This window comes from Magnolia sinica, chromosome 2 (assembly GCF_029962835.1).
Source record: "Magnolia sinica isolate HGM2019 chromosome 2, MsV1, whole genome shotgun sequence".
Classification (NCBI taxonomy): Eukaryota; Viridiplantae; Streptophyta; class Magnoliopsida; order Magnoliales; family Magnoliaceae; genus Magnolia; species Magnolia sinica.
The window spans coordinates 43,239,301-43,383,479 of NC_080574.1; the positions used below are offsets into that span (position 1 = coordinate 43,239,301).

The 144,179-nt window shown below is 39.8% G+C and overlaps 2 protein-coding genes across 2 annotated transcripts; one reads left to right on the top strand and one right to left on the bottom strand.

Annotated features, from left to right (window-relative positions):
• The first annotated feature begins 8,873 nt into the window (after window positions 1–8,873).
• On the top strand, window positions 8,874–60,397 carry LOC131237050 (1,4-alpha-glucan-branching enzyme 1, chloroplastic/amyloplastic-like). The gene is made up of 14 exons (XM_058234689.1): window positions 8,874–9,099; window positions 22,234–22,353; window positions 22,537–22,750; window positions 22,864–22,933; window positions 33,987–34,256; window positions 35,240–36,146; window positions 38,163–38,279; window positions 38,496–38,558; window positions 40,123–40,230; window positions 41,146–41,247; window positions 43,064–43,131; window positions 43,212–43,293; window positions 59,655–59,771; window positions 59,909–60,397. Exons 1-14 carry the CDS (start codon window positions 9,025–9,027, stop codon window positions 60,113–60,115), a joined length of 2,520 nt encoding a protein of 839 aa, XP_058090672.1. The 5' UTR covers window positions 8,874–9,024; the 3' UTR covers window positions 60,116–60,397.
• A 1,609-nt stretch (window positions 60,398–62,006) lies between these two features.
• Window positions 62,007–104,560, bottom strand: LOC131237051 (uncharacterized). Its single transcript, XM_058234690.1, has 6 exons — window positions 104,293–104,560; window positions 100,959–101,039; window positions 80,835–80,963; window positions 77,360–77,422; window positions 73,726–73,850; window positions 62,007–62,444 (listed from the first exon to the last, which is right to left on the bottom strand). Exons 1-6 carry the CDS (start codon window positions 104,386–104,388, stop codon window positions 62,264–62,266), a joined length of 675 nt encoding a protein of 224 aa, XP_058090673.1. The 5' UTR covers window positions 104,389–104,560; the 3' UTR covers window positions 62,007–62,263.
• Between the last annotated feature and the right edge of the window lie 39,619 nt (window positions 104,561–144,179).

The following is a 144,179-nucleotide window of genomic DNA, read 5'->3' on the forward strand; positions in this document are numbered from 1 at the left end:
GATACTGCTGGTGCTAGTGCTACAGCTGCTGTTGCTGCATCAGCAGCATCATCTGCTCCAACCTATCAGGAGGAGGAGCCGACTGTGGCACGTGAGGCGTCGAAGTAGACGCGCGGTTTTGCTCGTGAACCGGTGGTGTATAAGGTGGCGGCCCATCAGTGGGGCCAGTGGCCGGCAACGAACCCGTCATCGTATCGCCACCAGGGTCCAAGCTAGGGCCTGCGTGGCTATCGCTTAGGGGAGGTGCCCCTTCAAGCAATCCACAGAGTGTTAGACGTGCAGTGTTCTAAGTAATCCTCGAAGGCCTGCCCTATACACAACATAGGGTGCAACATGTGTTAGGTTTCTTCATAACAACACTCAATTTCCCAAGCTGCTTACACATTCCATAACGAAAGAAAACTTCATGCATTCTATTTAATCAAAATTGTCATAATACATGAGATGCCTTACATGGATCACGACGAAAAATGCATGTGAGCTAATTTAAACAACTTCAACATTAATCACACTAACAACCCTACCACACTACTAGACCTATAAAAGATAAACATAGAAAGCAAGAAAGCACAGAAAACATTTAGACGACGATAACATACGACTAGTCGTCTAACTCAGGCGATGGCGGAGGGGCACCCTTGTCCTACAAGCAGCACAAGAGGGCTTTCAGGGTGCGCAACATCTTCTTGCACTTCTTCTTCACATACGCTTGATGTTCTTCAAGCTTTTGTTTCACCTCGGCCCAAGTCTCTCGAATCTCCTATTTGAGAGCGGCCTGACCCTCCTCGACCTGAGCTAAACGGGCTCCTAAAGCAGCTCGATCCTGGTGGTGCTCCTGTGATATACGGGGTCCACTTCGGGTCCCCCCGAATTGTACTGATTTGGCCCCCTACTCCATTTGAGCCGTTTTGGGTCCTATCTCATGTACATTCGCGTTTTCTGGGTCGTTTGAGGTTGGAATGGGTTAGATCTTCGTCTAAACCCGTCGAATGACGGTCTAGAAGTGGTCTGAGATCGCCTCAAGTGATCATGGGTGTGTACAGACCCGATCTCGGCGGTCGGTTTCTCTAAATTTCACCGATTGGGGAAACTGGGAATCCTATGCCTGTTCCTATGTTTTGTCGCTCCCTCCTAAGTCATAGTGCATCAGCATACGTCGTGTGACCATAACCCAGGTCCAGTTTAATCCAAATCATGCTTTGATACCAACTTGTAACGCCCTGAAAATCGAGGGTCGAGCATAGACTCAACTCCCGAGTTCCAACGCATCACTTATGCAACATAGATAATGATGATTTAATGTTGTCCGTGTTAGTGCATTAAAGATGAATGAGATTAAGCTAAAACAACATATCACACTCCAGAGACGAATAAATTTACCCAAGCGGAAGACTGTGATTGATAAATATAACGTATAAGTTTTTGTAGATCTCCAGAGTGTGAAAATGTCACCAGGTTAACTATATACATGTATACTCTCAAAGTGATCAAAATGAATATATAAGTGTGTCCCAAAATATAGAACAATAGTGCAAGGGCATCTAGTCAGTGTCCCTGTAGCCCCGACGATCAGGACACGACTCACATGAACCCGCCCGATAACTATAAGTAGGAGAACGCCTCCTCGTCATCCTCGAAGTCTGGCTTCGCCTCGTAGGCATCGCCATCACCCCGTAGCTAAGACAGTGTCTGGTTGGTGTTTAAAACACCGTCCCGGAACATCGGAGTGAGTGATCAACTCAGTGGAACTATAAAGCAAAGGTTAACATGTTATCAATTCAATCAAGCAGTAATGATAAAGCAGTATAGCAAACATGTCCTAGATACTCTTGTTAATGCAAGAATGATATGCGATAATGATGCATGCCCTCGCCTGCACTCCCTCAGCGTCTTCATCTTACGGCGTGCATGGCAACCACTCGAAAGTGCTCTTCCTCGCTAAAGCACATGCAATGAGGTGCATGTTTATGTTAACCAATACTTAATTAGATTTATTCATACAACAATTTTGGGAAACTAAGGTACCTCCCTTGTATCATTTCCTAAACAATGATCCAATCTAGGTCGTCAGTCCTAACTAGTCTCATACGATGTTGCGGTTCTAGGTTGCTACAAAGGGCTCGTCACCTAATCAGTGTAGGCCTAGTTTACACTCTAGTTGTTTCGGAAAGGCTCGTCGCCTCAACGCAGTCTCAGAGTATGCTCAAGGTCACTATAGAGGGCTCATCACCTGATCAGTATATGCCAACAGCTCGAATACAATGTCCCATACCACTGTATTCGGCTCACGAGGCAGTGTTGCTCACTGGTCACTACGGGGAGGCTCATCACCCCAGCGTAAGCCAACAGCTCGACCACGGTGTCCCATACCACCGTGTCCGGCTCATGAGTCTTAACAGATCGAGGTACCAAGGTTAACGAGGTTTCCACTGGTGAGTTTGGTACCTTAAGTTCAAGCAATAACGTCCATACATGGTGAACATACATCGGGTCAATCGGATTACTTGACGAGCTCGACTGGTATAAGCATACGTCAAGATGATCGACATGAAGTGCGTAAGCACTCCGTGTGACCTAACCACTATCGACAAACTCCCTATGACTCGAATTCCTCGAACACATTTGTTGTGGTGAAGCTAACTCAGCCACTCGTTTGGGAACCGTTATCGATAGCTTGGACTACGTAGTAATACCAAACGCATGTAAATATAACAGGATAACACATGTGGTAGGCATATCAAAGTTAAACAATTAATTTAAGTAACGAAACCAATTGAACATTTCACAAAATACAATGTAAACATACTTTGCACAGATGCATTTCATGCTAAATCACACAAATTTAATCTAGGTTACATGAAGGGATATATGCACATAGCTAAGGTAGTTGAGAATCTCACCTCAACACCTATATAACATACACTTTACTAAATATTTACTCATCTAGACATTTTCACAAACACTTAGACTACACACATCAACATACATGACGTATGTTGATCACAACATGTATTAGGGCAAATCCTTTCACTAAGGAGTTGTCATGACTACAACACGCATATATCCACGACGGATAATCATGGCAAGCAGGGATTCAAATTCTATACTCATTCAATCATTTCCACAAACACTTAGATTACACACTTCAACGTACACGGTACAACTCAGTTATAAGCTATATTAGGGCAAAATCCTTTCATAAGGAGTTGTCACGAATTCAACAATCACATGTTCATGGTAAATAATCATGGCAAGCACAAAACCAAATTTCCGACATATCTCGTCATTTCAACCTACACATGGAATAACCTATATTCAACATAATTCATATATAACCGTAAAATGAGGAAAACAGCATATTTAACATGTGAAACGACAACCCAGTCAATTATAAATCATTAACCGGCATTGAAAGCCTTGAAAACATTAACCTATACGTTTATAGTCCACACCTTTCGCCGGTAAACTCGTAACGGATTTAGTTTGAACACTTCGCCTTCGTTTACGACACAACGGCAACCTATAGTATGAAATAAGTTAGCTATTTCATCACATACCTTATCTGAATCCCTAAAACAGATTAGAGTTAGGATTTCTTACCCGAAAATGGAATCAGAATTGCCGAAATAGCGATACGGTATGGGTAGCTAAGCACGTGGAACTGCGAGATTGAGTCCTGAGAACAATCTCTCACACACTCTCTTTCTCTCTCTTTCCTTCTCTTTTCACTCTCTTCCCTCTCTAGGGTTTGCAAATTCGTATGTGAAGGGAGAGAGAGGGTTTAAGGCCCTTATATAGGCTCAAACGTAAGCTCAATGGCACCAGGGCCATGGTATACTTATGTTATAGCCAAAACCCATTTGTTTTGGCTCAACGAAGCATTTCTAGAGGCCCTTTTTCTGCATGCGGTCGGACTTAAGCTCCTTGACATTGGATCTAGGTCAGGCTAAGTTTTCGGTTCGATCGGATTTACAGATCGACCACGGCGGACCAGTTTCAATTCAATGGTCACCGGTACTCGATCAGGGCCACAAGTGCACTGACATGGGTTGAAAATTTTTCCTGATCCGAGGGTGTAATTGGGTCAGATTCTAACGGTCTGAATTCTTAGATTTGACCCGCAAGTGAGACGACTCAATTCACTTAAGTTTTAATTCTCTTTCTAAAGGTATTCGCGTTTCTTACACACTTTGCTCCGAGCTCAAGTTGTACATTTTTGGATACTATTAGGACTTGATTTCTGAGGTGGTAGTCAAGTCCAGCAAGGCAGTCATAACTATATGGTTTTGTCGTAATCGGACTTTCGACGCACGGTCCAGGTCCGATACGGAGTTTCGGTGTGCTTTCGAGAGCAACTGAGATTAGAGATTGATCCTAAGTTTTACGTTAATGTAACGGTAATGATTCTGCACGTTTTGGGTCTTGCAGATCATATTTAAAGTGATTAGTGCTAATTTCACAGGTACTCTAGTTTAGTACTAGCTAATTCTCGCCTAATTTCTAAAGGATTTGGTCTTGAGTAATTTCTGCCTAAGGTGAAACTCGGGTCTTTGTACGGATTTTTCCGAGACGTTACATTTTTCTAGCCTAAAAATGGAAACATTCTCTCCGCCTTTTGGCTGGGAGTAGGTATTTTCAGAATTAAGGTGACTTGGCTTCTACGGAGCATGCGGACGTGGCTCCGACCGCTACTGAGGCGAGTGAAACTGCCAACAGAGCAGGATGATGTGGTGTTTATCCTCCTCGTCAGAAGTTTTAAGCGCCACACCGTGCTGGACTCTAGATCGTAAGTGTAGGCGCGATCATCGTTGTTGATTTCCATTATGGGTTTGGTCGGTTGGCCAGGCTGAACATGATGAACGGTTTGGATTTCTTAAACGTGATTGGATGGTGGGCAGCATCTCAACCAATGAGTGCAGACCGATACACAATCCAGGTACACCTGGTTTTGTGCTCACACACGTGGAATTATCTGTGTGCAACGAACAGGGTCTTGGTCGTATTTTCTCGTCCAGTAAGATGAACGGTTCAGATTGTCGAAGTGATCTTCTACGGTGGGCCATGATCAGCGGTATTAGAGACCGTCCATTCGAATCCCGCTCGAGCGGGAAAAAGAGAAACGAAATCTCTCTTTTCTTTTGTGTTATTGGGTCAGCGCGGTCAAAACCGCATGCACAATTCTGGTGCAAGGCGGGTGCAAGCATAGATGGTGCACACACACCTCTGAGGTGGGGTCCACAGGATGTTCGTGGGAGATCCACACCGCTCATTCTGTTCTACTACTCCCGGTAGGTCACTAGACTATTTTTCTAGTAGATCCAACCGTTAGATGGGCCATAGATTCAGGTTTTGGGTCCTTTAATTGTAGATTTTCATTGATCCGATAGCTAGATTGCATTTAATCTGATCATTCATGGATGTAATAGTCTTAAGGTCTACCTAGATGAGATCCAATGGTTAATTTAGTGATTTAATGGCCTAAGTGTGATGCTTAAGTGATGGACCTTTAGGTTGGACGTTGTGGTTCCGATGAAGGGTGGATTTGATGATCTAAGAGCCAAGATCGATAACATATGGTTCAATCTGTCTAATAAGGCAGGGTTTAGGCTTTCATCACTATTGGGATTCCAGCCATGCAACGGGTTTCTGAAGGCCGATGTTGATTTTGTGAAGAGATGTTTACTTGTCTTTGAGAACTAATGGGTAGATGACCTGATTTATAGAAGGAGGTTGTATTAGACGGCTAGATTACCTTTGATCTAAATCTTCAACGGTCATAAGGGTTTGTAGTCCTATTTAGTAACTCGGTCGAATGGATGATCGCGAGTTACACCAAGATCTAGGTCTACTGACCAGCTATTTGTATGATTTAGATTGTCACGAAGGTCTTCATTTGATTGATATAAATAGGCAAACTAGATTTGTTTGATTCAGGGTTAACGATCTTATAGCACTAAAGTTTCGTTTAAGTAGCCTATAGAACTTTACGGCTAGCTAAGTGAAGGTGGATGGTAGGTTGTTATTAACCAAGAATAAATAGTTGAGATGGGTGGATTAATGGGTAGTCGGGCGATGGTGTATAGAGTAGATTTTTATGTGTTCCCTTGCATATGCATACATTAATTAGGTATCCAAGGTAACACCCGGGTATAGAAAGTACGGGGCATTACAGAAAATGGGGCCAATGCTCTGGCAAACAATCAAGACCATTGGTCTATCTTGCAGATCTTACCACGCCATGATCTTTTGATTTGGGCCTACAAATAGGTTATATACAACGACGTTCAAATTTCAACTAAAAGAAAATTGCTAAGACTGCTCGGTTGGAACCTTTTTTTTTTATATAGATATGGTCCACCCCACTGTGGCTATCAACAGATCAATGGCATGGATTTCCTAACCATGGCCCCACTTGCCATAAAAGGGCGCCAATTAGATACTGACAGGTTGAGTAGCGAGACTGGCTACTGAAGTGACGTCACCAAGTTCCATGGCCCCCACCATGATGTGTGTTATGTATCCATGCCTTCCATCCACTTGGAGAGATCATTTTAGGGCAATATCCAAAGAACAAGTTAAATCCAAAGCTCCAGTAGACCCCAACAGTGGGACAGTGACGCCCACCATTAAAAACTCCTAGATGCCATAAAAGTTTTAGAACAAGCTGATATTTGTGTTTTCCCTTCTTTTTAGGGCTGAAGGTCGGGTGTGTTGAGTTGGGTTGGTGCTCAACCCTAGCCCAACCCACGGTTCCTACACCTCAACTCGAACCCAACTCAACCCAACCTCGGGTTCGGAATTCTCAACCCAAGTGGGTTCGGTCGGGTTGATTGGGTGGATACATGCTAATATTTTCATGATTGTATTAATTAATTATATTTAAATACATGTCTTATTTTTTATATCTATGATTTTATTAATTATATATGTAGTTATTTATCGTAAAGAACTTTATTTTTTCTAAACAAACAAGCTGAAATATAGGACAACTACTCATTTAAAAGTCGTGTTGTGTAACGCCCAATCTATTTGTGAGCGAAATCTAGCATGTCTTGTTAGCTCGAGTCATTGGAAATGATGTGAACTAATGAGACCCGACAACATAGGAATTTCTTGTCTTCCACATAGATGATCCACATTTAATTATAATTTGTAAGTAACTTATATACTGATCGGGTTCAGGTTGGGTCGGGCAACCCAAGACCCAACTCAAGCACGACCAAAGTTTTATCGGGTTAATGTCTGTATAGCACAAGCCTGAGATGAGACTCGACACATCTTGCCCAATCCCAACCTAACATCGGGTGGGTCGGGTTGAACCCACCCAGCTTTCAGCCCTACTTCTTTGGTATCTTTTTTAACTTGTGAACAGATTGGACTTCAAATAAAGATTATGGTAGGCCTCAGGATAGTTTCAATTGTGGGAATCACTCTTCTCACTATTTTGTGGTGGGGTCCACCACTGATTTTTATGTACCTTATTCTTTGGCTCATGCCCTAAAATGATATCTCAAAATGAATGGACGGTGTGGATACAACACATACATATAATGGGGCCTACGTAACTTGGCGACACCATTTCAGCAACGGACTCGCTACTCTGTATCTAATCCGCGTCCATAACTAAAAAGCCGCGTATATACGTTTAAAAACACGGGTGACGGATCACGTCCCCTCATAGATTCATACAAATAATTCCTGAGAAAAACATTTATACTCTGGCCAAGTGCAATGGATGACATGCATGCACTTATACATCACTTAGAATTTGCATGCAGCTTATGCAAACAGTTAATCCAAATTAAATGTTAGAAATTACGTTTTAGTTTATATGTATGCATAGACGCATGCTCACTTGTGCACGGGCACTTTTGCACATGTGTCAAGGGTTCTAATCCTAACTGTCCATGTTATCCCGTATCCCATGAAATTATAGGGAATAATTTTCACCCCTATATAAAAATCTGGTAAACCATAGCAAAGAGAGAGGCAAATTAAGGAAGTAAATTACTTTCTTTTTCCATAGCCCACCAAAATTTTGAATCAATGTAACATATAGTGTGCAGTTCAGTGTGTGTGTGTGTGTTGGGAGAGAGAGGGCAAAAATTTCGCTTATTTGACCACCTCCTCATCGGATTCGCGGACTTTTGTTGGACGGTTAAAAATGAAAAATATCCACCGATCCTATTTCAACGGATAACTATCCAGCAATATCCAACGATCCTATTTCAACCGATAAGTATCCAGCAATCGGCGGTTAGAATTCTTCAATGAATATGATTACGGGACTGTGACGTAGAAAAAGTCTTTTCAGGGTTTAGTTGGTTTAGTTTGAGTTAGTATGTGATATGTTTATAAGTTTTGAGTGCCTGCGTATCAAGAGTCATAATCTGCAGAGCATCAAATAAATCCCTAATTCATGGATCGATAATTCGACGGAGGACGTGGAGTTATATGATACTCAGGTTGCGTATGACGCTTAATACACAGGCACTCATAATTTCTAAACGTGGAACGTATTACCTCAAATAAAACCGGCTAGATTGTGCATCCACTGTCTCCAACTTACAATCCCAGGATCAGATTGGATGAATAATCCGAACCTCTGATTCTTGGACAGTTTTTTATAGATGACCGTTGGAATTTTTCACTTTCAACCGTCCAATAAATGTCCACCAATCCGATAATTGGAATTTTTGGTTCATGTTGCATCTAAACCGGGTTCCATAATTTTTTCTGCTTAATTCGACCACTTTTATGCCACGTGTGCAATTTTAAAGTAATTTATAATGCCTGCGTATCATCCATCAACTCCGCCAGAGTATAAAGTTTTTCCCCATTCATGGCGATCCAGAGAAAGAGTAAAAAAGAAGAGGAAAAAAAATTAAAAAAAGGAGGAGAAAAGTGTGAAAAGTATGGAACGATCTAAGACAAGCGATGAAGAGCTGTGAAAATTCGTTTCTGCTCAGTCTCGAAGCAGCTTCTGGTTCCGCATAAGAAATCCCATTGCAATAGAGAAAAAACATGCACTCTCACTCTCTCTCCTCCCGAGCTTCTGTTCTTAGCTCTTATCCTTCTTCCCGCGTTTCCTCTACAAAGGTATGATCAGCTTCTGGTCTTGTTTTCCTCCCCCTCTTATTCCATTCTTTCTTCTCTCTGATAGTTGCGTTTGGATATGAATCGTATATTATATATGTGTGGTTGGATTGTCGTGATTTCTGCAAATGGGTATTGTTTTTCTGCTCAGTTGGATTCATGGGGTGCGCTTTGATTGTTGTGATTTCTGCAAATGGGTCGTGATTTTCTGCTCAGTTCTTTCATGGGTGGCGCTGCAAATGGGTCTTGATTTTCTGCTCAGTTGGATCGAAGTGTGGCGATTGGATTTGTTGTGTTTTCTTCCAATGGGTCTTGATTTTTGCTCGTTTGGATTCATGGGTGGCACTTTGATTGTTGTAATTTCTGCAAATGGGTCTTGATTTTCTGCCCAGTTGGATTCATGGGGTGGCAGTTGGATCATAGTGATTTCTGCAAATAGGTCTTGATTTTCTGCTCAGTTGGATTCATGGGTGGTGATTGGATTTGTTGTGATTTCTGCAAATGGATCTTGTTTTTGCTCAGTTCGACACATTGGTGGTGCTTTGATTGTTGTGGCTTCTGCAAATGGGTATTGATTTTCTGCTCGGTTGGATTCATGGGCAGCGTGGGTTCATCGCGATTTCTGCAAATGGGTCTTGATTTTCTGGTCAGTTGGATTCATTGTTGGTGCTTGGATCATTTTGATTTCTGCAAATGGGTCTTTGATTTTATGCTCAGTTGGATTCATGGGTGGTGCTTGGATTGTTGTGATTTTTGCAAAGTAGTCTTCATTTTCTGCTCAGTTGGATTCATGGTTGGCACTTGGATTGTTTTGATTTCTGCAAATGAGTCTTGATTTTCTGCTTAGTTGGATTCATTGATGGCGCTTGGATCATTTTGATTTCTGCAAATGGGTTTTGATTTTCTGCTCAATTGGATGATAACCTTAATTTGCGCAATCATGCATCACCCTTTGCAACAAACATGGAGATCTATGGAACTATTCACATACCATAATGGTAGTAGTTTCTTTGGATGAGGATCGATGAGGATAGAGATTAATCTCAATCACCTACCTGAATAGGATGCCATCCCCTTTGACTGTTGATGAGGATGGACTTGATTTTCTGCAACTTCCACCCATTTAATCCATTGCAACTCCACATATCTCCACAATTAAAGAATCCATGTCCATATGAAGTTACTTGCATATGTAGGAATAGGGAAAGCACCACCACTTGTACGTATCTGAATCGATCACAACTTAGATGGGGCCCACCGGTGTGCTTAAATCCAAATAGTCAAACGATTATTGTGTTTGATAAATTTAATCCGTTGATAATTTAAGGCCCACCTAATAGAAATCTTACATTCTCACACTTGGGCTACATTGATCAATGTCAAACTTTCGGAAAAGATTTTTTAATACTATTTATAAAACATATTTCTTTGAAACCTTCTAATGGGTACCCACAAAATTTTAAATCACTACCGTTGGATGATATGAGCAAGGTTTTTTAGATCTCGTCCATTAAGACCACCAATATTGGATCATGATAGTTACTAGTCATCACAACATTAATCTTTACAAGTGAGACAAATAACGGTCACGGGTGCTAGTAATCCTAACGATATAGATCTATGACATGGAAGTGTGGTATGGAGATTGTATGCCTAATGTGATCACACATGCCTATCTCCAAGTGGTCCAAGTCCAACCGCCTCTGTTAAGAGTGGTACGCTCCAATGGGACTAAATTTTTTTGCTTACTCATAATGCATGTGCATACTAAAAGTGAAGCAGGAAATAAACTGTATAACAGAATCATCAATAATAAATAATTGAGATCTCTAAATGTTTGTACATTAATCAAATCAAGCTAAACTTTCACTACTCAAATATATCTCTGGGATCGACTATTCCCAAAGAAGTTACATGTTCCTTAAATAGCGTGATAGAAAAGCTTCTAGTGAGTGGATTCATATCATCTATTTCGTGCCAATGAGTTTTACAGATGATGGGGACATCATGCACACTGTTCACAACCCCAAGTGTAGGGTCGCGATGTAGTAATAACTCGGTAAGACCGAGGTTGAATCCACAAGGACTAAACTTGTACGTATTATGAAAATAACTAAAACTAGAAAAAAGCCTAAATTGAAATTTGAATAATTGAGAGTAATGGTGAATGATGTTGATTAAAACTTATGAATTTAAAAGTGGGAACTAGGGTGCCAAGGATCCCCTTGTAGCTATCAAGATGCTACCTTGCTTGATTCAATAAACACAATTGGAATTGGAGTCTTATCCTATCCAATTGGAAGATAAAGTAATTTAAATTAAATCTGAACTTTTCATTAACGTAATTCTCAATGGAGGAGAATTGTGAAGATTGGAAGGGATTCCATCACCCTACCATGCCCAGGAGATGATGGTGAGCAACAGGATTTGCCAATCTCACTATCTTAAAACAGGAAAAGAAGATATCCAAAACTATCACAACATCTATTGTAATTTGGGTCACAATAAATTATAGAAAACTGAAAATATTCCCTTAATATCAAACTAGAAATCAATGAAGTTCAATAAGAATAATAATCAAAGCAAAATAAACATCCTAACACGCTACAAGCTTTATCTCTTAGCCCTAGTTAAGAGGTTTAAGCAACCATAGACATGATTGAAACCAAATCTCTTAAACAAAGCATGAAAATTTAACTAGCGAAGAAGAAAAATTCTTTGACAGTTGCTCCACCCTTGTGCTATGCTCCTTGAGACCTTTCCAAACCCTAGAAGATGCTTTGGAGCATCTTAGGGAGTCCTATTTATAGTTGTGGAACTCTTAACTTTTGCACCAAGTTGGAAAAATCTAGAAACCGCCTCAAATTTACGCACTCTACGCGGTTTCCCAAAATAGACTTAAAGTTTCAGAATCCTTTTCAGGACAATTTCAGGAATATGTTTGTTTTTAGGACAATTTCATGATTCCTTTTCTTCACTTCAAGTCTTTGATTCTCTTCATTCCTCACTTGGCTTTCTTGGATCTTTGGCATGTGAATTCTTCATTAATGACTTCCAAATCTCTAAATCCTCATTCAGTAATCTTTTGAGCATAAATCTTCATTTTGGCATCAATTTCACCTTTAAGCTCTTGAAATCATTTCGCATATGAAAACATGCATAATTAAATCGATTAAGCACTATCATGTTTATAAAACCAAGGTATAAATAGGGGGAAATATGCAATATTTCACACTCAACACACACGCCCCCTCTACGCACGTATTCAAGGAGGCGGGCCCTACTTTCCATTTGGATCGATGACGACATCTTTAGAGGGCCTCATAATTAGAGGCTGCGTTATGGAGTATTGGAGTGGACCCGATCATCACAGATTCTACCATTAGATCTCATGATTGTGACCCACTACTTTAGATGATCTATGATTTTGAGTTTTGACTATTTTTGTTATTAGAAACTTCATGAATGGCTTTGATTACTTATATTAATATTTATTTGCTTTAACTTTTGTATTAGTGCGCGCACATGGTGCAAGAGTAATTGTCTTTTTTGAGTTTAGGGTTTTCTTATAAATATAGCAATCCCATGTAGGTATTGCAATGATGTTTTATGAATAAAGATTCCTACGTTTCTTCCTCTCTCTCTCTTTGGGTTGAAGAATCGAATTGGGTGCGAAGCCCTCCCTTCCTCGAAGGGCTAACTACCGTGGTGGGAAGCCACATCCGCTCCAAATCATCTTCACATTCTTACGCACCATATCCATCACCCTCTACACCCTTTCCACCTTCAAATTCACCAACTTTTGTATCCAAGTTTTCTTCTACAGCAGTGCACAAATAGATTTTCAGATTCTGGCCCATCTGAGGGGCTGAAACTTCAGCGGAGTACTACTCACACACCCTGCGATGGATCGATGTGAAACTTGGTATGGAGGTAACCCATCCCTGGCCGATCCCAGCCTAGAAGTCGGTTTTCGACTTTGTAGGCCTCACACACATGCGGACGACTTGTCACGCACGTGCGTCCAGGCCCATTTGCGGTCCACCGCCCGTGGCTCATTCCAAGTTCTCTTTTTCCTCTATTTCTTTCTCTTTTGACTAAAAAAACCCCTTAATCCAAATCCCTAACCCTAAAGAGTCTCAAATCCCAATTATCCTCAATTTTCAAACCCTAGATTTTCTCCCAAATTGAAACTTAGTGAATCTCTTGAGTTGGGAACAATCCTTTATAAGAATGGATGATTCTTATACTCCTTTGGGCACGTTTGGCTTATAATTTTATTTGATCCAGCACTAAAGTTGTGTAGGCTTGGACCCCCATGGATTCCCCTTTTTGAATGTTAGATAGTATGTAGGATGTGAAATTTTTTGACTGTTTAAAATTGGTATAATCTCAAGCTTGATCTCTTGCATTCCATATTTAATTTCATGTCCTACATTAACAGACACTTGACGATTCTCTACCCTCTCCTTCTCAACAAGATATTTTATGTCAATGTGCTTTGAGTTGGACGAGTGCTTGTTGTTATTGGAGAAGTTAATTGCAGTTGAATTGTCATATAGATTTCTGAATGGTTTTAGGATTAGCTTTGTGACCCATAAACTAGGAAAAAAACTTTGAGGTCATATTGCTTGATTTGTGGCTTTGTGACAGGCTACGTATTCTTCTTTAATAATAAATGAGGCCGTAATAGATTGTTTCATGCTTTTCCATGACATAGCTCTATCAACCATCATGAAAGTGTAGCAAGCTTGCTATCGAGGTAGCCAACAAAATCTATCTGTGTATTCAAACAATTCTAGATGATCGGATCTTCGATATGTGAGTGTAAAGTCCCTTGTCTGTTGTAAGTAGCACAATATTTTCTTTGTGGCTATCTAATCGTGCATCCCTAGATTGAAAAGACACCCTACTCAACATTCTAGGGCTAACTCATCACCCTTCATGATAGGTACTTTGCCAAGAGCACAATCTTGCATGCCAAACCTTTTGAGAATCCTATCAATATAGGTTCTCTGTGACAATCTAATCAGTCCACATGATTTGTCATGGTGTATCTCAATGTCGATGACAAAAGTGGCGTGAAAAAAATTCTTTCTTCTAAAAAATTTGATATTAAATTTCTTAGTTTTGCGCAGCATTCCAATGTCACTACTAGCCAATAAAATGTCTTTTTTTTTTTGAAAGATACTAGACAATAAAATGTCATCAACATATAAGATCAAGATCATGAATTTGCTCTTATTGGTTTTTAGATAAATATACTCATCAACACTATTTACTATAAAACCAAATAGGAAATTGCTTCATGAAATTTCAGGTATCACTAGTGTGATGCTTGTTTCAACTTATAAATGATTTCTTAAGTTTGTAGACCAGATGTTTTGAGCCGTTGGTTGCAAAACATTTCAGTTGTTTCATATATATGTTTTCATTTTGATCTCCATTGAGAAATATAATTATAACATCCATTTGCTGTAGCTCCAAATCCATATGAGTAACAAGGACCATTATAATCCTAAAAGAGTCTTTCTTTAATAATGGAGAGATTGTTTCTTTAAAATCAATTCCTTTGCGCTGATTAAAACCTTTAGCAACTAATCTATCTTTGCATTCTTTGATATTACCATTAAAATCCTGCTTGGTTTTGAATAGGCATTTACAACTAATCGGCTTAAACCCCTTTGGGCAATCCAACACTGTCCCAGACTTTGTTGTCCTTTATAGATTTTAATTAATCTTTCATGGTGTCAAACCATTGGGAAGAGTTGGCACTCTATTTGGCTCATGAAAAAGATACGGGATCCTTTTCCACCGCTATGTCAAACTCGTGATCTTGCAAAGGGGATTGTAGATCTTTTCTCTATTTGTGATTTTCTTAATGGCTCATTATTCTGAATTGAGTTTTGTATTTCCTCTTTAGTGGGTTGTATTTGAGGTTCTACATGGTGATATGTAGCGATTTTAGGCTCAAATACAAGGCGAGTTGCCACGTTACTAGGAACAACTATGGTGAGAATCACGGTTCACTCTTCTTTAAATACAATATTCCATTGGTAAATTTGTACTCCCATTATTTTCATTGTCCTCAATAAACCTAGCATTCCCCAGGGTATCCCAAATCGGTTACGTATCGGCCGTAACGACCGATACATAACGGTAACGGTGGGACCCGTTATGCGATACAGGGTCAAAATGGCCGTTACGGAATTCTGTGACCGTAACGGCCGTTACGTCCGTTACGGACCCATAACGGCTGTTACGGGCTCTAAAAAAAAAAAAAAAACACAAAAACAAAAAAAACCTTACCTTTTTTCCTTTCTTTTCTTCTTCTTCTTCTTCTTGGGCAGCTGCGGCTGCGGCTGTAGTTGCGCCCTGCTGCGGCTGCGGCTTCTTCCTGTTCTTCTTCTTCTTCTTCCTCTCTCTCTCTCTCTCTCTCTCACACACTCTCTCTCTCTCTCTCAATCTCTTCTTTCCCCCTTTCCCTCTTCTTTCCCTCCTTTTTTCTTTTTGGTTTCCCTCTCTCCCCATTTTTTTTTTATTTGCAGCAGCTAGCTGCTGTAGGTACGTGTCACGCAAAGACGAGCGCTGACACTCCTCGAGCTCCGAGTTGTACGAACGGTTCAAAGGAGATCAAAGTTATATGGGCTCCACAGTGATGTATTTATTACATCTACACCGTTCATCTATTTTCAGAGAGCATTTTAGAGCACCACCCAAAAAATGAATTATATCCAGAGATCATCTGGACCACACCAAAAATAGCAGCGGAGATAATGATTTTCACGGTTAAACAATTCGTAGGGCGCACGGTAACATTTATTTTCCATCCAATCTGATCAGACCCGAGTGGGCCCCACCATGATGTATATATTTTATCCATATCGTCCATCCATTTTGCCATGTCATTTTAGGTCAGGATCCAAAAAATTAGTAATATCCAAATCTCAGGTGGAGCACACCATAGGAAATAGTGGTTATAGAATGCTCATCATTAAAAATTTCTTGAGGTCCACTGTAATGTTTATTTTCAATCTAACTTGTTAATTGGGTCACATTGATGTGGATGAAGGGAAAACACACATGTCAGCTTGATCTAAAACTTTTCTAGCCCCCAGTAAATTTTTAATGGTGAACGTTTAATTATTGTTGTTTCTTATGGTGCAGTCCACTTGAGCTTTGGATGTGCCTCATTTTTGGGCTCATGCCCTAAAATTATTTGGCAAAATGGATGGACGGTGTGGATATAACACATTCATCACGGGTGGGGCCCAAAAAACATTGACACGTGTGCTGCACTTTACAATCTGAGTCCCTCCTAATTCAAGCCTTAAAAAATTGTACACAAGACATATATTAACTTAAAATTTGGCAATTAAATTATGGACTGCGATTGCTAACTCACAATGCCAAAATCAAATTGTTTGAATAGTTTTAATTGTTAATTTGTGGACTTTTATTTTTTAAAATAGGGCCTTTTGATTTTTGATTTTTGATTTTTATAATGATTCACTATCCAATAAATGTCCATCAATTTATAAGTGGGATAATGACAATAAATGGCATGAATTTGAGGCTGATTTGGAGAATAGATTGGTCCTCCAAGTCAGCTCCAAATTGGCAACGCCATCTACCTGAATTTAATTTCATTTTTTTAAAGAACTACTGGGAGAAATGATATCAAGTTGTTAAGTATATAAATTACATATTTAGAAAATTAAATATATGAATTTTGTAGTCAAATTCAAGTTACTTGGTTAAAAAAATTAATTAGACAGTCCGATACAACTTCTCACCAAAGAGTGGACCGTTACACCACCATAAATATGTTCCAATTCATAAATGAATGCATATTTGGAATGCTTAGAATATTCCGGATTTAATCCATATTTTTTCATATTTTTTTGGCAAAAAAAAATAAATTGCGCCGTTACAGGCCGTTACGCCCCCGTTTCCGTATCTGTTTCGGAGGGCACCGTTACGCCAACCGATACCGATACGGGACACCTTGACATTCCCATTCTCCACAATCCTAATGGTGTGGGAAGGACAATAGAATCTAAAGCCTTTTGACCTTTTTGGGTATTCAATAAAGAAGCAACTAATTGTCCTGGTTCAAATTTTCTTTCTTGCAAATTATAGGGTTTGGCTTTTGTAGAATAATCCCATGCATGAAAATATCGCAAACTAGGTTTTCTCCCTTTCCAAACGAGATTTTCGGTACAACCTTAGGACTTGATTAAGGATATGCACTGTGGTTTTGATCGTGTCACCCACCGAGAGTCTGGCAACATAATATTACTAATTATGTTTTGCACCATGTTGTTTAGGGTGCGATTGTGCCTTTCAACTACTCCATTTTGCATGGGGTCCTAGGTATGGCGTATTGGGTGACGATGCTATAATCCTATAGGTATTTAGTGAAGGGCCTTGGACTGTGACTTGATTCGTCACTCCTTCCATATTATTCACTACTACTATAAGATCTGAAGACAATAAATTTTTTTTTTTTTTCTTTTCGAGTGAATTCTTAACTTCAGCTTTATAAATTTTAAATGCATCTAGGGCATTTGATTTCTCATTTATAAGGTACAAGTATTCATAGTGAGAATAGTTGTTGATGAAAGTAATAAAATACTTATGCCCATTCCAAGATGCAATAGGGAATGATCTGCAGATGTCTATATGTATTACTTTTAAGAGTCCTATGCTTTGAATGGCACTATTCTTCCTGGTTCTGGTTTGCTTTCTGTTTATACGGTCAATACAAACGTTAAGGTCTGTAAAGTCTATAGAGTGAAGAATTCTTTCTTGCACGAGCCTTTCCATCCTCTCACGAGAGATATGACCTAATCACTTGTGCCATAAAATGGAGGAATTTTCACAGTTTAATATTTGCTTAGAGCCTCTCTTATTTCCCTGTAAAGTATTGAGCCAAAGACATACGAGATGTTCAAGTCCAATAAACTGATCTTTCCATTTTCACATTTAAACACATACTAAGCTATCCATTTTCAAATTTAAATACAATCACATTTGTCTAAACAAGAAATAAAAATTAAATTACGCCTTATGGAAGACATGGACAATATCTACTAGATCCAAAATGTAACCTAACACTAAACTAAGCCTTTAGACTTCAATGGTCTCCACCTTTGCCCTTATGTCATTGCCCTCATAAATTAATCTTTTTGCATCAGTTGTGGCCGGCTTTGTAGCATGCGTTGCATGAAATTGCATATGTGAATAGACGCACCAAAATCTATTCAAGAATCCATTGACACATTAGCTAGATTAGATTTGAAACTGACGAGAACAAAGTTCTTACCCTTTTTGTGAGCTATTCTTTAAATTTAGTGCATTCATTCTTTTGAAGGCCTAGCTTCTTATAGAAGAAACAAACATCATTAGCCTACTTTTTCTTTGATTGAGTTTCAGGTTGAGGCTAATTGCCAGCTGTAGTACCTGAGGGTCATTTCTCAGTAATTTTTTTTTTTGTTCCATTATGTCCTTGTTTAGAGGTTACAAGATGAGTATTATGTGCCTTTTCCAACCTGCTGAGTCTCTCTTATCTTAAACGCACTGTGAAATCAATTCATTCAATGTCCACTTCTCTCTTATCTTAGCCTGCTTTTTCTTTGATTGATTTCCAGGTTGAGGCCGATTGCCGGCTGTAGTACGTAAAGGTCATTTCTCTGCATTTTGTTTCATTTTCTTGTTTTATTATGTCCGTGTCTAGAGGTTACAAGATGGTCATCATGTGCCTTTCCCAACCTTCTGAGTCTCTCTTACTTTAAATGCACCGTGAAATCAATTTATTCAATATCCACTTCTCTCTTTGAGTATTGTAATTGATTTGAAATGGACCAAATTGAGGAGGGAATGAGAAGGGGGAGGTTAACATCCATTTAACATTTGTTGGGTAGTGCCTAATTTGGCGGAAGCTCATTTGGCATCCAGAAGGGGGAGGCTCTTTCGGAAGGAAAGATTGGAGAATTGCTCTGATCAATCCTTGATCTATGTTGCTGCGGATGGCATGGCACTAGCCAATGATACTGGAGAGTGTTTGGACACAAAATTGGAGTTTTGGGTAGTGCCTAATTTGGCGGAAGCTCATTTGGCATCCAGAAGGGGGAGGCTCTTTTGGAAGGAAAGATTGGAGAATTGCTCTGATCAATCCTTGATCTATGTTGCTGCGGATGGCATGGCACTAGCCAATGATACTAGAGAGTGTTTGGACACAAAATTGGAGTTTTGGAGGAAGTCTCTAGAGTTGTCATCATGACCACCATAGCCTCTTCCTGTTTCGCCATTCATCCCTATTTAAGCCCTATCTTTGGTAAATGAACAAGGAAGACTCTAGAGTCTAGAGGTTTAGAAATAGTGGTACTAAGAAAGATGAATAAATGGAACGCAACTTCAGTGGGAACAGTTATAAAAGTAAGGTTTTAACTACGTCAATATCCAAGAGATTCCTTAGAGCAACACAATTCTTTACCTTGGCTTTATAATTTAAAATGATGGAGAGATTGTTGAAGATGTTTGTGGCAAAATTAGAGTTGGGTGAATGACGAGGAAGTGTGCCTCGAGAGCTATGTATGTGAAAAGTTGACTCGACTCGATCAAATTTCAAGACTTGAAAAAAAAAGCTCAATTTAATCATGACTTGGTTGACTTGACTATCAACAACATTTGAAAAAAAATGTGATAAATCCCTACTCGACTTGCCAAGACCTGACAATATTTATAAAATCTAAATCTTAAATATTACTGAGTCTTGGTGTTCAAGACTAGGAAAAACTTGACGGAGTTACTTGATTCAAAATCTTTCTAGTTGACTTCTCAAGTTTCAAAATTTTTCTCTGAAGTGCTGTATGGTTGCCGCATGCCGATGGAACTCAAAGAAAGATTGTAATAGACTGCTATTCAATAGCCATGCTATATGGAGTAGAGTGTGGGGCAATTAGGAGGTGGTGTAAAGGAAGGATGAGTGTTGCAGAGATGAGGGTATGGAGACTTATGTTGGAAGATTATGATAGAGTTGAGAATGAGGTCATCTGAAGCATCCTAGGAGCAGTCCCAATAGGAAATAAGATGATGGAGAACATATTGAGATGGTTTAGCCATATGTTGTGAAAGTTGAAGCCAGCCTCGGCAAGGACAACAGCGTTGGGTGTAGCTGAAGGGCTTGAACTTGGGATGAGGGGAAGACCTAAAGGGTTTGGATCGAGATGGCAGCAAGGGATGTGAAGTCTCATTCACTTACCAAGCACACAACCTTAGGAGTGATTGGTGAAACAAGATTCATACATCAACTCCAAACTGCTGGGACAAGGGTATTATGATGATGACGACAACGACAACGACAGCGAAAACGACATTGACAATGGTACAGTATCTATGTTCTAGAAAGTCCTTTAGGTATGCAATCAGTGCATTTTGACTTCTGATGCATTGGTTTGCTTTGGACTCATTCCTTAATCCTATATTAATCTTGAATTTACTTATGGTTGTGGAGGCCACTCCTGGATGCTATGGAGTTCGATGGTAATCCCTAAATAGCTGCCTTTCTTGTCTGTCTGTGAATGATAAGAATCTCTGTTGGGTTGGCTTTGCAAGTTGGATGGGACTAGTCCTCGATGTGATGGACACAGCGACTCTCCTCCTGCTTTGATGATTTGCTCAACAAATCTAGGCACATGAGATGGCTTTAGATTGTAATCTTTCCCTGTGGTCCCATGGATAAATAGAGGGCATGGAAGGTTTGTGATAGGAATGAGGGCGTGAAACTTCATTGATTGCTTCCTTCTGCTCAATGTATGTAGACGCTTTTTTTTTTTCTTGTTTTTTTTTTTTTTTTTGGGGGGGGGGGCTGTCCTTTTTTTTCCCTCTTGGGGATCGGTGGAGGACATGGAAGGTCAATGAAAAGATTGGCCCTAAGCAGTTAGGAGGGCGTATGTGAGGTTGGTTCAGCCGTCATGTATCATATGCGGGAATAAAGAATTAGAATATTTTCCAGCATGGCAGTTGAGCGTGATATAGATGAAAGTTTAGTTGATATGCGGAAGAAAGCATTTTCATTGGTTTGCTTTGTCCATATATCTAGCTTGCTGATAGCAGACTGCATGTAATTATGGAAAGTTTGGGCAACCATGTGAGGTTCCTGATCAGCTCGTGCTCTCTCTTTGGGCATTAATTGAATCTCTATTTAGGACTTCGGCAACATAGGGACTCTTGTTACTGGAGGATTGGAATTTTATTCGAAAACACAAGTTTCAATGCCATCAGATTGTTGCTTGGTTTCTTGGCAATTTGAATAGAAAGTCACTTGAGTGTTTGTGGAATGCAGCATGAGCAGGGACTGCTTTGTGATTGGAATATAAAATACTTTTTTGGTGTAACATGCTTATAGATATTTTTGATGATGTAAACAAAGGGGTGCACTCCAGTGGTACGGGTACCACCGTAAGCTATGGTGGCACAGGCCAGATGTGTGGCCCACGTGATGCATGCATAAAATCCAACCCATCCATTATATGCGCAAACACTTGTTACGCCCAAGGTCCTACAATCAGGCTGATCACTGAATCAGGTGGGCCATGCTACAGGGAACAAATTGGGGAGGAACTTCCACCCTCGATTTTCGTGGAGAGCCCACTGTGTTGTGTATATAAAATCCATGCCATTCAGACCGCTCTTATGGTGAAGGGTTCAAACAAAAATCAGGCTGTTTTGAAATTTAGGTGGGTCCCTTTGTTAGTCAAGGGTGGGCGTCCCCCATCACATTGTTCCCTGTGTTGTGGACCACTCGAGTGTTCAATCAGGCTGATTTTTGCACCTTGGAGTAATATGAGGTGATGCATCTGATGGACGGCTTTGATGGCCTTCATAAATCTTACGAGCCCCACATCTGCTAGATACAACTTGAACGCACCCCATAAACAAATACTTCGACATCCACGCACTGAATGTAACTATAAGCAGACTGTATGCTTAGACAGATGAATTAACGAACATGATTACTCTATGTGCGTTATTTTGAAAAAGGTGTTTAACTGATGTGCTTGCATATCTGTTTAAAGTTTTTTTTTTATTTTTATTTTTTATAGAGGTAAATGTTCATTTCTTTTCCAACAGGTCTCAAGAGAACACCTATCTCTTGCCAAACTACAACCAATTTTTGGATCCAATAGGTCTAGGAGATTGGTTGGGAACTCTCCATTCCTGTTGCCACAGAGACTATCAATATATCGGAAGGTATACTTATCATTTACCGCTTGTGAGAATACTAAGGAATGATGAAATATTCTAATAACAAGAAAAAAAATGACTGATGACTGTTCCCTGTATATTAGTACTGAGCTTCTTCGGTAAGAATATTTTGGTCTCTTCCATCATACTGTTTTCTTACTGTTTCTGATTCATGACTTTGGTTACAAGGCTGAGCATGGTTCTCCAATCGCAGCCATTTTGAAAGACAATAATAGTTCAGTAATGAGAACCATCGAAGAAGATACCGAAAATATTGGCATCCTTGGGTTGGATCCAGCCTTAGAACAATGTAAAGATCACCTGAAATATAGATCAAAGAGATACGTGGAGCAGAAAAAGCTGATTGAAAAGCATGAAGGAAGTCTCGAGGAACTTGCACAAGGTCAAGTTTTAAAACAGCTTGCATGGTTTGCTTCTCTTGTAATACAAGATTTTTTAAGGCACTGGCAGTAACTCTGAAACTTCTGACTGGTTACATGGTACTACTCTTCATAGGTTATTTGAAGTTTGGATTTAATAGAGAACAAGATGGTATTGTCTACCGTGAGTGGGCACCTGCAGCAGAGTGAGTTACCTAACCATGTGATTTCAATACAGTCTTTTTATGTGTGAATCTGAGATCTTCTTCCGTGTTAGCTTGGCCCGTTGTACATCTGTTTTGTTGTCATAAAAGACAACTGCTTTACATAGAAACATGCAGCTATAGAAGAATTCTTGAATTTGAGAGAGACTGGCTGTGCACATGACGCCTTCATATGGTCTTCTTATGCATTGCCTTAATGTTGTTCTTTTCTTGTTATAGGTATTAGTGGGAGTCCCACCCTAAATTCCTAGAAGGTGGGACTCCCACTTAGCATAGGTATTAAATCTGAACATTCATGGAATCACTTGAATTCTAAGGGTTTTGCATGTTGAGGACTGTTTTAAGGGTTAGAGAATGTAAGGAATTAAGTTTAGAATATTTAGCGAACTAGGAATTTAGGGTTTTGATATAGGGATTTGAGGATTTATGATTTTAGGGATAGTGATTTGAGGGTTTAGGGTATATAGGTTAGGGTATATTTTCTCCAATGCTTTTCAATGCCACTGAGTTATTTGATTGGAACAATGGCGAGTTAAAGAAAATGCCAATGGGCTAACGGTGCCAACTTGCGACGACGACGACGACCACGATGACCACGACGGCGACAACGACGATGACGGCGACGTCGAGGACGATGTAACTCCTGTGTCTTATTTTCGTTTCTTTATACTGATATGTCTATAGGCAAAGTTAAAGGCAAGGGGAAAATCGGGGAGCCGACTGATTCCAACGGTGAGAATGACTGGAAGATAGCTCCCACAAGGAATAGGAACCGAAAACCGTTAGGTGAGGGTCGACGTAAATACGCTTCATTCCCAACCCTCTATGTCAAAGGATATCCCCATGGCTGGTTCCCCCTCAATTTGGAGAGTATTTTCGGCTGAGCGGGAGCTGTTATGGATGTGGTTATGTCTAGGGATAAGGAACTGAAAACCGTTAGGTGAGGGTCGACATAAATACGCTTCATTCCCAACCTGCTATGTCAAAGGATATCTCCATGGCTGGTTCCCCCTCAATTTGGAGAGGATTTTCGGCCGAGCGGGAGCTGTTATGGATGTGGTTATGTCTAGGGATAAGGACACTGGTGCGTATCGCGGTTTCGCTTTGGTTCGTATGGGTAGTGAGGCGGAACTGGCCAGGGCAGTGACCATGTTACACGGTGTTAGCTATGGCGGAAAGAAGTTGCTAGTTCAAAGGGCGCGCTATAGTCCTGAATCCCTGACTGCTTCATACTTTCAGAAGCGTGATACCCTTAACGTGTCTAAAGTGACGATGCAACTGCCCGCAGTTCCGGCTATGGCCACCCAACCTGTATCTCAATCCATGGGTCGCTCCTTTAGAGACGCCCTTCTCCAAGACCCCAAGGAAACGTCTTTGCCCTCTCAGAGGCCGGAAGAACCAAGGATGGATCTGCTTAGCTCTGACAGTGTTGATAGCGCCGAAGATCAGTCGGACTCCCCTATAGTTGTAGATCAGGGGATCTTCGAGAAAAACCAAGCCGAGTTAGCTAAATCCGTGGTCATTTTTACTAAAGAAGGAGCATCCATTTCGGGAGTTAGGGAATGGATTCGACGCTGCACAGGGCTCCATCTTGGCTTCTCTGACTTCAAACCTTTGGGCCACGACTTTTTATGGGTGAGAGTTTGTCCAGGCTTCAACCCGGACACCTTAACAATGGCAGATCATCTGTGTTCTGATGGCCCTATCAGTAGAGTCATTCCGTGGGAGGAATTTTCCATGTTTGGTAAAGAAAACATATGGATCTTGATTTGGGATATTCCTCTGGAATGCTGGTACGATGAGTTCCTCATTAAAGCCGCATCCCGAGTAGACTTTCTTCTTGAGATCAACCCTAAGACCACACTCGGGACGGAACTCAGCGTCATTCGTGCTCGGGTGAGAAGAAAGAAAGGCCTCCCTTTCCCGTCTCATGTTCCTATAAAGATCGACGATCGTATTATTCTTCTACTGATCCAGAAGGAATCCCCTCAATCGGCGCAGCCCTGATGGGGAGATGTGTGGAGAGCCAAGGAATCGGCGAGTCAGCCATTGCTGAACTTGCAGGAAGCTAGGTGGGAAGAAGGATCTCAATCCACGTACTCCAGCAGACCACTGAATTGAAGGGGTGTCAGAGCTTTTGCAGTGCCTGTATACGTCGACAGTGTCCAGCCTCTTCAGACGACGCGTGGTAGCCGCTCCTCAGCATCCGGGTCTCGTCTTGCAGACGATATCTCTGAAGCAGGCACAAAAGGATCCGCGGCTACGCATATGACGATGTGTGTCCAGGATTCAACGCTTGTTTATCGGGAAGAGGATCCGCTCGACCGCTAGGTTGTTAGGGTGCAGACGTGTGGCCTCCCTTGTTTCCATCGGCTGACTTCCATTAATGACGACGTAAGCGATGTTACGGGATCACGACGCATGTCGTCGGAGAGGCTTTTCGATGGCTGTAAAGCTGACTGGATGGACGTCCGAACGTCATCACCAAGGCTGACGTCCCTCATTGACGTAGGGTCGGTTGAAGCGGGTCCCTTCTCCTCTCGGTATACCCTCTCTCCGAATAAATGGGGCCCATTAAAGCTATCCGAACTCGTTCTGATCAATCCCAACCCTTTATTCGTGGTGCACCCGATTATTCAATCCAACAGACCCGACCGTCTACAACATCCTAACCTTACCTCATCTTTCTTTCCCATCCCTGCTTCCCATAACCCCCCTCTCTCTCTCTCTCTCTCTCTCTCTCTCTCTCTCTCCAGGGCGACGATATCTCACATGAAGATATGGCAGAAAATCTAATTTCTGACTCAGCCTCATCCATCCCTTCTTCACCTATCAACTCAACCTCTGCTTCTAAGGACTAGGCTGATCTAGGCCCCCTTATGCTGTTCCAGGAAGAGACCTCTACGGAGGTCATTGTCGCAAAACCTCTCCAGATGCGCCCAGATGTTCCACATCAGCACCAGGGTCATACTTCCATGGCTTCGTCGGAGGGGAAAAGTAGAGATGAAATCTACAAGGAAATCCATGAAAAGAAATGGATCAGAGACGCAGTGGGGAATGTGGGACATTCTTTGTGCCTCTCCTTCGGCAATAGAGAAGAAGACTACACTGGTCTCTTCCAATACATTGAGAACAGGGGTAGGCCCTTACCTCCTCAGAAGATCCTAGTCAAACACGTCCCCCGTTCTGCTAGTAATAGAAAGCTTCTTCGGCTTCAATCTTCTACGGCTACTGCGTCTACGTCTTCGGCTAGGTGTGTTAGGAAGGGTACTCGGGGCAGCTCGGTGCCCCAATGATAGTTCTCTCTTGGAACGTTAGGGGATTGGGCTCCAGACAGAAGTGGAGCCTGATCAAAGGCTTTATTAGGAGAAAACATCCGGATGTTCTTTGTCTTTAGGAAACTAAAGTTCCGTTGTTCTTAAAGAAACTTCTGGACACGGTATGGGGAGATCAAGACACTGATTTTGTCTCTCTGGGCGCTACGGGATCCTCTGGTGGTATCCTTTTTGCTTGGAAATCTTCCAAGTGGGACTTACAGGTTTCGCTTTCTGGGGCCTTCTCTAAAGCAGTCATCCTCCAAGATAAGTTTTCTTCTTTCCGTTGTATTGTGATTTCTGTTTATGGCCCTACTGTCAACTCTTTAAGGCCTAATTTCTGGGAAGAACTGACTGTCATTAGATAGTCTTTCGCAGGGCCCTGTTTCTTTGTGGGTGACTTTAATGTGGTTCGCTTTCCTTACGAGCACCCCCGACGTTGGAGATCTTCTATCGCCATGTAGTCATTCTCTGACTGGATCCAAGCCCAGGAACTGGTTGATCTCCCCCTCTGGTGCAAAATTCACTGGGTCTAACGGCTGTAGATCCCAGATTCAATCGAGACTTGATAGGTTCCTTGTATCATTAGACTGGATTGAGGAGTTCCTGTCTTTGACTCAGACTGCCCTTCCTAGAACGACCTCCAACCACTGGCCTATCCTTCTCTCAGTTATCGACGATGATTGGGGCCCTAAGCCTTTCAGATTCAATCCCGCCTAGCTCAGTATCGATGGCTTCCACCAGAAAATTGTGGAGTGGTGGTCCTCCTTCCCATCGGGCGGTTTCGCTAGTTACAGTTTCATGTGTAAGCTTTGCATGCTTAAGGAAAACCTAAAAGTGTGGAAGAAAGACGTGCTTCAAAAGCAAGAAAGCGAAACAGAGGCTTTATTAGCAGAGCTCCATCTAATCGACTCTGGATTGGAAGGCAACGATCCCTCCCTGGAGATGTTATCCAGGCGTATCCAAGTTATTCAATCCATCTCTTCTAGATCCCTGGAAGACGAATTATCTTGGAAGATTAAATCGAGAACCAAATGGATTTCTGAGGGAGACAAGAACACTAAATATTTCCACAGCATTGCTAAGATGAGAGCTCAGGCTAAAGCAATTCACAATATTTCAGTGGATGGGAGACAAGTTGATGATAAAGATGAGATTTCGGAAGTTGCGGTGCTCCATTTTCCTTCCCTCCTATCCTCTGAAGGTTGGTCCAGGCCTCGCTTGGATGGTATCCCTTTTCGTTCGCTTCTCAGCTCGGAAGCTGAGTGGCTGGAGGCTCCCTTTGCGGTCGATGAAGTTAAAGTGGCTATTGATTCGATGGGTGGAGAGAAATCCCCGGATCCTGATGGATTCCCTATGAGCTTCTTCCATGCCTTCTGGGATACTGTTTGCCCGGATATCATGAACTTCCTCAACGAATTCCATGCCAGGGGCAAGCTTTCTAAGGGAATCAGAGCTTCTTTTATTGCCCTTGTCCCCAAAGTCCCTAGGGCTTGTTCTTTCTCCGACTTTAGGCCTATAAGCCTCATTAACAGCCCGTATAAAATTCTGGCAAAAATCCTATCCTTAGGCCTTGCTTCTGTGATGGATATGCTGATATCCAAGTATCAAAACGCCTTTATTAAAGGCAGACAGATCATCGATGGTGCACTGATAGCGAATGAAGTTCTTCATTCCTGCCATAGGGCTGGGATCAAATCTGTTTTTTGTAAACTCGACATTGAGAAGGCTTATGATCATGTGGACTGAGATTTCCTCCATTATATGCTTCTCCGGATGGGTTTTGGTTAGAAATGGAGGACATGGATGAAGGCGTGTGTTGAATCTCCACACTTTTCGATCCTGTTAAACGGAACTCCGAAAGGTTTCTTCCCCAGCTCGAGGGGCCTTCGTCAGGGTGATCCTCTCTCCTCTCTTCTTTTCCTGATGATTGCGGAGGCCTTATCTCAGATGCTGCTTAAGGGCCAAGGGGCTGGTCTGTTCAAAGGTATCTCGATTCCAGGGGTTGACTTGCCAATTTCTCATATTCAATTCGCGGACGATACGTTGATTACCTGCAAGCGGATTCTGAAGCCATTGCTAATCTGCACACAACTTTCAGATGTTTCGAGGCAGTTTCTGGCTTACGTATCAACATGGCTAAGTCCAAAGCTTTTGGAATAAATGTTTTAGATTTGGAACTAAACTCCTTTGCCTTAATCTTAGGCTGCTTTACTGCCTCCTTCCCGACATTCTTCGTGGGCCTACCCCTTGCCGTTGGCTCTCCTCCAATTTCGATGTGGGATAAGGTGGTTGAGAAATTCCAAAAGACTCTGGCCAGATGGAAATGCAGATTACTGTCTATGGGGGGGAGGCTCACACTTATAAAAGCTGCTTTGTCGAATATCCCCATATATTTCATGTCCCTATTTCCCTGCCCGTCTGTTGTTTTGTGTCGGATCAACAAGCTGAGGAGGGATTTCTTGTGGAGTGGCAAGGAAAACCAGAAGAAATTCCACCTCCTCGATTGGGAAGAGGTCTGCAGACATTTTCGAGACGGAGGCGCTAGCGTTAAAAACCTGAAGGTGATGAATAAGGCCCTCCTAGGCAAATGGACGTGGAGACTCGGATCGGAGCCTCAAGCTCTATGGAATATGGTCATCAAAGGGAAATATGGTTCGTCCTTGGGAGGTTGGTGGACTAGGGACTCTTCCGCTTACATGGCGTTTCGCATTTGGAAAGGAATCATGCGCTGCAAGAATCCGGTGATTGAGAACATAGTTTATCAGTTGGGGAATGGGTCATCTATTTGGTTTTGGGAGGACCGTTGGATCGGGGATAAACACTTAAAGGATAGATTCCCTTCCATTTATTGCCTTACAATCAAGAAAGACAGCCCTGTGGATAACTTCTTCACTTATTCGGAGTCGGGTGTGGTTTGGGACATTAGCTGCCGTAGACATCTCTACACTGCTCTCATCCCCTCCCCCCCTCGATTTCCTCGTTTATATGGAAATACCCCGTCCCCCCAAAATTTATCTGCTTTGCTTGGCTCGCCTCTAGGAACCGGATCCTCACCATAGACAACCTTATGAAAAAAGGTATACAGCTCACCAACATGTCTCTGTTGCATGGGCTGTGATGAATCCGTCGACCACCTGCTCGTGTACCGCCCGTTCGTCACTCAGATTCGCCAGGACTTCCTTTCTCGCTTCGGCGTAGTCGGTTGCGTGCCAGATTCTGCCTCCTCTTTTCTCACTTATTGGCACGACTTCGAGCTGGGTAAAATTACTTCCAAGGTTTGGAAAATGGCTATTATGGCAATCTGGTGGGCAGTTTGGAAGGAGAGGAACGATAGGTGTTTCAACAACGTGCAAGCTTCGGCTGAATCTGTGGGATCGAGAGCGAAAAAACTTCTTATCGAATGGGGCTCTAATGTTCCTCTTCTTAAAGATTTTAATTTTCTCCTATTAGGCTTGTAGCCCCTTGTATCCTTTTTCTTTTTTAATATATTCTCGTTGCTTAAAAAAAAAAAAAATGAAGAAATTAGGTTTAGGGTTAATAGAATTTTGGGGGAATTCGGATTAAGGTTCAGATTTGGGGATTTTGGGATTTATGTTTAAGGGTTTTGTAAAGGGGATCAAAGGGAGGAGGGAAGTCGAAGATTCGAAGCAAGGGGGCCACGGATTGGAGTTGTCTGGTTCCGTGGTACTATTCATGGCAAGAACTTGGGTTCAGTTGGGTGTAGGTTAGGTCGTGTTTGAAGTATCAGTATTGCTACAAGTTTCGCCTGGCCGGGGATACGAAAACAATATCGATATTGCTGATAATATCGCTAATAACCGGAAATGCGGAAAAACATGAGAAAATGGTAGAATTTTCAGTGAAACTTCAGGAGATGCTAAAATATGCATATTTGCATATTTAGAAATAAAAAATTTGCAAAAAGAATGTATACGCAATTGGTTCCCATTTAATGGGGGCTTAAAAGCATGTGTCATCGTAAGAAACAATCTAACCATCCCATTGATCCCATCTAACCATCTAATCATCTATCCAAATATCCATCGATATTGCATAATATCAACAACTCACGATACTTTGCCAAGAAATCGTCAACAACTGGAAAGGAAACAAAGGACTCTGGTCTTGATATCGAGCATGTTGCGATAACAATAATATTGAGATATTATCAATATTAGCAATGACAAATTGAAAACTGCATACAATAATGTGCTCATAAAAAAAATTAAATTGATTTTTTTTTTAAATAAACAGTCTTTCTGTGATATTATTGAAATATCGTTGATACACTTATGATGGAAGTGTCACCTAGAATTTACATAGTCGAAAATATTGACGATACATTGGCGATATCAATACAATGGCAATACAAGTGACACCTGGAATTTACACAATTAAAAATATTTGCGATATTGATATGTAGACGATACTTAGCAATACATTGTTGATGCCCGGAATTTCTAATACTACCAGTGTTATCGGTATCGCCAAGCTAGAGATAACGATAATATTAGAGATAATTCAAACAATGGGTCTAGGTTGGTTTAGAATCATTAAAAAAAAAAAAAAAAAAGAAGAAAGAGAAGAAGAAGATGAAGAAAGAGAGATGAGAAGAGTACCTTGAGAGAGGAAGAAAACAAGAGGAGAATTAGGGGAATCACTTCCTAAATGGCTTCACACATCAAAGAAGTGGAAACTCTTTTCATTCATGGTCCATAATAATCAAACCCTAAAGGGGCTCCAAACCTTTTATAGTCTTAGAAAAAGACTTTTACAAAAAACCTTTCTTAGGAAAGAATTCTCATTAAAAAAAAGGCTTAGCTCAAGTAAAACATAAAATGGTTCAAAAATAATAAAATAAATGACAAAAACTACTCAAAACAAATAAATCTAAACTATCTTAAATTATTCGTGGCCAATGGGGTGGTTTACAATCAAGATGGGCCACGATCAAGAGGGGTCCAAAGATCCATCATGCGCGATCCAACGGGCCGGTTGATCTGCCCATGCAATCCAACGGTCCAAATGCTCTAAACAAGCAACTCACGTGCATTTGCCCTAGTGTGGGGTCTTCATGATGGCTAGGAATGTGACTTGGGCCCCGTGGGCCCCATCTGATAATCGTCTAGCCATAAGTGCTCGGATGTCCTCATCATGAATGGATTGGTTCTACCTTCTAGTGAGTCCAATCATCAATCGGTGGCCACAACATGCCTCGGGATCGAAGCTACAAAGCTTCTCCCGCACTTGAAAGGACCGTACAGACACTAGGCTCCAAGCAGGGGTATCTTGGTCCATTGATTTTTCAAAAAGTGGTGAGAAGGCTCTTTTTTTTTTTTTTTGGTTGGTAAAAGGAGGCCAAAAAACATGGAAATACCATAAGTTGGGGCCATTTTGGTAAAAGTCCCTTTTGGATATTTCATTTTGTCCATTCAACACGTAGCCAATACTCATGCCAAGAGGGAGCCTTTTGAAATGCTTTGGTTATTGAAGATATTATTCTCTAGGGGCCTATTTTGCATAAGGATTTGCAAAATCGCTGAAATCAAAATATGCACCAATGGGGATTCATCAGATCCCCACCACCATAAGTCCGTAGTTGTTACTGAAACTCAAATCCCCCATTACAATTAAAGGCTTGGAAAATCCACAATTTTGAGATTTTTGAGGATTTGTAGTAGTTTGATCATGGGAAACTACAAAGGCTCTAGTCAGAGGAGAAGAATAAGTTTGATTGTTCGTCGACCATCAATCTCGTTCACTGATGTCATTGAAGAAGAGCAGAAAATTTGTTGCCCTTTTCAGATCTGTACACAAAACTCCCTCCCTCCCTCTCTCTCTCTCTCTCTCTCTCTCTCTCTTTCTCTCTCTCTCTTTGTGGCGCTGGAGCAGTGGAGGAGTCAGAGGTGGAGCAGGTGAGGTGGTGGTTGTGGTTGGGAGGCGGAGGTAGGTGGTGTTGGGGGTGATGGCACCCGGAGTTGGTAGGGGGTTTGGTGGTTGAGGTGGATTCAGTGATGGAGGTTGGGTGACAGTGACAATGAGGTAGACTATGGGTTTGGGTTGGTGGTTCTGGTGGTGGTGTACGTGGTCGTAGTGGTGGATTTGGCGGTGCTATCTTGGTGTGGTTTGCTGCAGTCAGATATGTATAGGGTATCAGTGCTGTCACGGAATGACGATGTTAGATCCTGATTATTCATCTAGTGGGCCCCACCATGTATAAGCCATGGCTAAGGAGTCAGATCAGTGGCATTGTCAACTGGGACCCACTGTCTACAAAATGATGCATGGTTAGAAAGAATTGACCAATTGTTGACATTCAACTACACTGATCTACTGTTGATTCAGCCAGCGTGATGATGGTCAACACCTAGGGGCAAGCAGGCACAAAAAATTTAACTCCATTGAGTAGCCTTCGCTCAGGAGTACACATACGTAGTTTAGCCCATTAATCAGGTTGGGCACACTTTACATGTGCCCAGTTAAAAAACTAGGCTCATTGAGTGGGGCATACCTACACTAAGAAAACATTTGACTCATCAGCAGTCCATGTTAACGTATACTGTATCTTAATTCCTAGATTTTACTTGGATTAAAATCAAACTGATGGGTTGATGTGGTTACTTCTATGATGGGCTACAACAAAATGATCACAGGTGGGCCACCGCCAATGGAGCACTCAACTGGTCAAAGTGGGATGTTGCACATGTTCATTTGGGGGATTTGCTGTCATAGCATTCCTCATGATTGGGATGGCTTGGATGGACTTTTACACAATGATGGACGGGTAAGGCACACACGTGATCAACAGTTTCAAACCATGTGATTGACCATATCAATCATCCAATTTTATTTTTATTTTCACAAAATTCCAAATCCATGGATTTGTTATCCAAAACAGAAGATAATGGCTTTGAAAAATCAGATCCCTGGAGTTGTATCTTGATTAACAAACAGCAGACTGGGTTTTGCCAAATCCGAATCCAAGCAAATCCATGAATTTGATTAGTTCACGGATTTGACTGACAAATCCATAGTCTCATGTCCCTGATCCCAAAAAGTGCCTATGTAATGCAGGTTGAACCTTTGTCTGTTCTTCTTTGATGTATTTTTCTTTTTCTTCTAATGACATTTAGCATCAAATATATATGTATTGTGTAAGTACAGGTAGGTTCAACAACCTTGGAGTAGTTCAGCTTATCTTTTTCCTGATTCCCATGTTGATCCTAAGATATGAAAATTGTTGCACGCAACATAGGGCCTGCTTGCGTTAAAAGAAACTGATTTGGATTTTGACAGAACATGACAACATGAGGCCCTCACCTTATCGGGTTCAATGTTTTTCTTGCAGGAAAGAGCCCAACAATTCCGATGTCTTTTGTTCGGCTTGAAGACGAAATGAAAGACATCGCGATTAGCTCTCTCTTTCCTGCCAAAAGACAGGGATGCTGATGACATGGAGCCATGTTCCCCATGTTGTTATGTGAGTCCTGTCAAAAATGCAAAATCAGTTTAGATCGTTCTATAACAAACAGGCCCTAAAGAAAACATTACACTTGGTAGGAAGCCTTTTGATGCCTCCACTAGTTATGACATGTTACTTGGCTGCATTCATTAGCTATCTGTTAATTGTTAACATGAATTAGTGTCTCATTGATCGACGTATTGTCTTTACTCATTTGCACATGGCCACTTGGAAGCTTTACATTCTGTGTATGCAGGGAAGCACAGCTTATTGGAGACTTCAATGGCTGGGATGGCTCCAACCACAGAATGGAGAAAAATCAGTTTGGTGTTTGGTCAGTCAAAATCCCTGATTCAGGTGGAAAACCAGCCATTCCCCACGATTCGAGAGTCAAATTTCGCTTTAAGCATGGTGATGGAATATGGGTTGATCGAATTCCAGCATGGATCAAATACGCAACAGTTGATCCGACGAGATTTGCGGCGCCATATGATGGTGTGTATTGGGAACCACCACCTTCGGAAAGGTGCTGACCTTTCTGTCGCTTTGTGCTTTTCTCTAGGAAATGGTTATCAATCTTAGAAATGATATGAAAGAGCTCTCTCTATGATAATATGATGGAGCACCCCTTGCACTGTACTCCTGAACCTCCTGGTGGAGGAACAAAAGATCAGATCTATCCAATCCGTGGGCTCTGTCCATGCATGGGCCATGGTTCAAAACCACATTAATATGAGTGTGTGTGTGTGTGTGGAAAGGCCACACATCGGATGTCTAGGATTGTCCAATTTGCATCATGTTTGAACCATAGGCCCAACAGGTGGATGTTCCCGACCACTATCCTCCCTGCCACATGTATGACAGAAGGGGGTCATATAGAGAAATGCTCCAGTGCTGTTAGAGCACTATGAGACATTGGTTGACTTGGACAGTCCAATCAATTGATCTGAACTGTCCATTAAGTTGGGTACACATTTCATGGGCTAACATGCAAAAATCACACTGATAAGATGATCCAATCCATCATTGGTTTGGCTTTTATTTTCTATATCCATTTTTTTTTTTTCCAAAGCCATGGATGGGATGGTTATGATTACCCAACAAAAGTGATTATGTAGAATTATAAGCAATCCATGATGACCCCTAACACACAGATGGATCAGTTTGTGTAAATGATCTTCATCGTCCATATTTAAGGCCACGGATCAGATGGTTAATGTTTGTCAGATCAGCATGGTGTTTTTGTGGTAGCCATGAAATTTGCGTTGGACCTAATGAACAGTCTAGATCAATGGATTGAACTAAGTTTCCCGATGCAACTAGGAGCACCATAACTTATAGTTCTGTGCGAGCACTAGAGCATTCATCTATTATATATTTGATTAAATGCTATGATAGAGACGGTCATCATGGTAATGTTACATCACCTTCCAGACTACGTTTAATGACAGAAGCTCAACAGGAAGTAGCTTCAGGAGACATGGTTGATGGTCTCATTTGATCATGCAGGTATCAGTTTAAGCATGCTCGTCCCCCAACGCCCGACGCACCGCGCATATACGAGGCTCATGTAGGAATGAGTAGCTCGGAACCACGCATTAACTCGTATCGAGAATTCGCTGATGATGTTCTGCCCCACATAAAGTCAAACAACTATAACACCATTCAGTTGATGGCTATCATGGAACATTCCTACTATGGATCCTTTGGCTATCACGTTACGAACTTCTTTGCTGTCAGCAGTAGATCAGGAACTCCAGAAGACCTCAAGTATCTGATAGACAAAGCTCACAGCTTAGGCTTGCGAGTTCTGATGGATGTTGTCCACAGCCATGCAAGTAATAACATAACCGATGGTCTCAATGGCTTTGATGTGGGCCAGAGCACCCAGGATTCCTACTTTCACTCCGGGCCACGAGGCTACCATGAGCTATGGGATAGTCGATTATTTAACTACGCCAACTGGGAAGTTCTACGGTTTCTTCTGTCAAACTTGAGGTGGTGGTTAGAGGAGTACATGTTCGATGGTTTTCGGTTCGATGGGATAACTTCAATGTTGTATCATCATCACGGAATCAACATGGCATTTACTGGGAATTACACTGAGTATTTCAGTGAGGCAACTGATGTGGATGCTGTTGTCTATCTAATGCTGGCTAATCATCTGACCCATAAACTCTTGCCCAGTGCGACTGTTGTTGCTGAAGATGTTTCGGGTATGCCAGCTCTGGGTCGGCCTGTCTCCGAAGGAGGAGTGGGTTTTGATTATCGCTTGGCCATGGCCATCCCTGACAGGTGGATTGATTACTTGAAGAACAAGAAAGATGATGAGTGGTCCATGAAAGAAATTGTCTCGAGCTTGACAAACAGGAGATACACTGAAAAGTGTATATCATATGCTGAGAGTCACGATCAGGTATTTGTATGCATTTCTTGGAAATATTACAAATTATTAGTTTGACGGACACAGATGATAAGTAATAAATTCAAGAAGTGGTTGGAAACTTAAAGAACATTGCTTTTCTTTTCTTGTGTGAAACATCCATTCCTTTCGTCTTCACGAGGAATGGAAACTTGAGAAAATTCTCTGCCTTGTGCATTTACATTGGATGGAATTATAAGATCCTGATGCAAGCGGTCTGTACAATGCGGGGCCTATGGTTCACTGATCAGACCATTGTATCTGATTGACCCTATAGGATCTGAACATCCTATATCATTCTCCTTTTGGACTGTCTGTGTTTCTTTTTCTCTCAACTGTCTATTTGTAGGCCCTGCTCAAAGGACTTGGATAATTCCTATCTGAAGGATATTTAGATCAAACCCCTTCCATGGTGGCGTCTATTAGGTCGATGGTCTTGATCACTGAACCATGGGACCCACTTGTACGACCAGGCACATCAGCACATGTCATGTCCTGAGTGCTTCATGACCCAATGATTCCTCTTAAACTAAAATTTCTTTCTCTGGTACATTGCTTGCAACTTAACATTTTGTTTACCCATGCGAGTAGAGAGGCAAACGATTTTGGGCTGACGTTTTGACCAAAGGAAGTCTCCTTCATTCTTCTTTATGTATCAGGAGCTCCTGCCTTCCTCCTTAGCAGTGTGGCAATTGCCCCCCGAGATTTTGGAAATCTTGCTATAATATCATGAAAAATACACTAAAAAATATTATCGTGAGATTTTCAAAATGTCGTCTGATTTTAAAATATCGCATCGATATTTTTATTGCGATATATATGGGAAAAGGTTCTATGTGGTTGAGCTCATGGGAACTTCCCATGAGGTTGAGCTGTGTGGGCCCCACTGTGATGTGTGTCGAACATCAACACCGTGCATTTGATGGGTCCCCTATAAATTATGGGATATCCCAAAAATCAGCCGTATACGGAACTCAGGTGGGCCATACCATCTAAAATCATATGAAGACATGGCTAAAACATATAAATCACTTGGTGGGGCCCACCTGAAATTTGGATGCGTCTGAAACTTGGTCTGACCCCTCATCCAAGTGGGACACACATAATGGATGGGCTGAATTTGTGAACCAGTTCTCAGTGAGCCCAACAAATGATTATGAATGTTTTAATGGAGGGTAACCCCTCTCAACTTTTGTATGTGGTGTGGCCCAAAAAAGTCACGGATTGACTTGATTTTTAAGCCCTAGGCCCACCATGGAATGGTGCATCTGACTGATGGGGTAGATGTTCGACACGCATCACGGTGGGGCCCACACAGCTCGACCTCATGGGAAGTTCCCATGAGCTCGACTGCATAGAACCTTTTCCATATATATATATATATATATATATATATATATATATATATATATATATATATATCTAAGGGGGAGTGGCTGCCCAGATCCACCGTCCAGAAAAGGTAAAGTGGGGAAAGAATACAAGAGGAGAATCACAATCAGCATAATCTTTCAAAATAGAAGCCCATTCTATCACTAGCAACTTGACCTTGCAAATCACCGACTCCTCCGACCCTTATCGGGAAAATCTGTAGGATTTTATTATATAAATATATATTTAAATTTTAAATTTATTTATTAACTTACAATAAATATTTCTAAATATCTTTATTTTTGGTGAGATTTTCCCAATAATATCTCAAGATTTGAAAATCTCCTGAGAAATTTCTGGGCCGAGAAATTTTCAAGGACGTGATTTGTCACTGTGTTCCCTGGTCTATCTTGTTCTCCTTCAATGAAATTTTGTTAATTTTCCAAAACTGAAAGGAACTTCGCAGTAATGATGACTCGTGTTGTTTCCATGGCCTTCCATTTCGTCTTTGGCTTGCAAATAAGCAGTGTGCTTTTCATTAGCTATTTTCATTGGGATTATAAACAGGAGCATTAAGGAATTCATATTCAATCACTTGTCTAGTTCTTTGACACAGTGGTTTCTCGTACTTCTGCACAGGCCATTGTGGGTGATAAGACAGTTGCATTTCTCCTGATGGACAAGGAAATGTACTCTGGCATGTCTACTCTGACGACAGCTTCACCTATTGTTGAGCGAGGAATTGCACTTCACAAGGTCTCTCTCTCTCTCTCTCTCTCTCTCTCTCTCTAGAATTTGTGGTAGTTATAGTTAAGCAAGTGTACAGATATGGTATCTCATTAGTTTCTTGTTTTTATAAAATTGATTTGAAAGGCTCATTGAATAGATTATGGTTTTATATGTTTTATATGCTGTTCTGATATTGGTCAGAATAAAACATGTATTTACTTCTATTATGATCTATTATTGCAGATGATTCACTTCCTAACAATGGCATTAGGAGGAGATGGCTACCTTAATTTCATGGGAAATGAGGTAGTAAACTGAGCCCTTTCTTTTCAAATTCAAATTGGCACCATTATTTTCAAGAAGTAAATTCTAGTTTGCATCAGTATTACTGCTTTAGGGTTGAACAGTCACTCCTTGGGTTTATTGTTGTTTCTTGTGAAGGATCTTTAGAAGTCCTAAAACAGAATGAGGTTGCTCTTTAAAAATGATGTAATAATTTATCCATATGTTTTTAGGATCTTTGCTAAGGGCACACGCATGTGCAATAAAGCTCATGTACACGCCACACGCAGTGTTATAAGCATTGACGATATTTGCTGATATATCTCACGATATATCTTGTATCCCACCTGTGCGATACGAAACGCACAAGTAGTGGGTTATATCCCACATGTTTGATCCGGTGAGCATTTTCGATCCTTTTTTCTTCTTCTGTAAATCATGTTAAATCAGTGTTAAATTGTTACAATTCTATGATTATTCATGTTTTGCATGAAAAATCATGAATTGGGAGCTTTGATTTCGAGATTTGGATGAAATGGGCTGACTTGTGGAAAATTGAAAAAAAAAATAAAAAATTCCCAATTTCTCACAAATCGGTTGCAATCTTTGTATCCAAACATAAAATCAAACATGTACGTAACCTGATGTGGTGATTCGTCTTTTGCTTTTGAATGTTTTGCTTGTGTTTCCACACAGCTTCTTACAGTTATAAATTATATGAATAGACTTTGATTATACTTGCATCAATTCAGTTAGACAATGCATAGATTAGGACCCTATACAAAGAAAACCTATTATGTGCACTTTTTTTTTTTTTTTTTGCAATGTTTTGATTTATAAGTGTGTATTGAAGTCTTTTTTAACAATTACTGAAGTTGTATTGAAAAATTCGACCAATTTCCCAATGTCTCCCCATGTTTCCAACAATAATGATACATTACGCGATACAAGTACAACCGATATATCCCATGCGATAACCGATATGTATCCATATCCCAAGGTGTGATACGTAAGGCGATACCGATATTTCGAACACTGGCCACATGTGCTAGTAAGGCACATATGTGCAAGATCTAATCCATCCATCAGGTTGGTCTGACCTTGTACCTGTTTTCGCAAAAATTAAATGTGGTCCAGTCAACATGTGGGCCCTGATATTGGAAATGATGGATGGGATAGAAAACTTAAGCCAAGTTTTTACAGAGCCGTACATTTGTTTTGCAAACTGTTTCTCACCTGACCGGTGAATCTATCTTATTCTTGGGAATCAACATATGGTGAGTTTTGATGGATGGATTGGATCTTAGGCCTGTCATGCCATGCCAGCACATGTATGGTATGTACATGAGCTTTATCGCGTGCGGGCTTAGCAAAGCTCATTATCGGCGTACTTTTCATGGGTTAGATCCCTAAGCTGCTGCTTCTTATAAATAAATCTTGGTGGCTTAGCAAAGCTCATCATCAACTTACTTTTCACTGGTCCTTTTCTCTTGTACTTCTTTAGCTTTAAAATTTTCCGAGTTTGTAGATTCTCTTTGCATCATTGTGAACTGATTGTTATTTCCTTTGTTATGCATACTTTTTGTAGTTTGGCCATCCAGAATGGATCGACTTTCCAAGAGAAGGCAATGACTGGAGTTATGATAAATGCAGACGTCAGTGGGACCTCATGGATACAGATCACTTACGATACAAGGTTGAAGAAATCCTCAGAAAGCCATTTTTATAGCATGCTGCCTCAGTTTCATTGTTCTTTGATTTACATATTTGGTTGTGTGGTATTTTTAATATGGTATTATACAGTAATTTCCTTCATCCCTTTGCCTCACTAGATGCAAAAAAGGTAAATCCATGTTTTTTTTTCTTTCTTTCCTTTATGAATTATTTGATTTTTGACCAAGGATATGCATAGGATCACCGTGTTTTCAGTTGGTACAAACTGTGGACCCATCAGAACAATGGTCTGGGTCAACCAACCATGGGTCTCATTTGTACAAACCGTAGAGACAAATCTTGTTCTCAGCAATTTTTTGGCCTGGAAATTTCTCGATAGATTTTCAAAATTTGATGTTTTTGTTGGGATATTCTTGGAAAATCTCGCTGAAAGTAAAAATATTTTAAAATATTTATTATGAATTTATTAAATAAATATAAATTTAAAATAAATTTGTACAACAAATTCCTTACTTTGTTCTTCACTATTTTTCAAGTTAATAGTGTGATAAAAGTGCGATATTTTAAAAATGTGAGAATTTGAAAATCTCATGATTATATCATTAACGCATTTATCATGATATTTTAAAATCTGGGAAATATTTTTCATACTAGTACAAACTAGATACCCAAGTATCAAGAATCATGTAATTGCTCTTCTTCAAGATACCGAAACATTCTCTCAAAAGTTTCAGTTGTCCCTGACTCCTTCCAAACTTGAATGGCAGTTAGCACCATGAGAATGTACTTGATCCATCACCTTTTCTTTTATTTTTCTTTTATTTTTCTCAGTTTTTTCACCTGAACAGTGTGTCACTATGATGACTTATAACCAGCTAGTGTCTTATTGTTACCTTCGTTCTAACGGAAGTCTTCCTTGTACTTGGAACAAACCCAGTTCATGAATGCCTTCGACCAAGCTATGAACGCACTTGATGAGTCCTTTTCATTCATTGCATCACTGAAGCAGATCGTGAGCAGTGCAAGTGAAGAAGACAAGGTATGAATGCTGCCTTTTTTTGTGCATGTTTCATTTTCATCTATGCAGTATTTATTTCTCAGCATTTTTTTTGTAGCATTTGCACGCACTTAAGGTTTTGCAAACTCTTACATCTGAAGTTTTGAGGTCTTAGCCCCTTTAACAAAATGCCTAATAATCTTTCCCAAGACATACAGAATAGGATGTAAAGATGCAGGGAAAAAGTAACTTCTTACTGCAAGGCCTTCCCATCAGGCTTATGGAACTAGCCATCCATGCGTCAGGCCCACACCTCATTTTATATACCAATGGATGGGCCTGGGCATGGTCTGGCCCAATAGATAAATGGTCTGTGCTTGGATAGCAGGGAGCCCAGTCGTACATGTTTAGCAAGCACCACTCACATGCCGACATAACCATAGCCAACACTGTACTTTAGGAATTTGCAAATATTAATGGTCTCTAGCATGCATTGTTAGACAAGCTTGCCAGGCAAAAGATTATTTATAAATTGCTTCTCAGAAAAAAAAAAAAAACACTCTGATATGAGCAGCTCCAAAAAAGGAAAAAAAAGAAGAAGAGAGGAAACACTGCAGTTCTATAACTGTTTATCAAGATTCTCGTTAGGGTCCAAAGTTTGTATTAAACAAAGGCTTTTGCTTTTTGTGCAATTGACATCTAAATCCGTAGATAAACTAACAGACCTGAAAATCTACATCTGATCTACATTGTCGGACCCAAAGTATCATTGATAGCCATGCTAAGGAATGGGTGAGGAGATCTTCCCTTTGAATTGGAGAGTCCTATTGATTGTCTTAATGGATCCTTGTATTTTGTCGCTCTTGAGGAAGTTCTTAATAATTTCTTTTTGTTGTTGTAGAAAAAAAGGGGGGGAAAAATCAGGTTTTATGGATTACCAACCTAAATAAAATTTGAAATGGGCTATTTTCTAGAGATAAATTGGAGTAAGCCATGAAGGCCCTGCTTGCTATTCTACTATCTGAACCAATGCCGGTGTATCCACCTCCTAATTTCACCTTTTTGCCATTATTTACATTCCCCTTATCAGTTTGCATTTTATATTACCTGATTAGCTAGTTAACAGTAATACATGTCATGCAATGAGTTTATTTTGCAAGAATCTTCGGGTGAAAATGTGAAGTCATCACATTCTAGATGTACATGACAGGAAATAAGTAGGTTATTCTCCAGCTTCTAACTTGATGGCCTGGTCAGAGTTTTTCCAAGCCCACATTAAGCATTCAAGTTGCGCGTCTTTCCATGGGATGACCTGGCCAAAAAATCATGTTGGTCCACTCATCAGGCGAGCTACATATCATACATACATGTACATAAAATGTGGATTGTTGGCAACTTCTCTTTCACCATCCATTGTCTATGTACATGTGCAGGCCAACCTGATGAGTTGACTGCTCTGATTTTGGATCAGGTCATCTACAAGGTGGGGCCCACCTGATGCACAGCTTGAGTGTCCATTATTTGTGTAAATAAAATGTTGGATCGTTGGCAACTTCTCTTTCACTATCCATACTACATGTATGGGTCAACCTAATGAGTCATGTGGTCTGATTTTGGGTAAGATCATTGACAAGGTGGGGCCCATCTGATACACAGCTTGGGTGACCGACACATGTTCCTTGTCATGTGTAGCTTCGTTTGGGCTTGCAAAACCTGGGCCAATCGTAAGTTACTGACCTTCATTTTGTTCTGTCACAGCAACAAAATCCTGTAAACATAAGTTGTCGAAGTTTCCAACATCTTTTAACTTTGGTCATGATTTTGCCTCCATATATTGATTGTCTGGTTTCATTTTCAGGTTATTGTGTTTGAACGTGGAGATTTGGTTTTTGTTTTCAATTTCCATCCAGAAAATACATATCAAGGGTAAATTCATCTTTTAACAAGGCATGCCAGAAATTGATTACTCAGTATTCAATTATTTGACCCTTGTTTGACATATCCAGGTACAAAGTCGGGTGTGACTTACCGGGAAAATATAGAGTTGCGTTGGATAGTGATGCTTGGGAATTTGGTGGATCTGGAAGAGTAAGTATTCTTCTTTTCTTCTTCAGGTCATCACTTGCTTTTCAACAATTTTATGAATGATTGATATTTGCTGTTCTTCTTCTTCTTCTTCTTCTTCTTCTTTTCTTTTCCTTTTTTAAAGAAAGAGCAGAAACTTCTATTAAAAACAATGAAATAGAAAATCAGGGAAGAGGGAATGAGTTCCATCGCATAAGAAAGGTTGATTGATGCCTCTAAGACAAATGATCTGCCATATCATTCGACTCTCTACCAACACTAATGAACAATTTTATTTATTTTTTAATCCTAGAGGCAAATTCATGAAGAAAAAGGAACTTCAATGGCTCATCCCAGTCTCTTCTGAGCTCCAATAAACATCCGGGCTGCCTGAGACAACTCTAAATAATTTTGTGCCATTTAGTTTTATTATGGTAATTGTAAGACTTGAGCTGTCCATTTGTCTAGATGAAATCTGAGTATGTTTATTATCTCCCATTTAGAAAATAATAAAAACAACTTTAGTTTAGGGATGATAAATAGTATTTTCAGAGGGCCCTAGAGGAAAATCCAGTGCTTGTCGAGGGGGCACAAGTTAGATTTGCCACCAATAAGTTGTCCAGAGGATGGATCTGACAGTGGTTGGTGGTCCAAGTGGTCTAGTGATGCAGGACAAATGGCCTAGACTAATATGCAATAGTAAGATCATAAAACAGTTCAATTCAAGTAACTAAAATACAAAATTCATGCTTTTCTATCACAAATTAAAATTTTCAGATTTACACCAAGGCATAAATTCAAACAACAAACATCCCACAATGCATGTAGCTATAAAATATTGTTAAGAAAGGCCCCATGGGAAGTAAAACTCCCCATTTAGCATAGGATTCACCCACATACATATAAAAAACATGCACCAAGTTAAGAGATTTAAAGGTATAGGGCTGTTCGGTAATTGTAGGATGGTTTTGAATGGAAGGGGTTCGAATTGGAGGGAATTAGAGTGTGGATGGCTAGGTTTAGGGAGGATAGAATTAGGGAATTAGGCTTTTAGGGTTAGGGTTTGATATTGGGATTGAGAAATTTAGGGTTGTTGATGTAGGATGGAGGAATTAGGGTTTCGGATGGCTAAGGGCGGTGAATTTGAAAAATGAGAAATTAGGGATTTGGGGAATTTGGGAATTTGACAGATTGGGACAAATTGGAATTCTAGGTGTAGGGACTTTATGGGTTTAATGTGTGAGGTTTGGAGAAGGGAATGAGGAAAGAAACAAGGGAAAAGGGGTCTAACTCGTGGCTGACTGTATAGATGCATGCGCGTGCAGCATGCGTGCAGACGTGGGGAAAGAGAGGAGGATGGGTTGGGTTTGGTTGTTGATGGAAGAAGAAAGAAGGTAAAGAAAAGAAAGAAGCTGATGAGGAGAGAAGAAGGGATGAGAGAGAGAGAAGATATATCTACCTTGAATCGAAGAAAACAAAAGAAAGATACTTGTGGAATCACTCCACATGGGTCTCACACCCTCTCCAATCTTCGTAGATGCAAGGAGGCTTTCTCACAAAGCCATGAAAGAGTTCCTCTCTCTTTTCCTTTTCTCTAAAACAAGGGTAGAAGACTTGGACGCCCCCCCTCCCTAGCTTTCATATCCTCAAATTCAAAAATTACAAAAATGCCACCACAGTTCAAATACAGTGGTCCAATCAATATTAAGCAATCTAAAATACTAATAACCAATCTAAAACGTTCAACATGTCCAAAATAAATAATAAACTAGAGAATTAAAAAAAGGGGAACCCACAAAGTCCAAAATCTGGTGGTCCAAAAGACCCAATGGCTCACTCACCATGATTTGATGGTCCGATGGGCCAACAGACGAAATCCAATGGTCAAAATCTCTAATAAAAGCAACCCACATGCATCGTCCCAGTATGGGGACCTCCAGATGCACGAATCATGCATGTGGGGTCTTCAATGCAGCCTGCTAGGCCCCACGTAGCAATCATCTAGCCATAATGAAACCGGGGCCTCAATTAGGGTCTTCCTCCTCCGTTGGTAGACACGATAGGATGATGCTCTGATGCCCTCATCAATTCTCCCCAGCTGAAAAGAATTCGCCACTGGCGAAATACAACTGTGGAAGTGCTTTAGGGGCTCCAGGTCCAAACGACGAAACTCTGATTTTGTGATCCACGTGCTATCCAATGCTGGCCTGTTCTTCCACTTCATGAGGTACCTCTGGTATCTTCCATGTTGGGTGGGAAGAAGGGTCAGGCACGAGCCAGGGTCATCACCATTTGGAACAAGGTGAGGGTTTTGTAGGAGGGCTAGTGGATGAAGTTGTAGGTCCATATGACAAGACACAAGGTCTTCCACATTGAATGTGGAACTAATGCTCATGTTAGATGGAAGATCCACCACAAACATTAGAGCCCATTCTTTTCAATATTTTATAAGGACCTGCATTGCAGGCATGTAATTTTTTTTTTACAGTTCCTTGCGAAAACCGCTTAGGCCTTATGCAAACCATGACAGTCACCCACCTGAAATTCTTTAAATCTGCGGTGAGAGTTAGCAATGATCTTATATTTCTCATTACTTGCATCAATCTGTTTTCTGGTCTCGCGATGCAAATCATGAATGTGTTGTGCAAATACATTTGTGGACTCCGATGGCCCATGAGAGATAGGCATGGGTATGAGATCTATAGGCTTCCTAGGTTTGTAACCATTAATGACCTCAAATGGACTCATGCCTATGGACCTATTAACAGAACTGTTATATGTAAACTTAGCTATGGTTAACACCACATCCCAGGTCCTAATATGGTCTCTCATAAGACAACGTAACAGATTTCCGAGACTTCTATTCACTTCCTTCATCTGACCATCACTCTGAGGATGGTATGCCGATGAGAACTAAAGCTTCGTTCCCATCATGTTCCACGGTGTCTTCCAAAAATAGTTCATGAAACACACATTTATGTCTGACATGATGGACTTCGGCAAGCCATGCAAACGAACCACGTCCTTAAAGAAAAATTTTGCAATGTTGGGAGCATCCGTTGTTTTAGAACATGGGAGCAGAGGACCATTTTAGAAAAACGGCACGACCACAAAGATGGAATTGTGCTTCCTGATAGTTTTTGGTAAGCATAACACGGAATCCACGCTAATGTCTTGCCAGGGAGCATGTGGCACTGGCAAGGGCATATACAATCCCATATTTTGCTTCTTTTGCTTTGCCAATTGACTAGTCTTAAACTACCCAAAATTTTTGGCTACATCTCTCTTGAGACTTGGCCAATAAAACCTATCATCAACAAGGGCGATAGTCTTGTCTCTACTAAAATGACCAACTATCCCTCCAGCATGAAGCCCTAGACTAGGAAATCATAAACGGAACTATGGGGAATGCAGAGTCTGTCACCTTTAGATAGAAAGTTATCGATGATGACAAACCCGCGACTGTTGCTTGACTAAACATCTCATACTGACATGTACTGTTAGTAGGATAGACAACATACCTACCATAAATAAATTGTACAGTTATTTAGGAAACAGATTTGTAAATATCTTTCCTGGATTAGGGGATATAGATGCTGCTATTATTAGGGGATATAGATGCTGTAATTAGGTGATATTATGCTGTAATTAGGGGATATAAATGCTGTAATTAGGTGATATTATGCTGTAATTAGGGGATATAGATGCTGCTGTAATTAGGGGATATAGATGCTGCTGTAATTAGGCGATATAGATGCTGTAATTAGGTGATATTATGCTGTAATTAGGGGATATAGATGCTACTGTAATTAGGAGATATTATGCTGTAATTAGGGGATATAGATGTTGCTGTAATTAGGAGATATTATGCTGTAATTAGGGGATATTGTAATTAAGGGATATATTGTAATTAGGGAAAATGATTTCTATATAAGAAAAGGACCACTCGATTGAGGGTCATTGAGCAAATCTGACATGTACAACCCATCAAAGTTTGGGCATGTAAGATACTCTCCTCTCAGCTACTCAAACCTAGTCATTTCTACACTCATACTCTGGAGTAGCGCCACACGACGACTAAAGGCATCAACAGGTTTGTTCTCGACCTTGGCCTTGTGTTTGAGAACGAAAGAATGTTCCTAAAGAAATTGTACCCATTTAACATGCCTAAAGTTTAGTAACATGCCTAAAGTTTAGTTTCTTTTGGGAATTGAGTTAACGTAAGGTCTCATGATGAGAAAACAAGACAAATTCTTGTGGTGATAAATAATGACGCCAATGATGCAAGAATTGAACGATTGCATAAAACTCCTTGTCATAGGTAGAGTACCATTGCTTTGCCTCATTTAACTTCTCACTAAAGTAAGCAACATGGTGCCCTTTTTAAAGAAGCACTCCACCTATACCTACGCTAGATGTGTCACACGTAACTTCAAAGACTTTAGAAAAGTCTGAAAGGCGCATGACGGGAGCTTCGCTCATCTTGCCCTTAATCTCCTTGAATGCCCTATAGGTTGCAGTAGTCCATGCGAACTCCCCTTTCTTTATACAATCGGTAATGGGAGCCATGATGGAAGTAAACCATCGAATGAACCGCCTATAGAAAGTTGCTAAGCCATGAAAGCTCTACACCTCGTGAATATTGCGCGGTTCAGGCCACTCAACTATGGCCCTGACTTTCTCGGGGTCTACTCTCATGCCCTCAGATGATAACATGAACCCTAAAAAAATAACGTTCTTTAACATGAATGTGCACTTCTTAAGGTTGGCATAAAGCTTCTCAGTTCTGAGGACCCCACGAACTTGCCTTAAATGGTGGAGATGTTCCTTTGATGTGATATAGATAAGAATGTTATCAAAATACACAACAAGAAACTTACCTATAAAGGGTCTTAACACTTGGGTCATCACTCTTATAAATATGCTCAGGGTATTATTCAGGGCAAAGGGTATGATTAGCCACTCGTATAGCCCGTCCTTCGTCTTGAAAGTTGTCTTCCATTCATCTCTTAGGCGTATACGTATTTGGTAGTACTCACTCTTGTGATCAATCTTAGAAAAAATGGTGGCACCTGCCATCATGTCTAGCATATCATTAAGACGCGGTATGGGAAACTGGTACTTGAAGGTGATCTTATTAATGACTCTACTGTCCACACGTATGCGCCACGTGCCGTCTTTCTTGGGTGTAAGAAGCGCTGGAACGGCACACAGACTCAAACTCTCTCGAATGAAACTACTCCTAAGGAGCTCATCTACCTGCTTATTCAACTCTGCATGCTCCGTAGGGTTCATTCGATAATGAGGAAAGTTTGGTAGAGTTGCCCCAAGAACAAGATCAGTGGCATGCTGGATGTCCTTCATGGGGTGAAGCTCATTCAATAAGTCCTCTAGGAATACATCGTGAAACTCATTCGGAATTGGAATCACACTAACCTTAGATGTAACTTCTCCAGCCACTAAGGCGTACACCATCGAATCTACCCTAGTCTCGTTGTTAAACTCCTTAGCGTTTATAACATGGAGAGACTTAGGTTGGAATTTCCTCGTATCTCTTGGGTTACTCGACTTCCCCTCAGCTTTCTTCTCTACATTGCCTTTTGGTGGGAGAGGAACTAAAGTGATCTTCTTGCCCTGATGTTTGAATGAACACACATTTGAGCGGCCATATATCGTCACATCGCGGTCAAATAACCAAGGCTACCCCAAAATGATGTGTCCAACATCCATGGGCAGAACGTCACACCACAACGAGTCTGAATATGATCCAAAATGAACAGGCACATGACATTGCTGGGTGACGGGCATGGAAGATGTGTCAACCTATGAAACTCTAAAGGGCTGAGGGTGAGGTTCGAGCTTTAAACCCAAACGGAATAAAGTGCCAGTGGAGACCACATTTGTACAATTACCACTATCGATGATCACCTTACAATTCTTCTCCCCACATTTTGCATAGATGTAAAAAATCGTAGTCCGATGCCAGTCATAAGTCTCCTTAGCATTGGTCAAGGCGCACCTGACTACAACAAGTGGTGTGGTCTCATCTTTCTCTACCTTCTCGTCACTAGCACCAGTGACATTGGGCTGATGAACATCTTCTTTATAGTCGCCTTGTTCATCTCCCTCATTCTCACCTTCTTCAATCACTAGGGCCTTGTTCCTCTCTTTTGAGGGACATTGATGCGCAAAATGACCCAACACATGGCAATTGAAACACCGCGTTGGCTCACCTCCCTTAGAGCTAACACTTGCTATCCTCTTTTCCTTTGACATCTATAGGGTTGGATTGGGAACCAACTTGTGGCTTGGATTGACTCCCCACATTAGACTTAGTCCCATGAGGAATAGTCGTAACACTTGAATCTTGAGAGTCAAATCACCTCCCAATTGGTGCTTTGATATAGTACTCAATGTATTGCACCACTTGGTACATGTGCTCTAATGTGTCAATGTCATGAGAGAAAAGTTCTTGTTGGATCTCGAATCGGATGCCCGTCCTGAATCTGAATAATGTAATCATTGGGTCCTCAACGTCACATCACATGATATATTCCTCGAACTTGATGATGTAATCTGACACATTCATGGATCCCTGGTGCAGAGCTTGCCATTGGTTTAGGAGCCTTTGGCTGTAAGAGAGGGAGATACTTTTCCTTAAGTACTTCTTTCATCTCTACCCAGTGCGCAACTGGGGGGTTCTCCACTTCTCTCAATTTTACACTCCATGTTGGTCCAAAAAAGTTTGGTTATCTTGGCAAATCTCACTCGATAGGCATCAGGCATATCATACCACTAAAAATAGTGGTTCATGTCTGCCACCCAATAAAGGAATGCCTTGGGATCCAAGCGACCATCAAAGATAGGGGCATCGACCTTCACTCCTTTTATCACTCTCTCATCAGGATTAGTGGACCTAGAACTCTCTGTGGGGTGGCTGGGCACAAACCCCTCTATGACCTACTCTTTGACCTCGGTACCTCACACGTTCTCTGACGGGTTCGTCCCTAACTTGGTCATGGTGTCTCTCACGCTCCCAAACGTGGCCCTCCCTGACTTGCCCACCTTCAACTGGTTCCTCAACTTGAGAATTGTGATCTTCCTCAGTGTTGGGGTTAGCCTGAAGGGAACCTTCCAACTAGGCTAAGTGTTGGTTAGTTGCAGTTGGGTGGCATGGTCCGATTGTGAGTCTCAATATTTATGAGGCGACAATTGATGTTTTCAATAGCCTCAACAAACTGTTCCATATATATTGTGGGGGATAGACCAAAACCGCATCTTGTACGGGTGTTCATACACAAACTCTAATGGGGAATGGACCTAGGAGCTAACCATGCAAGGGTGTGATGACAAATTTGGACTGCTAACCTAGACTCACAATATAATGAAACTAGATCCTATTAGCAATGAAAAACCCTAAACTATGTGTATGTGAGGCTAAACTTATGATAGACCCAAGCTATGATACCAAAAATTGATGCAGGACGAATGACCTAGACTAATATGCAATAGCAAGATCATAAAACAATTCAATTCAAGTAACTAAAATACAAAATTCATGCTTTTCTATCACAAATAAAAAAATTCAAAAAATTCAAATTTACACTGAGGTACAATGCACGTAGCTATAAAATATTGTTAAGAAATGCCCTATGGGAAGTGAAACTCCCCATCTAGCATAGTATTCACCCACATTCATATATATATATATATATATATATAATACACCAAGTTAAGAGATTTTAAGGTATAGAGTTTTCCGATTATTGTAGGGTGGTTTTAAATGGATGGGGTTCGGATTGGAGGCAATTAGATTGTGGATGGGTAGGTTTAGGGATGATATAATTGGGGAATTAGGCTTTTAGGGTTAGGGTTTGAAATTGGGATTGGGAAATTTATGGGTGTTGATGTAGGATGGAGGAATTCGGGTTTTGGATGGCTAAGGATGATGTATTTGAAAGATGAGAAATTAGGGATTTGGGGAATTTGAGGACTTTGACAGATTGGGGCAAATGGAATTCTAGGTTTAGGGGTTTTAAAGAAGGGGCTTTATGGGTTTAATGTGTGAGGTTAGGAGAAGGGAATGAGGAAAGAAACAAGGGAAAATGGGGCCTACACGTGGCTAATCGTACGACGCACGTGCGTCAGGAAAGAGGGATGGGTTGGGTTTGGTTATTGATGGAAGAAGAAGGATAAGAAAAGAAAGAAGATGATGAGGACAGAAGAAGAGATGAGAGAGAGAAGAGATCTACCATGAATCGAAGAAAACGAAAGAAAGATACTTGTGGAATCACTCCATGTGGGTCTCACACCCTCTTCAATCTCTGGAGATGCAAGGAGGCTTTCTCACAAAGCCATGAGAGAGTTCCTCTCGTTTTTTTTCTTTGCTACAAAACGAGGGTAGAAAGCTTGGACACACCCCCCCCCCCCCCAGCCTTTAATATTCTCATATTCAAAAATGCCACTCCAGTTCAAATAAAGTGGTCCACTCAATATTAAGCAATTTAAAACACCAATAACCAATCTAAAACGCTCAACATGTCTAAATATAAATAATAAACTAGAGAATAAAAAAAGGAACCGATAGAGTTCAAAATGTAGTGGTCCAAAAGTCTCAATGGCCCGATCACCATGATTTGATGGTCTGATAGGCCAACGAACGAAGTCCAACAGTCAAAATATCCAATAAAAGCAACCCACATGCATCTTCCCTGTATGGGGTCTTTTAGATGCACGAACGATGTATATGGCGTCTTCAATGCAGCCCACTAGGCCCCACATAGCAATCATCCAACCATAGGGAAACCAGGGCCTCAGTTGGGGTCTTCCTCATCCGTCGGTAGACACGATAGGATGATGCTCTGATGTCCTCATCATCTAGGAGGCAGATTGAGTGTATATTGGAGGGTTGTACTTCAGATTCAATGCAAACAAGTGGTCCATATGACAGTTCTAGCGAGGTTAGGTGGTCGTGGCGGCTCGAACTTTAGATCCAACAGCTATGGGAGGCCCACGAGGCAATTTTGACAACACGAGGGGCTTCGGCCTGGATTTTGGCAATGTCAGTGGCTTCCGGGTTGATTCTAGCTACATTAGAGACTTCTAACGATGCAAGGGGCTTTGGACAATATTTTGGTGATGTCAGTGGCTTCCGGGTTGATTCTCGGAATGTTGGAGACTTCCGACGATGTTAGAGGTAGCTGGGCTCATATATGGTGACGGGAAGACGAAGATGGATTGAGGACAAAAATCTGGCAATGGCAGGAACTCTCGGGCTCAGATATGGTGCTGGTGATGAAATCCAACGACTATAGGAACTTTTGTTGATAGGTTTGGTGCCAGAAAAAGGGTTGGAACTCGATTTTGGTCCTGAAACGAGGAAAATGATGCTTCTTTGGTGCGATTCCTTCTTTTAGAGATTGTAGCCTGTGGTGAAATCACTTTCGAAAGCTTTACTATGCATTATAAGTGCATTTGAAGGATGGCAGTGGAGATAGATTATCCCTCTTTCACCATTAAACAAATTGAAAAGAAAAGAAATAAATTGCTAGACTCTCAACTCGATTTTCTTAGAGATTTCGAAATGCTTTAGGATTATAAGGAAGATGAGAAGAAAGGCAATGTTGGATCAATATCAGTAAGGCTCTAATACCGTGAAAAGTAAGAAGCAGAGGAGAAACGGGAGAAGGGAGAGGTGAAGAAGAGAGAGTAGGCAAAATTATGTATTTCCCCCTTTCCTTAATGATGTATTATTAGAAGAGTTTTGAGAGATTACAAGGTAATAATTGTATTTAAATTGGAGTGCTTAAAGATAAAAATGAATTAGAAAGACTAATCCTAATCTAGGTCTAACACTAATCCCAATCCTAATATCATAACGTACTCCACATATGTTTTTAAGTCTATGTATACAGTAACAATATTCAGTAACGGTAACGGTGGCCATAGCGTCTAGTTTTATGGCTGTTACGATATGGGCCGTTACGGCCCCATAATGGTCAAAACTTTTTTGAAAGATAAAATAATGTATCATGCCCATATCAGCCCTCTAATGGTCAAATTTCTTTTTAAGGGAAAAAAATGTGTTAGACCTTGCATCTTGAATTGACCTGCTGCAATCGTTACAAGTCCATTATGGGCCTTTTAAAAAAAGGGCGTTACGGCCCTATCTAATGCAGGAGCATTTTCACACCGGGCTCGAGTGGGGTGGCCTGTGTGATGCAGGGGCACACTCGAGGTGGGCGGCCCGTGTGAGGCGGGTGGCTCATGTGAAGCGGGTGGCTCGTGTGAAGTGAGGCCCACGAGGGGGGTTCATCCGAGGTCCTAACCCATACGATGTGGGGCCTGGGCTATGAGATAAAGGGATTGACATGCTTTATTAGTTCGAGCTTTTAGAGCAAGTGGTTAATTGTCTTGCATCAAAAGTGGTATCAAAGTAGGAGGTCTCGTGTTCGTGACTCCTCACCGGGGGTGATTAATGCAGGTGCATTTTCACACCGGGCTCGAGTGGGGTGGCCTTTGTGATGCAGGGGCACACTTGGGGTGGGCGACCCGTGTGAGGCAGGTGGCTCATGTGAAGCGGAACCCATGTGAAGTGGGGCCCATGAGGGGGGTTCGGCCGAGGTCCTAACCCATGCAATGTGTGGCCTGGGCTATGAGATAAAGGGATTGATTCACCATGCTCTATCAGTTCGAGCTTTTAGAGCAAGTGGTTAATTGTCCTACATCACTATGTCACGTAACAAGCACCACCATTACCATACATAACTACCGACACGGCTGTAACATAATTGTTTTTAATACCATGATGGTCAAGAGGTGAGTGGTAGATAGTAGCGGTCAGTAAGAGGCTCCAATTTCTAAAGGGCACGTGGGTCCTACATATCCACATTTATTTAGAATGCAGTGTAAGATAAGCGACAATCTGCATGGCCATGAATGAGAAGCGTATGAGAGAAAGGGTGGCCAAATTGTGTTGAAGCCATTCCACTCCAATCAAATTCCTCCAAATTGTCTACCCTCGAATGCTAATTGTATTATTAACCCATGAAAGATGCTATAATTACATCCTTAAAAAAATGCCGCAGTTATTGCAGCTTAGGAATCAAGGGTCCCACATTGTAAGAAATTGCTAACAATTGATGAGTTGAATATTTGCGTAGCTCATCATTGTCTAATCCTTATCCCAATTAATTTGGGTCAACTATATGAATCTTGTTCCACCATTCCACTCTATCAAGGGCCATAACTTTAGTTAGGCCATAGGTCATCAAGTCTTTTTTATTTTTATTTTTTTACTTGGATGACATAGTGTCCCCGCCCCATTTTTTTGGCGAGACTATTTCCTGCGGATACACGCAATCACCCGTAACCACGTACATCGAGTAATGTCGAGGAGGGGAATAAAACCCACATTTGTGAGGAGCAAACCCACGACACTGGCCGTTCGCCCAAGCCCCACCCCATCAAATCTTTTCTTACTACCTGAATATGTAATAACTACTTATTGGTATATTGGGAATAGAACAATGTGATGATCATGTGTGATGGGTGGATCGGGCCTATGAGGAATTCCATCATTAATTATGGTGTATTTGCCACAAGGAACAATTTTTTAACACAATTGATACTTGGACATATTAAAGATGCCAATTATATATTTATTCTCATTGATTAGGTTGTGGAGATAAGGGAACATCTAGTGGCGTGGGTTATTATAGACAACAAGACAAGTTACGAGGAAGCGGGCGCAAAGTTGATGGTAAAGAGGAAACACCTCTTTTGGAGCAACAATTGCGGAGGACATTGGAAAAATGAATGTGGTCGAAACAATAGTTGAGATAGCAAAGATGATCTTAATGATAGAATATAGATGATCTTAAACAATAGTTGCAATATATGGATGACACGTTGTTTTGTGAAGCTAATGTGGAGATGGTGGAAAATTTGCACATAATAGTTGTTTGTTTTAAAGTAGCGTCCGATTTAAAGATAAATAGCGGCAAAAGTGAGTTATTGGGCATTGGTATCTCGAGGGTCGAGGTGTCTTCATTTGTAGGGTTATTTGGGTGCGGGGAAGGATCATTTGCATCCACGTATCTCGGGTTACCTTTGTGTATGGGTAAACCTCCCAAATGGGTCTGGGACAAAGTCATTGAAAGATACGAAAACAAACTATCGCAGTGGAGAAGCAAGTATTTGTCTCTCGTGGGAAGGAAAACTAGATTAAGGTGATTATGTCCAACCTTCCAATTTACTGTCCATTTTTAAATGGCCAAAGTCGGTATCAGATAAATTGGAAAAAATTAGGAGGGGCTTCTTTTGGAAAGTTATGGAAGAAAAGAAAAAGTTCCATCTCATGAAATGGGAAGACGTATGCAAGCCAATGAACCAAGGGGGTGTGGGGCTGAGAAGTTTGGAGGTGGTTAATCAAGCCTTGCTAGGTAAATGGGTATGGAGATTTGGGGTGGAGGGGAGTTTATGGAGGGAGATAGTTGGGATCGGTGGACGTGGTCTTCGTCTCTTTATAGATCTTCTTACCTATGGATAGTAAACTTGATTAAAAAAAAAAAAAAAAACAAGGTATGGGAAGGGGTGGGTTTCTCATTGGGAAATGGGCAAAAGATTAGATTTTGGGATGATATATGGGTGGGGAAGCAGAAATTGGGGGTTTTATTTCCGAGGTTAGCAAGTCTATCAAGAGAAGAGGGGATGCTAGTTGTTATTCCTTGCAAGGAGGAAGCTATTGGGGCCCCACCATGTAGAAGGAATTTAAATGATGATGAATTTGAGGAACTGGTGAATTTGTTGAACCTTTTATCTAAGGTAAAGCCAGTATCTTCAAAGCAAGACTCAATGGTGTGGTTAAAAGAGAGGTCAAGAAAATTCTCAGTTAGGTCACTCTTTAAAATGCTTAGTGGGGGTCAACCGATTAATGGGATTTCTCTTACGGCTCCAGTGTGGCATTATGCAGCTCCAATGAAGGTGGCAGCGTTAGCTTGGTTAGTGGGAGGTAACAAGATGCTCACGGTGGATAACCTTCGTAAAAAAAAATTATGATTCTCCCGAATGGTTGTATCTTGTGCCTTAAAGATAAGGAATCGGTGGATCATTTATTTATCCATTGCGAGTTTGCTCATCAAATGTGGATAAAAAAATTTCATCTCTTTCAAATATTCTAGGTATGGCAAAAATTAATTGGGAATTTCTTCATGATGTGGCGCGGGAAGCAGAGTACGTTCGAAAGTCTGGCGATTATGACTTCTGGTGGCTATTTGGTCTATATGGTCGGAGAGGAACAATCGTTGCTGTAGGAATTGTGAGGGGCAAGTAGACAAAATTTTTGGTAAAGCAAAGGCGCTAGTGGTGGAATGGCTTAAAGCATTGAAGGCAGATATCCATTTGCCCGATTTGTAGGTTCCTATGCTTTTTGTTTTTTTGTATATTTGTAATTACGGCTGCGGCCAGTTTTGTTTATTGAAATACACCGTTTCAAAAAAAAAAAAAGATGACCCTAGAATACATACATACATATATATGGAGAAATTTGAGAAGATGGGCTTTAGTTTCTACTTGCACTCTTAGGAGTACAACGATACATGTCCTACTTATCGAAGGGAAGTCTGTTGTTAGCCTGTCACAAATAAATTAATATGAACGACTACATCCAAATTAGTACAAAGGCACCACACTATGTTGTGATGGTAATATTAAAGTTGTTGACTTTTATTGTACAGTAAGGTCTGCCTCTAACATGGTTGAGTTTAATGTACTAGTAGTCAGCTGTCAATGTGTTAGTCAAGGTGGGCATGGGCTATCCAATGTTTGAAATATTGACATTGTGTTATGTATCGCATCCTTAGGATACAAATACGTATCAGTTATCACACGGGATATGTCGTTTGTATCTGATAATTTATCACACTTTTTAGGAAACATGAGGAAACATTGGGAAAATGGTTGAATTTTTTAATGAAACTTCAGGGATTGTTGAAAGAGACCTTTATACACACTTTTAAATAATAATATCTCAAAAAAGAAGTGCATATAATAGGTTTTCTTTGTATAGGGTTCTAATTTATGCATTGTTTGACTGAACTAATGCAACTATATTCAAATTGAATGCATGACATTTAGAGTATATGTGATGATCATTTCATCAAACACTCTTAAATATTCGAAATTAGTCTTAATTGACAGCTGGTTGAAGGGAAATTTAAAAAATTAATATTTTAATAAAAAAATTATTAATTTTTAAATGAAAAATGATTTTTATTTTTCAATTTTTGACAAGGACTTAACAAATTAGTAGATCAGCCCTCATACATGCTTGATTTCATGATTGGAATGCAACATTGTAAGCAATTTGGGAGAGATTGGGAAAATTTTGAAATTTCCCCAAAATTTCCCAAATCGGACCACCTACACTCAAATTTCGAAATTAGAGTGTATGTGATGATCATTTCATCAAATACTCCTAAATACTTCGAAATTAGTCTCAATTAACAGCTTGGTTCAAAAAAAAAAAAACATGGAGAACACGAATAACCAATGGATTTGTAACCATTTGACATTGATTTAATTTCAACAAAAAAGAGATCAGAAATTTAAAATGCTCACCGGATTGAACATGCGGGATATATCGGCACAACCTGTGTTTCGTATCGCACAGGTGGGATATAAGATCTATCGTGGGATATATCGGCCGATATCGTCGATATTTAAAACATTGGGGCTATCCTTCATCAGCATCATCTCATCTAAGCCTTATCCTAACTAATTGGAGTCAGCTACATGAATACTTTTCCTCCTTTCCACTATGCAAGGACGATAACTTTAGTTAGACCATAGGTCTTCAATTCTTTTCTTACTCCCTCCACCCAAGTCCTTTTGGGCCTTCCCTTTGCCCTTTCAGATCCTTCTTTTTTCTTTTTACACACGTGCACACACCCTACACACTCACGCCAGTGGAATTTCACCACCTATGGGTACTCGAACCCTTGACCAGGTGTTGAAACTCCTGAGAGTCTACTACCCGAGCAAGAGTAAGGACCCCCTTTTAGATCCTTCAACTTGTACCAACTCACTCCTAACCGGTGCAATTCTTGGTCTACGTTGCACATGACCAAACCATCCAAGTCTACTTTCCCCATCTTATTACCTATTGTTACTGCTATTCCGAAGTTCCCTCGAATGCATTCATTTCTAATTCTATCCTTGTCTTGCCACTCGTCCATCTCAACATCCTCATTTCAACTACACTCATCCTATTAACATGTTCTTTAACTGCTCAACACTCTATCCCGTAAAGCATGGCTGATCTTATAGCTATGCTATAACTTCCCTTTCGGTTTGACTGGTACACAACGATCACATAAAACTCTGGAGTCACATCTCCATTTCTTCCACCCCACTTGAATTCTATCGGCAACATCCTTCTCAATCTCTCGTCTCTCATGAATTATTGACCCAAGATATCGGAATTCGTTATTTTTGGGATTCTTGTTCCGCAATCTTAACTAATTCCTCATTTCCTCTCCTATTGTTACTAAAATTGCACTCCATGTACTTCGTTTTAGTCTGACTAATTTTAAATGAAGGCCAACAACAGGTCGGGCCTAGGCCCAGCAAAATCAAAATTTTAAATAGGCCTGGCCCGACCAGCTCAAAATCCAGGCCCAGGCCTGGCCCATTGCCAAGCCTAATTTAAATCCTTTAGATTCTAAAGCACCCCTCCAGAAATCTAGTTTTTTGTTTACGCCCTCCCTCATCTTGCCAATGAAAGCTATGTCATTTGCAAACAACATAGACCATGGGATCTCTTCTTACAAATGCTCTGTTAAGAAGTCCATTTGGAATGATTGCTACAACTGTGATTATGGCTTGCTTCCAGTCTCTAAAGAATAAGATGTGGTTGGATGCACAAGTGAATTGAATCAAGAAGAGATGAGACGTTTCTAAGTACACATTACAAGTTGCCTTCAAATTGCAGCTATTTCAAGTGCAATAATTAACACACTATTCAATTTGGAACCCAGAGCCCCAATGAGAATGCTAGAGAAGGAACTAATTTTTGGTTGTTTCTTTTTTGGTAAGGTACACTCTGGTCATTTCCACTCATTAGACCAGCAATTGCTTTTCATTAGATGGTGTATCCAAACGCGCCGTTTCCTTTTCCTTCCTAGTGGTATGCTGCCTCCATTTTATGGCAGAGCAAGCTCATCTTTTCCATAGTGAACGAGTGTAGATTCTAATGATCATATGTTGTTTTGACAATCCATCCCTTTGTTTATCAAAAGGATGAACATTTTATTTTGTGTAAGCTTTTTTATCAATGAGTCTAGAACTAAAGGCATGACACTCAAAATGATATTTCCATGCTATAGGTGGGCCATGACGTGGACCATTTCACATCCCCGGAAGGCATACCGGGAAAACCGGAGACCAATTTCAACAATCGCCCCAATTCCTTAAAAGTTCTATCACCGCCTCGCACTTGTGTGGTATGCTACTTTCTCACTCTAGTTTCTATTTAGAGCTATTTTCTAATTTGATGCATTTCAAGGTTTAATAGATCTTTTTCCCCAAAGCAATGGATGCATTGCCCATCTTTGGCTGACAATCCTTTCTGGAACATCAGGTGTATTACAGGGTTGAGGAAGATTTGGAAGGTGTTCATGTAGAAGAGGTTGAAATCAAGGTGACAGCGGAAGACGCCATAGCAGAGGTGAAGAGTCCTGACTCAGATCCTGAAGTAGGAGAGCTTGAACCTATTGTGAAGGAAGATACAGAAATTGAGATGGAAGAGATAATGTCAGATGACAAAGCACCGCGGTTGGTCCCATAGTTACTAGGAAATGAGCTGGCCACTTCATTCTCTTCACTTGAGTGCTATATGGGTTCATGGGGTATTATTACTTACATAGCAATAATCACAGTCTCATCTCTGGCAATTATTGTGTATACAACGTTGATACTGCATGGGGATGGCTTGTGTACTAATAAGCTCAAAAGCAATGTGGAAAAAAATCGTGTTTCTTCTACTAAAGTTCATTTCTATTTGACAAAACAGGTAAATGGAAACGAAAATGCTTATCGAAATTAATTACTACATCTTACTTGAGAATCATGTCATGAGAATTTGATAGGAATGCCTCGATAATGCCGAAAATCTTAATGTTGATATAGGAGCTTTCGCCAATTACAGAAAGGGGTCAACAACAGAGTAAAGAACCGAGTTTTTTCATTGCTCGTTTGGAGGGTGCATTTTATTTTTCCATGATATAATTCATAGGCAAGATTGGACAGTGCACTTTAAAGTCCTAATTCGAACAAATTTTTTACTCTTACAGTTTCGGTTTTGGGATTTTTACCACAAAAATCGTCAAAAGATTTCTGACTTTGAAAAGAAAGGCTTTTACTTTTCTGAAGTCCAAATTACAATCTTATGTGAGTGTAAAATGAGCAAGATACCCTCCATCTATTTCGTCTACAAAAGTGGAGTCAGGCATTAAAGGTCCCATGTGGTGTTTGTATGACATCTGACCTGTCCAACATGTGCATCCCACCATGATGAGTGGATGTTCCAAAAACAGTCGGATCCAATAATCAGGTGGGTCACACAATTGAAAACAATATACACCACTCAATACCTCTAACTTCATTTGTGGCTGACATTTTAATTGAAGCGGCCTAATTTTTGGGCTGTTGATTAGCACCGTGGGGTATGACAGATTGGATGTCATACAGAATTAAGTGGGCCCCACAACGGTTGACTCCACTTGGATAAACAAAAGGGTTCTTCACCCCTTCCACCTCTCAAAGTATTATTTTGGGACAAAGGCCTTTTTTTTTGGGAAATCAAGAATATTGAGTGGGCTCAGAAGTGTCGATTGTTAGCTGAACGAGCAGGCGTTGACAAGCCTAGTGTCGCCAAGCCCATATGCACCATTAAGTTATGCCTGTGTTGCCGTCAATGAAACTTGCTTGTTAGATCCTATCACGAAACCAACAGAAACAGCAAATGTAAAGAACAGAATCCAACACTCCAGCGGGCCATCTAATGGATGAACTATGTGGGGGAAGGAAAAAAAGAAAACAGGGCACCAGTCAATGGAGCAATTCACCTTGAATGTGAATATTTCATTTGGTTATTTAACAGTCCATCTGTTGAATATTTGCTCAGATGGTTAAATCATCCAATCAGCGACTTTATGCACTACAGCCATCCATGATCAGCCCCAATCACATGGATGGGTATATTTACCATTGTGATAAATATGCTGAGATTTTGAAGAACTTGCAATATTTTCACAGAAAAATCATTGAACGCATTATCACAAGATTTTCAAAATCTCATCTGTTTTTTTTTTTTTTTTTCACAAATTTAATGAATTAGATATTTAAAAGCTCAAGCTAATTCATTTTACCAATATTTTAAAATTGCTTATTATTTTGCAATAACTATTTTTTCCAGCGAGATTTTCCCAATAATATCACAAGGAAAACATGAAAATCTGAAAAATCTCCCAAGAAATTCCCATGCAGAGAAATTGCCAAGAACCAGATTTGTCACCATGCTGTTTACTCAGTGTAGGTCCTCTGAACAGTGGAGTTGAGGGCTGATAACAACTCTGGCACCCTCATGATTGCCTTCCCCATGTTCCAAAAAAAAAAAAAAATTACTAATTTTGTTTCATCTTTCATCACAGCTATATCAATCAAAACTCACTGAATGATGAATAAGGGAAATATGGACTTCTTTTACTATCACTAGAAAAACAATCTTGTACCATAAATAAAGTCCTCAAATCTGCTAAAACAAGAGACACAATCTCCATTGCTGATTGCAACTCAAACTCTTCCCAGTAGCGAAATTTAACATGAGAAAAATCATACTCGATATAAAGCTACTCATTGGCTAGAATTATTTACCATAACGGATACAATTCTATCTTTAAATATAGCGTTTTCTTTTCTTTCAACAGAGCATGGGTCACATGATTTGTCGAAGTTCTCCCGTCAGCAATGCAAACTTTCGGTGCTGCGACAGGATAGAACATTCCGTAATTCCTTTTATTCTTGACAACAAGTCCCCGGCACTGGACTTAGCAGCATCAAGCATTGTTTGCAGGATTTGGAGTGGATCCCCATGGCTAACGACCAAGATTGCACATCTGCAGTATCCACATCTAGCCCTAGGTCAAATAAATCAACCAAATATACATATATGTACGCATATATATACATTTACATGCATACATACATGAAGATTCCGGCAATCATAAGAAATGGTTATGGAAACCATACATCATAACAAATGTCTCTGTTGCAATTTCCTGTTTACCATAGGTAATTGCATAAAATGAAAGCTAAGAAAATCGTAATTATCATTTGAACCTCTGAAACCCGCAAAGGGTACTGAGAATATGTGTTATCACTTAGGCATGGTGCAAGGGGTTGGAGTTTGACATTAGCCTATTTGGTTCTGTCAGTAGTAAGTACTACATTTTCCCATGTTCTATTGGGGAAAAAAAACTTCAGTCAAACAATACACTAAAAGGGGTTCCTTGAATGCCCAGGTTCACTTGAGAACTCTGGGTCCCATGGAACCCACTTCCAAAAAAAAAAAAGAAAGGCGCAAATGAGTTCTTTCATAAGACAGAAGTCTCTTCCACAAAACTATCATCCATGTTCGAGTTCCATACATGCAAATGACCCCATAGTGCTACACAAATGAAATGGTTTTCAGAGGCCTTTTCATTTCCTGGGAGGCAAGTAGACGTCAACGTTGCAACATGCGCAGACAAAGAGGAAAGGAGTTGGTTGGAAGACAGTTTCCCCAAGCGCTGACTTTTTGGAGTGGGTGAGACTCACCGGTCCCGGGAAAGCTGCTTGTTTATATAAATTAGACTGAAACTCAGACGATGTCAAAGCAGCCTCAAGTACTCTCCCACTCGCACAACCAACCATATGGTCAGCGATGGATGGCACTAGATAATGAAGTGAGCAATCTCAGCAACCATTTAGGCCCGTATTAAGGCTCAGATGAGTGCAGGGGTTCATGGTAAAAGTCCAGATATACTACCATAGTCCATGTCTGAATCTCATCAACATAGGTAATACCCTGGAAATCGCTACTGTGGACACATTGCTGATGTATCTACTTAGGCCCCAGATACAATGCACCTACCAACCCTTTTTCATCGTGGTGACTATGACCTACCCAATGCTACCCACTAATAGTATTAGGGAAAGGAGGAAAATTACTCAAACCTCCCCATACCAGGCATTATACTTCAATAGGTACGAGAGATGGAACCATCACAAGTTAGGACAGTGATAAACGTAACGAATCCAGGTAACCTCTTGCCTCAAACCCAAGCTGCATGATATGGTGGAGCTGTTCAATAGAGTTTCAGGATTGACCCTAAGATGCAAGAGGCTAATCCACTCACGCCTATGATAGCAATGCTACTGTCACACCATGTGGCCATTTGACACATCGTACAACTTGTCTTTTAGTATTTGCGTTATCATGGTCTTGATGTAATATTGTGAAATGGCCCATGTGATCCTCAAAATTTTTTGGCCGAATAGCCTTTCTATCCATGAGATCAAGGCTATACAACTAAAGGGGACTTCGGAATATAACCGAAACAAGGTAAGGAGATGATAACGAGTATTGTGTTCAATTATTTTTCAAGCAACTTGGCATTATGATAGACTAGTAATTTTGTATTTTGTTTTTAAACTATTGTAGACACCCCACCTTAATGAACAAGCATGTGGATCCAAACCATGAACGGAAGGCAAACTGAACCCACAACCCTTAGAAAACCACCAGCCAAAAAACCCAGTTTAAGTGTCCGTTCACCCCCAATAGTCCGCCAAACTGAAAGTCTGTGCAGAAGAGTGAGCCCTCAAGATCTAACAGTCTACATGATATAGGGCCTCCACAAAGCCGAAGATGAACGGTCCAGATCTAGAGGTCCACCTAACCACTACTGGAGCAAATGGTCTAATCCAACGTTTTCACAATATGATTTGAATGTTTCAGATGTGTAATCGTCACCTCTAGCGGGTCGAAGGATTTTAATCTTTTTATCAAGTTGATTTTCTACCCCAGCTTTATATTTAAGAGAACAATCAAAAGCCTCGGATTTGTGTGAGATGCGATACACAAATCTATAGCGCGAGTAATCGTCAATAAAAGTGACAAATTATTGACATCCATTTCTAGCATGTACATTCAAAGGTTCATAGATATCTGAATGGATTATGTCTAGTAGGCCCTTGGACCTAGCCACTTTAGGGAATGATCTCTTCGAAGTCTTCCCAAACACACAATGTTCACAAAATGACAAATCAACTTTGGATAATGAATCCAACAGACCAGAACGTACTAGTCTTGTCATACGATCCTTTCAGATGTGACCTAACCTTGCATGCCATTTTATACATTCAGATATTACAGTTTCATACGACATAGCAGATAAAGCAAGAGGTGCATTATCACTATCTATGTCAAGAATAAATAAATTTGAAATTAAATTTCCCCATGCAAAGATGAGGTTATTGAGTTTTAAAGAAACTCGTGTCTCAGAAAAACAAATATCAAAACTATCACTTAACAACCTAGAAACAAAAATTAAATTTCGACGCATGCCCAGTGCATAAAGAGTACTATGGAGGATTATTGTTCGCCCAATACGCATACCGAGATAGTAAACATCAATCTCTATTACGTCTTCAACAACATTATTTCCCATATACACCTTGTAACTCCCCATGGCTACAGGTTGGAATTCCTCGAGTCCTCGACGACTTTATGTCACGTGCTTTGTTGCACCCGAGTCCAAAATCCACTCGTTAGATAGAGTATCGACGGAAAGGATTTCAGAACAAACGCCTACATACAAAGTATCTAATGACTTGAGAATTACCGTCTTTTTATGGGCACAGTCGGGCATAATGGCCGAAGTTTCCGCAAATGAAGCAGATTATGTTTGCCTTTTTCTGCTTCTTCTTTCCATTCCCTTTCTTGATATTTGGACGTGTTACAGACTTCTGTTCTTGGTCATGTAGCCTACGCTACATCATAATTTGCATACGCTACACACTACGTAGACTACGCTACATGCTATGTAGCTCACATGATGTTTTCAATGATTTATTATATTTTTCCATTTCCAATCAAAATTAGTTAACCTTTTTAATGCTTTTAGTAAAATAATATAAATAACAATAATAATATTAAATCAGTTTTATTGCTCTTTCTTTACCTTTATACTTAATCATTGCCCTTTCCTATTACTTTAGGTTGCATTTTGATGCACCAAATATCATGAAATTTTGTTAAATTTCATTATGAATCAATCTAATCTAGTATAGAATATCATAGCATTGGTGTAACCAAGCACCTTGATTAAAAATCTAGAAGTTGCGTGTTGCGTAAGCTACACGCTATGTAGCTTACACCTCACGCTTCAAAGGGGTGAACGCTATTCGCTATTTAAAATACTGGTTGTGATTGAAGTGAGTATCTCGTTCCTATCCAGCTTTGGACCTTATCTGCAAGATTGCAACCAGCTTGGAAAATAAGACATGTGGAACCTTTAAAATCCCCAAAAATCCCAAAATCCCACAAAGTAAAGACCATACATGGGCAGAGAGGGGTGCCTAACCCCTTCCTTCTCCATCACTGAGGTCCTTACTTGGAATCCCCGGTCCCAGACCAAGCATAGGAGTCATATACATTGAGGAGTCTTCTTTTCCTCAACACATTGTGGTTCCACGATGTCTAGCTGACCGTAGATTCCGAGATTAGCGGCTAGTAACGACTCCAAGTTAAGCGTTCTATTTCACGTGCCACCCATCACAACTACATTAGCAAAATTCAAAGGTTTAAACTAAATCGTCTGAACATTCTCTAGGCAAGTTGAGATGGCAAGTAGAAGACATTGCATTCATTGAGTCTTACGAATAAACATTAATGATAAAAATTTGTCGTAGCAACCAATAAAAAAGCAAATATTCACATACAGATTATTCCTCAAATAGAACAGTAATTGATGGTTGCCTGTTTTACTTGTGAAGCAAATCAAGCACCAAAAGTTCCAATTCAAAAAAAGAATGGCATGGCAGAGATGGACATAAAAATAAATGGTTATTTTGCCTTTGGTCTCTCTACCAAGGGAATGAAAAGACAAAATTGCCCCTCTGATATATTTTTAAAGATGGAATTCTCCCAATCAATTGGTGGCATGTAGACGCACATTCCCTGATCATTAGATAGCACACATGACTCACATTGATTGATTCAGACCATTGGTCAATGGTCTATACCAATCTAGACAAGACACACATTCCTCGATCAATAGGCGGCATGTGGGACCCACATTGATTGATCCAGATTCCAGACCATGCAATCTAGACCATCCACCTGAAAATACACTAATGGTACACATGACTCATTAATGACAGTAGTTTTTTGACTAATGAATGAAAAGGTAAAGGTTTATTTAGGAATACTTAAAACGCAACAGGATATTTGGGTATATGCCAAAAGGCAGGGTTTTATATGTCAAAAACCTAAAAAGAAACAGAAAAAAGAAGAAGAAGTTCAATTAGCTATTAAGAGACTATGCTGCATTTGAATTTACAAAAAAGCAACTAGCACTTGGGCTGGAATAATCACAATCACCCTTGAAAGAATTTTCCTGCTACATGGTTTACCACTAAATCTTAAATAATCACCCACAAGCATCTTATAGTGTCCTTTACAATAAATGCTCCAAGCTCCTACAAGTTTTTTATCAGGTGCAGCGAATGGTACTGTGAGCTTTTATTTTGCTGGCTAAGCATCATGTATTGCCAAAATGGGGGGTAAAGGCCAAGAGCAAGGTTTTAAATCAGTTTATCTGTTATCATATTGTTCACCACCGATATGGCCTTGTATCGCCCCTATATCAAGCCATTTCGGGCCAATATGGGCCGATATGGTCATATCTTTCATGGGTGATACATACCGGTTTCAGACAATACTTTAAACCTTGGCCTAAAGACATGCAGCTCAAAGTTTTCATGCTCCATTTCCTTTGAACCTGAATAGCATATAGGCCACTCAATCCTGTACATAGGTGGATTCATGGTTGCATTGTGTTTTCCAGTGACCATTTTATTGATAAGAACTGTCCAATGATAAGAGTTGCAAAGCACATAGGGATCCAAAAGCTGCTTCCTAGAAAGATGATTCCCTGCCAACCTCATTGGCCTCATGTGAAACACAACAAAAGAAACCTCCAAGCCAACTAACATCTCATCATTAATGCTCGCCAATTACCACGATCCAGGCTTTTACTTTTCCCATGATATGGTGTTGACGAAGCCTCTCTCAACCATTAGCTAACCTTCCAAAGAAGAACTAAAAAATCTTCATTCATAAAAGCACTCCATCCTGTTTTTAACTTATCAGTACAATTATAGGGTTTTTTTTTTTTTGGAACAATGATGTTATATTAAAAAAGGCTGAAGCCAAAGCAACCAAATATACAAAAATACAAATACAACCACACCAAACGAAAGTCCCCCAAAGGACAGGAGAAAAATTGAAAAACTAAGCTTCCACCCACTCCTTTATATTAAGAATTGCCCTATTGAATACTTCCATTGGCTCACTCATTTTGTTACTAAAGTACCGATGGTTTCTTTCCCACCATAAAGCCCAAAGACTCGCCAATAAACTTAAATGCCATAACCTCTACCCTTCTTTCCCTATCCCCCCACAGTGCCAAGCAATAAGGAATTCCTCTATGGTTTTCGGAAACACTGGAAGCACCTCAAAAAATTGGAGAAGAAGATCCCAAACCTCCCTAACAAATATGCAGTGAATGAATAAGTGATGCACAACTTCCGCATCTTTGAAGCACATCAAGCAAAGGTTTGTGAGGTACATGCTTTGCTTACAAAGATTGTCTATCATTAGCACTTTGCTCTTGCCCACTAGCTAACCAAAAGCCGCCACCTTCAATGGAGCACCATAATGCCAGAGGAAAGTCATTGCCGCCATATGAGAATTTTCCTCACCCACACTCAAGAGCCAATAGAATGATCTTACTGAGAATGATCTTCACTTGGACATGAACCATTTCAAGGAATCCACTTCTGAGAATACTGGGCAAATCTTTAATACCATCTCTAGCAATTGAACCAACTCTTCAAACTCCTCGTCCAATAGATTCCTTCTAAAATTAGGGGTCCATGTAATCTCCTCCCCTCTTCTAGAATAACAATTTCTCACCAACTCTTCCTCTTCCCTGGCTAGCCTTGCTAATGATGGAAACCTTTCACCCAACCTCTCCTCTCCCACCCACCTATCCTCCCAAAATCTAATTCTCTCACCATCCCCATATGAAAACCGATTCCCTCCCATACTCAAGGACGCAATTGATTTCCACAAGGAAAAACATTGATACAAGGATGAGGCCTTAGTCCACCACCCCCCTTCCTCTACCCCATATTTTTTGAAATTACCACCCTCCATCTAGCCTCTCCCTCCGACCCAAACCACTAAACCCATTTCCCCAATAGCACTAGATTCATCTCTTCTAACTTTAAGATACCTGCTCCTTGAGCGGTTGGTTTACAAACTTCATCCCATTTCATTAAGATGGAACTTGTGTTTCTCCCCCAACCCTTCCCATAAAAAATCACTTCTTTGTCTCTTCAATGCATTTAGAATGGACTTTGGGCATTTGAAAAGAGACATAAAATAGATCAGAAGGTTCGACATTGAAGATTTAATCATAACTATTCTCCCACCCCAAGATAAGTACCTTGAGTGCTATTTTGATATCTTTCTTTTACATCTCTCAATAACTCTGTCCCACATATGCTTTACCAGTCTCCCTATACACAATGGTAGCCCCAAGTACGTCGTAGGGAAAGAACCTTCCCTGCACCCAAATACTTCCGCAAAAGCCCGCACTTTATCTTTGGAAATGCCTACCCCTAATATCTCACTTTCGGACATATTGACTTTCAAACAAGAAACCACTTCAAAACTTACTATAATAGAGTGCAGGTTTTCCACAAAGAAATCATCCGCCTTACACAATAGGAGTGTATCATCCGCATATTGAATGTCAGAAATCTGAAAATTCGTATTATCCACCCCAAAGCCTTTAGCCAAACCCACCTAAACCCCTCTGTCTAACATTTTACTAAGGGCCTCCATAATAGTGATGAAAAGGAAAGGAGAAAAGGATCGCCTTGACGAAGCCCATGGGAGGCCGCAAAAAAACCTTTCGGTGAACCGTTCACTAATATAGAAAATTTTGCCAAACTGACACAAGCCCAAATCCAAAATCACCATTTGATCCACATCCCAATCTGCCCAACATATAATCTAGGAATGCCCAATCCACGTGGTCATATGCTTTTCCACATCATGCTTGCAAACCATACCTCCCTCCCCTCTTCTATGACAAGAATCAACATATTCATTGGCTAGGAGTGAGCAATCGATGATTTGTCTTCCATCCACAAAGGCCTCTTGAGATTCTAAGATAACATTGCCCAACACTTTCATGAATCTTGAAACCAACGCCTTTGCTAGGATCTTATATGCAACCCCCAACAGACTGATAGGACGAAAATCTTTCAAACATTTTGCTCCTTCCTTTTTGAAGATCAGAGTTATAAAAGTAGCACCTAATTGCCTTGTGATTAAGCCATTCTCGAAGAACTCTTGCATGAAGCCAATCACATCACCTTTCACACACACCCAGAATTTTTGATAAAATGCTATCGGAAAACCATCTGGCCTAGGAGCCTTATCACTGCCCAAATCTCCCACAGCTTGCTTGATTTCATTCTCTGAAAATGCTTGTTCCAACAAGCTCACCTCTTAGGATGAAATTGTTTCAAAATGCAAATTATCGAGCAACGGCCTATCTCCCCTGTCCTTAGACAATAGGTCTTTATAGAATTGAGCTATGGCTTCACAATATTTTGACTTCCCTTCAATCCTTTGGCCATCTACCATTAACGAAGAGATCTTATTTACACGCTCTCCTAGTAGCAGTCACATAAAAAAAAAAAACTTGGTATTCTTATCTCCCGCTTTCAGCAATGTTACCCTAAATCTTTGACGCCATTTGATCTCCTCCTCCCTCAACCTAGCAATGTATTCCGCTCTGTAGACTTCCCTCCACACCTTTTCATCCCTCTGATAGATCCTCCCTCTCTCTCTCTTCTTTGGAGTCTAACCTTTGAATTTGTAGAAGGATATCTTCCTTTTCCTCCTCTCAGCCAAAAAGAACCTTTTTTTTCCAATCCCTTATGTTATGTTTTAATTGCTTTAATTTTTGGAAGAGAGAAACATCGGCGCCCCCTACCACTAAGAAAGACGACCACCACTCCACAATCTTAGACTTAAAGCCTTTGATTTCTAACCATGCTAACTCAAAACGGAAGGGCCTTGGCCCCTAATCTTCCTCATCCACTTCCAAGAGAACCGAACAGTGATCCGAAAAAGGTTTAGGTAGACTCCTTTGATTAATTAGTGAAAATTTCTCCACCCAGTCTAGGGAGATAAGGAACCTATCTAACCTACTCATTATTGGAAACACTTGTCCATTCAACCAAGTGTACTTAGCACCTCCTAACAGGAGGTCCATCATCTCATTCTTAAATATCCATTTAGAAAAGTTATTCATACTTCTAGAGATCCGACCCCCACTTGACTTTTCGTGAAGCTCTCTAATAACATTGAAGTCTCCTCCCAAGCACCATGGAAAATCTCACTTATTATGACAAGCATCCAACTCAACCCACAATTCGTTGAGAAGTTTCGATTTACATGGCCCGTAGACCGAAGAGAAACACCATTTGAAATCAGACTCATTTTCCTTCAACACCACCGATACTGTGTATATACCTAACCAACTATCCTTTTTGCTCCAGATCGACGAATTCTAAATCAATAGAATACCACAAGCCACTCCAACCGCATCCGCCACTAACCATTGACATTCCTTGTCCCACCAAATCGAGTTAATCAATCTTTGATCTGTTTCCTGCAATGCTACTAACTGAATTTTATATATTTTGCACATGTTTTTCAACTGCCCTCTTTTTTGCGCACACCCCAACCCCCGAACATTCTAAATCACTATCTTCAGTTACCGAATTTTGTCCCCACCTGACTCCCGACTGCTGCAGCAACTAAATCACTTCCTTCCGTGCACACTTTCTGTCTATCGCAATCTTGGAACTGTTTTGGAATGAGCGGTCTACCCCTTTCTTCTACCCATTCGAGATATGATATGTAATCCTCCGGTCTGTCCCCAAAAGTCACTCCCACTAAACGCGCAACCTCCATTGTAACTAGCTTAATCCTCTTCATACCTTTGGCCAAAGTAATTCTTGTAGACTGCCACAATTGTTTGATTCTCTAATGAAATCGACACATTAGCCTCCCTGTTAACTGAAAGCTGCCTGACTGCCAAAGGGGTTACTATTGCTGGATTATCAAAGTCACAAAACCCATATACGTCTCTACTAGGCTGACTTTGAATAGCTTCTCCGTCGCATTGGGAGGACTGACCTTGGATTGGATTGCAAATGCTTCTGCAGATGAGCATCTACCTAGAGGAAGCCTCTTTTTCTATTTCTGTTTGGGTATCTCTTTGCCATGCGTCCAGCAGGAAATGGCTCTCACACGAAGGGCCCACACCGTGGAAACTTTGAGCTGTACCATTCAAAACACAGACGATCGCAGTGTCGACCGCTCCCAGTGTGCTGTTGCTACCCTCCTCGGACCTGCCCATAGAAGATCTTCGCAGTTCTGCATCAAAATTTGACTCGTTTCCAGAAGAAGACTCCGCTGTTCTGTCGAAGACGGGCTGACGTTCAGGTCTTGAACTTCTCTAAACGGAAGTAGCCTGCAATGTTCACTTTCGGAAATCTGACTAGAAAGGTCAGCACGAGATCAGTACAGTTATAGTTGTGTATCTCTTGTCACTTGAATGCATGGCCATCCCATCCGATTGTGCATAAGAGCACAAAGCTGTAAACTACCTCAAAACTTCACCAGCTACTGTACCAGATCTCATGGTTCCGGAAGATCATCAATCACATACCAACAGGAGCACATGCTTGAAGCTTTCTAAGACTCTGTGAATCAAATAACTGATGCCCAAGTAAGTGGGTACCGTCAATTATCGTCTAAAAATAACTCAAGAGGATATCAACCATCATTTCATAATTCCACCATGCAATGAATTTCCCCAAATCTAGGAGATATTCAGGGCATCCCCCATCCACAGTGTGGCAGTAAAAGCAATGATCTTGATCACCAAACCAGGGGCCACACGAGTGCAGAACTGAAAGCATCAACAAAATGTTCACTTGTTGACGTGGGACCCTATAATTCCTCCTGGCCACCAAGATTATTAATTGAAAATTGATGTTTTAACTTTAGTTCTAGGAACTTGTTAGAGAAAGATATGTAGTTTATTTTCAGTGCTGCCCAGCTAGAGCCACTACTAATGGAGGTGACTAGATCTCATGTACTGCTGTGAGGAGTGACAGATCTGAAGATGATGGCGATGTACCACTGAGATGAGATGGATCTGCTGGCAGTGGCAATGGATCTGTGATGAATCTTAGATGGTCCTATGGCATGTGGTGGTGTGAGCTGGATCAACCGCTGCTCAAAGTGGTGGCGTCAGCTGGATCAGCTGCTGCACGCGGCGACAGTTCCACCTGTGCCGCTGCCAGTTGTGGTGGTGCCAGCTGGATCAGCTGCTGTGAGCAGCGGTGGTTCCGGCTGCTGGTGCTAACCAACATCGATGCTGCTGGCCGGAACACCTGTCCAGTGCGGTGGGTCCAGTCATTGAAACAACTGCAGCTGAGATAGAACGAGAGAAGAAAGAGGGGGAAGGAGAGAGGAGAATGGAGGTACAAACTAGGATTGATAAAACCCTAGCTCAAATACCATGCTGCTTCAAGGAGAAATTAATTTAGGATTTTTTGTGTTAGGTTGCAAATCACACACCTAACCTAAGAATAATGAAATGGTTTGTCCTGAGGGAGCACCAAAAATAAACAACATCTCTTTCTCTAACAGAAATAAGCACACAAGTATCGTGAAACATCATAAAGTTGTAATGGAATATCGATTCCACTTTACCAGCCGAGATTTCAGCTACCATTTATAGTCATTATGTATTTCCCTATGGTTAATATTTTCCCATCATGGTACTATATTAAAGCAATGTTAGATATTGCTGGGAAATCTTATAAGCTTTCTTGTTATATGAGAAAACCATGTCTTAATATGGACAAAGGTGTTACCAATGATGACCGTATGACCAATATTCACGACAAAACACAAATCTATTGTAAAAATGCTTAAGAATCTTGGAGTAAATAAGAGGTGCATATTAATACCCTTGGAACTCAGCCTCCATAGTTGCCAAAGCAGTTGTGAGTCTAGAAACAACATCTGCTACACTTTCTCCACCTTCTGGCGACATGAAAGGATCCTTCTCATCAAGGGCCCATATCTCCGTATACTGTCAATGGAAGTAGACATGATGAGGAAAGATGCAAAATCTAAGAGACATGCATATAACTAAGAAATGTCCTGGCTCTCTCGTGTTTGTGTGTGGACATTCCCACCTTCATGAGGACGTTAGCAACGTCTCCAAAACTTTTGTAAGACACTTGGGACAATCAATCATTAATTTGAACGGTTCATTCAATAGTACTATTAGGAGCAAGCAATGGTGTAAATCACACCAATCAGAATATCCCAAACATCTGATCTAGCATGCAAAATGGAAAATCAAGATTGAGTGAAGAAATAAAATAGGTCCAGTCATTATCTTGTAACATCTATTTGATAGACCCCACTTTGTGTTGATTATGATTCCAAAACACTTTGATTTGATGATGCTAACCATCTGTTCTATGGCTCGTAAAAAAGTGAATGCTTGTAAAAGATGGCCCACGTTTAAAGGGTTAGGCTCATCCAATTGACGTGATTTTTCACCATGGCTTGCCCCTAATGATATGAATAAATGAATGGCCCAGATCAATGATTAGCAATGCCATGTGTGTCACTAAGGGCCTGTTTGGATAATGGACTACCGCGGTAATATGATGTAAAACTCACATCATTGCACCTTGTCTTTGATTGGATATTGCTGACTGTCAAATCATGATAATCTTTCGAAATCACGGCAGAAACCAGATGGGCGAAAGTATGTTCACATGGCACAGTTTCGTGGGTCCCCATCCTTCTTGGGCGATCATTTTATGGAATGAGACAAAAAAAAGGTGGATCCAAACCAGAAATGAACCACAGGTCCACAACACAAAAAGAAATGGAATTGAATGCCTACTATTGCAAGCTTCTTAGGGCCACAAAAGTGTTGGATCTTCCTCATTTTTGAGGACATGCCTTAAAATGATATTGTAAAATGCATGGACAGTGTGGATATAATACGTATTAACGAAAGTACATTCATATATAGCATACCACAGAGAACACAAAACGGATGGAAAGTGTAGCTATAGGAGTATTGCGTATGACCGCTATCATGGTTTACCTCTGACTACTATGGTAATGATAATCATTACTCATTTACCATATATTACAACACATTACCACGGTAATTGAAAATCCAGACAGGCCCTAAAAAATATTGGGGACGTTGCTAACATCCACGTGAAGGTGGGGACATTAGTATTACCCTCTGTGTGTGTGTGTGTGTGTGTGTGTGTGTGTGTGTGCATGCACCTGCCGCTATGCATGTTATTCTATGGGACCCAAGGTATCCCGTATCGATATCGGTTGGTGTAACGGTACCCTCTGATACCGATACGGATACGGGGGTGTAACGGTGATACGAGGGCGTAACGGCCCGTAACGGTGCAATTTTTTTTTTTTACCAAAAAAATATGAAAAAATATGGATTAAATCCAAAATATTCTAAGCATTCCAAATATATCTTCATTTATAAATTAAAACATGTTTATGGTAGTGTAACGGTCCACTCTTTGGTGAGAAGTTGTATCGGACTGTCTGATGAATTTATGAACTAGATAACTTGAATTTGACTACAAAATTCATGTATTTAATTTTATAAATATCTAATTTATATACTTAACAATTTGATATCATTTCTCCCAATAGTTCTTTAAAAAAATGAAATTAAATTCAGGTAGATGGCGTTGCCAATTTGGGGCTTACTTGGAAGACCAATCAATGTCATAAATCAGCCTCAAATTCATGCAATTATTGGCATTATCCCACTTATGAATTGGTGGACATTTATTGGATAGTGAATCATGAAAAAAAAAAAATCAGAAGGCACTATTTTAAAAAATAAGCGTCCACAAATTAACAATTAAAACTATTCAAACAATTTGATTTTGGCATTGTGAGTTAGCAATTACAGTCCATAATTTAATTGGTAAATTTTAAGTTAATACATGTCTCATGTACAATTTTTTAAGGGCCTGAATTAGGCGAGACCCGAATTGTGAAGTGTAACACACGAGTGTCAAAGTTTTTTGGGCCCCACCCATGATGAATGTGTTATATCCACACCATCCATCCATTTTGCCAAATAATTTTAGGGCACGAGCCCAAAAATGAGGCAGATCCAAAGCTCAGGTGGACTGAACCATAAGAAACAACAATAATTAAACATCCACCATTAAAAATTTATTAGGGGCTACAAAAGTTTTAAATCAAGCTGACATGTGTGTTTTCCCTTCATCCACGTTAATGTGACCCAATTAACAGGTTAGATGAAAAATAAACATTACAGTGGCCCTAAGAAATTTTTAATGGTGAGCATTCAATAACAATTGTTTCCCATAGTGTGGTCCACCTGAGATTTGGATCTTACTGATTTTTTGGATCATGACCTAAAATATATACATTATGGTGGGGCCACGCGGCACGTGTACAAAAGCGTGCTGCATAACGCCAGAGAGTCCAATTTCTTTGGAAGCCTGGTGTACCTATGTGTATTATGTCAGTAAGTCCTGTGGGTCTAATCATGAGGTATGTGTTATATCTAAACCGTCCATTCATTTGACGAGATCGTCTTAAGGCTTGACACAAAATAATACAGATCTAATTATCAAGTGGACCACACTGCAAAAAGCAGTAGGGGATTGAAAGTCTACCATTGAAACCCTTTTTGGGATCACAGAACTTTTGGATCAATATGAAATTTGTTTTTCCTCTTCATTCAGGTCCTTTTGACCTTACGAACAGATTAGATGGAAAATAAACGTTATGGTGGGCTTACGAATTGTTTAACGGTGAAAATCATCATCTTCGTTGCTATTTTTGGTGTGGTCCAGACGATCTTTGGATACGATTCATTTTTTGGGTAATGCTCTAAAATGATATTTAAAAATAGATGAACGGTGTAGATATAATAAATACATCACTGTGGAGCCCATGTAACTTTGATCTCCTTTGAACCGTTCATACAACTCGGAGCTCGAGGAGTGTCAGCGCTCATCTTAGCATGACACATACCTACAGCAGCTATACTGGTGTGTGGTACACCAATCAATCCACTTCCGATTTCAAATGAAAAAGAGGGAGAGAGAGAGAGAAAGAGAGAGAGAGAGAGAGAGAGAGAGAGAGAGAGAGAGAGGAGAAGGAGGAGGAGGCCCGGGCCGCAGCCGCGGCAGGGCGAGAAGAAGAAGAAGAGGAAGAAGGAGAAGAAGAAGAAGAAGAGAAAGAAAAAAACAGGTATGCTTTTTATTTATTTTTTTCCTCTTTTTTTTCCCTATTTTCTAGGCCCGTAACAGCCGTTACGGGACTGTAACGGCCGTAATGGCCCGTAACGGCCCCGTAACGGCCGTTATGGTCACAAAATCGGGGGGGTGCCCATTTCGACCCCGTATCGCGTAACGGTGTCGGCTGTTACCATTATGTATCAGCCGATAAGGCCGTATCGTAACGGATACGGGACACCCTGATGGGACCTTCACTTGGAGATTAAGTAAAACTAGGAACAAAATTATTGTCTCCAACTAAAAATGCACTCACTTTTTCATGTGATAGAAGTTCAAATGTTGGCCCAAAGTAGCGTTCCCGGAGTTCTTTAATCACCTGTCCAACAAAATTCATTAATCATTGTAGATTCATGGCACTTGAGAGAAGAGAAACATCTTGTGGGAGAAAGGAATGGGGAGTTCATATGATCCTCCCTTCTTTGCCTTTATTTATAATCCTTGGAAGATGCATACGAGAGATGAGAAGATATATACGAATAAAAGAGAGGAATGACCACTAAAGTATCAAAAAATATCACTGCATATGGTGTTCTGCAGGAGCACTGAACTATGGTGTAACAATTTGTGTTACACACAGTGCATTGCACCATAGGAGCACCGAACAAAGTACACTTCTAACAACCATGCCATTAGAGGCTAAGGGCCAGTTTGAATCAGCCATAAAAATGATGATGGGGGTGCACATCCGTTGCCCATAATTGGAGTGTGATGATGATGCACCCAACCTGATATTGTCCCACTTATTTTTGTGCACATTTTGTGGAGGGGAGATTATAGTGCATCACACCATCCATATTTTGTGAGATGCTCAAAAGGGATCTATTTCTACAAAATGTGAATGGGCTGACATGCATTCAGTTCCATTTTCATTCTGAGATACGATGAAGCAGGACCTGAGATTTGATGGAGACACTTGATCAATGCATTTCCATATGGCTTGTATAGGCAGCTGCCTGATCAATGTTAAATAAGTTCTGAATTGAATGGTAAGCTTTCCAAAATGTTCCCCAGAAGTCCACCTGTGAAATTAATGGATCTTGTGTAGGCACAGTGATGTTTTATTCCCAGAACACAACAATGTCATAATAGATGAAGATTCCTGATAGGATGTGGCCCTGAGATAAAGAATTTAAGAAATTTTCATTTAACCATGGCTCTTAAAATGGCACAAAGAAGCAAGAGTCAAGGATTAACAAGGAAGCTCAAGAGAACAAGAAAAAAAAATCTCAAGGGAAGAGCAGAAAGAGAATGATGGATAAATCAAATGGCACGAGGCACCAAGAATAGAGAGTGCAAGATATGTCCAAGGATACAATATAAGCCTCATAAGACTTAAGACAGAAATACGGGATCAAGAGCTTTGCTATGCCCCCACACATGTGCTATAAAGTTCATGAACATGCCAGGCATGCAATCATGGCACAATAGGTCCAAGATCCAATCCATCCATCCAAACGGCACCCCTGTATTGATGCCCTAGCCCATGAATCAGGTTGATCCACCAGTCAGGTGGGCCACCATTTGCAAAACAAATTTACAGGTCTGAAAATCTTTGCTGAAGTTCATTAACCCATTCACATGTTTCCAATATTGGGGCCCACATGTTGATTGGACCAGATTTTATTTCTGGGAAAATATGTACAAAATTGGACGAACCTGATGGATGAATTAGATCGCGCACGTATGTGCCATGCTAGCACACGTGTAGCGTGCACACAAGCTTTATTGAACATGCATGTGTGATTAGCAAAGCTCCGGGATTAATATTAGAATCAATATCATAGGTAAGAGAAAAAATTCCAGAAAACGTAATTAAAGAAACATTGGAACAATAATCAAAGATGTGAGCTGTCTGATGTTGAAGAAATATAGGATACAGGAGCATTAGGGGAAGCAAGCTGCTCACATGGTGGATATATGGAATACGAACAACATAGTGATTTCAGTCAAGTGGATGACGGCACTGGAAAGAAGGCAAGGATGACATTCAACATATTCATTAGAAATGAGGCTCTCATTTGATGGAAGAACAAGGGATGAGATCATCAGATAACAAATGGATATGGTCTTCATTTGTTGTGTTGGTCTTCATAGTATCCACTTGTGAGTGAGGAGCACTTGTTCAATTAGATTTCTTGGTCGTAGACAAGTGTTGATGTCTTTGCTCAGTTCGATGCCGCAGCTTATTCTTAGTAGGGGTGCAACTCGGGTGGTTTGGGTCAGGTAGAGGGACAACCTGAGCCAGACCTGGCCTCAAGAGGACCCAACCAGAATTCCAGCCCGAGTTCCTCTATACTCATTCCTAAACCAACCCGACCCAAATACATGTGATTATTCCTAAGTCCCAACCCAACCTGACCCAAATTTACTCAACCCAAACCCAAACTAATTTCAAATTGGGTTGGATGTTTCCAACCATAACCCAACCTGAGGACCCTGACAACCTGAACCGAACTCAGGTTGGGTCAGTCAGGTTTTGGTTGACCCAAGCCCAAGTTGCATCCCTATCTAGCGGATGACCTAACCACTATGTATATGACTGCATTTGAGAGAAAGGATTGTATCCCGTGAAATATTTGGGCTATTTATCAAATTAAAACACTTCCCATTTACCACCTTTTTACCAATAAAGAAAGGGAAAATTATCGAGTGCAAACATTTTCACCACAATATGGTGCAAACAGTTGTTGCAGGCCCCACTATGATGTGTTGATGACATCCATTTCCATCATGCTTGCTTCCCTCGTTTGGCCATGGGCCCAAAATAGGCTAATCAATGACTCAGGTGGGCCACACGAGTAGGAACAGTTGGGAGGGGAGGAACACCCTCGGAACTCATTGGGCCCCACGCAAGTCTTAAAATGGTTTGATTTTTTAGGTGGGCCACCATCTAGGGAAAATGTTTCATATAAATGAATTGGATGGCATACACACAACATGATGGGCCCTCTATAAGAATCAAGGGTGGGCGTCCATTCTCAACTATTTCTGCTAGTGTGGCCCATCTAACTCATGGATTGACCTGATTTTCAAGTGCCTGATCAAACGAGGGAGGGTGCGTCTAATGGTCAGAGTGGATTTCATCGACACATGACGGTGGCGCCCACAACAAACCTTTTGCACCACATAATGTTGAAAACGTTTACACTGGATAATTTCTCTAAAGAAAGAAACATATACAAGGTAGCATATCAGCGAAGAGATAAAACCATAATAGATAATTTACTCTAAAACCCCATTTTAGGTTCCACGACTGATTTCTTTTCTTCAATAAATCAACCTCATGTTTGAAAATTTGTATTTAAAAATAATAAATAAATAAATAAACAATTAGAATGTTTGCTGCCCATCTTCCACCACAATTCCATTCATTTAAATGCAATTCAGTAACAAATGCATGTATATGATCCAAATATAACATGAGCACAACAGGAGAATCAACTAAGCTGCAACAAATTAACAAAGTGTATTTGAATTTTACAGCTTCAAAATCAAAAGGCATGTATCTGAAGAATCCATTCTTTCTATCCAATCAAGAAATACATGGATGAAGAAAAAACCAAGAGGGAAAGTGGAAAAGCTAGAGCAGATCCTATAAGTATAGAAAGCACCAAACAAAAGAAAAGAAACACGAAGATGGTATAATCGAGATGCCAGTCTTGGGTAATAATTTTAAACTCTGATGGTTAAGTTTTTGGAAATTTTTGACCTGTGGATTGAATAGTTACCTTACATTGCGGACTTTCAAATGGAAGATTCAGCGCACCCGCAACCACTTCAGCAGTGTGCCTTGTTCTTGAAAATGGAGAATAACAGATCCTAACAGTTTCAAGAGGTATGTTACTAGCCTTCAGTTCCTGCAAATAAAAAGTTCACTTGTGAATAACATATAATAAAACAATCTCCTAGCAAATAAGCCATAGGAGCATATCAGAATCAACCCATGCATAAACAGATAAATGAAGTATATCTCTGAACGCTTCGTAAAAACGCTTACAGATAGAAATAGAACAAAAAAGACCCTTTCATACTTCTTCACAGACTAAAGCTGTGTGACTAACTGTTCTTGACACTGTTATTTTAATTCTGGTACTTCTCCAGCATATTGATCCTGAGGAGTGAGGATTAGTCATTCAAACCTGCAAGTCTGGGGATCAAATATTTTATTCTTATTCTTCCCATTATTTCCCATGATCTGATCGCCTGTAACCTTGAAACTTATGATGGTCATCTATGATTTTCATGTGTCACTCATCGTTTCTGTTACCGACCGTCACTCAGCCCATTTCTATGTGTTTAGCTTTCTTTAGCCTATTTTACATTAGTTTAGTTGTAAGTCAAGTTGGGTATTCCTGCTTTTGTTACTAATTGCATTATTGTAAGCAATGTTTTAAATATCGTTATCACATAATGTATTGCACTGATGCAGGACATGAAATTCAAATATGATGTGCAAGAATTCAGGCTTAAGATCACATTAGTTCAGAAACAAATACACAAATTCCATATCCCACATGAAAGTCCAAATATTCAATTAAGGGAAATCTATGCGGGTCCAGGCCTACACAAGCTAGGGCTAGAACAATAAAAATTATAAGCCAAACAATACTCAAAGGAAAATAGAATTCAGCCACACATGCATAGTAATCAGTTCCTAATCCAAGGGATTCACCAATTCCAGTTCAGAGAACCCTAGGGTAAGAAAAGGGGCATAAAATTAGAGATTTGAGTAATTTAGGGTTAGGTTTAGGGATTTTGGGTGAAAGCGGAGTGAAAGAGAGGAGAGAGACGAACCAAAGAAGTACCGCACGCGTGGACAACAAAAATGGCCCAGACGCACGTGAGTGTAATCCCGGCCGCACGTGTGTGGGGCCCACTATTCAAAAAAGGCCACCTTGGCCCTGGTCGGCCAGGGATGGATTCTAAAACCCTCAAATCTCAGCTCGATCCGATGTACGGTTTGTGCATGGTGTTCCGCCGAAGTTTCAGCCCTCCTATAGGGCCAGATTCTGAAATTCTGCTATGGGGAGGAGAATTGCTACAATAGATGATTGATTCGAAATATAGATGATAGGGTGAGATGAGAAGAAGGGATGGTAGAAGATGGGTAGTAGAGATGGCGATAGATGGGGGTGAATCGGGATAGATGTGGCTTCGTATCACGATAGTTAACCCTTCGAAGAAGGGAGGGTTTCGCACCCAATTAGGCTTCACAACTCAGAGAGTAGGAAAATGCAGAATTTTTATTAATTTTCAATGAATCAAAAGAACTACAAGGGGTGCTTATTTATAAGAAAACCCTATACCCCAAAACTCGCGCCATGTGCGCAACCTATTACTTAGTGATGAAGTAAACTAAAATAAAAAAAAAACAAAGAAATATAAAGCGTTCATGATGTTCTAAATAATATAAATAATCAAAACCTAAAATATGAAATAAATCCGACTAGTAGGACCCAATCATGAAATCCCATGATGGGCTTTACTTGATTATCAGGCCCACTCTAATGAATCAAAACTCTGTCTTCTAACTAGGAGACCCTCCCTGGATGTCGTCACCGATCTAGATCGACGGTGGGGTCCTTCTGGTGTACGCGCGTAGGGGGCAGCGTGCGTGCACGTGATGTCCCATCATGTACCCTTTTGGATACGGATACATATCGGTTATCGCATCGGATATATCGGTCGTATCACATAATGCATCGCTGTTGTTGGGAAACATGAGAACATTGGGAAATTGGTCGATTTTTTCAATGAAACTTCAAGGATTGTTGAAAAAGACATCAATACACACTTACATTACCCAAAAAAAAAAAAAAGAAGTGCACATAATAGGGGTTTCCTTTCTATGGGATCCTAACATATGCGCTTTCCAATTGAACTGATGCAAGTATATTCAAAGTCTATCTATATAATTTATAAACGAAGGAAGACATATATGGAAACACAAGCAATACATTCAAAAACAAAAGAAGAATCACTAGATTAGGTTACATACATGTTTAATTTTGTGTTTGGATACAAAGATTGCAACTGATTTGCGAGAAATTGAGAAATTGAGAAATTTCGATTTTTCTCAAATTTCCACGACTTGACCCATCTCCCCAAATCTCGAAATTGAAGTTCCAAATCCATGATTTTTCATGGAAAACATGAAGAATCATAGATGTGTAACCATTTGACAATACTTTAACGTGATTTACAATAAAAACATGGATTGAAAATCGAAAATGCTCACAGGATCGAATAGGTGGGATATATCGGCATTACATGTGCGTTTCGTATCGCACAGGTGGGATACAAGATATATCGTGGGATATATTGGCTAATATCGTCGATATTTAAAACACTGATTGTAAGTATTGAAAAGTCTCTTCAAATAAAACATGAGAAAATAGGGGACATCCAAACTGTTAGCTCTCTCTTCTTACTTTCATTCTTTTTCTTCCTCCCTTTCTCTCTTCTTCTTTTCTTCCTTCTCATCCAAACGTACATGTTATCAGAGCCTACATGATCTGGTTTTGATATCTTTGTCATTTACTACATCTTCTCTCCTCTTTATTTCTTTCTTTTTTTTCTTTTGTTTGAAGTGGAGATCTAAGATTGTTGGGGTACCGATCTACACAAAACTCCCATAACCATCATATGGTGGGTTGCGTAGTTATGGTTCATGAAGGTGTGTGATGCCCTCTTTCACCTAATCCATTGTAATGGATAAAAGTAGGGTATCATATGTTTGTGGTCAAATTTAAAGAAGTTTAGTACGTGTTGAACATGGGTATGATGAGTGTTAAAGAAGCTTTGTGTGTATGTGTGAATGTGTTGAGGCAAGAAGTAGTGTCAAACCATCATGTCTGTTGGTATGCATTGTATTCTAATATACTTGTTGAGTAAGTTCAAGTCAAACATACATCCACTAGTTATTTATTCCATTCCCCTAAATTTATGGATACAAAGAATGAAGCTAAGTATTCTGTCTCCATCCGAGTCAATGAACTTCCAGATTACACCTACCAAACTAAATGGATAAAATTACCAGCAATGGGTTGAGTGATGGTCCATAACAATTTCTTTTGTTTCTTCTACTGTATAAGGGAAAAGAAACATGTTTAATATGTCTGAAGATAATCAGAAAGGAACACAGGTTCAAGCCCATGTAATGCAGGGGCATTTTCACACAGGGCTCGAGTGGGGTTGCCAGTGGGATGCAGGGGCACACTCAGGGTGGGCGGCCCATGTGAGGTGGAATCCATGTGATGTGGAGCCCATGAGAGGGGTTTGACCAAGGTTCTAACCCATGGGATATGGAATCTGGGCTATAAGATAAAGGGATTAATTCGCCACGCTCTATCAGTTCGAGCTTTTAGAGCAAGTGGTTAATTGTCCTGCATCAAAGTGGTATCAGAGAGAGAGGTCTCGTGTTCCAGACTCCTCGCTGAGGGTGATTAATGCAGGGGCATTTTCACACCAGGCTCGAGTGGGGTTGCCTGTGAGAAGCAGGGGCACACTTGGGGTGGGCGGCCCGTGTGAGGTGTATGGCTCGTGTGAGGCAGAATCCATGTGATGTGGGGCCCACGAGGGGGGTTCAGCTGATGTCCTAACCCATGGGATGTGGGGCCTGGGCTATGAGATAAAGGGATTAATTCGCCACGCTCTATCAGTTGGAGCTTTTAGAGCAGGTGGTTAATTGTCCTACATCACCATGGCATAGGCATCCCCACCTTCATGGGGGCGTTAGCAATGTCAAGCTTTTGAATGCCATTTGGGCACCCCAATCATCAATTGGGATGGCTCATTTGGTCGTACTATTGGGGGCATTAGCAATATCCTCAAAGCAAAGCGATGAGTTCTGCAACCTCTGCATCTTCTAAATTCCACCTACATGGCGGAGCCCAAACGATCTTCTCTTCAACTATGGAGTAACAACTATCTACCCTCACTCCCCCTTTTACTGCTATTGCAGCCAAACTAGAGAATTATTCACTCAATTTTTGCTCCCCCACTCACTTATCCTCCCAAAATCTAATGTTCTTCCCATTCCCCAACAAGAAACCAGCCCCTTCTCATACTCTATTTCTAATTGAATCTACCGATTTCCAAACATGAGAAGCCCCATATAACGATGACGAACTCGTCCAACAACCCATCTATTCAATCCCATATTTTCTAATTACCACATCTCTCCACTAAGAACCCACCTCAGCCCCAAACTCCATACCCACTTTCCTAACAAAGCTATATTCATATCCTCCAAATTCCTAACGAGCGCCCCACCCTTATCCCATGGTTTACACACCTCTTCCCATTTCACGAGATGAAATTTATGGTTGTCATCTGTTACTTTCCACATAAAGTCCGTCCTAAGCTTATCCAACTTAAACAAAACCAATTTCGAGCATTGAAAAGAAACATGTAATAAACAAGAAGGTTGGACACCACCATCTTAATCAAAGTGATTCTTCCTCTTAACGACAACTATCGTCAACCCATGCATAATGGAAGCCCAAGGCATTAAGTATGAAAAGATCCCTCCCTGCATCCCATCACATGGGAAAAAGACCACAACTCTGCTTGGGAGATTCCCACACCTAAAATCTCGCTCTTATTGATATTAAATTTTAGCCATAAAACCACCTCGAAACTAACAATAATCGAGTGAAGATTTTCAACATATGCATAATCTGCCTCACAAAATAATAATGTATCATCAATGTATAATAAATGTGATATCTGAAAGTCTGAGGTATCCATGCCAAATCCTTTCACCAAACCAAGCTCTGCTCCTTTTTCTAACATTCGGCCAAATGCCTCCATTATCACCACAGACAAACATGGGAAGAGGGGATCTCCTTGTTGTATTCCTCTGGAAGGAGAGAAAAACCCATTCAGAGATCTGTTCACCAATACCGAAAATTTTGCCAACCATACGCATTTCTATATTCAAGATTGCCATTTAACCCTACAACCCAACCTCTTCAACATGTAATCCAAGAAATCCCAATCCATATGGTCGTATGCCTCTTCAATGTCTAGTTTGCAAACAATGCCATTCGATTTGTTCATAATGCATAAGTGAATATACTCATTAGCCACCAAGCAAGTATCCACGATTTGCCTGTTTTCCAAAAATGCCCCTTGAGCTATTGATACCACTATATACAAAACCCCCCAAAATCTTGAAGCTAGCACTTTAGCAATGATTTTGTAAGGGCTTCCCAATAAATTGATGGGTCTAAAATCCCAAAGGCATTCAGCACCTTCTTTCTTGGGAATGATTGCTATAAACGTAGCCTCAATTCCAATGCAATGCATTCTTTCTTGTAAAACTCATCCATAAAAGTAACTACATTCTTCTTTACTGTGTCCCAAAATCTCTGATAGAACATCATCGGAAAACCGTCCGGCCGAGGAACCTTGTCACTACCCAACTTTGAAACGGCCCGATTGATTTCTTCCTTAGTGAAAGCTCTTTCCAATGAATCTGCCATTTCTAGAGAAAGGGAATCAAAACAAAGGTTATCTAGCATTGGTCTAATCCACTGCTCCCTCAATAAAAGTTTTGTATAGAAATCAACCATTGTGTCACATACCTTATCTTTGCCCTCGTCGGAAAACCATCCGGCCGAGGAACCTTGTCACTACCCAACTTTGAAACGAGCCGATTGATTTCTTCCTCTGTGAAAGCTCTTTCCAATGAATCTGCCATTTCTAGAGAAAGGGAATCAAAACAAAGGTTATCTAGCACAGGTCTAGTCTACTGCTCCCTCAATAAAAGCTTTGTATAGAAATCAACCATTGTGTCACATACCTTATCTTTGCCCTCCACCCTTTTCCCCTCCACCAACAAATATTTGATCTTGTTTGTCCTAGCCCTAGCGCTCTCAATCGCGTGGAAAATTGTTAGGTCTTTCTCCCCTTCTTTTAACCACAAAGCCCTTGATTGTTGGCGCCACTTAATTTCTTCCTTGGGCAGTTTACCATTATACTTCGCTTTAAAAACTTCCCATCAAGATCTTTCTCTTCCGATAAGACCTTTGATTCTTCTTTGATATCAAATGCTTGAAGTTGTTGAAGAATTTTTATAGTCTCCTCCTCTTAAGCCCCCAAAACCTCCTTTTTCCACTTACCAATTTCTTTTTTCAACATTTTTAACTTTTGGAAAAGAACAAAACCTGCCCCTCTATTGAGAAAGATGACCACCATTTTATCACTTTTTCCGCGAAACCTTCGACCTCTAACCAAGCAAGCTCGAATCTAAAAGGGAATGGACCCCAATCTTCCTCATCCGTTTCCAACAAACCTGGGCAATGATTCAATACTGACCTAGGCAAACCTTGTTGACAGGACAATGGGAATTTTTCCACCCATTCTGGTGAGAGAAAGAAACTATCTAGTTTTGATTTTGTTGCCCTTGTTTGCCCATTTGACCATGTGAATTCAACTCCTCCCATTGGTAAGTTAATCACTCATTCAATTGGACCCACTTTGAAAATTTTCGCATACTTGTAGTAATACGCCCTCCATTTTTCTCATATGTAAATCTGACAACATCAAAATCTCCACCCACACACCATGGTAAACCCCATTTGTTCCTGCATTCATCCAACTCCTAGAATTCAGCTCATAATTTGGGCCGACATGGACCGTAGATTGCCAAGAAAGCCCGAAAACTATAAGAAATATCTCTTAGCAGTAGAGATATAGAGTATTTTCCCCTCCAATAATCTTCGTTACTCCAAATTTTTTAGTCCCAAATCACTAAAATGCCCTTGCAGCCCTTACTGCATCAAGGACTGCCAGTCCTACATTTGCCCCCACCATAGGGAATTTACCACCCCCTGATCTATCCCCTTCATTTTCGTTTCCTGAAAAGTTGCAATTTGAACTTTAAATTTTTTACACGTCTTTAATATGGCCACGTTTCTATTGGCATCCCAAACCCCTCGCATTCCAATTCATAATTTTCACCTACTAATCCCTAAGAACCCAGAATGGTACTTCCCACCTCTTTATCACTTACATCCTCATTAACAGCCAACACTTTTGCCATACCTATGTTAATCTCTGGATCTTGATCTTCCATATGAGTCGGTTGTCTACGTCTTTCGTCAATGAATTCAAATAAAGTGGTACAATCCTCCGGCCTGTCTCCAGAGGTAACTCCCACCAAATGAGCCACTTCTAGTGTAAACAACTTTATTCGCGTCATACCCTGTGCCATAGAAAATTTTTGTTTCTGCAATAGCCTTAAGTCAAAGATAACACTAACCCCATAATCTTTTTCTGAATTCATCTTTGTTGGTTTTGCAATATCCATCTGTTGCTCGATAGCCAATGGGGTCATCATCAATGGTTCCCCCGCTTCTTTGGAACCATGTGGATGATACTCTAGATGTTGCGTCTGCTTACTAATCTCTAGCAGAGACGTCATTAGGCATCGAAGGCTCGGTTGATATATACTTACTCATTCCATTGATGTCATAGCAATTCCAGGCTCACTATACACCGCCAACTCAAAAGAGACACCGATCTGATTTTTCGAGGGGAGTATCTGAGAAGGTGTAACAACCTATCAACCTTGAACCTCCTGCATGTGTTCCATCATAGTGAAACATTCATCCACAGCTACGTCAGAACGATTTCGGAAGACACTGAAGCTTCTGGTTATGATCTAGGACACCGATGATGAAAAACTATCAGTCGAGTAGCCTCAACTGGCCCGTGATCGATGCATTGCTTATATGTATCCATTCGGGACGAAAAATTGAATTAGCTATCTTAAGTGAAAACCGCGGCATGTACCAGCGCTTTGCACTTGTGTAGGATTTTGACTTATGGGAGCATGTGTGAGTTCCCCCACACTCGTAGTTGAGATGATCTCGCACGACAATTTTATCATCTCACAAGAAAAATAATGTATTTGTTGCCTTTATAAGGGAGTCAAAGCTAGAGGTGTACACGAGTCGAGTTAGCTCGTTAGTCAAAACTGTGTTCGAGCTGAGTCGAGCCAGTTTTATTGAGCTCGAAACTTTTCGAATCGAGTCCGAGCTGGACCTAGCTCGACTCGGATCGATTTTTAAGTATATATATAAAAAATCTGACGCCCAAAATAGGTTTTTTTGAAAAAAAAAAAAAACCTTAACCCCTAGCGCCCTCTCATCTCGGCCGTTCGCCCAACCCTAAAAACCCTAACCCCAGCTCGAACTCGTCTCTCTTCAGCGCCCGAACGGCGACCGGTGACCAATACCACACTCTTCTCCTCTATTTCTCGTTGTTCTCTAGCACCCGACAATGATGTTGCTCACAAAGTATTTGATGAAATGACTCCACGAAGTGTGGCCGGTGGCAAGGAAGGTATGTATATGAAACAAATACCCCTTTTTTCTTGATTTTTATGTTGCTTGGAAGGTGTTTGATGAAATACCTATAAAACCACTACTGTTGTTTTACATACAGTGAGATTTTGAAGGTGCAGTCCATGTGTTTGTGAAAATGCTGCACAGGTGAACTTGGCTCGATCTTGGTTCGAACTCGGCTCGAACTAGCCCGAGCTGCTGACCAAACCGAGCTGAGCTAGCCAGTCAGGCTCGAGGACCGAGCCAAGTCGAGTTCGAGCTGGGGGCAGTAAGTGGCCAAGCCGAGTCGAGTCGTGCCCAACTCGACTCGGTTCGACTCATGTACACCTCTAGTCAAAGCTAGTGACAAGTGCCACTCCCATAATGCTCAGCGTCTCTCTCATCAAGACGAGGCAAAGAAGACATAAATTGCACTTCTCTCAACCACATGTCAAGACTTCTCTCACCCCTTCTGCAACAACCTTTTCCTAACTAATTAGAGAAAGACACGATGAATTTTTATGTTCCAGAAATCCGTGGGTGACTTACAACGTTGGTTTTGAACCTTCACCATCACCTTAGCACTATCAATGCGCAAACCCATCATCTTTGGGATCAAATCTAACTTATTTTTCCCGATTCATATTCTTGCAAACTGCAGCTCTTCGCTCATATTAGTCCTAGAGTCGATGGCAACAATCATTCCTACACACACTCCAATCTCCCTGAAGACATCATCAATCCAAAGTTCCATTGGAATATTCCAGAATCGCTACTAATGTTCTTCGCACCCGAACACCGACCATTCTTCCCATCTTTTATTATTATTATTTTTTATGACGACAAGGTGTCCCCACCCCTTTTGAAGGCGAGACTATTCCCTGCGGATGCATGCAATCACCCGCAAACCACGTGCATCTGGTAAAGCACCCCATCTTTGAATTTTGATAATTGTATTCGCTTGATAGAAGCTTTGTGTGGAAAAAACAGGATCAGCATGTGCCTGGCAACCAAGGGAGACCAAGAAGACATTTTCCTGGATCCTTTTCATGATAATGTCTTCCTCCATTCCTTCGCAATGCTGGAGCAACCATCCCATCAGTTCCACTTCCCTCATCGCTGGGTTAACTAACACAACAAAACAAAACTAGAATGACTTTAGCGACTCCTCAAAACCCTCTTGTGAATTCGCAATTCCAGGCCCTCTCCATTGTTGTCCTCCACACTCATTTCTCCATCGAAGACTCCTCTTTGTTTGGATCTTTCGGCCTCTAGTTCTGATTATTTAACACTGCATCTTTGAACGATTTCCCAGCCTTTGGTGGTCATGATTCCAACGTAGGTCCCTCTTTTGAAAAAAGAGCTTCTCTCATCATGTTTGAATTTCGTGGTTTCATCTTCATTTTTCTATGACTATTCCACCTATCCCCTTCTTTGTTCTTTCGTTCTGGGCCATATTGTGCCTTCTATACCTTCAGCTTCACGCCTCCGAAACTCTTCCCATTCAGCATCTGAATTTCATGTTCAATCTCCTGTTTTGAACTCATTCGAACATAAGCAAAACCCCGAAGATTGGGTGAGTTCCTTGCACCATCTCCATTACTATCCCCGCCTATCTAAAAACCCTTTCGAAGTTAATCAGTTGCCATCCTGGTAGAAAACTCTCAATGAAAAGAGTCAGATATTCCAACAACCCCATTTTGCCCTTTCTTTCATCCCGTTGTTGTGCGTTTCTTTTCTTACTAACATTCTCCCAAGCTCCATGGCCATCATCCTCTTCCACCAACTCTTTTCCATTTACATCTTACTCCATCGAATAGTTATTGCATGCTATCTCAGTTAGTCCAGTCCCCATCCATCTCTTCAATGACACTAGCTGATGGTGCATCAACTTCTATATCCGCAGTGGCATGGTTTATCCTACTTCAAATCTCACATTATCTTCAGTTTTGTGCATTCCTAAGTTTCCTTTAAGCTTATTATTTGACGATAAACAAACCAAAGCCTTAGATTGTTCCATCAAATTCTATCATTCCTATTGTGAGTTTCAAAATCTAAAGATGAGGAGGATGATTGGTGGAGGATATAATTAAATGAACTCTATTACGTCGATTGTGGAATGACGGCGAATGGAGCTGCAATACCGACCAACGTCTCTCCTCATCAGGGTATGCCAAATCGGTTACGTATCGGCCGTATCGGCCGATACGTAACGGTAACGGTGCGAACCGTTACCCGTTTCGGGGCCGTATCGGCCGATACGGGCGTAACGGCCGTTACTGCCCGTAACGGTCAGCCGTAACGGTCAAAAAACGGCTATTTTTTTTGGCATTTTAAGCTCCATTTTTGATGTTTTTTTTAAACTTCTTGCTTTTAAACTGTTTCTCACTCCTTCTACTACTAATTTCGACCAACCTTGGCTGGATATTTGAGGAAAAAACACATTATATTGCGGATTTTGTTGAATCAAAGCTTGGTGGGCCATTTTTCATAAATTTGTCAAAAATAGGTATTTATACTTTTTTTAACATGTTTTGCTGTTTTAATCATCTCATATGATGTGTTAATCATAGTAGAACATGTTAATATGCATTTTATAGATTTGGGGTGCCATTTAATATTTTTTTAATATTTTTTTCTATTTACGCATGAATTTGACCCTTTTTTTTTAAATTCAAAAAATCAATTTTTAATGGTTGTTTTGTTGTTTTAATCATGCCTATGATGTGTTAATCATATTAAAACATGTTAATGTGCATTTTACAGATTTGGGGTGCCATTTTATATTTTTAAAATATTTTTTTCTATTTACGCATGAATTTTGCCCCTTTTTTTAAAATTCAAAAAATCAACTTTTAATGATTGTTTTGCTGTTTTAATCATGCCATATGATGTGTTAATCATAGTAGAACATGTTAATATGCATTTTACAGATTTGGGGTGCCATTTTATATTTTTTAAATATTTTTTTCTATTTACGCATGAATTTTGCCCCTTTTTTTTAAAATTCAAAAATCAATTTTTAATGATTGTTTTGCTGTTTTAATCATGCCATATGATGTGTTAATCATAATAGAACATGTTAATGTGTATTTTACAGATTTGGGGTACCATTTTATATTTTTTAAATATTTTTTTCTATTTACGCATGAATTTTGCCCCTTTTTTTTAAAATTCAAAAAATCAATTTTTAATGATTGTTTTGCTGTTTTAATCATTCCATATGATGTGTTAATCATAATAGAACATGTTAATGTGCATTTTACAGATTTGGGGTGTCATTTTATATTTTTTAAATATTTTTTTCTATGTACGCATGAATTTTGCCCCTTTTTTTTTAAAATTCGAAAAATCAATTTTTAATTGTTGTATTGCTGTTTTAATCATGCCATATGATGTGTTAATCATAGTAGAATATGTTAATGTGCATTTTACAGATTTGGGGTGCCATTTTATAATTTTTTAATATTTTTTCTATTTACGCATTAATTATGGCCCTTTTTTTTAAAATTTAAAAAATAATTTTTTAATGATTGTTTTACTGTTTTAATCATGCCATGTGATATGTTAATCATAGTAGAACATGTTAATGTGTATTTTACAGATTTGGAGTGTCATTTTATAATTTTTTTCTATTTTCGAATTAGTGACTTTATGTTTTTATTTGCTTATATTGGACAGGTTTTGCCTTGGAGCTTCTTAGGGTTTAGTTAGAATATAAAATCATCTTTATTAACATAGATTATACACTCATACTCATATCTAATTATCTAGTGTCTACCTAAACCTAGAGAAATGTCTGGGTCTGGCCAACAACAAGTAAGTGATGATATTGGATGGCAACATTGTGAGAGGGTTGGTGGTACTAGGCACCAAATGAAGTGCAAGTATTGTGATAGACTAGTGACTGGTGGAATTACCTATCTCAAACAACATTTGACACATCGAAAGGGTCAAGTTGCGCCATGTAGTAGAGTACCAAAAGAGATAATGCTTTTAATGCAAGATAGTCTGGATGAGTCGAAGGGTAAACGTGCTGCTGTACAAAAGAAAAAAGATGATATTTTGGATGCAGCTCGACAGGAAATGTTTGGTCCTGAATATATGGGCATTCGTGATGAAAATATTATTGATTCTGACAAAAATTCAGATCGAGAATTTACTATAGCTGGGAGAGAGAGCTTGCGTCTAGCTCGTGAAGAGGAAGAACGTCGCCGCATGTTTGGCACGCATGGGTCAGTGCGTGATACGGGGGGGGAGGGGGGGGGTAAGGTTTGGTGGGTTACGACGTATGTTTGAGAGCCGACGACAGACATCTTCACATGATGCCCCTATACGTTTGGATGAAGAAGTAAATGAGCCTAAAAGACCCTCTATTGATCCAATCCTATTTAGGAAAGAATCAACTAAACAAAAGAAGATAAAACAAATGTGGAGTAGAACTTCCGTTGAGAAATTAGGTAGAGCAGCAACAAAGTTATTTATACATGCCAACATATCTCCTAACGTAGCCAATTCTCCATATTGGCAGGTGGTAATTGATGCAGCATCAGAAGCAGGTGAAGGAATAAAAGCTCCCACGGCTAAGCAGATTAGGGGGAAATGGACAAATGCAGAGTATGCGGATGTGAAAGCATACGTGGCTACCTTTAAACATGTATGGCAAGCCAGAGGATGCACAATCATGTGTGATGATTGGACTGGCCCAACCAGACGCAGCATGATCAACTTCATGGTATACTGCCACTTAGGAACTATATACCACAAGTCAATTGATGCCTCAGAGGCAACAAAAAATTCTACTTATATTAATGGACTAATGGATAAAGTTGTGGACGAGATTGGAGATGAGAATATAGTGCAGATTGTGACAGATAATGAAGCAACATATAAGCTTGCAGGACATATGTTGATGGATAAGAGAAAACATCTTTTTTGGTCACCATGTGCTGCCCATTGTATTGATCTTATATTGGAAGATATTGGGAAGAAGAAGAATATTAAGGAAATGGTCGAAAGGGCAAGGGAAGTGACGACGTTTATTTACAACCATAATCAAGTAGTTGCAATAATGAGAAAGTTCACGAAAGGACGAGAGTTGTTGAGGCCTGCGACGACTAGATTCGCAACAAACTTTATAGCATTAGAGAGTTTATTCCAGCATAGGGAAGAATTGAGTGAGATGTTCGCTTCCCGAGAATAGCTCAACACAAAACATGGGAAGAAGATATCAGGAACACCGGTCGAAGTTGCGAACACCATACGAGACAACAAATATTGGAATAAGGTCAAAGCGATCCTAAAGGTGATGGAGCCACTAATGAGGGTACTCCGTCTTGTTGAATCCGATGAAGCACCTACCATGGGCTTCCTATATGATGCCATGGATAAGGCAAAGTTTGCAATTCAACGTGATTGTAGAAGTTGGCAGACTTATTGGAAGATGATCGACAAGAGATGGACAAAACAACTCCATCACGATCTTCATGCAGCAGATTACTACCTAAATCCTAGGTATAGATATGCCCAATCATTTATTGCGGATGATGAAGTTTGTGTCGGGCTAAAAAATGTGATAAAGAAATTAGAGCCTGACTTAGATCTGCAAATAAAGGCATTAAATGAATTAGATACATTTGAAAATCACCTTGGTAGCTTTGGAGATGCTCTTGCACAGCATGCAGTATCTAGATTGCAACCGGCCGAATGGTGGATTAATTTCGGAGAGAGTACGAAGGCTCTCCAAAAAATTGCAGTAAAAGTTTTAAGCCAGACAACATCTTCCTCTAGCTGCGAAAGTAATTGGAGTTGTTTTGCGCTCATTCATTCAAAGAATAGGAATAGATTGCAGACTAGAACATTAGATAGACTTGTCTTCATGCACTACAATATAAAACTAAGAATGCCACGACATCATAGGAGCATTACAGCTGCTGATGACGGAGACTACTGTCCAATAAACTTGGATAATATTTATGATGAGGATGACCCACTTCTACCTTGGTTGGAAACAAGGGAAAAGCAAATTGAAGAGGATAGTGAAGAATTAGAAATTGATGACCCAGATATACGCAGAGCGCAACAAGAGAGTAGTGCAGATGTGTTGGACCCAGTAAGAGGGGCAGCGTTTATGCCATGTACAGATATGGCTCAAGATCAACAAAAGAGTACGAGCAGTGGTAGCGTGACCGTGTCGGATGAAGACGATGACCCCCCTGCCCCTGGTGCTGGCACTTCTGGTGTTGCTCAGCGCCCTATACAGCCGTCTACAGATCACGATGTGGTACACGAGGTCGGACTTATGAGTGTACCGAGTCACAATACAGCCAGCAGGAGGTGGGTACATCTAGTGGTGCACCGAGTCCGAGAGGTTCGGAACATCGGCAGGCTCATGGTCTTGGTTATTATGATGGATATTCTTATGGTGAATTGAATTATGATGGTTATACTGAGCCTGTTCCATCACATTCATGTTGGAGTAGCCCTCCCGATCAATATCCATATGATTATAGATATCCAGATCCAAATCCAAGTTACTCATCACAGCAGACGCACTCTCAATCTCAAGATTCTCAACAGCCTGAGTATGGGCACCAGTATGGCTATTCGACGAGCACTGGTGGATATCCTTACTCCGGGTTAGAGTCGTTGCCTAGTCAGGATCAGTCATCCTCTAGTTTCGTTGATCTAGTATTTCCTTCTGGCACTAGATATTATGGATATGCAGCACCTACACCTATTGGACAGCCTCAGCCTGATGGTGACGATGACGATGATGTGGAGGTCGAGCAACCACAAAAAAGCAGATTTTCATTTTGGTGGTGACTTGTGATTGTGAGTATATATTTGTGTTAAGGTAAGTATTTGCAGCAGACAGCTCACAACAGTATTATTGCAAGAAGCCATGCACACACTTGACACTGCCGAACTTGTATTTAAAATAGCTCCCCTAACAACCAATCAAGTAATCCTTAATCAAGTTGCAGGGGAGTATATCAGACACTACTAATTATTTTTTTAAAATATTCTTGACTTGAGGATGACAGGTCATAGACAGGAATTACACTATCACAGTCAGGTGCACCACACTGCACAGGACCACAGGTATGTTCGAGAAATTCCTCAAAAATAATTGCAAACACATAATGTAAGATATTTTCATTTTACATTCATTCTAATATATCTATTATTGATAGTAGATAGTTAGAAAATTAAATATATGAATTTTGTAGTCAAATTCAGGTTATCTGGTTCATAAATTCATCAGACAGTCCGATACAACTTCTCACCAAAGAGTGGACCGTTACACCACCATAAACATGTTCCAATTTATAAATGAATGCATATTTGGAATGCTTAGAATATTCTGGATTTAATCCATATTTTTTCATATTTTTTTGGCAAAAAAAAATAATTTGCGCCGTTACGGGCCGTTACGCCCCCGTATCACCGTTACGCCCCCGTATCCGTATCGGTTTTGGAGGACACTGTTACGCCAACCGATACCGATACGGGACACCTTGCTCCTCATCAATGGCATTCTAGGCTTGGTCACCCATCTTTAAATAGTTTAAAGAGTCTTGTCCCGTCTTTGTCATATGTATCTAGGCTAGAGTGTGAAGCTTGCGAGTTAAGCAAGCATCATGGAGTGTCTTTTTTTTTTTTTCACATGATGATAAAGTAAGTGATAAACCCATTTACTTGATACATTCATATGTTTGGGGTCGAGTTCATGTTTCAGGTTTATCTAGTTTTAAATACTTTGTTATCTTCGTGAATGATTGCTCTAGAATGATATGGTTATATTTGATGAAAAGCCATTCTGAGATATTTACATGTTTTAAAGAATTTCATATACAAATACAAACTCAGTTTGATGCTGAAGTGTGTATTCTAGGATCTAACAATACTTATCCCATGGCATTATTCATCAAACATCATGTGCGCACACACTACAGCAGACTGGAGTTGTAGGGCATAAAAATCATCATTTACTTGAGGTTATTAGAACATTGTTGTTAAACATGAAGGTTCTGAAATATTTTTGGACTATCATCTAAAGAAATCAATGTATGGATTAAAACAGTCTTTCTGTGCCTGGTTCAACAACTTTTGTAAGGTGGTGCTTCAGTTTGGGATGAAACGTTGTCAGGCAAATTATTCAGTTTTTGTTAGACAAATCAAGAAAGGTACTATCATGTTAGTTGTATATGTCAATGATGTCATTGTTACTAAAAGTGATAGTACATTTATTTTTCAGTTAAAATTCTTGCAGTAACACTTCTATCAAAGACAATCCACCGACAACACCATCATTACCTTGAAATCCATGCCATCCACCCTAATACCATTCAATCCCTTCCAATCCACCCGGCCAACGGGCCCTTAGGGCCTGTTTGGCCAAGCAAATTATGCTCCCAAACAGCAAGGGGGATTTGTAACCGGGTGCCAAACGACTTGGGAGTATTTTAGTCAGGATAGTGTACCGAGGGGAAAAACTTTGATACTCTGGCAGAATGTGATGGATGATACTCAGGCACGTAGAAATTGCACACGTGGCACACAAGTAATCAAATTAAACAGTACAAATTACTTATAAAGAGTGTTTTCCATGATTTAGTCGATTTATTATTTTCTATTTATTTTATTTACCCAATTTCTAAGTGCCTGACTATCAAGTATCATACTCTACCAGAGTATCAAAGAACTCCCTTAGGCGTGAATCGCCGATCCCAACGCCTTTAACAGATGATACGGTATAGGAGTAAGAACCAGGACATGGTGGAGCATCAATCCACTGTACACATGGAATAGTGGAATAGTTGTGTATCAATCGATTCTATCCATCTACTAGATCTTAAAATAGATATTATTTTTTTTCTTCTCCTAATAGACAATTCCATACATTCTTATCAATGGCCCTCAAAAAGAAATGGTAGAAAACAATAGAAGTTAATGGTCAAATATTTAGTGAATTAATTTGAATAAAATTGAAGGATTAAATTATCTTAGAGGTTTTAATTTTAAAAATTATTTATTCATGCTTAGGCCCAGTTTATTGATGGAACTGATCATACGTCATTGTGCCATGTATCCTTCTGAAAGGTTACTCAGCCATGGTCCATTTCTTGCGGCTGTACCATTTCGTATATTCGTCTTTCTTTTTGCCATTATGTTAGCCAGGCGATTGGTCTCTCGCTCCTTTTTGCTATTGGTTTGGTGAGGCCTATTTCAAAAGTTCAAAAGTTAAAAACATGCGGGACGTGGATTGTGTCCCATCGTTGCCCGTCTCCAACTAGGAATTGCAATGAGCTTTGAGTGGCCATCATGATGTATGGGTCTTATCTACACTGTCATCCATTTTTTTCGTATTATTTTAGAATATAAAACCAAAATTGAGGTTAATACAAGGTTCAAGTGGACCACCTCACAGGAAGCAGCGATGATAATGATTCTCACGGTTGAAACTTTTCTAAGGCCCACTGTGATGTTTATTTGCCATCCAACCTATTCATAAAGTTATAAAGACCTGGATGAAGAGAAAACACAAATATCAGCTCCATCCAAAACTTTCGTGGCCACCAAGAAGTTTTCAATGGTAAGAGTTTAATCCCCATTGTGTATGTCTTGGATATACCTCAATTTTGGGCTTATAATCTAAAATGATACGAAAAAAAAAAAATGGATGGACGGTGTGGATAAGACCCATACATCACGGTGGCCACTCAAAGCTCATGCACGTTCCTAGCTGGAGCACAATCCACGTCCGTCTTCGCCCACCAACATCATTGAAGAGTTGAGGGTCACACGCCATGTAGATACACTAATTGTTGATCTAGACCGTCGATTTGGTTCACTCCATTATAGCCCTCAGCTTGTATAGCCATGGATGTGATAGTTAAGGTCATATGATAAAAATGGTTACTAGGTAACAAGTTGTCCAATGTGAAATTCATTGGCTGGATTTCAAAATTAGTACTTCATTAACATCACTTTCACCCATTTGAAAAAATAAAAATAAAAAATTGATAACTTTACACTTGTTGTAAATTTCATATTTGTTTATGTGAGCATCTTCGACTTTATCAATAAACCCTATATTTGAAATGTATATTATAAAATTGAATTTTAAATATAACTAATTTACCATATCAAATATTCATTTTATCAATAGTATACATCGAAATGACATTGTTTATTTCATTAATGGTGCTTAATTTGAACATTCCATTATAAGCATATCTATTTTTAATATATATATATATATATATATATATGTATATATATATATATATATATATATATATATATATATATATATATATACATATATATATATATATATATATATCATTATTTTATTAAATAAAGTTGTTATATTTAAACATCATTTTAAGTCATTTTTATTCTGCAATTACCTTGATATAAAGTTATTTCTAATGTTTAGAGCATGTATAACATTTCTTGGGGCGAGCACTTTCCCTGATAAAATTTTTATCTCAATATCTTTAATTCTCATTACTTTAGTGGATGAATATTATATATGTAAAATTCTATGTTATTCCTTACTACAACATTATAGGTCTTTGAAATACTCTTGTTACATATGATATGCCTAGTGGCTCTTGTGTCCATTCATCAATCTTTTTTTATTTTCCACCATATTGGCCTAAAAAAGTGCCACTAGAAACGGTCTATTCACAAATTTTGACTTCTAATATTGACATTTTTAAAATAATGTCCATTTTTTTACGGACATAGCAATCACCCTTCCTACACTAGTCCTTTTTTAATTTTATTTGCTTGTTAACATAATTTAGCTTCCTCTTTTTGTCATTAGTATTGAAATTAATTTAACTAATGAGTTCTTGATTGCATTTGTAATTGTTCATTTTTCTTATTAAGGAATTTATCTTCCTTCTCAAATTGAGGATGTTAGATTAATTGTCCAAGTGACATATCATTTTTTCACGGGTAAAATTATTTCGATAATCCATTCATAAAATGATAATTTAAATATAATCTTTCTAACTTGAAAATTCTTATTAATTTATGCCAAATTAAGCATTCCGTCCATCTTGATCCCGCGGTCGTACCAGTCGAATCCCGGCGACCCGTGACCCTTGGATAGTGTTTGCGGTCATCCGTGAGCCCAGTCATGAAGACCCGACTCGGATCGAGTTGAGACCTATACCATTGTGACCGCATCGTCGTTGCGATTCCAACGACGTGTCTTGTGCATTCATCCGACTTATAGATCAAAAGTTGTGAGCATTTCATCATGTGGCCCACTTTTTGTACAAAAGCATATGGACCACTCTCGGGCACAAGTTCAACTTGGACTTGGAAGGAGTAAACTGTAGTTTGAGGGCCACTTCCTCATTATGAATACTAGGAAACATCATTACAGTTTAGTCATTTCCTCCTACTTAAGATGAATATTTACAATTCAAATTAAATGTGCATCCAAATGCAGCCTTAGTTCACAAAAAGCATTATAGACAAAGAAAAAGGTACCGCATCGAATAGTTCCCCTGCCAATTGTGCTTGGTTGACCCCTTCAGAAGCCAGTGCATATTCTGCAAGTGTGCCGTTTTCCTGTCAAGATATTGGCGGCTGTTAACAAGTCTAATCATAAACAAATTCTAACAATGAGAATTTTGTATGTTCCAAGTAGCCCTTAATCATAGATATTGGAGACTTGTGCATGTCCCAAAATTCGCAGGTTAATGACTCTTCGGTCATGCTCAAATATTTACAATAAGTAATTTAATTGTTTGTAATTGAGATATATTATCATAATATATGGATTCTCAAATCTGCTAGATTTCCAACTTATCTCTTTCTACACGCCAAATAGTAGAGATGGAACTTTTCAGGTACACTGAAGCACTTATAGGTTGTTGGCCATAACACCATAATTGTTATGGGGTAAAACAATTTGCAGTGGAAAATATTCCCTTTATGAATGGTGAGACCTTCAGGTGCAAAAAAAGGTTTAGAAGAAGGACAGTTTGATCTCAGAACAGGAACAAGTTTACAAACAAAACATGCAACTGATTGTTGAGTGGAAAACTGAAACAAAGAAGCAACTAAAGGATGCAGTTCCAGTGGTCTCATCTATAGCCCGTTCAAGTGCTGAAGGCCTCCACTACTATGGATCTGACCTAGCTTTCATTTATTCCAGTGATGTTGGTGTTCCTAACTCAGCCACCCACAATCTACTATGATAATAACAGTGCCCTTTGCATGATCATAAATCATATCTTCACGCTCTGACCAAGCATAATGAGTTGGATTATAATTTTATGCATGAGAAGGTTGATCTTGGATTGCTCAGTTACTCCCTTTGATCCTATAATCAAGTTGCTGACATCTTCACCAAGCTCTTGCTTCGTGATGCCTTTCAAAATGTGTGCTAAAATTTTGGCCTTCAGTCTCCACTTTAGTTGAGGTGGAGTAAAAGAGGAGATTGCAGATCATCATGTAAGAAGGGAGGATGACTCTCCACATCATTTTAGAAGATCTCTCCACCTCATTTTAGAAGATCACCAGAGTTGAGGGGGTGTTGAGGCAATTAATGGATCGAATGAAGCGTTGGTAGCTGCAGGGAGCCGGATCGCCCGCAGCACACAGTACTCTCCTCAAACAGGCAATCACAAAGTTCTATTTTCTCTCTATTTAACCTCTTCTGCTTTGTGTGTGTGTGTGTGTGTGTGTGTGTGTGTGTGTGTGTGTGTTGAATCACCATGGCTACAACTGTTTCTAGTGTTGTCCAAACCGTACAATTCAGCATACGAATCGTACAATTCATATCGCATCATATGGGTGTATGATTCAAATTGTACGCCCAAATCGTAAATATTAAATAATTTTATGATTATCTTACAATAATAGAAGAATTGCGTAAATGGACCCAAAATTACCTTTTAAAAATCAATATTTTTAATTTTAATTCATTTTTTTCTTCTTTCTATTTATCATTTTGCTTATAAAACATGAAAAGGCCCTCTACTATGCTTATTCATTTTTTCTTCTTTCATTTTACCCATTTTTTCGTCTTCTTTTTTACCCGTTCTACTATTTTACACATGATATGCATACTGTATGCATGATCTCAAATGATAATATCATGATATGCGATTACTTTTCATGGTACATATTGATGGGAAATGGATTATGAGTTTTTTTTTCTTTTTTTTTTTCCTGGTTTATTTGAATTTTTTTCAAATGTTTTTTTTTTTTTTTTTTTTTGAGAAATCAGGAAAGATCTTACGATTTGCGATTCAATACACAATTGACCCCTCTTACGATATGCAATACGATAACAATTTTGACAACATTGCCTATTTCTATAGGCTCATGAGATTTTATCCATTTGAGGTTTCTACCAGTTGCCAGCTGGAAAAACCGGCCTCATCCAACCTTTCCCCTGCACAATTGGGCCTTTCCCAGTTTTTGCGGGAGACTCCTTCAACCACTTTTAGGGAGAAAAGATAGGGCCATATGGCCACACATACATGTGTCAACAATCCATTTACATGCATGGACCGGTCCATACACCCAAGATTTTGAACAGGTCCAAGATGCCAAGTTCAAAAAGATTATAGCATGTATTGTGTTGCCTTTTTCTTTTAGATTCTATTTCTGTTTATTCTTTATTCTTTGAGTTGTAGTTATCTAAAACTTACTTATTTGTAATCAAAGTGAATTTGTACACCACAAGGTTCATTATCACCATCATCATCATCATCATCTAAGTCTGATCCCAATTAATTGGGGTCGGCTACATGAATCCTATTCCACTATTTTGCTCTATCAAGGGCCATAACTTCAATTAGAATATAGATCATCAAATGTTTTCTTACTACCTCCATCCCTGTCCTTTTAGGCTTTCCCAATGCCCTTTTAGAGCCTTCAACTTTTACTAACTCACTCCTAATTTGCACAGTTCTTATACCAACTCAACACAAGGTTATTAATTGAAATAAAATATTCTATGCACTCTATTCCAGTTTAGAGAGAGAGAGAGTCATTCCTCTAAATCATGTTTTGCTGAGCGTTTGGCTTGTAGGACCAGCCCAGCCCAGCCAATCCCAATTACTTAGCTCACTGCCTGGGCTGGGCTGGGCTGGGCCTTAACATACTTCAGCGTCACCTGGCCCTACTTTAAACTCATAATTTGAAAACCCAAAAGCTCAAATCAACTCGATGTCCATCCAGTTGGGTTGACTCAAAGACTAGACTGATTTTTATTGACTCAACTCGATATTTAATTATTAGTTATTCATAATTAAAATTTGCACTGATGAGTATTCAAATTAGCCTGATAATAGGTATTAAAACAGTAAGGTATCTAGCCTGCTCGTTAGAGGGTTCGGCTTCACTGGTAGGGGTCTCTGTTCGAGACATTTCATGTCTGCTACTTTTTTGAGGGAACAAGCTTTGACCAGGCAAGTGATTCAGCTCGAGTCTACCGAGTCAGAGAGCTGACTCGATGATTCAAAGCCGACCAAAAGCCATTAGTGAGTTTTACAGATAGACTCGGTTCGAAATTTTACCGAGTCAAGTTGACTCGGCCGAGTTTCGAGTCGAGTCAGCGAGTGTTAGAACTATTATCTAAACACAATCCAAAGCTTTAAATTACCCACATGAGCATTTCTCCATTTAATCCCTTTCTCCTTTTTTTCCAAGATATTCCCACAAAATCCACATGCACAATGCAAATTACGAAAACCAAGATGAGCATTTGAATTTCCAAGCGCAGAATTGAAAAAACAGAAGGGTAAAAAAGAGAAATGAAAGAGGAGAAGAGAAAGAGAGAGAGAGAGAGAGAGAGAGAGAGAGGAACCATGGAAGAGACGATGAGGCCTCTCTCGTTGGGGACGCTTTTGCCATGTCTGAGTACCCAATATCTGTTGCGAAGGAAGGGCAATGTCGTCAACATCTATTCCCGAAATCCGAAGAAGAAGAAAGCGAGAATTTTCAGAAAGCGAGAATTTTCAAAAATCCCTTCGCTCGAGATTTCGATTCGAGCGTTTTAAAGGCCTTTTTAAAAAAGAAACAGTCCGGGGTTTGGGAGCGTGGATTTGGAACCCCTGGATTCGGAACCCCCGGATTTGCAATCCTCCCGGTGTGTTTCGCGTGTGTTTGGTACACTGGAGTGTGAATCAAGTTTGGTACCCTGGAGTGTGAATCAACTTTGATCCAAAAATACCTATGCATGGTGTATTCACGGGGGTTTGAATTTAATTACTAAATCAACTTTAATATCTCTAATTAGTACGATATATCATTTTTGACACTATGGTTGTGATAAGCCCACTGAAATACATGCTTTGCCTGAAAATGATGAAATTTCAACTCTCAGTTGGACCGCAAGCATAAGATCATGTTTGAGTGACTAATCAACGATTTTTAATAGTTGATTAATATGGACAATGTTCGGATGGTGCTGATTTACATGGACAATGTTTGGACGGTGCTGATCATCATTAGTGGGCCATGTGCCTAATAGAATGATAGTGTATAGTGACACACATGTTATACCTGCAACTATTGAAATGATTTTAGGTGTAATCCAAGTTCTTATCGTGGATTGCAAACCCCCTCACATAAGGGCCCGTTTGGCCAGTCAGATTGGAAGGGATTGGATGGTATTGGAAGGGATTGGAAGTTAAATCCCGGGATTGGCCGGGCGTGCCAAACAGAGTCGGTGATCTGATCTCAATCCCATGGATCTTGAGACAATCTACTGACAACACCATCATTACCTTTAAATCCCATCCAATCCATCCTAATCCTTTAAAATTTGCTTGGGATGTGTTTGGTTCGAGGGATTGGAAGGGATGGGAAGGTTTAATCCAGGGATTGGCCGGGGGTGCCAAACAGACTGGATATAGCAATTCAAGGATATAGCAATCCCATGGATCTCAAGACAATCCACTGACAACACCATCATTACCTAGAAATCCATGCCATCCACCCTAATACCATTCAATCCCTTCCAATCCACCCGGCCAAACGGGCGATTAGAAACCCCCCTAAGTTTGAAACCCGCACTTTATGCTCCCAAACAGCCAAGGGGATTTGTAACCCCTTCCAATCCCCCCTAATCTACAGTGTCAAACGACTTAGGAGTATTTTAGTCAGGATAGTGTACCGAGGGGAAAAACTTTGATACTCTGGCAAAATGTGATGGATGATACCTAGGCACTTAGAAATTGCACACGTGGCACACAAGTAATCAAATTAAACAGTATAAATTACTTATAAAGAGTGTTTTCCACGATTTAGTCGATTTATTATTTTCTATTTATTTTATTTACCCAATTTCTAAGTGCCTGACTATCAAGTATCATTGTAACATCTCGGAAAAATCCGTACAAGGACCCGAGTACCACCTCAGGCAGAAATCGCCCAGGACCAAAACCTTTAGAAATTAGGTTAATGTTAGCAAGTGTTAAACTAGAATGCTTATGAAATTAACACTAATCACTTTAAATATAATCTGTAAGATTCAAACCGTGCAGTATCATTGACGCTACGTTACCCTGAAATCTAGAATCCATCTCTAAACCCGGTTGCTCTCGGGAGCATCCTGAAACTTTGTATCGAACCTGGACCGCACGTTGAAAGTCCGATTACCCCAAAACTATACGGATATGACCGCATTACTGGACTTGACAACCCCCTCGAAAATCAAGTCCTAACTGTGTCTAGAAATGCACAACTTGAGCCAGGAACAAAGTGTGTGAGAAACGTGAAAATATTTAGAAATAAAATCCGAATTTAAGTAATCTAAGTCGTGTCACTTGCAGGTCAAACATAAGGATTCAGACCATCAGAATTTGACCCAAATACACTCTCGGATCAGGAAAAATGTCCCACACATGTCAGTGTACTAATGACCCTGATCGAGTGACCGTGACCGTTGAACTGAAACTGGTCCGCCACGGTCGATTTGTAAATCCGATTGGAACGAAAACTTAGTCTGACCTAGATCCATGGTCAGGGAGCTTAAGTTCGACCGCACGTGGAAAAGGGGCCACCAGAAGTGCTCTGTTGGACCGGAATAGTCCGTAATTGGATATAACCTAAGTATACCTTGGCCCTGGGGCCATTTCCATCAAACCTGGGCCTATATAAGGACCTTAAACCCTCTCTCCCTCACCCCATACGAATTTGAGAAATCCTAGGAGAGAGAGGAGAGAAAAGAGGGGAAAAGAGAGAAAGTAAGAGTGAGAGTTGGAGATTCTTCCTGGGATTCGATCCCGCTATTCCACGCACTCAACCACCACTCCTGTATCGCTATACAGGTGATTCCGATTCCGTTCTTAGGTAAGAAAACCTAACCCTAATCTGTTTTAGGGTTTCAGATAGTGTAAGTTATGAAATAGCTAACCTAATTTATGCTATAGGTTACCAATCTGCCCTAGACAAAGACTTAGCTTTAAAACTGAGTTCGTTACGAGTACCGGCGAAAGGTGCGGACTTTAAACATATAGGTTATAGTTTTCAAGACTTTCAATGTTGGTTAATGGTTTATTACTGATGTGGGTGCTATTTCACATGCCAAATGCGATGTTTGTTTCGCGTTTCAGATATATATGAACTATATGGAGTTTAGGGTATTCCATGCCTTTGTAGAAAGGGTCGTATACGTATGGAATTTGAACGTGTGTTTGCCATGATTAATTGTCGTGTGGTTATGCTAGATGTATGTGTAACAACTCCTTGGTAGAAGGATTTGCCCTAAGACGTGCTATCACTAACATACATCATGTATGTTGGAATATGTAGTCTAAGTGTTTGTAGAAATGTCTGAATGAACAAATGTATAATAAACTGTACGTTATATGGGCGTTGAGAAGAGATTTTCAACTATCTTAACGATGTGTATGATTTCCTCCATGTAACTTACATTCTTGTCTATTTTACTTACGGATTACATATGCGTGAATTCTTGTTTAAGTTGAAATCCATCAAATGCTCACATGCTTGTATGATTGGAATTGTTGATCCATTACTGTTCGGATTAGCTTGTATGATTATCCGTTATAATTGAATGTGTTTGGAACTATGAAATAGTCCAGGCAATCGATAACAGGTTCTGATTTGGTGGCTAAGGTTGTCTCGCCACATAGGACGTGATCGATGAATCCGAGCCGTACTTGGGATGTTGGCAGTGGTTAGGCCACACGAAGTGCTTACGCACTTCATGTCGATTAACTCAATGTGCGCTCGTACTAGTCGAGCTCGTCAAGTAATCCGATTTAACCCGATGTATGTTCACCATGTATGGACGCTACTGCTTGAATCTAAGGTACCAAACTCACCAGTGAAAACTCTTTTAAACCTTAGTACCTCGATCCGCTAAGACTTATGAGCCGGGCATGGTGGTATGGGACACCGTGGTCGAGCTGTCAGCCTACGCTGGGGTGACGAGCCTCCCCGTAGTGACCAGTGAGCAACACAGACTCGTGAGCCGAATACGGTGGTATGAGACACTATATTCGAGCTGTCGGCCTACACTGATAAGGTGACGAGCCCTTTGTAGTGACCTCGAGTGCACGCTAAGATTGCGTAGAGGCGACGAGCCCTTACGTAGCAACAAGAGTACACTAGGCTTGCACTGATAAGGTGACAAGCCCTTTGTAGCGACCTAGAACCGTAACATCGTATGAGATTTACTAGGATTGACGACCCTAGATTGGATCATCGTTTGAGAATTAATAGAAGGGAGGTACCTTAGCTTCTCAATCCTGCTATATGAAAAAGACTAATAAGAACTTGGTAATCATGTTCATGCACCGCACTGCATGTACCGTTTGACGTTGAGCAGAGCACTGAGGAAATGACTGACATGCATGACCGTTAGATGAAGATCGAAGGGGGAGTGCAGGCGAGGGCATGCATCATTTATTCATACCATTCTTGCATTAATCAGAGTACTTAGGGATGTTTGATTGTATTGCTTTATCATTACTGCTTGACTGAATTGAGAACATGTTAACCTTTGCTTTATTATTCCACTGAGTTGATCACTCACTCCCACGTTACGGGACGGTGTTGTACACACCAACCAGACTCTGTCTTAGTTGCAGATGGAGACCCGACTGATGAGGCGGAGGCGGACTTTATCAACGATGAGGATGCCTTCTCATATATGCAGTTTTCAGGAGGGTTCATATAGACCGTTCTGATCAGCGGGGCTTCAGAGTTATACTTGTAGTGGACTATTATATTTTGACATTTTATAATTTGAATCAATGCATGTAATTATTGACTTGGCAATGCATACATACTTTGGGGACCTAAACTGGTTTATAAAGTTATACATACTCGTTTTAGTCTTTCGCTTGCGTATTACAATTGTCCCTGGATTATGTATTGCTAATTTGGCTTAATCTTATTTATGTTTTATGCACTAATACGGACAACATTTAATCATCATTAAATATATTGCACAAGTGATGCGTTGGAACTCGGGAGTTGGACTTCTACTCAACCCCCGATTTTCAGGGTGTAACAATCATACTCTACCAGAGTATCAAAGAACTCCCCAGGCGTGAATCGCCGATCCCAATGCCTTTAATAGATGATACAGTATAGGAGTAAGAACTAGGACATGGTGGAGCATCGATCCACTGTACACGTGGAATAGTGGAATAGTTGTGTATCAATCGATTCTATCCATCTACTAGATCTTAAAATAGATATCATTTTTTTTTCTTTTCCTAATAGACAATTCCATACATTCTTATCAATGGCCCTAAAAAAGAAGTGGTAGAAAACAATAGAAGTTAACGGTCAAATATTTACTGAATTAATTTGAATAAAATTAAAAGATTAAATTATCTTAGAGGTTTTAGTTTTAAAAATTATTTATTCATGCTTAGGCCCAGTTTATTGATGGAACTGATCATACGTCATTGTGCCATGTATCATTCTGAAAGGTTGCTCTACCATGGTCCATTTCTTGCGGCTGTACCATTTCGTATATTCGTCTTTCTTTTTGCCATTATGTTAGCCAGGCGATTGGTCTCTCCCTCCTTTTTGCTATTGGTTTGGTGAGGTATATTTCAAAAGTTCAAAGGTTAAAAACGTGCGGGACGTGGATTGCGTCCCACCGTTGCCCGTCTCCAACTAGGAATTGTAATGAGCTTTGAGTGGCCATCATGATGTATGGGTCTTATCCATACTGTCATCCATTTTTTTCGTATTATTTTAGAATAAAAAACCAAAATTGAGGTTAATACAAGGTTCAAGTGGACCACCTCACAATAAGCAACGATGATAATGATTCTCACAGTTGAAACTTTTCTAAGGCCCACCGTGATGTTTATTTGCCATCCAACCCATTCATAAAGTTACAAAGACCTGGATGAAGAGAAAACAGAAATATCAGCTCCATCCAAAACTTTCGTGGCCACCAAGAAGTTTTCAATGGTAAGAGTTTAATCCCCATTGTGTATGTCTTGGATATACCTCAATTTTGGGCTTATAATCTAAAATGATACGGAAAAAAATGGATGGACGGTGTGGATAAGACCCATACATCACGGTGGCCACTCAAAGCTCATGCACGTTCCTAGCTAGAGCGCAATCCACGTCCGTCCTCGCCCACCAACATCATTGAAGAGTTGAGGGTCACACACCATGTGGATACACTAATTGTTGATTTAGACCGTCGATTTGGTTCACTCCATTATAGCCCTTAGCTTGTATAGCCACGAATGTGATAGTTAAGGTCATATGATAAAAACGGTTACTCAGTAACAAGTTGTCCAATGTGAAATTCACTGGCTGGATTTCAAAATTAATACTTCATTGACATCATTTTCACCCATTTGGAAAAATAAAAATAAAAAATTGATAACTTTACACTTGTTGTAAATTTCATATTTGTTTATGTGAGCATCGTCGACTTTATCAATGAACCCTATATTTGAAATGTATATTATAAAATTGAATTTTAAATATAACTAATTTACCATATCAAATATTCATTTTATCAATAGTATACATCGAAATGACATTGTTTATTTCATTAATGGTGCTTAATTTGAACATTCCATTATAAGCATATCTATTATATATATATATATATATATATATATATATATATATATATATATATATATATATATATATATATATATATATATATATATATATATATATATATATATATATATATATATCATTATTTGATTAAATAAAGTTGTTAGATTTAAACATCATTTTAAGTCATTTTTATTTCGCAATTACCTTGATATAAAGTTATTTCTAATGTCTAGAGCATGTATAACATTTCTTAGGGCGAGCACTTTCCCTGATGAAAATTTTATCTTTATATCTTCAATTCTCATTACTTTAGTGGATGAATATTATATATGTAAAATTCCATGTTATTCCTTACTACAACATTATAGGTCTTTGAAATGCTCTTGTCACATATGATATGCCTAGTGGCTCTTGTGTCCATTCGCCAATCTTTTTTTATTTTCCACCATATTGGCCTAAAAAATTGCCACTACAAACGGTCTATTCACAAATTTTGACTTCTAATATTGACATTTTTAAAATAATGTTGATTTTTTTACGGACATAGCAATCATCCTTCCTACACTAGTCCTTTTTTAATTTTATTTGCTTGTTAACATTATTTAGCTTCCTCTTTTTGTCATTGGTATTAAAATTAATTTAATTAATGAGTTCTTGATTGCATTTGTAATTGTTCATTTTTCTTATTAAGGAATTTATTTTCCTTCTCAAATTGAGGATGTTAGATCAATTGTCCAAGTGACATATCATTTTTTCACGGGTAAAATTATTTCGATAATCCATTCATAAAATGATAATTTAAATATAATCTTTCTAACTTGAAAATTCTTATTAATTTATGCCAAATTAAATGGTTTCATTGGCAATCAATTGAAATTTATGCAATTGTGCAAAAATTGACATATTTTAACCATCTTAAATTCAAAGTAAATTTCTACTAATAATTCTTTATTATATACCCCCCATAGTTAGATACTTGGTCATTAATACATTCCATAAATCTTTAGCAATCTCTACTTTGACATATGATTCATGTAATGGGTTCATAAGCACATTAAAAATGTGAAAGTAACACATACAATCATCATTCATGTACTTTTTAATCAAGACGTGTCAATCTTTGACCTGATTTTCAGTTAGAAACTAAGTTGGATCGAGTACAGTAAGGTACATTTCACTTAGTACATAAGCGATCTTAAGTTGCTTCAATAGAAACTCAAAATTTTCCACCCATTATTAAGAACTCTTCTCATCAAAATGATTGTCTTACAAGATCAAGATTGACAAGAGTAACTATCGCTAAAATTTCAAATACAAATTAAATTATCTTTAGTTTATTAGAATAAATGTTCAATAGATAGCCCACTTGGAGAATTTTGATTGAAAGTAGCATTGCAATGCATTTTTTAAAGACAATTTATACCTTCTAAATATGTAAGAAGTTCTTACGTAACCTTTTATAGTCTATATTTCGACTTAGTCCCTTATATAGTTTATATCTCAACCTAGTAATTAGTTTGCGCCACCAAAAGGATAAAGTATCATCTTTCAACTTTATTTAAGAAACAAGAGGAACTCAAGAGAGAGAGAGAGAGAGAGAGAGAGAGTATTTTTATACTCTTCAAATAAACTAAGGTTAGCTGTATATAAGCTTCAGATGACCTTTGATAAATAGCCACATATATATTAATAGAATTAATGTAGTGAACACATCCATGCATCTCTTGGTAGATACATGTATGTATCATTATGAATGAATACATCTTTTGGTAGATATGTGTATATCATTATAAATGTACATTTACTTTATAGAGGATTCATATACACATGTAGTTAAGATACAAGATACATGTATGACATACATAGTGTATTTGAAACACATACAACATCACTTTCTTACCAACACAAGAGAGAGAGAGAGAAAAATAAATAAATTTAGCACATTGTTTAAAATTTATTTTATTAAAAAAATAAGTTAAGCATAGATTGTCACATTTTTAAATTTAATATTATCTAAATTTGTTGGTTTCATCTGTTTTTCATTTTTCATTAGTTAGTTTTTATTTTATTTTATTTATGTGAAATTGTCATTACCATAATATAAAATTACAATGGTATTTTCTCAACTATTTTGAGTGTGTTATTCGAATGTTATATTGATAATAATCATTTTGTTAAATAAAGATTTATTATATAAAAATGTTATTAAGATTTTAAATTTAAACTATAGGTGTGATCCAAACATACTGCAAATATAAGAGTTTTAAATTGAAATAAGGGTTTTTGTCTTCAAATTTTGATTTTATTGATATATGTTTTAAACATTATACGGCCCATCAAACCATTATTGACACGTATAAATATTTGTTCACTAGATTATGTTGATAGATGTTGATATTTGAGTTTATATTTATATATGTGATCATTTCAAGATGATGTATGTACATAAATATTCGGATTGAAAGCGAATTGCCTAATGACTGAATCGCTAAGAATATCCATAGTGATCCATTATGACAGGATGTAATTAAGCCCCGTGCCACTATGGGAGATGGAACCCATGCAAAGCATGTTTGAAAGTTGTTTAATCAAGTACATACTCTATCGGGTTCCTATCTCTGATGACAGTATGTAGTTTAATCAAATCCTCCCACATCGGGTCATTAAGGATATTCTTAATGATTTGGTTACCAAGCAAAATGCTTTTATACAAATTAGACCTCATAATAATGTATGGTTAATAATTGTTGATTAATGGCTTGATTCGCTTCTCACACAACATAAGAGCATGATGTATGTCATGCCCCGAAATTTGATAATCGAGTTCGTCAGGCTCAAATCTAATCCCAAGATGTGAGTTTATATTTAATTAGATATATTTTCAATTCACAAAATTTTCAAACATTTCCAAGGTAATTGGAGTCAAACTAAAGAAAAATAAAACTAAAACATTCATTAATAAAAAGCTTACTAATTTCATCATTCTAACTATCAATTAAATATTTATTACAATAATTTCAAAATCAAACTGTCCTAATGAACCAAAAGTAAAATCCAACAACAACTAATCCTAATAACAGAAATAAAATTGGTAATATTGTTCAGTGCTTGTACTACTTCAACTCTACATTTGCAAAACAATTTAAGAGGGTGTGAGCAACATGGCTTATATGGTCTCGTTATTCCTAAATTAAAAATTCTACATTAAGATCAATCATAAATTCAATGAAATAAGTAGAATTAGTTAAAATAAATTGGTATGAACATCTCACGTTATCAACTTGAAATAACAAAATAAAATAACTCGTCCTTATTCTTTTTGGACTTTACCAGAACAAAGCACCCGTCAATTAAAATGATCATTTTAGGGTAGAATACACATAACACATTCATGATCCTTTTAGAGAAAAACACTTATAAAATATGTGGTTCTTTCAGGGCAGAGCACCTATAACTCAAATTTATTTTAAAGCATATAACAATAACCGAATAAATTCATTCCTCAACACGTAACGATAACAACTGAATTAAGTATACAACATGTAATAATAATTAAATAAATTCAATGTAATAATGATCAAATCGACTTTAACTTTAACACGTAATAATAATCAATTTAAATTTAGTTTACCATATGTAACAAGAATCAAACATATTAAATTTACTATATGTAATAATATGCAAATAAAATCAATTTACATGCTAATATAGTGTAAATGTATGGTTTCAACCGAAGATATTACCTACCGGGTTAGACGTGAATGATAAGATAAATGATTGTTTCTCTACTATGGTTAAAATCTTGGACCATCCAACTTCAACAAGCTTGATCTGACCTATCTACCTTGAATAGATTAGATGTTGTTTTATTTAATGCAGAATCGATGAAGAAAATCTATCAAAAAATTAACACAATAAGTTATAATTGACTTAACTAGGATTTTTTATTTCAAAATGTTTAGAAAACTGACTCATTGAATCAACTCAATGAGTCCCCATGGCGGTGTAAGAAGTGTAACTAGTGTATGGAGTAAATGAAGAAATATTATGATGCAAACGTTCCAATGTGCATGACTGATATTAAAATATATCTTAATTCTCTTCACTGGTTGATAATGAGAGGTTTGTTGGGGGACCATGGAAGCAGACAAAAATTAATTAATCAAGTAAAGTATTCCAATCACATAATCAATCACAATCACAAAGACTCTGAAATTAATAGGGAAAAACCCTTACGGGAAAAAATCACGGCACAAAGCGACAAATATCATTATAAAAACAGAAATTACAAGAGAGAAACTACCTATTTCGAACAAGCCTCGAATATCCCCTTACAAGCCCTTGAAAACCCTAAGAACGAATTTGAAAGCTCTAAGATACACTCCAATCCCGATTACACCCCTATATATGGCCTTAGGAAGAATCATAATCGAAATCGGAAACAAATGCTGCAGATACGCAACTCTGCGTATCTTTATGCATTCCTTCGATGGGACTTTGATGCGTCGAACAATCTTCAATGTCAGCAAATAGTCTTCAATTGCATTGAACTAACTCTAACAAGTTCTAGCAACTAAACATCATAATTCCATATTTTCACGATGACATCGAGCATGACTTCGATGTCATCGAACAACCTTTGATGCCATCGAACTTCCTTCGATAGCATTGAACAGGACACCCAAAGTGTCTAGGAACCAATGGGGAAAATTTTGATATTATATCATCGAGCAACCTTGGATGACATCGACCAGCCTTTGATAGCATCCAATATGACACCTAAAGTGTTCAGCGACCAACACGATAAATTTCATATTTTATCGATAGTACTGAGTCGACTTCGATGGCATTAAAATCTACTCGATGGCATCGAATTGTCATCGACAGGCATGTTAACTTATAGATTTAAGACATTAATCAATAATCTACATCATGTCTTTAATTGCCATTTTTTATAGTTCATTTTCTCTCATCTCTAATTTCGCCTTATATCATAGCTCCACCATTGCTTCTCGTGTACACTTTATATTCCATTATGCCTTCGCCAAGTCCAAAGAAGTTGTACATAACTTAAACTTCTCTGAGAGAACCACCTTAGTGAGTATGTCCGTTAGATTCACGCTCGTGTGAATCTTCTCTAGAGTCACGCCTCCTTCCTCAAGCACCTGTCGAATAAAATGGTGACAAACATCAATGTGTTTAGTATGTGAGTGATAAACAAAGTTTTTAGCTAAATTGAAAGCGTTTTTGCTGGCACAATTAACCGGCACGGCCTCTTGCTGAAGGCCAACTAATTTATCATTCCCCTCAACCAAACACCTTTCTTGAATGCCTTTGTCACTGCTATATACTCAGCTTTGGTTGGGGAAAGAACCACCACAGATTGAAGCTTTGATATCCCACTAATTGCTCCACTTGCTAATACAAATAAGTACCCTTAAGTAGATTTTCTAGAATCCACATTATCTGCGTAATCAGAATCCACATATTTAACTAACTTGACCCCTGATTTCTTGAAAGATAAGACGTATTCCTACCACCTGGAATGTATCGAAGTAGCCATTTCACTGCTTCCCAGTGTTACTTTATAGATCCTAAAATGCATGGATAGATAAAAAGAAATTTAAAATACTTATTAGAAAATTTCATTCATTCTAATCAATGGTCCTCAAAGAGACGGTAGAAAACAATAAAAGTTAATAGTCAAATATTTAGTGGATTAAATTGAATAAAATTAAAGGATTAAATTATATAATAGGTTTTAATTTTAAAAATAAGTTATTCATGCTTAGGCCCAGTTTATTGATGGAACCGATTACACATCATTGTGCCATGTGTCTTTGTCTTTCTTTTTTGCTATTGGTTAAACCTTTTTCAAAAGTTTCAAAAGGGAAAAGCTCTAATAGTCCCTGTACACCAACATTATTGAACAGTTGAGGGCCACACGCCACGTGGATAGACCGATTGTTAATCTGGACCATTAACTTAGTTCACTCCATTATAACCCTCTGTTTGTAGAGCCACGGAAGTGATGGTTAATGTCATCTGATAAAAACTGTTCCTCAGTAACAAGTTGTCTAATGTGAAATCCATCAGCTGGATTTCAAAATTAATGAATTTGAACTTATTTAATCCAGACTGTCCAACTTGAATGACAATGATGAGATGTAAAACTACTGAGCCTATGCTAAAGTGAGTCTAAAAAATCCGGACTCTTAAACCAAGGACATGAGTCTAGGCCCAGCCAGCCCGATCAGGCTCCACTTGAGCAAAGCCAACCATCCAAATATTATAGTTTTTTTCCCGTCACCATGCCATTTGTTTAGGACATCAGTATTAGGCCGATCAGGCTCCACTTGAGCAAAGCCAACCATCCAAATATTATAAACCCCACCTTGGATATCACCTAGTACAAAAATTAGGCCGGTCCCTTCATCAGGTGATCCACATTGTTGGAAATGGTAGACGGTGGACGTCCTAACTAACATAAAGGTGTAGCCCACCTATAAAGTGGATCAGCTACATTTTTTACAATGGTGATCTTCATGGTGGGGATTATCATTTTCATGGTGTTGATTCCTTATACATGTGGTTTGTTAATAGGAAAGATGGTTGTTGGTAGGAAAGATAGTATGATATCACTTGTAATACTTTGCATGTATAGTTCTCCAATATAAAGGATAAGCTTATGTAACGCCCTGAAAATCGGGGGTCGAGTAGAAGTCCAACTCCCGAGTTCCAATGCCTCACTTATGCAACATATTTAATGATAATTAAATGTTGTCGGTATTAGTACATAAAACATAAATAAGATTAAGCCAAATCAGTAAAACATATTTTAGGGACAGTTGTAATACGCAAGCGGAAGACTGACTCAAATATGTATAACTTTATAAATCAGTATAGGTCCCCAAAGTATGTATGCATTGCCAGGTCAATAATTACATGTATTGTTTCAAAATACAAAATGTCAAAAATGTAATAGTCCACTACAAGTATAACCCTGAAGCCCCGTCGATCAGAACGGTCTACGAGAACCAGCCTGAATACTGCATGTATGAGAATGCCCGTCTCTGCCTTATTAGTCGGGTCTCCATCTGCAACTAAGACAGAGTCTGGTTGGTGTTTAAAATACCGTCCCGTAACGTGGGAGTGAGTGATCAACTCAGTGGAACAATAAAGCAAAGGTTAACATGTTATCAATTCAGTCAAGCAGTAATGATAAAATAATACAATCGAACATCCCTAAGTACTCTTATTAGTGTAGGAATGGTATGTATAAATGATGCATGCACTCGCCTGTACTCCCTCAGTGATCTTCATCTAACGGTCACGCATGTCAGTCACTTCCTCGTGCTCTTTACACATCGCTAAATGGTACATGCAATGCAGTGCATGAGTATAATTACCAAGTTCTTATTAGTCCTTTTCATACAGCAGGATTGGGAAGCTAAGGTACCTCCCTTATATCAATTCCCAATAATGATCCATTCTAGGGTCGTCAGTCCTAGTAAATCTCATACGATGTTACGGTTCTAGGTCGCTGTAAAGGGCTCGTCACATTATCAGTGCAGGCCTAGTTTGTACTCTTGTCGCTACGTAAGGGTTTGTCGTCTCTACGCAGTCTTAGTGTACGCTCGAGGTCACTATAAAGGGCTCGTCACCTTATCAGTATAGGCCGACAGCTTGAATACAGTGTCCCATACCACCTTATTCGGCTCACGAGGCTGTGTTGCTCACTGGACACTACGGGGAGGCTCGTCACCCTAGCATAGGCTGACAGCTCGACCATGGTGTCCCATACCACCATGTCCGGCTCATGAGACTTAGCGGATCGAGGTACCAAGGTTAAAGGGGTTTTCACTGGTGAGTTTGGTATCTTAGATTTAAGCAGTAGCGTCCATACATGGTGAACATACATCGGGTCAATCGGGTTACTTGACGAGCTCGACTAGTACAAGCGCACGTTGAGTTGATCGACATAAAGTTCATAAGCACTCCATGTGGCCTAACCACTGCCGACATCCCAAGTACAGATCAGATTCATCGATCACGTCCTATGTGGTGAAACAACATCAGCCACCTATTCAGTGCTGTTACCGATTGCCTGGACTATTCCGTAGTCCCAAACACATTTAATTTTAATAGATAATCATATAAGATAATCAGAGCGATAATGAATGCCTAATTCCAATCATACAAGCATGTGAGCATTTGATGGATCTCAACTTAAACAAAATTTAAACATATGCAATCCCTAAATAAAACAGACGAAGAATATAAGTTACATGGAGGAAATCATACACATCATTAAGGTAGTTGAGAATCTCATCTCAACGCCCATGTAAAGTACAATTACTACATGCCTGATCATTCGGACATTTCTACAAACACTTAGACTACATATTCCAATATACATAGATTAATTTATCTAAAACATATATTATAACAAATCCTTTCACATAGGAGTTGCAACACATACAACGATTATGTATTACCAAACATCTATCATAACAGGTACTAATCATAATTCGATATTCATGTAGACATTTCAACAAACACAAGAATACACTATTCAACATAGTTCATACATATGTGTAAAATGCGGGAAACATCGTGTCTAAGCATGTGATAGCAATTCAAGTCAGTTATAAATCATTAACTGACATTGAAAACCTTGAAAACTATAACCTATACGTTTATAGTCTGCACCTTACGCCAGTAAACAAGTAATGGATTCGTTTTAGACACTCGGTCTTTGTCAACGGCAGATTGGCAACCTATAGCATGAATTAGGTTAGCTATTTCATAACTTACACTATTTGAAACCCTAAAACAGGTTAGGGTTAGATTTTTTTACCTAAGTACGGAGTCAGAATAGCGATGTAAAAGCGGTAGTTAAACCCGGGAGCAATGGGATCGAATCCCAGGAGGAATCTCCAACTCACTATCTCACTTTCTCTCTCTTTCCTTTCCTTTTCCTCTACTCTCTTTCTTAGGATTTTAGAATTCGTATGAAATATGAGAGAGAGAGAGAGAGAGTTTAAGGCCCTTATATAGGCCCAGGTTTGATGGAAATGGCCCAAGGGCCAAGGTATACTTAGGTTATATCCAAAGGGCATCTGTTTCAGCCCAACGGAGCACTTCTGGTGGCCCCTTTTCCACATGCGGTCGGACTTAAGCTCTCTGACCATAAATCTAGCTCAGGTTGAGTTTTCATTTCGATCGGGTTTGCAGATCAGCCGTGGCGGACCAGTTTCAGTTTAACGGTCACCGGCACTCGATTAGGGCCACAAGTGCATCGACATGTGTGGGACATTTCTCCTGATCCGAGGGTGTATTTGGGTCTGAATCTGACGGTCTGAATCCTTATATTTGGCCCACAAGCGACACGACTCAGATTACTTAAATTCGGATTTCATTTCTAAAGATATTCACGTTTCTCACACACTTTGCTCTGGGCTCAAGTTGTGCATTTATAGACACAATTAAGACTTGATTTCTAAGGAGGTTGTCAAGTCCAGTAATGCGGTTATAACTGTATAGTTTTGCGGTTATCAGACTTTCGACGTGCGGTCCAGGTCCGATACGGAGTTTCAGTGTGCTCTCGAGAGCAACTGGGTTTAGGAATGGATTCTAAAATTTTGGGTAGTGTAGCGTCAATGATACTGCACGGTTTGGGTTTTGCAGATCATATTTAAAGTGATTAGTGCTAATTTCACAAGTACTCTAGTTTAGCACTTACTAATATTAACCTAATTTCTAAAGGTTTTGGTCCTAGGTGATTTCTGCCTGAGGTGGTACTCGGGTCCTTGAACGGATTTTTCTGAGACGTTACAGCTTATTAGTTGGATATTTGTTAAATGTAGGGCTAAGTTCAGCCGATCAAAGTCATGCTCAGCTCCAAATCAGGTGGACTATAACTAGAAATTTCTTAGAATGAAAATTGTAATTTATTTTCTCCTTTAGATAACTCAAAACTCTAATTACTATTATCATGTGTGTATTTTGAAATTGCTAGTCTATTAACTTAAGTTTCTTACTATAAAAATTATATTAAGCCCCATATAATACATGACGTACATTAAATTATTGATGATCCTCGAATATTTAAGTTGAGATGCACTTCTCCATATAATTTTTTATTAACTTGATTTTAAAATCACATGGAGTATGTCACGCCCTAGAATCGGTAATCGGACTCACAAGGAACCCGATAGCTGGTTCTGACCGCAACAGCCTCCATAGTACCCCATTCTAGGCTCCTGAAGCAGGTTCCAATCCTAGGATCTTACAAAGAGGATTTTCATAATCATATATCTAATCCAATATGAGCATACCCAAGATCATAGCAAGTACATCTCGAAAATAACAAAGGCACACATCGCAAAATCCATTATAAATTTGAGCTTTAGACATGATACAAGGTTGAAGAAAATACATATGATAACAGAAGAAAGAAGGAAAGATCTGCAACACTGGGTCCTTACCTTAACTCCTATCCAAGCTCCGCTACTATGATGCTGACTTAGAATCTCCTGCACGTATCAATCGTGCATAAGCTTATAGAAAGCTTTGAGGGTGGTGAAAGTGTGTGACAATAGTTTGCAGAAGAATAATAGGAGATACAAGAAGGAAACATGATCAAAGCCAACTCCACTAGCCTTACCAAGGCTTCCATGAACGCAAGAAGCTATACTAAGGCAGAACAATAATGCAGGAATTCATACTAAGGCTATATAATGCAATGAGTACTGGGCGCCATCCCAAGGCGATGCAATATAAGGCTTATACGACCAATGCAAATATAATGTGAAGTGATGCCTGTTCTTATATCTAATCTACGTATCATTACTGTTCATCATAAGGGATCTACTGTGGTCAAGTACACTAAAGGATGACTGCCGCTCTCCAGACCCGCATAGTCAAACGAGCGTGAGAGACCTCACTACCCACCCGTGGTCAGCCAATCACTAGCAAGGCTTGACAGTAGCGGACCCATTCATGAGCTGGTCAAACTCAGCCTAACTATTGCCCTCTTCTCTCAGGCGGGTAAGGCCACACCCCATCCCAACTGACTACACGACAGTGGGAGTCACGGCCTAACTGTGTAAGGCCCTCGTGCACTTATGGTTTCCACTCGGTCACGACGCTGGGGCAAATCCTTGGTACCATGGAAGTTTTAGAATTTTCACCCAAGGTTATCTTATACACTCCATATGCTCAAGTAACATTTTTGGTGTCCAATCATGGCCATCCATGATATACCTGTGGAGGCTACGACCTTGATGAAGCAAGGGAGAATATCCACATACTATGCAATGCCAGATGCATGACTCACACAATCAATCAAACATCAATTCCAAGCATCCAACGTGCTCAAGAGGGGATATTATGTCCCTTGGAGAAGGTAACATGCGATGCCCAATGGCATAACCATAACCATAAACACACAATGCCAATCAAGCATACAATGATGTACATGGGCCATGAAGATGAATCTAGACGCGCTATGCGATGATATATAATGTGGTACACTCCTCCTATCCAAGAAGGGACCAAGACTAGGTATTTAGACAATATCCATAAGGAACCAACCTCCAGTGGAGGCCCATTTACCTAGGATAGTCCACGAGACTAAGCATATAAGCTACAGGGCTAAATAATACAAAAATGGCCCTAACAAGAGTCTAAGATGAGCATCCAATGACACTTAGATACTACTGGGCCTAGAGGGGTTCATAATGGGGACATTTAACCACCATTCCCCAAAAGGCATATCAACCATGAAGTATATGGATAGAAGGCCCAAGGCCCACGATCAAGATAAAAATATGTGGCCACATACATATATCCCTCATAATGGGCCATAAAAAAGGGTCTAATGCTACCTTCAACAACATGGACCCAAAGAGGAGAATTTAAGGTCCAAAGGCTCAAATCCCAATGGCCATGAAATCCATGCATTAAGTTGGACTTGGTAGGCATCCCATGTACATAATATATGGCCTAAAAATAAGTCTAAGTTTGGGTGAAATGGGCCTCACTACATCAACCCAATAACTAGCAATTTAAGTAGGTAACCAAGGGCTCAATACCATCCTTATCTCAGCCCATAAGTCCATCAAAATGGTGGAAATCAGCCTAACATATGGCTGGGCCAAGCTGAGACGACCTAGTCCACTCTGGGCCTACTGGATGTCCCAAAAATCTGATCTAAAATGGAGTCCTCATATAATCACTAAAGGTGACTCAAAAGAATGCATTAATTAAGCCTAAAAATTATAAAAAAAAATATAAGCATGCAACACATACACAAGTTCTCAATATGGCAGGCCCCACATCCAATAAAGTTTCAGCCATAACAATGTACATTTAAGGCCTATTGACAAACTTTTGGCCCACTCAACTTCCTTGGCCTGCTAAAGCCCAGAAATTAGTCAACTATGTGGGAATAATCTCATGAAGGCCAACAATACTCATAGGGGGCTCCACCAGATGGAAGGTGTGTATACATCATAAAAAGATCAAGTGGGCCTCCTACTAAACTGCGAGTCCAGCAACAGCCCAAGACAAAGAGTGTTCCCATGATCGGGTGATCCAAGGCTTCGACGGCCTGGACCAAACATACGTTAATGTAGGCTCCACATTCATTCATATTGAGCCTCAATAAATGGCCTAGCTAGGATCTATGGTGGGCCTTTAACCATCCATAGAGGAACCCATGCGCCTACCTTAGGGCTATTAAGGAGGATATCCAACCTCAACTAGGTCGCAAAAGGTAGCCCGTCACTACTGGAATATGAAACAAGGCCCAATGCCTAAACAATCCATGACCTAGTGGGCTATATACACCAAGCCCAACACATAAGCAATATTGTAAGACCCGTGTCCTAATCCGTACCATTCTGTTAGCTTCCGCGGTCCTTCCGGTCAAATTTCGGCAACCTTCGCACCGAATTCGGTGTTTGCGCACGATCCTAAGCCAGGTCCCGCGCACCGACGTCGGCTCGATCTGAAACTTATGTCTTGACGATCGCGTCGTCGCCGCGGTTCCAACGCCGTGACTTGCGCACCGAACCGATACTCAGGTAAGAAGATGCCGATCAGCGTTTATTCCGAAGAAATACCGCGCGTTGCGGATTTCGAGGGAATCTCTACACAATTAGTCTCTCTAATTAACCATAAATGCAACCATGCCTCAAAGTACTTCATCCATTCCCTCTTTTTCCAAAAGTCCACCATCTTTCCACCTCACCATTCCTCTTTTTCTCATTTTCAACTTCAACCATCCCTCTTCTCCACCAATTTCAAACTAAACCATACCCCTCATCACTTCTTTCTTACAACCATCACTCCACCCATCCCTCCACCCATTATTTCTATCTCTCCCTCTCATTCTCTAGCAAATTTTCCAAATCCCATGAGAAATTTCACTCATCCAACACTCCTCTCTCAACTTCAAGTGTGGCCCACCCTCTCATCTCCAATCTCAACCATTCATCCTTCATCAATCTCCATTAAAAGTGAAGGTAAGGAGCTAAGGAGTCCAAGGGAGCTAGGAGAAGGAAGATGAGGTGGGTGATCTTCCATTATTTTAAATTTTAGGGCCCACTTGTTGGTGGGACCCATTTGGATGTATGTGATCTAATCAAGAGGGCCCATAGTGGCAGGGTTCCTCTATCTCACCGTATATCTCCCTTTATCTCTCTCTTTCTCTCTCCTTGTAATGGTGTGGATCCCACCAATATGTGCTACATCTACCCCGTCCATCTACACTAGACGGTGTGGCCCACTCTATTGCAGGTAATGATCCACACCATCCATTGTTTGGATGGACCCAATGTATTTATATATATATAAATATATGTATATATGTTATATTTTATATAATATATAATATGTATTATATATATAATATAATGTATATATATTATTTATATATGCATATATGTTGGTGGGCCACATCTACGTGGGACCCACCCCAATGATACATTTGTTTATGCCGTCCAGCGTCCCTGGACGCTGGACGTTGGCAAGTGGCATGGGTGTGTGCAAATAATAAAAAAAAAAAGGGGAAAAAGGTAACCTTTGGGGTGGACCATTCACATAGGCCCCACCTTGATTCAAGTATTTAATCAAATCCGTCTATCTTCTTCCTTGGATTAATTTAGACGTTGAGCTAAATTTTTGAATCAATCCGGTTCTCAAGCGGGCCATGCCGTAAGAAACAGACGTATCACCATTGAAATCCACTTTGACCCTTCCATCCGCCAACAACACATTTCATATTGGTCTCGTTTCGTCGATCTTGAGTCGTAGAATCCGGTGGCTGGGACGGATCGGATTGAAGTGGACCCTACCATAGAAAATCTGTAAAAAAACTGAATTTTCAAAAAAAAAAAAAAGAAAAGAAGGGAGGCAGCAGCGCTGACGCTGCTGCTGCCATGCCGTACGGCTGCTGACGGACGGACGAGCTGGGGCTCACGGCCCCAGCTGTGGGCCCCACTTTGATGTGTTTTGTTGATCAACACCGTCCATTTGATGGGTCCTCTCAGCCCACACGTCCACTCCAAAAATCAGCCATAAACAAAGCTCAGGCGGGCCATACCATCAAAAATCATGTGAAGACATTCCTAAACATATAAAAACACTTGGTGGGGCCTACCTGAAATTTGGATGAATCTGAAACTTGGTCTGAACGGTCAGTTAGGTGGGACTCACATATTGGATGGGCTGGATTGTGAATCACATCTCGGTGGGCCCCGAAACAAAAAAAAAAAAAAAATTTAAAACAGCAGCAGCAGCGCTGCTGCTGCTGCAGTGACGGGCGGCCAAGAGGCAGGGACCCACGGCTCCATCCGTGGGCCCCACCATGATGTATATTTTGTATCCACACCGTCCATTTGGTGGGCCACTATTTGACATGGACCCCCCTCAAAAATCAGGCCAATCCAGCGCTCGGGCGGCCCACATCACAAGAAACAGTGTGAATTGAACTCTACCATTGAAACCCTTTCTGGGTCCACAGAAGTTTCAGATCAAGCTGAAAATTGTTGTTCCCCTCCTCCCTTGCCCGTGTGACCTTATGAATAGGTTGGATTTCAAATAAATATTATGGTGGGCCCTAGGCCCATGTGGTGGAGCCATATTGATGTATTTCTGGCCGTTGGGGAGGCCCACCTTGATACATATATAAGGCCCATGAGGTTAGGCCCATTCGACGTATTGGTGGCCCGATGTCGAGGCCCACTCTGATATATATAAGGGCCATGTTACAAGACCCATTGTGATGTTTTCAAAGGCTCATGGGTTATGGCCCATTGCAATGTACATAAGGCCCACTAATGCGGCCCACTTGACTTATATAAGGCCCATATGAGATGGCCCATTTGATGTATCTGAGCACTATGGGTCGAGGCCCAATGAGATGTATATTAGTCCATTGCAATGTGTGATTTCCTATGGTTTGTGTAATGGTGCTTTATGGCGGGCTAAGCCTTGGGAACAATGTTGGTTTGACGTCCACATTGTAAGGACAATGTTGGTTAAATGTCCGCATTGTCACACTCCTTAAGGCCACTGATAGGTTCATACTTATACTCTGCAGGCAGTCTAGTCAAATATCTGTGATACGCATAGCCCATCACTATATGAATGTTTAGTATAGATCCATGGTTCATGATAATTCTCAACATATGCATGCATGACGTGAGGATTGACCGATCAAAGCATATGCCTTTGGGGGATTGTTTTGGGCTCCCTGATAGTTGCCCCATATAAGTGCATGGTACATACAGACTGTTGCATGACTGATAATGTGACTCATGCACTTGCATTTGTGTGATTATAGTTACTATATGCCCTAGCGACATCAGGGCCATGGCCTCCACAGATACATCGTGGATGGCAGGATTGGAGACCGGAAATATTTGATTCTAGCATACGGGCACCATAGATGTCCCTGGGTGAAAATTCCTAAACCCGATGGTACCAGAGGATGACTCCAATGTCGAGACCGAGTGAATATATGAGCGCACGAGGGCCGAATACCAGGAGGCCGCGTCTCCCACTGTGTCGTGGTCGGTTGGAAAGGAGTGTGGCCTTACTCGCCCGAGGGTAGGGGGCAATACTAGGCTGAGTTTGACCAGCTCGCGAATGGGTCCGCTATCGACGTGCCGGATAGGTATTGGTAGACTATTGGTCAGGCGGATAGTGAGGTTTCTTACGCTCATTTGGACTGTGCGGCTAGGAGAGCGACAGTGCCATTTGGAGTGTATTGAACCCCGGTGATTATCCAGAATGAAAACTGTACTGATACAATGAAAACTGTACTGATACATGTTGAGAATTGGCATCCTTGAGTTGCATCTCGCATCGCATGGCTGTGTATGGCCGATAGCATTCATATCTTGCACCGCATAGCCTTGGTACGGCTGATTGCATTCATGTGCTCATCACCATGTTTCCGCATCACTCTGACCTTGCATTTTGAGCATGTTTATATTGCGCACATACTTACACCACCCTCTAAGCTTTCCATAAGCTTATGCACGATTGATGCGTGCAGGTGACGCCAGGACGCAGTCGCAGCCATAGTCTCGCCGTAGTTGGACCGTGCAGACGAGCTTCTGGAGTTTTGTTTCTTTTATCACATTGTATTTTCCTTTTCTATCGCATTGTACTCAAAAGTTTTTGATCTTAGTGGATTTTGTGGTGGTGTTCTTGTGGTTATTGTTTGTGGGTTATGCTTTTGTTATGCTCATTATGAATCAGACTGATGACTTGAAATCCTCCTTGTAGTATTCCAGGATCGGAACCTGGTGAATGGGTGCCGGGATCCGAAAATGGGGTTCTACGGAGGCTGTCGGCGCCGGATTCGGCGATCGGGAATTTTGTGAGCCCGGTTTCCGAGTTCGGGGCGTGACAAATATGGTGGGCCCTCAAGCAAGGTTTGGGCCTAACCATAAAGGTCATAAACCCACATATTGTGGTGGGCCTAATGGGCAACCCGGTAATCCAACCATGTGGGCAATTTCTATACTTTATCCAAGTGAGTTGGGCCTCACAATTTAGCCCAAGTACAAGGTTATTTTGGCAAGGGCCCAACTATTTGCACATTATGACCCACAAACCCATCACAATAAGTAGTGAGATACAGGCCCAAAGGTCAAGGGGCCTACCTAGAAGGTTCTAAGATAAATGGGCCTACAAAGTCCAACCAAAACTATGAACATGGATCCAAAACAAAATCCAATTGAAGTGGGCCTCCTAGTGTGCACAAATGAAGCCCAAATGTACCTCAAAAAATAGTAAGCTTATATGCGTAATTCATCCTTAAATCTAGTGGGCCATGTTGCCCCAAATCATACCATTAGGGGTAGCCAATATGGGCCTATTGCTGGAATTTTCAGCCCACCCATTTCTGGGCTTGCTGGAGTCCAACAATAATAAATATAAATTAAGTTTATGTTCATTGGTGGCCCATATATGTTCCTGTGGGTCCCACTAGATGAACGTAATGGATCACACACATAAATCAAGTGGACTATGCTACTGGACTAGAAGTCCAGCAACAGTTCAATGGGCCTGAGCATCCCAAGGTGGAAGCTCCTATGGGCCTGAGCAATTAGCCCAAAGACAACCAAATGGGTCCCAAAAATGAATGCCACTGAGGGAGATGGTCATGTCTCACACGAACCACAAATGAATAGATGGTGGGGATAACGAATACATCAAGGTGGGCCTAGAAAGAAGGTGGATGGCCCGCCATGGCTGGACGCCCCAGCCTGGGCGTCCCAGTTTGGTGGGCCGGTCCAGCCCACGCCACCGTCAGTACAGGGGTCCGTTGACCCCGAAACTTGGTAGCTGGGTCTTAACATAGGTGGGCCACTTCTCTGTGAAATTTCATAATTTTTGAATTAGCATAAGTATTTTAATTAATTTAAAAAATATAGACTATCCAGAAAATCTGTTTAGTGCAGATTTTTGACATGTCCTGATCTGAGCTTCCAATGGTGTGGATTAATGGCCTTTAAAAATTGGAGAAAAATAGTTTTTGTCTCCCTTCATATGTGTACTACAAAGTGGGGTCCACGGATGTGGCCTACCAGTGGAAAAATTATTTTATATTTAAGGAATTCCACACTGATATATTGCTAGAGCAGTGCAGAAATTACAGACTAACCAGCTCACTTGGGCCACACCGTTAGGACCTCAATCAGGGTCAGATGGGGCTAAAATTTAGGGGATATCAAGGTGAGATCCCACCTTTCAGAAAAGTAAATTTGATGGGTATGAAAAGGCCCCTAATCAGTCCCAATTTCAGGCCCAAAACCAACAGAAATCTGTCTAAAAAATCTGGACAGCAAGACATTCTTGAATTAAAATAAATGTAGAAGCCATTTAAGGAAAGGATTAGCCCATAAGTTTGGTGCCATGGCCCACCCTAGTGGCCCTCACAATTATCCAGATTGAATCTAAAATTTTTAACTCTTGCATGCAACATTTAGGGTGGCAAATGGGACACCCTAACCATAATGTAGGTTGGGTATGGTGTCCCACCCTTGCTGGGCTTTCCTGGACAATCCAGGCCCACTAAGTGGACCACACATACATCATCAGAAATACAAGAGAAGGGGAGAGGAAAGGAAGGATATTCATCTATCGGAGGAAGGCTTTGCCACAATTGACCTTTCCCCAACACAATCACAGCCACATATATTATACATATACAGTGTACAACATGGATTTCATCGTGCATGGCCTAAATCTAAGATGAATGATTGGGATGTCATCTCAACCATGATGCAAGGGTCTAGATGACCCATTGTGCCTAAGAAATGAGAAGAAATCACCATGAAAGGAATCCATCAAGGGAATCCCCATGCATGGACATGCATGCACAAGACGGGCCCAATGGCTACATCTAGAAGGTTGTGTAGGATCTCCACCATTGATTGATGGGTCCTACACATCCTAAATGAGAAAGAGGGAATGATCTACAATAAAAAGAAGAGATCTACATGATATGGAGAGCACCCACCTTAATCCTTACAAAAATCTAGGTCTTCTTGCTCCTAGCACTCCAAGGGAGATGGATGGATGGGTGAGATGAACTTGTGATGGATGGATTTAGAGATATTAGGGAGAGAAGAGACTAGAAAATGGAGAGGGAGAGGTGGGGACGTCCCACCTTCTTCTAGCAAGAAAGAAGAAAAAGAAAAGAGGGAAAATGAGAGGGAGAGAGAGAGGAGTGTTTGTGGGAAGGAAATAATTGTAGCTTGTTTAGGAAATAAAAATTTCAGCCTTTTGTCATGAGAAATGGGGCTTTGATTAGAGAAATAATGATAGGCTAGCAAAAGAGGACCTAAGGGAGGCTATAGGTCAGGGTTATGAGTAGTGTATGAGTGATGGGTAGTGTAAAACATGGGATTTGGGTAGTGTGTGTGTGGTGTGTGTTGTAACTTATGCCAAAAGATAGGACCACCTAGAAATTCGTGCACACCACCCCTAGGTGGGCCACATGATTATGATCAAGGGCTAGAAAATAAAATACATACAACTTATGATCTACACGTCGGATGGATGCACAAGATGCGTCATCGGAACCGCAACGACGATGCGAACAAGATGGCATAGGTTTCGGCTCGATCCGAGTTGGGTCTACATGACCGGACTTAAGGATGACTGCAAACACTATCTAAGGGTCGCAGGTCACTAGGATTCGACTGGTAGGACTGCGGGACCGAAAGAAACGAAATGCATACCTACACATACATGCACACAGGAATTCGGGTCATGTCTTACAGAGTATGAAGTAATATACAATTATATTGATTAAATTATTTAAGATTTTTCTTAATATAATGGGATTGTGTTAACACAATTTTACTATTTTCTATTATGCTTTTGATTTCTAAAATTAAGTTATCTTCTTCCATGTTGTTCATGTCAAAGTTATTGAAAATGAACATTCTAGTATAATTGATGTTCTCTGAATTAGTTTTAAAAATCAACATATTATGTACCTATATATAATCAAATAATTATAGCAAAGTAGTCTTTGAAGTTAGTGTCTACGTGTGTATGTATGTGTGCGTGTGTGTGTGCATGTGTGTGTGTGTGTGTGTATTCATCATTTGTTTTGTATCCATGACAAATATCATAACTTAATTTCTCATGCCACTATTTAGGTACTTGTTTTAAATTATACAATGATTTAATTAAATTACAATCTCTTACCTTGTAGCAAAAATCTCCAAGATTGTTCCACATATATTTCTTTCACTAAATCATCATTAAAAATGCTATTTTTAATTCCATTTAATGAATAAGAAGGTTATGAATAAATACTATAACAATAAGAGTATAATTGTAGTAACTTTACCCTCAAGAGCATATATTTATCGAAAAAATATATGTATTCTCATTGTGTAAACCCTTTAACCAACAATTTGGCTTTATACTTATCGATTGTTTCATCCAATCTTTAGTTTCCTTTTGAAGATACTTATATTCAATAGGTGCTAAGTCTGGAGGTGGGTCAACCAAAGCCAAATATTATTTAATGTTGTAGAGTGTATTTCATCTTTAAATATTTCATTCCACAAAGAAGTACAATTAGAGTTCATTGCCTCAAAATAAGTAGAGGCATCACTTTCAATCATATATAATTGAAAGTAGAAATTGAAATCCATATGTTTCAACTCTTACTTCTTTTAGGTTTTAAAACTTATATGTCTTTTAATTGTTCTCTTTTAGTCTTACTATGCACTCTAACTTCTTTAATTATTTTCTTCTTTTTGTAAAGAAAAATATTTTAAAAATTGTACTTACTAATTCAATAATTACACGAAGACTATCAAATGCTAAGTTTCGGAACTTTTAAACATTTTCATTCATGACATAGCTTATGAAATCATATGTGATTTTATGGGTTCCTAGCTTTAATTTATTTTATCAAGTAATCTAACTTCAATCAAACATCTCCAAACCTCCGAATAATTAATATTAGATTTTTTTTTTTTTTGGTTACTTTTATATCTCATATGATGAGGTAATGGTTTTTATGAATAGAAATCGATTTTTTATTTGGTATATAGAAGAAAGAAAATCTTTCTAGGTATTTAAAGATAACTTTGAATTAGTGAGTATGCAATTCAAAATTTCTATCGGTCAAATAGGTCAAGAAGCTTACTTCCAATGTTGCACCGTAAACAGGTGAATGATTAGATGAGTTACAAAATTTATTAAACACATTAGATAAATATTTACCACATTTATCTAATTTAAGGATTTTAATTCTTACATTATGATAATTCTCTACTTTAGTCTTATACATTTTGAATCTATCCAAGGTTTCATCTTTTTATTCTAATAAAATACAGAGAAGTATATGTAAAGTAATCATCAATAAAAGAAATTAAAGATTGTTGATCACCTCGAATTAGGATTTTATTGACATCACATATATCACTACGGATAAAACTCCAGAAGCTTAAATTCTCTTTCTACCCATTCGAATGATTTTTTGATACTTTTACACTTGCTGTAAATTTCATATTAGTTTATGTGATCATTATCGACGTCATCAATAAACCTTATATTTGAAATATATATTATATAATTAAATTTTAAATATACTAATTTATCATGTCAAAGATTCATTTTATCAATAGTATGTGTAAAAATGACATTGTTTATTTCATTAATAATACTTAATTTGGACATTTCATTATAAACGTATTCATTTTCAATAAAAAAAAATTCATTATTTGAAGGAACAAGCTTGTTAAATTTAAAAATGATTTTAAAGCTACTTTTACTATGCAATTAACTTGATATAATGTTCTTTCCGATGTCTAGAGCGTGAATGACATTTCTTAGGGCGAACACTTTTCCGAATAAATTTTTTACCTCAATATTTTCAATTCTCATAGCTTTAGTGGATGGGAGTTACCCATGTAGAACTCTATGTTATTCCTTACTGAATCATAGGTCTTAAAAATGCTTGTCACATATAATATACTTAGTAGATCTTATATCCATCCATCAATCTTTCTTATTTCCCACCATATTGGCCTTGAAAATTGTCGCTAAAAGTAATTTGTCTTCCTTCTCAATATTAGATCAACTATCCAAGTGATATATCATTTTTTCATGGGTGAGCTTATTTCGATAATCCCTTTATAAAATGATAATTTTAATGTAATCTTCGCAATATGAAAATTCTTATTAATTCATGTCAGATGAGATGATTTCATTGACAATAAATTGAAATTCATGTTATTGTGCAAAAATTGACCTATTATTAACCATATTAAATGCTAAGTAATTTTCTACTAAGAATTCCTTATTATATACCTCCCATAGTCAAATACTTGGTCTCTAATACATTCTATAAATCTTTAGCAATCTCTGCTTTGACATGCAAGTCATGTAGTGGGTTCATAAGCACATTGAGAATGTGAAAGCGACACATACAATTATCATCCATCTACTTTTTAATCAAGATATATTTGTCATTCTTTGACTTCGTTTTCAATTAGTTGCTTAGTTCGATCACGTATAGTAAAGTATATTTTACTTAATACATAAACGATCTTGAGTTGCTTCAATAGAAACTCAAAATTTCTCACCCATTACCAAGAATTCTTCTCATTGAAATGATCAAGTCTTACAAGATTAAAATTGCTCAAAGTAACTGTCGCTAAAGGGTTAGATGCAAATTAAATTATTTTTAGTTTGTTAGATTAATTGTTCAATAGATAGCCCACTTGAAGAAATTTGACTGAAAGTCACGTTGCAATGCTCTTTTTTTAAAGACAATTTATACCTTTCAAATGTACAGTAAAGTTCTTATATTCTGTCTCTGAAATTTAAGTGAGCCTAAACCCTTGTATAATTTATATCTCAACTTAGTACCAAAATAGTATTTATCATTGGTTTGCACCACCAAAAGGATAGTATCTTCTTTCAACCTTATTCAAGAAACAATAAGAACTTGAAAAAAGAGATAATGAGGAGAGAATATTTTCATACTCTTCAAATGGGCTAAGGTTGGGTGTGTATAGGCTTTGGATGACCTTTGATAAATAGTCACACATATATGAATATAATTAATGCAGTGAACACATCCATGCATCTCTTGGTGGATACATATATGCATCATTATGAATAGTACATCTTTTGGTGGATATGTGTATATCATTATAAAGATACATTTTACTTTATGAAGGATTCATATATGCACATGTAGTTAAGATATAAGATACATATATGGCATACACAGAATATTTGAAACACATAAACAACACCACTTTCTTACTAACATGTTGCTCATGTGGAGCATCCAACTATGCAAAAAGATAAGCCTTTATGTAAACATTTCATTTTTTTAACATATCACCATTCTAGAGAGAGAAATAGTGCATTGTTTAAAAATTATTTCATTGAAAATAAAATAAGTTAAACATATATTGTCACAAATTTAAATTTAATATTATCTAAATTTGGTGGTTTCCATTTGTTTTTCATTTTTCATTTGTCAGTTTTTATTTTTATGCAAAACTGTCATTACTGTAATATAAAATTGCAACGACATTTTCTTAACATTTCTAATGTCTATTTGGATATTACGTCAATAATCATCATTTTGTTAAATAAAGATTTATTGTATAACAGTGTTGTTAGAGTTTTAAATTCAAACTACAACATGATCCAAACATATTGTAAAAAAATAAGGGTTTGTCTTCAAATTTTAATTTTATTGAACCATGTTTTAAATTTTATATGGCTAATTAGACCATCATTGGCACATGTAAATATTTATTTATCAGATTATATTAATATATCTTGATATTTGAGTTTATATGTATGGATATGATCATTTCATGATGGTGTATGCACATCGATATTGGGATTGAAAGCGAATTGCTTAATGACTAAATCACCAGTGATATCCATGGTGATTCAATATGGCGAGATTTGATTAGGCCGCATGTCACTATGAGAGATTGAGCCCATGCAAAGCATGTTTAAAAATTGTTTAGTCAAGTACGTACTCAATCAAGCCCCTATATCTGATAATAGTATGTGGTCCAATCAAATCCCCTCACATCGGGTCATTAGGAATATTTCTGATGATTTGGTCACCAAGTAAACTGCTTTCATATGAATTAGGCTTCATAATAAGGTGTGTTTAACATTCATTGATTAATACCTTGACTTGCTTCTTGCATAACATAAGACCATTATGTATGCCACTTCCTAAATTTTAGTAACTAAGTTGGCCAGGCCCGAATTCGGATCCCATGATGTGAGTTTATATTTAATCAAATATATTTTCAATTCACAAAAATTTCATACATTTCTAAGGCAATTAGAGTCAAATTAAAGAAAAATAAAACTAAAATATTCATTAATAAAAAGTTCACTAATTTCATCATTCTAACTATCAATTGAACTTTTATTACAATAATTTCAAAATCAAATTATCCTAATGGACCAAAAGTAAAATTCAACTACAACTAATCTTAATAACATAAATAAATTTAGTAACATTGTCCAATGCTCGTACTACTTTAACTATACACCTACAAAATAATCTACGAGGGCATGAGCGAGATAGCTCGTAAGGTCTCATTATCAACTTGAAATAATAAAATAAAATAACGTAAATAAAATAACTTATCCTGATCTTTTTTGGACTTTACCAGGGCAGAGAACCCATTAATTAATATGATAATTTCAGGACAAAGCACCAATAATATATTCATGATCTTTTAAGCACAGAGCGCACATAAAAATATGTGGTCCTTTTAGGGTAGAGCACCCATACCTTAAATTCATTCTAAAGCATGTAATAATAACCAAATAATTTCATTCCTCAATATGTAATAATAACAACTAAATTGAGTCTACATGTAATAATAATTAAATAAATTCAATGTAACAATAATAAAATCAATTTAACTTCAACACGTAACAATAGTCAATTTAAATTCAGTTTTCCATATGTAATAATAATAATCAAATAGACTAAATCTATTATATGTAAGAATATTCAAATGAAATCAATGTAAGTGCTATGTTTTCTAGCTCCTATAATTGTCAAATTTTGTAGTGCCAAAACCTCTTAGAATCTGTCTTGTGTAGCTCATCTACATATTCAAGACTGTGCATCTCACGTACAAGAATAAAGGTCTTTACCTTAAGAACTTCAAATACAAGATTAAGAGATATATATATTCAAGTACAATACCATGTGATAGTTCACTCTTTCAAGCTTCAATTGTTTAAGGTCTCAAAGCTCCATCTAAGTCAAGACAATAGTCTTTACCTTGAACCTTAAAGCTCAAGATGAAATACAAGTCAAGTACTTCAATTTCAAGCTTCAAAAAGTCTCAAGTTCAAGCTTCATTATATGTCAAGATATCAAGCTTTGTGAACTTTAAAGAACAACTATTAACTGAAGCAAAAGAAGATTCAATGTTCATATATCACTTATAAGGTATGAATGACCCTAGATTGACTATAGGATAGGTCATTTTGAATACATAATTTAATTGGGTCACTTTATAAGTGCATAGTCTATTTTTTGACTAGTCTTAGACTATGGTTGACTAGTCCTAATACTGGCTCGACCAGTCCAAAAAATTTCTCGACCAGTCCAAAGTTTGTTACTAATTTTCAGGATTTTTTGTTATTGCCTCGACCAGTCCTGGAGACTACTCGACCGGTCGAGTGAACAGTGCTCGACCAGTCCAGCAGGCTCGACTCAACGTCCAACAACTAAAATGGGTCTCACACGACCAGTCGTGGATAGGACTCAACCGGTCGTGGAGGCCACTTGACCGGTCAAGCAGGCCTTTCGACCAGTCATGAAATGGCCTGATCTTATCGCGTCCAAAATTTTCAAAAGTTTGTTGGTCGTTCGACCAGTTGAGCTGTCCTCTGGGCCAGTCGAAGGAACGATTTCTGCACTTATAAATAGAGCACGATTCTCAGAGTTTTTCATCGAATTCAAGTAAAATCAAGACACCGCTCTGAGAGATAAGTTAGTGATATTCTTAAGTTATTTAGTGCTCATTTTATATTATCTTTAATTAGCTTTTTACGTTTGATTTTGTATTCTACATTCCAATCTTATTTGAAAAAGGGATTGAACGTTTCCCATTTCTTGGAATCAAAATCAAATCAAGCTAGCCCAAGGTGATTTAATCTAAAATCAATTTAGAACTTAGAACCATTTCATAAGTGAGTGTGAACATTGAACATCTACGTTGAACTTCTACTCCGAATTGGTTCTACCGGGCTTCATCAAAGGAGAATATCCAGATAAGTATTTTACTATTTTGTAAATCAATTATTCTTTTGGTTTCTTTGAGATTGTGTCAGAAAAATCTTTTTCTTTTGGTTTGTCTGAGGTGATCCAGAAAACTTAGAGTGTGGGGTTTTTTTAATTATGTCAGCCCACTTGAAAGACACAATTGTGAGGGTTTTCGGTGAACCTTGAAAAACTTATTTCATAGTGAACGCTAATATCCACTATGTGAGGATATTAGGAGTGGAGTAGTTGTGTGGCTATTTTTCTCAACAGTTGGTGTACACACAAGCGAACCACTATAACTTCTGGTCTTGTGGTGATTATTTGATTGTGACATTGTGTGGATGTTGTAATTTCCCTTTATACATTTGTGGAGAATGTTGTAATTTTTTTATGCAAGTGTGGGAATGTTGTAATAGCTTAGTTTCTTTCTTTGCTATTTTATTCTTTATTCCTCTGTATCGGTTTGAGATTTTGATACACAGACCGTTCTAGGAATCAGGTTGTCCTACCATAAGCCATTGGTTTTTGGTGTAAGGTTGTCCTTAGAACAACATCTGTATCAACCTCTCAATACTTATACAATTGAGGTTGTTATTCATTTCTGCATTGTGGGATTGTTTAATTGCTATCTTTATTTATATTTATTTAAATTCTGCATTTAATTTTTAATTTGGCATAGTCCTATTCACCCCCCCCTCTAGGACTCTTAGCTCGGCCTTTTCAAGTGGTATCAGAGCCTAATAGCTCGCTTTATTTCTTTTTGGATTTATTTCCTGAGCTAATTGATCTGAGCTTTTTAAGATGTCAAATTTTGATAGCCTTTTAGTCACTAGGCCTCCACCATTTGATGACTCCAATTATGCCTATTAGAAAGCCAGAATGAGGATTTATCTAAAATCCATGGATGAGAGCGTGTGGCAAGATACAGTGACCAATTGGACCCCTCTTACCACTAAAGTAACTGGTACTGACGGATCTAAAACTATAAAAGTCGCACCTTATTTCTCTTGGACCACTCTTCAAAAAAGTGAGTAGTGCCAATGCAAAGGCTCTAAATGCAATCACTTGCGCACTATCACCGGATGAATTCAAGAGAATTATATCTTGTGATACTACAAAGCAAGCCTAAGATATTTTAGAAATGACACACAAGGGAACAACAATTGTCAAGAAATCTAAAGTCCAAATCCTCACAACCAAATTTGAGAAAATACGTATGGAGGAAAGTGAAACTTTCATGGACTTCTATACAAGATTGAATGAAATTATCAACTTTATGTGGGGTCTCGGTGATAGAATCCTAGAAAGTAAAGTCTACACAAAGATACTATGCTTACTGCCTGAACGGTTCAATTCAAAGGTGACTATGATCCAGGAACTTCGTGATACGGATAATATGAGGGTCGAAGAATTAGTTGGCTCTTTACAGACCTATGAATTAAACTTTAAATGTCAGGCCTGTGTCCTAATGACCATTCCGTTCCGTAAGATCTCGCAGTTCTCCTGGTCGAATTTCGGCGACCCGCGACACGTAGACGGTGTTTGCACGTGACTCTAAGTCACATCCTGTAATTCCGAGTCGGCTTGACCCAAGACCTATGTCATTGAGACCGCATCGTCGCTAAGGTTCCAATGTCGTGTCTCGTGCGCCGATCCGACGGGTAGATCAAAAGATATACCATTTGCAATATTTGAGCCCTTGATTAATGCGGAGCCCACTTTGGGGGGGTGCACATGTTTTCCTAGGTGGACCCACCCTAGCTGCACCATTTCCCATGAAAGCTTTAGTTAACTCTCTCTTACAAGTCATTATGAGGTTCTCTTCCCTATGCTCTTACAACCCATTATTACTCTCTTACAACCCATCCTCTCTCTCTCTCTCTCTCTCTCTCTCCTCTTCTTCTTCTTCATTTTCTCCCCTAACAAGAAAGGAGCAAAAACGTCCATTGAAGCCCTCCCATTTCCGGCCACATTCATCCTAGATCCCCTTCAATCCGGCCATTAAAAGCCCATCTCCACCACTGAAGTAGATCCTAGAAGGCTTGAGGACCTAAGGGATTGAAGGAGTAGATCTAGAGGTGGGTGCTTCTCTCTCTCTCTCTTTTTTTATGATGATGATGTGTGGCCCACCTGATGATGGATGTAACATCCAGACCACCCATCCAGTGGGACCGGCCCACCTTGTTGCTCACCATCCAGCAACCTTGCTGCCTGATTTTTGGGCCGGCCTGGTTATGGAAAAACACAAATATCAGCTTGGTGTAGACCTTGTGGCCCACCACAGGGCCCCCACCGTGATGTATCTGTTCCATACCGTCCTGGGGCAGTCGCCCACTGGAATGCATGAAATCCACGTCGTTTATCCAGCGGGCAGACCTTCTACTTGTCCGTTTTGGACAGGCCGTATGAAGGGAAATATAAATACCTATTTGATCCAAATACTGGTGGGCCACCACGTGGCCCACCCTGATGAATGTGTTGAATCCGCACCGTCCAGCAGGGACGGTGGGATCCACCATGCGTATGTTTCATCCGGACCGGCCAAACGGTGGGGCCCTGACGTGACGAATGGGTTTTATCTTCACCGACCATCCTTGGGCGTGGGACCCACATGATGTTCGTGTTTTGTCCACATGCATGGACCTCACCCTGATGTATGGTACACCCACACCGTCCAGCCCAAACTGGGCCACCACGTGGACCCCACATGATCTATGTATTGTATCCCCATCGTCCAGCTATGGACGGTGGAGCCAATGTAATGTATGTATTATAAATCCACACCGTCTAGCCTACTGGACAGTGGGAATTCACATGATGTACGTGTCTTATCTATGCCTTCCACATAGGCTGGACCCCATCACACGCATGTGGGCCATCCAAACCGTCCGGACCATGGGCCCTATGTGAGGTATATATGTGTTATACCCAACTGTCCGGACCATGGGTCTTATGTAAGGATGTGCTATACCTAACCGTCCAGGCCATAGGGCCGGACCGCCTGATGCATGTGTTTTATCCGTGCTGGCCATCAGCGGTGGGGCCTGCCTTGATGGCACGTGATGGGCCACACGTGTGGGACCCACCATGCTGCAAGTGTTTCATCCAGCCGTCCAGTCCATTGGGTGTGGACTCCACCAAAATGTATGTGTTCCATGTCCACGTTGACTACCCGTATGCTGGACATGCAGGATCCACCTGCTGTACACACAGGGCCCACCTAATGTGTACAAGCAGGGCCCACCTGCTGCATGAGTAGGCCCACCCCACTATGATGCTTGTTTGCAGCCCAGCAGCCAGCCCGCTGATGGGATCCACCATGTACATGTGTTTATCCACGCTGCCCATTGCGTGTGAGGCCCATCTGCCACGTATGGGACCCACCTTGATGTGTTCTATTCAGGCTGTCCATCAAATGGGCCACCCAGTAGGCCCTCGTGATGCGTTTCATCCATATCGTCTATTTGCTGGATGCCAGGGCAGGGCCAGCGACCAACACGGGCTGACTGTCCAGTCCAGCAGGGCCCATCTGTTGTATGTACGAGGCCCACCTTGATGTGTGTTGTAAGCACAATGCCCATCCATTGTTGGGCCTACTAGTGAGGTGCGGGGCTCCCCCACACCTTCTATCATTTTCCCCAGGGCCCGCTCTTCAGTATGGGCCCACCATGATGCAACAGATCCAAATCTAGGGTGGACACCCACCAGGGGCTGGTTGGGCTGAGGTGTCCACTGTTTGAGGCCCACCATGATGTAAGTGTTGTATACGTAGTGCCCTTCCATTTTACTAGTTCTCCAGGGCCGTGGGCTCCATTATCTCATGACATCCACCGTGATATATGTGTTTTATACACACTGCCCATCCATTTTAGGGGCCATGGGCTGCCTTGTATAGGCCCACCATGGCATATGAGTTATGTGCCCATTATGGAGCTGCCTTGTGAGGCCCACCATGTGTGAGTGATGTGCATGCGATTGTCCATCCCTTTTCTCAGGGCCGTGAGACCCATTAAGAGTAGGCCCAATCCCAAGTGGACTACACTATGGATAGAGGTGGTTGAGTGTCTATCATGGGTAGCCTTATGAGGCCCACCTTGTTGTATGTATTATATATCCTTGTTATCCATCCTTCGTGGGAACCATTCTGAGCTGTGGGGCCCCTACACCCATGATGCATGTGTAGTGTCTAGGCCGTCCATTCATTGGACGTCCAGTAGGCCCAATACATTGGGTGGGCTGGACGCCCTGCAAGAGGTCCATCTGATTTGAGGGGCCCATTAGCGATGTGTGGGGCCCCCCACACTCCCCACCAGTCTCTCCTAGGCCCACTCTACGGTTTGGGCCCAGATTATATGCACTAGATTCAAATCTCGAGTGGATGCCCACCAGAATATGTGTTAGGCTGGGGCACCCAACCGTGGTTGCCCCGTGAGGCCCACCATGATGTATGTGCTATATGTACCCTGTCCATCCATTTTTCCTGGGCCATGGGCTGCCTTATGAGGACCAATATGATGTATATGTTATATCCATACTATTCATCCATTTGGGGGCAGTGGGCCGCCTTGTGAGGCCCACCATATATAAGTAGTATGCACGTGCTATCCATCACCTTTTTTTTCCCCATATTGTGTATGGGCCGTAGACCCCATTACGAGTTAAATTCCATATTCCAAATGGGTCATACCATATTGTATATACCATATCCGTGCTGGCCACCTTTGGTGAGGCTCATTTATGATGTGCAAGGGCCTCATTTATTGTTTGATCGGCTGCCCATGGTACAGTTGTGAGGCCCACCGAGATGTGTGTATTGGAAACACAATATCTATCGATTTTCTGGGCCACGGGCTGCCCCATGAGGGCCTGTTATGGTGTATGTGTTGCACATGCTGCCCATCTATTTTGTTGGATTTTATGGACCGCCCCATAAGGGCCCAATATTATATATGTGACTAAATCTTTGCAGCCCACCCGACTTGCCTAGTTTTAGGCTGAATTGTAAAGCACACATTGGTGGATGTTGGTTACACCTTGGCTATTTAATTGGGCATGTGGGTTGCCCATGAAGTCCAACATAATGCATGAGTAAGATGTTCTCCTTGGCCATGATGTTTTTGAGCCATGGGCTGCCCCTCATGAAACCCATTTGATGTATTTAGGCCTTAGGTCATTATTTGGAGCCCAACATGGTGTGTAGAATATTGGGGATAATGCCCATATATTTTTCCAGCTTTGTGTGGGCCATGGGCTGTTTTACGAGAACCTTGTGTGAAGCCCAACATGATATGTTTATGGCCCTTGTGTGAGGCCTAACATGATATGTTTACCCTTGTGTGAAGCCCAACATGATATGTTTATGGCCCTTGTGTGAGGCCTAACATGATATGTTTATGGCCCTTGAGTGAGGCCCAATATGATAGGTTTATGGCCCTTGTGTGAGGCCCAACATGATATGTTTATGGCCCTTATGTGAAGCCTAACATGATATGTTTATGGCCCTCATGTGAGGCCCGATATGATGTATTTATGATCCTTGAGTAAGGCCCGATATGATGTATTTATGATCCTTGTTGAGGTCCAATGCGATATATAAGAGGCCCATGTGATGAGGCCATTGTAATGCATAAGTCCACTATAATTATGTTTGCCCAATCACTCTCTTGGTTAGTATAAGCCTTAGGCCCCCATCATGAGATAGATTCTATGAGCCATGCCTTGGGAGGAATGAAGGTTAAATGTCTACATTGTAAGAACAATGGTGGTTAAATGTACATCTTGTGATCCTCCTTAGGGCCCATTGATTAGGCCTGTTCTCATTCCCTCCTTAGCGGGCTAGCCCAAATGAATGGGCCCCCACTATTATTAGTATGAACCATTTCACCTTATTGGGCTATCCCAATTCTTTGGTTCCCCATTGATGCTAGTAGAAGTACCCAAACCTGGAAGCCCATTATTAGGCCCATGAGTAAGCCATCTAGATCTACCCTTGCTGTGAGGCCACTACATCATTATTGTATATGGTAGGATCGGTGGTATCGGATTTGGTATATCCACCGTTGAGGTCCGATCCTCATGTTAAGAATTAGATCTCCTGTCCTTCTAGGGACCCCGCCGTATATAGGCCGATTATTGATTTCAACTATGTTATTATACGCACTGTGTATGTGTTAACATAACAATATGTTCACATGAGGTCCATGAGATTAGGCCCATTGTGATGGTATGAGGCCCATTGCTTGTGTGAGGACCATTGTGCTGTAATGATGTGAGGTCCATTGTGATGTGTGAAGACCATTGTGTTGTGATGGTATGAGGTCTATTGCGAATATATGAGTATGAGGCTCGTTGTGATTACTTGAGGCCCATCTTGACTATGTGAGGCCCATTGTGATTGTATGAGGCCTATGGCGCGAGACTCGATATGATTGTGTGAGGTCCATTGTGACTAGATGAGGCCCATTGTGATGCGAGAGGCCCATTGTGATTATGTGATTGATCATTGTTAAGTTTGATAGTCATGCGTAACTTCGTGTTACATGCCATACGCATTATATGTATGCGTGTTATGAGGAGTGATCATAACACATACCATTGGTGGATTATTGCACGACTGGGTGATATGACGTATATATCTCAGCACTTCGTGATATGAGCACCGTACGCCCTAGCAACATCAGGGCCATGGCCTCCACAGGCATGTCGTGGATGGCCAGTTGGGACACCGAAAATGTTATCGAGCACTTAGGGTACTTAGGATGTCATTGGGTGAAAGCCCCTAAACCTCCATGGTACCAGGAGACACCCCAATGCCAAGACCGAGTGGAAAACAATGAGCGCTCGAATGCCTTTACCTTTACACCGCGTCTCCACTGTAGCGTGGTCGATTGGGAGGGGGTGTGGCCTTACCCACCTGAGTAAGGGGGCATAACTAGGCTGAGTTTGACTAGCTTGTAAATGGGTCCACTACTGTCAAGCCTTGTTGGTGATTGACTATCCACAAGTAGGTAGTGAGGTCTCTTACGCTCGCTAGGCTGTGCAGCTTGGAGAGCGGCAGTCAGCAGGTAGTGTACTAGACCCCGGTGGTGATCTTAGAGATGTACGGTTTTAGATATTGATGACTCATCACTGTTACACCTATGGGCGGGTACACGTGGGTGGACGTTGATGTGGGCGGGGCCTAAGGGCCTGGGCCAGCTACCGGTGGTTGGCGGGCTACTGTGCTGGTAGGCTACTGTGCACACAGTGAGGCGGAACCTTGTCCCACATCGGACACTGTGGCGGTCACATGTGGGCTTGCTAGTACGAGTTGCATACGTAGCTCTTGATCCATTTAT

What these genes read in the sequence shown, in the direction of transcription:
- LOC131237050 (XM_058234689.1), top strand. Translation starts at nt 9,025, where the DNA reads ATGCACTCTCACTCTCTCTCCTCCCGAGCTTCTGTTCTTAGCTCTTAT. An exon ending in GAGTGGGCACCTGCAGCAGA is followed by an intron (nt 22,934 to 33,986) that starts GTGAGTTACCTA and finishes CTGTGTATGCAG; the next exon opens with GGAAGCACAGCTTATTGGAG. An exon ending in GAGGAATTGCACTTCACAAG is followed by an intron (nt 38,280 to 38,495) that starts GTCTCTCTCTCT and finishes CTATTATTGCAG; the next exon opens with ATGATTCACTTCCTAACAAT.
- LOC131237051 (XM_058234690.1), bottom strand. Translation starts at nt 104,388, where the DNA reads ATGTTGACGACATTGCCCTTCCTTCGCAACAGATATTGGGTACTCAGA. An exon ending in GCCTCATCGTCTCTTCCATG is followed by an intron (nt 101,040 to 104,292) that starts GTTCCTCTCTCT and finishes ATATCTTGACAG; the next exon opens with GAAAACGGCACACTTGCAGA. An exon ending in TTGAAAGTCCGCAATGTAAG is followed by an intron (nt 77,423 to 80,834) that starts GTAACTATTCAA and finishes TTTGTTGGACAG; the next exon opens with GTGATTAAAGAACTCCGGGA.